At 39.7% G+C, this 144,179-nt stretch overlaps 2 protein-coding genes across 12 annotated transcripts in view; one reads left to right on the top strand and one right to left on the bottom strand.

Annotated features, from left to right (window-relative positions):
• Positions 1 to 27,281: 27,281 nt before the first annotated feature.
• On the bottom strand, positions 27,282 to 99,755 carry GREB1 (growth regulating estrogen receptor binding 1). Of its 7 annotated transcripts, XM_075145036.1 has the most exons (34): positions 99,245 to 99,755; positions 88,998 to 89,154; positions 82,350 to 82,472; positions 81,414 to 81,590; positions 74,602 to 74,784; positions 74,140 to 74,283; positions 72,631 to 72,756; positions 70,585 to 70,707; positions 69,568 to 69,705; positions 69,200 to 69,385; positions 68,281 to 68,631; positions 67,456 to 67,584; positions 65,797 to 65,922; positions 65,141 to 65,338; positions 64,870 to 65,050; positions 62,865 to 63,057; positions 62,140 to 62,276; positions 61,220 to 61,303; positions 60,438 to 60,777; positions 58,811 to 58,926; positions 57,938 to 58,137; positions 56,089 to 56,178; positions 53,390 to 54,024; positions 45,936 to 46,038; positions 44,077 to 44,235; positions 41,571 to 41,713; positions 40,658 to 40,819; positions 39,418 to 39,622; positions 37,845 to 38,019; positions 36,668 to 36,886; positions 34,233 to 34,368; positions 33,492 to 33,692; positions 31,697 to 31,835; positions 27,282 to 29,836 (listed from the first exon to the last, which is right to left on the bottom strand). In XM_075145036.1, the coding sequence occupies exons 2-34, from the start codon at positions 89,152 to 89,154 to the stop codon at positions 29,673 to 29,675; spliced, it is 5,943 nt and encodes a 1,980-aa protein (XP_075001137.1). In that variant the 5' UTR covers positions 99,245 to 99,755; the 3' UTR covers positions 27,282 to 29,672. The 7 variants fall into 7 exon arrangements, with proteins under 7 accessions (XP_075001137.1, XP_075001139.1, XP_075001138.1 ...); XM_075145038.1 differs by lacking the exon at positions 61,220 to 61,303 and having other exon boundaries at positions 27,283 to 29,836; positions 53,408 to 54,024; XM_075145037.1 differs by lacking the exon at positions 61,220 to 61,303 and having other exon boundaries at positions 27,283 to 29,836.
• A 42,473-nt stretch (positions 99,756 to 142,228) lies between these two features.
• E2F6 (E2F transcription factor 6) overlaps positions 142,229 to 144,179 on the top strand; it is an 11,345-nt gene continuing 9,394 nt past the window's right edge. Inside the window, exon 1 of one of the 5 annotated variants that reach the window (XR_012672877.1) lies at positions 142,229 to 142,542. Coding sequence is in view for 4 of the 5 variants with exons in the window: in XM_075145045.1 (XP_075001146.1) it covers positions 142,477 to 142,542 (66 nt within the window). In the remaining variant the exon portion in view is untranslated. The remainder of the gene's footprint in view (positions 142,543 to 144,179) is intronic. The other 4 variants (XM_075145045.1, XM_075145047.1, XM_075145044.1 and 1 more) reach the window with 4 other exon arrangements.

Here is a 144,179-nt window from a genome sequence, read left to right on the forward strand (position 1 = left end):
GCGGAGGCACTGGGACACTCTGGTCTGTGCCCTGACGCTGGAAGAACAGCGCTTGGCACGGCTGCAGCCCTGGCCAGCTAGCAGCTCCCAGCTTGGGAATGAGCACAGAGCATTTCCAACAGGCATCTGAATGAGGTCAATCGGTTTTAAGGGTTGAAGGAGCTTAATAGCATGGAGGTGCCTAGATCACCCCAGGTAGCATCAAAGGTGGAGGATGGACACTGTCATTGTTTAGTTCACTAGCACCAGTGTAGCCAAGAGATCCAGATCTCCTCTGGAGCTACCTGAGCTTTCTTCCTTCCAGGAGTGTGGACATATCACAAGCCCTGTTGCTCAGTTCTCCTGACGTCTAGCAGGAATAATGGCCTCCTAAGTTGTCAGGGTAAATTCATTAATGTTCATAAAAGAACTGTAACTTGTGGTGCAAAGCAAAATATGACTTTTAACCTCTAAAGAGAAGCTTTATGAGTCTGTCTTGGCCAGTCTGGCAGCATTAAGCCAAGCTGTACTTTTCCCAGCTAAATATGAAGTGTTTAAGAATTAAGAGATTTCTTATAGCTGATAGAAGATGGAGTAAAACAAGAAAAGATTCAGACATAACAGATATTATGGCATGATATCTGCAGGAGCACAGATTAGTCTATACTTCATACTCTCCCTAGAGTGAAAAATATATCTTATATAAAAATATTGCAAGGAAAAAATGAAAAAGTGGTAACTGTAATCCATGTCTCCTTGGGAGAGATATGGAGATGCAGTGAGCATGAAATGCAACAGGAAACCTTTAGGTATTAGGAGAACTTTATAATACCAGGAGTAGGCAAGCTTTGGTATGGCTTGCCAGAAGAGGCTGAGGTCTTTCAGAGCAGGCTGAACACGCATTTGTCAGTAATGTTTTAATTATAGTTGAATTTGTCTGTAGGCATAGAAATGGACCGGATGACCTCTGATTCTCTTCCAGCCTTGTGTTCTATTATTCTGTGATAAAGTGACACAGCAGGATGAGGCTGCATTTTCAGCAGCTCTTTCCTAGCAATGAAATCTCACAGTGGAAAAAATTCAGAAACTGGTGGCGAAAACCCTGTTACATTAAATGTTTGGAATCTGACTAAGAAAATAGTGCAGAAACGAGCATAGGGAAGCACGGCAGAGTAGCCAGGGGACAGGCTGGGTGACCTAAGAGGCTCTTCTGTCTCAAACTTCTGACTCAGTCTCACGACATCACCTGACTGGTGTTTAGCTCATCACACTGATGCAACAGATGTTATAAACAAAGTTACTCATTTGTGAATTACTCAGGTAATTTAAATCTGGTTCCTACAGTAATCATGCCTCTTAATGTAGTTAAGTACATACTGTATGTACTGTATGTGTGCTTTGTTGCTGCTAATGCCAGTTAGAAACATCCTATTTCTTCCCTTGAGGAGCATCTGATTTTAAAAAACAATTATAAGACCCACCTCTGATGCCCAGAGGTGACTTCTTACATTTTCTCTTCAGTGTGGGTGCCTAGTGCAGAGCAGCTGATCTGTTCTTTCACAGAGACCCAGAGCCAGTACCTTTGATGAGGGGATGCTACCTCCACTACAGACCATCTTTTAAGCAACAAAGAGGAAGGAGGGCCACCTTCTTTTAAGATAAGATGACAATCCTAAATTCAGTACATGACCAAATTACCTTTCTAAATGACCTAAAGAAAGAAAACCATTTCTTAGTATCTAGAATAGTCAGGTTTGACTGACAACATTAAGTTTTCCTGGAGATGTGTATCTAGAGTCAGGTGAAGCTTGGGACATCAGTAAATAATATCAAAGAAATGTAACTACAGAGAGCTCTGTCAGAAACTGCAGTAGTGAGTTCCTAGTCAAATGGCCTGACATCTTAACCCACCAAGACAAAGACTTGCTGTCTACATTTACTTTCTACAAGAAGGCTACCAAAATATAGCCACTGGTCTGTAGGAGGCCCCATGGAGGGCTACAGCACATGAAGATCAGCACAGCACGGTGTGAGTACTTTGCAACATGAAAACCGTAGTCAAGCTTTATCATATAAAGTGGAGGAGGCTTTGTCACCTCACTCAGACTTGGCCTGCGTCATTGCTTTCAAGTCAAAGGAGCCATTATTCTCAAGCATTTTGGTAGCTCTGGGGTCCGAAGGCATCACATGGAGAGGGAGGCACAGGTATAGGGTGGAAGATTCCAAGCAGCTTGGAACCTCCTTACTTGCCCAGCCCTCACAGCCTGCATTGCTCCAGGGAGGCAGGGCAGCTCCTGCAGCATCAGCACGATGTTCTCCCTGCCCCGTCACTGCTGAAAATACAGATAGCTGCATTTTGCACTAGCTCAAGTTCCTAAATTATTTTAAAAACTAGACCTATGCTGAATGTTTTTTAATAATCCAGCATCCATGGCATTTCTGTCCTGGAGCTCCAATCTTCTTGCTAAGTGTCAGTGGGAGAAGAGGAACTGTTGGGCTGCTGCAATCTGCAGCACAGCCCAGGCACGGTGGTTTGCTAACCACATTTGAAAGCGAATTTGAGCAAAGGTAGGAGAAACGCTACATGACGGTTAAATTATTTAGCCAGGCGCCTCGTTGAGTACATCTCAGCACTGGGTTAGCGCATGAGACTCCAGCGCAGGTCTTTGAAATACGCCCATCCAGGTGCCTTAGGCCAGGTCTGAATTCTTTCTGCCGAGCACCTCTCATTTCTTAACCCCATGTTAGTCACAGTGAAAATTACCAGCTGTTTAACTAAAATCTGATGACACATCTCCTGACGGCTGATAAAGGCCGTTTCCTCATCTCCACCAAACCACTCAGCTCCAGGAGCGTGTCTGACCGCCGCCTCCATTGGCTGGCGTGGTGGCCCCACCGCCATGCCTGCTGCTTGCTTTTGGCGGGTATTTTAATGACTGCAGTTAACCCCACACCTGGGAATGTTCCTCTTAGGAACTACCCCAGGCTACCAAAAGGTGTTTCATGAGGTGATGTTTCCACATCACCCGATCATCACACCCTCCCTCGTGACTTCGGCCTTTCCAGACCCGGGGGCCTCCCAGCCCTCTCCTTTACAGGGCAGCCTCACCCTCATGCCTGGAAATGGGGGCTGCTAGCTGCAGCTCTCCACGGGGCCACCGGGGAAGGCCGTACACACCTCTCACCAGAGGAGGGTTAAAATGACTGCCTCCTCCTCAGTTAGGGGCAGAAAGCTGGCGGGTGGTGGAGCTGCACGACTGTGGTATCTGCACCATACGTGCCCTTGCATGTTGGGCTTAGCCTTGTGGCAAGCTTTGGGTCGTCCGGACCCTCGCTGTTAAGTATGAGGCAGAGGAGTTCGGAGCTAGATCTGGCAGAATATGGGATTTGCACCCATGAAGAATCTGGAAACTTTGGGTTTTGCACAACAAATAGAGAACAGACCAAGCTGATGCCTGCCCCATTGGTTTTCATACTGAGACACCAGATATGTGCTTAGTCATGTACACAGAGGACCCTCAGGAAGAAAAAAGGCAGGAGCTGTTAAGAAGCTCTTGGCTTAGTTCAGACATATTCTGGTCAAACAGGTATGGCAGCGGAGCTAAACCCGGAGCGGTCCTGTTTACAAGCTTGAGAAACTGGGTTTGTGACACACGCTGGATCCCCAGGCTGGGCAGCACCCAGAAGTACGCAGGAATAAAAACTGCTGTAACTGCTGTGCTGCTGCCTGCTTTTTAAATAACACTGGGCACAGTTTGTGTGTGTTTTCACTTGCTAGTAAATTTTGCCATAGGTCACATACAAATACCTTATAGAAGCTTGTGGGGAGCTTTCGGAAAGGAGCATTTCTGTGATCCCATTTGTTTTGTCTGTAAATCTGGGCATGAGTAGGAGTGGGGATGGGGTTAGGAAGATGACAGGCACAAAACTGGGTGCTGCACGCTGAAAAGCTGTACGAGCCTTTCATGTTGTGAATTGAACCCTTTGTCCATTCGTCTAAGGCAGCAGCCTCTGTAGCGTGGCATAAATGTCACGGCAGCAAGTGGGAGGTAATGGTCACATCTGGGGCTGACCTTTAAAAATCAGCTGGGCTTTTTATTCTCTCTGTTTACTCGCTTTGTTTGCTGGACTTTTACTCAGAGGTCTTCCCTGTGGGTATCATAGCTGTTTTAGACTGCAGGTGATGCTTCCCATCCCCCTGCCCATTGATTTGTGGTAAGACTCCCATCAGAATGCCATTTATTCAGAGCAGATTAAATTTTGCCACAGACTGAAGTTACTTTGAGTCAGTGCTGATATCTAAGTACTTATGTATAAGTTACCATCCTGTTGTGGTTTAAACGAGCAGGCAGCCAAACACCACACAGCCACTCGCTCACTCCCCTCCTCCACAGTGGGATGGGGAGAGAATCGGGGAAAAAAAAGTAAAATTCGTGGATTGAGATAAAGACAGTTTAATAAAACATAAAAGGAAGGGAAAATAATATATATACAAAATAAGTGATGCACAACGCAATTGGTCACCACCCGCTGACTGATGCCCAGCCAGTCCCTGAGCAGTGATTCCTCTCCCCAGCTTATATACTGAGCATGATGTCATATGGTATGGAATATTCCATTGGTCAGTTGGGTTAGCTGGGGTTAGCTGTCCTGGCTATGCTCCCTCCCAGCTTCTTGTGCACGTGGCAGAGCATGGGAATCTGAAAAGTCCTTGACTGTATAAACACTGCTTAACAACAACTAAAACATCAGTGTGTTATCAACACTATTCTCATACTAAATTCAAAACACAGCACTATACCAGCTACTAGGAAGAAAATTAACTCTATCCCAGCCAAAACCAGGACACTTCCAGAGTCAGCACGTGTACCAACAGAGTAATGTGCACATCTGTTTCAAGATATGGCTTCATGACAAGTTTGAAAGAGTGATAACAAGCCTGCAGTAAAGCACAAGTGAATTAAAATATACATGGTTTTTTTCTCACTTTTCTCTGTCCATCTGGGAAAAAAAATACGGAGAGGTTTGCTATGATTCTTTCAAACCTTTCATGCAGTCAAATCTTAAAGCCTCACATGCACATTATTAACTGCAGAAAAAATGTATCATTGTCTTATATGTAGTCTTCATAATTTTTTTAAAGGGATTTCCTAGCCACAGCCTTTTAGGGAGTAAGTTTAGGTCACTTTGTGGAACATGGGTATGTTTGTAATATGGAAAGAACAGAACCTCTGTCCCAAGATCAGATTTCTGAAGTGAAAACAACAGGAGAGGAAAAACAATCCTACATCTGAGGGGTGGGTGAGGGAGTTTGGAAACTTCCACTGTGGCTGGCACTATCACAGGCTTTCTGTGCTCTGCTGCACAACCCAGCTTCTGTTTTTTTAAATAGAAAATAGAGTATCAACCTCAGACTACTGTTACGAAACTGAATTTCTCAGAACACCTCAGTGTTCACAAAGGTTCTGAGTTCCTTGGGTCAGCACATAGGGTTCACATGTAGTAAAGACTACGTATATGTAAAAAAACCACAAGTTCATAAACAGACTTTGGAAGCAGTTCCCTGCTGGATTTTATCCAGGAGATCAGAAAATAAAGAGGAAGGGAAAGCTAAGTGTGCCTTTCGTTGCACGTGATTTGTTTTTCTCACTAATGCTACACGCTGTTCAGGACTATTTCTAGGAAGAAGGAGGCGGTCATAAAAACCAATCAAAATATGCTTCAACTTTGCTGACTGGTAGATAAACAGCACGAACAAGAGGAAGTTTTAAACTCAAATTCTTGAGGAGGAGCATCACAGAATGCAGTGGGGCAGGAGCGTATTACTCCTGTGGAGTAAGTTTAGTATTTGTTCATATAAAAAGCTTTAAAAGACTTTAGAAATATTTTAGAACATGTTAACAATCCCTTGGGCTTAATTGCGCTTTAATTAATACTAAAATAATTGGATTGGCTTTGAAATTATTCCACCATGTAACAATATCACACTTCTAGAGGTTCCCCGCCTCTCCTCCTTCCCTCAGTATTCTGCCTAAACCAGGCTCAGTGGCCTGGCACCCATCGCTCTCTTTTGTTAAATGTCATATAGTTTTTCTCCAGGCAGTGCAATGCTATAGGTGAAGCTTTACAGACCCCCGGCTGTAGAGAATGCAGTTTACGTCACCAGCGGATGCTCCACACTGGACTGGTTGACCCCAGAATTGAGCAATAGGCCCTAACATTAATTACAAGTGTCTGTTTTACGCTCCTGAAGATGCCATTGCTGCTAGGCTGGTGGTGAAGCAGTGCTGGATTGATACAGCAACAACCAGCTGCCCTCAGGAATGCCGTCGGGATCTCTGTTTTCTGGATTTGTAGCTTAAGAACGATATGGAGAGACAGGTCTCAAGACCTGCGACGGAAACCTTTCCCAGAGTCCAGCAACATGGCTGAGGATAGCAGAGATCCACCTCTGTCACTGGAGGATTCTGACTGGTATTTCTGTTACCTACACAGGGCTGTTTTTTCCCAGAAGTGAAATCAAGGAATTCAAAGCTCCATTTTGTGAATCATTTTTATTGAGTATGTTGGATTTTAAAGGTACTCCTGCATTCAGATGGATGAAGGAGTATTAACTGCTCTGTGAAAAATGAACACCTCCTGATAGTCCAGGCTAGCAGACTCCATTTTCAACTTAACTTCACAGGTTAGGAAGTCAGCAAAAAGTGACAACAAGAGATAATCTCTTCACTGTAGCAAACTCCAGCATATTTACTTGTTTTCTCTTCATTATGCAATGCCCATAATGTAATTATTCCTATGTGAAGGGATTCCTGCAGAGAGCAAGCACACAGGTCCAGCTGTTCTTGTTTTGCTTGAGGTGTCAACACAGGACTCTACCTTTTCAGAGCCTTTCTCACCCAGGTCACAGTTTGCATTATGTGGCATCAGTTGAGTAGAAAGATTTTGTGCCTCTGGGTTGGTTTGTTAGTATTAGTTTTAGTGAGATACCATTAGATTTGGAGTCCCCATGGTATACAATGCAAAGATGTTTAACATAAGAACCCTCCTATATTCAGCCCAGATGCACCTATCTGACTTTAAGGACAGAGAATAGTCTCCCTGACTTCAAAGCCACCTTTCTTAAGTGGGATCAGATCCTGGGGCTGCCCCTCTTACCTTAGATATCCATAATGAAGATGGTTATGTCTGGATTGCCTTCCTAATCAACAGGAAGTGTAACATTGCTAGAGCATGATCCATCTGACCTACCTTAAGATGGCACGACAGGGAGCACACAAATATAGCCTGTTTTCTGTAAATGGACCTGTGGCCTGTCTTGGGAAGATCATTTCTGTAACCGCTCACTATTCTTTTTCCTTTACATTTTTCACCCTTTTTCCCCACAGGATAGATCTGCTTTTGTACCTTGCCTAAAGCATACCGCTTCTATCAGGGGTTGCAGCTCCATGAAACAAAGTCAACTTTTCTTCAGCAAAGCTCTTGTGGGCAGTGGAAAAGTGAAAACAGATTCAAATACATCCTGAACGTCAGTACAGCAGTCAAAAGAGCTTCATTTTTATCGGTATTAAATTATCCCAGGGTTTACAAAGGAAAAGAACATGCACTAAGACTCACATTGTATACTGCTGTTTGCTGGCCTTTAGCAGTGCTCAGAAGCTTTAATTGTGGCCCACTTTGCCACACGCTGTACAGGGACAAAACAAAAAGGTTGTGCCAGGACCTCTCTTTTGTGCAATCCTCCCTAATTTAAGAAAGTGAAGGATTTCCAAATATTAACATTCAACAGTCTGGTCAGTCATTCACTGGCTGCTGCTTGTCACCAGTTTTATTAAGATAATAAGGAGCAAGACATCATTAATGTAGGCAGCATAGGATGAGCTGAGAAGTTTGCTTGATGTGTATGGCAGGGTGAGGCCAGCGAGCAGTCAGGAGGTACGTCTGCTTCAGCACTCCTGATGTCAGGGTGCTTGCCTGGGGATTTATAAAGGCGTTTTACAAAGCAGAAAATAAACCACTGGCATTACCAAGCAAATAAGACCACTGTTTTTCAATAGCTGTGAACTGGCTGAAGCCAGTTAAAGTGAGGAACTGCCTCTCCCGTGTGGAAATGTCGAGCAGATCCCCCGTGAGTAGCATCTTCCCTAACCTTAGCCAAAGCCTAAGCGAGCTTACAGTTCCCTCTGTAGGCAGTGGAGAGGTAGAGACGATTTCAAGGATTGATTTACTCCAACACGATTGTTGTCTTTAGTTGGGGAAATGAGCCCTTCTGCAAGGACGTCCCTCTCCTTCCACTGAACACAAATGTGGTAAAAAAACCTGCGGCATCCTGTTTCGCTCCCTCTGATGTAGTTGGAGATGAAATGCGTCCATGGGAAAGCAGGAGGGGAGAGCCCCAGGGAACGTGTGGGAATTCCAGGAGTGGCTGGGATTGAGGCTCCAGATGCCGTGCGGGGAAGAGTTAAAGGCTGATGCCTCTGGCCTTTGGCAGCCCTCCTCAGTGGAGTCTGAAGGCTCCCTCCAGCTCCTGCCAGAAGCTAAGGGAGAGCATTGCTGGGCTGTATGCAGCCCAGCTCTTGCATACATCTTATATGGGTGTTCTGTGGAAGGCAAACCTCTTCCCCACCAGCCAGTGCCCCCATCCCTTTGGATCTGTTATCCCTCACCCCCTGACTCCAATTGGCTCTCGCCTTTAACCCCCCATCTCTGCCCAGCCTTTCTTCCAAACCCAGCGCCGTCCCCGCAGGCTGTCCCACTGTCGTGGTTTAACCCCAGCCGGCAGCTCAGCCCCACCCAGCCGCTCGCTCACTCCCCCGGGTGGGATGGGGGAGAGAATCAGAAGGGTAAAAGTGAGAAAACTCATGGGTTGAGATAAAGACAGTTTAATAGATAAAGCAAAAGCCGCGCATGCAAGCAAAGCAAAACAAGGAATTCATTCCCTACTTCCCATCGGCAGGCAGGTGTTCAGCCAACTCCAGGAAAGCAGGGCTCCACCACGCCTAACGGTTACTTGGGAAGACAAACGCCATCACTCCAAACGTCCCCCCTTCCTTCTTCTTCCCCCCAGCTTTATATGCTGAGCATGACGTCATATGGTACGGAAAATCCCTTTGGTCAGTTGGGGTCAGCTGTCCCAGCTGTGTCCCCTCCCAACTCCTTGTGCACCCCCAGCCTACTCGCCGGTGGGATGGGGTGAGGAGCAGAAAAGGCCTTGACTCTGTGTAAGCACTGCTCAGCAATAACGAAAACATCCCTGTGTTATCAACACTGTTTTCAGCACAAATCCAAAACATAGCCCCATACTAGATACTAAGAAGAAAATTAACTCTATCCCACCCAAACCCAGCACACCCACTAATAGTCCTTTCCTACTTATAGGCTACAGTAAAAGTTCCCAGCCCACGCAAAAGCTAAATATCTGGATCCTGCAGTAAGCACTGGGTTAATACTTAATCCAGAACATTTTCACAGTGCCTCAACCACCGCAGAAACCTCTTTCTCCTACCCAGCTGCCCACAACTGCCGAGAAAACAGTCGGGAAACTTGACCATTGCCTCTCCTGCTGCACTAACCTGTCACCCATTAGGCACATACTGCCAGCAGGAAACTAGACACCTGCTTTGGTCTTCTAGCAGTCGTTAAACGTTGGTATAGTATGTCTGCCAAATCCCTATTAATAAACCACCTCTTTGTCTGTTGCAGAGTTATGCCAAGATAAAATGCCATTCCCCTTCTACCATCCATCTTCTTTGTGTTTCACAGATCCTAACACAGCTTTCTTTTCTGTACCATTCCCTAATCTACTGAGATTTGTGCAGCGCTTACAGGAGGAGGAAGAATATCAAAATCAGTGAATTAGTCATATAAATAAGAGCTACAGGAAACTACTTGTTCTCAGCTATATCATTAGAGCCTGACTATGCACAACCTGCCACCCTAGGGGGGGGGGAGAGAGAGAGAGAGAAAGAATATTAATTTTGAGCAAAACATAAGCTTTATGGCAGTTTATATCTAAATTTGTTGCTGCAGAAATGTTCTGCAGCCCATCTTCATGGGCTCCTACTTTACAAGTCTAATGCAGCTGCTGGAGCGGAGCAGAAGAGACAGAAGAGACGAAATGAAAAATAAAGCAAACTTCCTTCTTCCATCATTTTAATTTCCTTCACTTAATGTTACTTTTTACATAGGAGGGGGAAAAAAAGTAATATTGTGTTTATAATCTGTTTATTAAATGCATTAACCCTCTCATATACAGCACAGCCTCCATGAATCTCAAAGTATATTACAAAAGATGTTATTAGCATAATCCCCTTTTAACAGATGGAGCAACTGAGAAAGTTGCAGTGGGTTATTGAAACTCATCCAGCAGCACAAGGGAAAATAGCTTTGTCATCCTGTCTTGGGCCAGCGCTGCACTGATTAGGCCAAGAGCTACAGTTTATTTCTCAATCTTAGCGAAGAGCCAAGTCTTACTTGACTGACTTACATTCAAATTTTGGCCTCTCTTGCACACACAACATAAATTTCCAGGGGAAGGGATTTATGAGTGCCCAAACATTTTTACTAAAGGTCATGTCTGTATTGCTCTAAATTAGCTCAATTGCAATGACTGTTGCATTTCCACTGACCTTCCAAAAAATGCCAGGACTCAGCCAGTGAATCCAATTTAACTAAGGATATAAAGATGAAGGGCATTTAAATACCTATGGGAAAACTCTCCTTCAAGTTTAATCTGTTTTATTTTAAATTAGGCTAATACAAATCAAGGAAACTGTTGTTTTTCAAGAGAGTTTTCATACAAATATTGCTTGCAATTTATTTATTTATTAAAGAGTATATTTCCATTGAATTTCCTAAGTGTCCCTCTGCAGGAAAGCTCCCCTGCAGATGCCTTTGACTCATAAAAACCTCTAAGCAAACCTAGCAGACTGGAGGTGCTCAGACACGATGAAAGGAGATCCCTGAACTCTAGAGATTTCTCAGAGATATTTACTGGGATGGAGATCCCACAAAGCCCCAACTTATACCTCTGCCTCATGTTTCTCTGCCTTCAAGCATCCAAGAAATGATGAGTCCATGGGATCCTAAAATACTTAGGAAAAGATAGGGCAATCCATCATGGTTTCCAAAATTTAAAGGAAAATTAATGATTTTATTAGCAAAGCAATGCAGAACTCCTAACTGCTTGTGTAAGTAAAAATTAACTTTGAGATGCCTGATGATCTATTATTTGCTTTTTAAAAGGTCACCCCCATCCTGTAGCAGATTGCTATGTGAAGGATGTTAGCATCAAGGCTGTACTACGTGCAGAGGTGAGCAAAGAGAATGGTGCATAATGCAGAAAAACACCCCTGAGATGTAAAACACTGATGTAAAGGTAAATAAATGAAAAACTCTCTTACTGGTTAGCAGGTATACAAAATATCGGGATGTAAGGATACATCCAGATTAACTGACTTTTTTTTTTTTTGAAAGGGATACATCCAATTTAATTGACCATGCTTGCTGCAGGCTGTTAATTATCACATTGCCTCATTTCTAACAAGATAAATACTAAGCATCAACCATAAATAACGTGTGTGACCACTGGAGGTCACTTTTGGTTTAGAAATCCTCCACTTAGAGGCCTTTTGGCAGCAATACAACTTCTGCAAAAGCAGAAAGGAGCATAACTGGAGTTTGCAACTCTTTCATGAAAATTCTTTGGAAAATATTTATTTCATTTTAGGATATTTTGTGGCCCAGAAAGGCTTCAGGGAATTACAGCAAATTATCTTCATGAAACAGCTATTCTCACTAAATTTTTTCCATATTACAGAGTTTTGCAGTGTGGCTCTTTTGGCCTGAAAGACAATAACATTAATAAATCAATGAATGGAAACAACAACTATAGAACTGGGTTAGAATGAAAAAGAACCTATTTTTCATCTTTGTGGCTATGCAGACACGTTACTGGCTCTGTATTTAAAAGAAGAAACTATTCACCTGATCCGTGGATCAGATATCTACCACTTAGCTCAAAGGCTTCAAGTTTCAGGCTTTTGCCACTGAAGAAGTAAAGAAGGAGCAAAGAAAAGTAGCGATATTCTGTCTACTGGATTAATTTCTAGATTAATCCTGCAAAATCTTACTCCTCTGAGGGGGTCATCTTTAGATGATTCATGTATTTGACTTCAGAGGCAGAATGTGCCTGAATAGAAAAGGTTTTTTAGAGCAGCCTCCATGTTCAGCCTCTTTTTGCAGTTTTTCTTGTTTGCTCAGGCTCTCATGAAAAGTGGTGGCTTCCTGGCCTCTCTTGCTTGGGAGCAGCCGTGCAATCCCTTCATCCCTTGTATTCCCCGTCACTGTTGGGCAAAGGACAATTTGCTCATCCGTTATAGCAGTGCATTTCAGCAGCGATGCCACAAAACCAGCATTACTCTGAGACCAGACCAAAGCTTTTGCGAAATTCAGAAGACAGAAGGGAAAAAAGGAAGAGAGGGCAAGAGAATATAGAAACCACATAAATCCCTCCATCAAGTATTTTCTTCTTGCCTTTCAGAAGGAATGATGGAGAATTTATTGTGAATGGGCATGTCTCTATTGCCTGGTAACAGTGCCTGTAATATAGTGCCTGCTGTGTTTGAGTAAATGATTGCTCTTTTGTGCTGTGGTCTGTGGTTTTGATGATGAACTTCCTGGGAGATTGTAAAGATAAAAATCACAGCTTGCCACTTGTTGAAGATTTAAAGAGCTATAACTTCTAAGTGGTACTACTGAGGGATAAACAGGCTCTTGACTCCTGCCCCTGAGTGCCATGGCAGCGCTGCAGAATTTTCCAAGACACTGAAAACTCGTATGCCCGGAAGCCTTATTAAAAATACATATTTTTCACATTTTTTACTTACTTCATTTTTTACTTCAGTTGCTGAAACCTAAATAAAACTCATGTGCATGCACACAAAATTCCTGCCCTCAGGGGAGTGTCAAGTCCCTATAGGACACAATGCAAAGAGGCTCTGCAAAGCTGACTGGAGACTCTCCTTTGCTTCAGCTTTGCAGGGAAACCGTCCCAAAACAGCAATGACGGGCAGTGGCGCAGGTGTACAGAGAGCTCAGGGCTGGCGATGAAGGTGCAATGGAAGGTACCAGCTTCAGCTGGAACAATACAGACCATAGGTTAAACGAGAAATGGTTTCAGGAACTTCTTTTTCCTTCTGCACTCATATATATGACATTATACTGGTAATCTCTCAGAAAAATGGTGGCCAATTTTCCTGTGAGGGTGGCTACTGGTACCAAAAGAGAGAAAATTCATTCTGAGAATGGTCTCAGGGTCACTTTCCCTCCTCATTTCATGAACTGCAATCCCAGGTGGGATGTCCCTGCTTTCTAATACACGGTGCATTTAAACTGGGAGCGTGGGGCCTTGAGCTGTAAGGCAGCGTGCCCTGTCAGCATGGGCAAACGCAAGGCTTTGGGGTAAAACGTGCCCTTCCCTTCTCGCTGCTCCATTACTCCACAGGCAAGCACAGCTTTGCTTTCTGCTCCCACGCTTATTTCCATACCCGTCTCTAGCCCTCGACATATGCAGCTCTGTTTGCAATTTCTTAATTATTTCTAGCTCTGTAAAAGCAATGAGATCCAGAAGACCATTTGCTCCCATTTCCTTAACACCGCCCCCCCATATATATAACTTTGAGCAAAGTAGAAGACAGTTCTCAATTCCTGAACCATTTTGCCATGAATGCTCTTCTCTGATGATCTACCCATCTTGTGCCCATTAAAAGCAGAGGATGCACGTTCTGGGGTGCCAACACCATGGTCCCTTTTCATGTGCACCCCACCATGGCACCCGCAGCCTCCTGGGTCCCTGGATGATGGCAGTGGGAAACTCTCAGGTGATGACAGCCCAGCCCTTATCTGCTCGTTGATTTGGAGTAGAAGCTCTTTGGGAGCCTGCAGCATAAGTGCCAGACTTCTGCTGCTTTTCAGGAAGCTTTTTCTTATCTCCCAGAGACAGGAGACTTTAAATGGAAAAAAATTTTAACCTTTGCCATGACTGGTAAGAGCTTGATAAATTTTTAAATGCAAACGTCTGAAAGGGGGTAGCAGGAAACATAGGTATCCCTGCTTTCAAAAATCTCAGATTTTAAGGCAGTCCTGATTCCTGGAGATATGTTTGTGCTTTCTGCCTGTTTGGACTGGGTTTTTCTCATGTGCTCTACTTTTAGGAGTATTTTGCACTTGCAGCCCAGATCTCAGTGTAGGTTTTTCTTAGCCACTCGGTCAGGGCTGCAGAAGCTCACCCTTGGGTTGACCAGTTCTTAGGCTGTGGCATTGACATGGTGCAAACTCCTGCTCCAGGTGAGATTCAGCTGTCACAGACCACTACAAGGAGTAGGAGAGTCGGAAACAGAGAGGTTAACACTCCATTTGCATTTACGGCATAAGATAAATAAGTGTTATTAAAGCATTACTCATCATGCAAAGAAAGGTTATCATGCAAAGGCAGTGTAGGCAACAGGAACTGGGGGCGAAGCAGCTGACAGCCTTGATACTGTTTGCCTGCCACTCATTGCCCTTACAGCCTTTCGTCCCCATGGACCAAGCTGAACTTTCAAATCTATATTAAGACAGAGCAGGCTTTCTGCGACATGATCTCCAGATACAGAAGGATTGCTGACCTCCAGCAATCTGCTCTAAATAAAATGCAAAAGGACTCGGTCTCCAGTCAGCTCCCCAGAGACGTGCTCTGGGAGCTGCGGGGTGAACCACAGGGAAGGGTCCGGGTTCAATTTATTGTTTGTTTTTCAGTAGGTGGGAGGGCAGCACACGTGCTTGATGCTGAAGGAAAGCAGATCTGCAGTGAATACCTTTGAGATTTATTTACCCTTGCAAAAATACATCCTCCAGTCGCTGAAGTGTCAGCCCTCCGAAATGGGAGCAAGGGGCTGCAAGCAGGCGCACCCGCTCCCCGGGCTGCAGCTGCTGACCTGCCGGGCACGGCGGGGTAAGGCCACCATGGGGGAAGGAAGCTCCTGCCTCTGAAAAGCCTGAGGTCTGCTCAGCAGGTGGCTGCAAAAAGGCCCACCAAAATAAAACAGACCAAGAGCCCACACTGTGGACCCTGTGCCCAGGGCAGTAGTTGAATCCTTGTGCCTGAAGGGGTACAGGTCAGCCGCAGGTCAGAAGGCCAGGAGGGAATCAGGCCCCGTGTGAGAGATCCTTTGCTGGGGAAGGTCCACGGGATGGGGCAGTCCCAGAGCCCAGACCATTCCCATCTGCGGGGACAGCCGGGAACAGTCCTGCTGTCAGAGTAGCTGGGGGCATCCTTGCCGTAAAGTGCAGGAGACTGGAGGTGACCGCAGCCGCCGGGTGAATGGGCTCTGATGTCCCGCTGGTCTGAGCCGGCGCAGCATCAGTGGGGAGAGAGCAGCCTCTGGCCCTAGCCCGCTCTTTCCGATCTATGCAGGATAACAGTTTTCTTGCAGTAAAAGTCTCACAGTGAGAGACACACAGGTGTTTTTAGCTTTCCAAAGAAACTGATGCTAATTAAATTGTTACCCCCACTGGAGTTTGGTAAATCCAGGGCTGCCTGCAGCCCTGGAGAAATGACAGGGTTTTATCAATGACCCAGTGGTTTGGCCTGGGACTGGGCAGAGATTGACAGAAACTTACCCTTTAGAAGCCAACCAGTTCCTCTCCCATTGCAGCATCAACTGCAGCTGTAGCACTGGCAGCAGACGGCAACTTAATTGCAGCAAGGCTTTGCATTTCTGGAAGGCTTCTCTCAGAGGATCTCAAAATACAATATAAGCTTCAGGTTAAATTAACCTAAAAGAGTTGGGAGGAGGAGGGAAATGAAGCTTACAGTTTTCAAGTGTGCTCATTTACTTTGGGTACCCAGTACAAGCTGCTCAGGGGGGATTTTCACAGATGCTCAGCTCTTGCGGTTCAGGTGAAATTTGTAGAAACTCCTCTGAACATGAAGGTCTCAAGCCAGGATCTCAGAGCAGAGCTACCTACAATAAGTGGAAACACTGGAAAATAACACCTGAATTGTGCCTAGGGCCATATGGGAAGTTTGTATTTGATTCAGGAATTTGCACAGATCTCCTTGTGTCTGCTATGCTTTGGCAGGCCCAGTCCTGCTCTAAAATTTAGTGATAAAGAGGGTGAGTGAGTACTTTCAGTGTCCCTCCTAGATATTTCTGTAATTAAATGTGAACAGCATTGATAGCACCTGTTAGCTAAGCTACACAGCCCATAGTATTTTACTAGTTATCAGGTAAAAAAAAAAATCTTTATTGGGTCAAACTGAAAGAAAGACCATCATGTGGAGAGCTTGGAGATGTTTTAATAATCTCTTTTCTCCAATGTGTTAATTTTTGCTAAATATGTTACTGGTTGTCAATGCCCACCACAAAGTGTAACTCAGAAAATCCCCCCATGGCTGCTGGGGACACAGGAGGAGGGCAGCAATGCCCAGGGATGCCGGGGGGCAAGCCAGGCCAGGCAGCATGTCTCCACCCGAGACAGTCCCGTCGCCCTGCTGAATGCGATTGCGCTTTGCCCCAGGCTGGAGGACCAGAAACGTTCTCCACACACAGCCCAGCAGTGGCCATTTTGGGCAATATTTGGTTGGAAGAGAAGCTCCACAGCCACCCCAGGACTCCTCCACTCCAGCTGGTGGCTGTCCCTGCAGAGCAGCGGCCGATCAGCCTGACGTGGCTCCCCCAGAGCAGCCTCATGCCATCCTTCACTGGCAAGCCAGCCGCCTGACCTGGAGCACGGGGATTTCAAGCACATTCTTAAAAACAAAATAAATAACCCCCAACTGAACTGGTGAAACAATGAAGAAGCTGGAATCCAAACAAACTAATCCCTGGAATAAAAGGCCTTCCTCCATGTCCTTGCCACCAGCCTCATCCCCGCACATCACGCTCACTCCCGGCTGCCAGCAGCAGCACGTGAGAGAAGCCCGGCTGCCACCGCACGCCCCACATGTGCCTGTCCCAGTCACGAAATGGGAAATCAGGTTTCTGTGCCCCGCACAGAGCCGTCCCGACCACGGCACCCCTTCGCTGCTGTTGTTATTTATGGCCTGGCTTGGCTTTTTGGTGTTGTGTGGGCACAAGCCACAGTGGCTCCACCACCTTGCTGGGTTGCCCCAGCAGAGCAGAGCAAACGGGGCAGCACGGGGACACCCCACATCGCAGCAGTGTCCGACCACGGGGACCAGGGGCGAGCATGGTTCCAGGGAGGCACAGGTGAGTGCAGGAATGGTCCCTGCCCTCTCCAGCTCCCCTGGGTTGGTAGTCCCAGTGCCAGCCCTACGCTAACGGTGGGCTTGGGACGAGTTCCTCACCAGTAACACATGGCCCCGCTTGTCAGACACTTGCAGACACTGTCACTGTCTGCAGGTTGGTAGAGTCTGTCTCCGAGGGTTTTGTCACCAGTGGGAAGAGGGGAGTGGGGAAGAGCCAGCCTTGTCAAAACGCCGGTGGTAGAGCACTGCCACATTTGACCCTTCCATCACAGCCAGACCATTCCCCCAAGGTGGACATGTTGTCTTCTACCCTCTTTCTGTACATCCTGAACTTACCCCCCTGGCCATCACCTCCTCCCACCTTCGCAGGGTGCAGTCTGGGGATATTGCCAGTACAGTGCTTTCAGGGGGCAGGGATGGACTGGGGAGGCTTTAGTCTGCCCTTCCCAAAGCTGTCCAGAACTGTGAAGCGAGCTCTCCCCAACATGAGAGAGCATGTAGCAGCCTCTCCCCAATTTAGATATGGGCTAAACTGGTGCAAGCATGGGCTAGAGGTATCCACCTTTGCATTATCCATACAAAGTTGTGGCAATGCACTATAACACCTGCAGAGGATTTATAATTATTTTACTTTCACAGGAGTTCTAGAAAGGCGAATATTAACGTAGCATAACCTAAATATTTCAGCAGCAACCTGGGCTTCAGGTCACTCTGCTCTGGCAGAGTCCTCCCTTCCGAACATTCCCATTTCCAACAACACAGGTTAGTCACAATTTTCTATTGAAACTTCACATGCTGTCACATTGCCAATGACTGCTCAAAAGTGGAAAACTGGACTGATTATGCAGGTTTTTAAGGTAATTTTTTCTAGCTGCTTTATTTGTGTAGTTACCATAAAGCTGTTTTCCTAAGTATCTTTCTGTTTCAAGTCTAAGGGCACTTGTGTTTAAATTCTAGTGCCACCATCCCCACCGTGTTATATCAGCTTCTCTCAGTGGTGCATAATTTATTTGTTATTTTTTCTTTATTCCTCCTCTGAAAAGGACAGAAGTGTACAATCTTATTCATATCCTTAGGGGAAGAAAATGTCTGTATGCAATCATATTTGTGTGGTCCTCTTGCAACACCATGGTCAATCAGAGGAAGTGTTTTGAGGTCTAGATGCTTACAAAAACAATTTTTTGCTTCTGGAAGCATGTAGTTTTTTAATCGCATGCTACATTTCAAAGCCTAGGGCTCATATGTTTATCTTTGCATACCCGGAGAATCTTTTTATTTAAGAGCTCTCTATTAGGAGCTTTTAATATTCTGAAATATATGTATTCTGTCATCCTCTCCAAGGACCACAATTTTCTCTGTACTCTTATGATATACCAACATGCAGAAGCACTTCAGTAAATCTATGGAGGCAAATGGTCCTTCTTTTCTGAAGTCTTTAGCAGAAGCCCAGAGTCAGCAACTCCTAAAGGCCAATAGCAACAGTTTCAAATGATCTTTAGCATATCTATTTCTATCAGAAATCCAATATGCTTTATATGCTGAACACCGTTTATTTAACTTGTAATGAAACTTACACATTTGTTGCAGAACAGATTGTTCTACAGAGCAGTGGGATCCGTGATTTCCCTTGGCAATTTAAGAGACTTATATGTGAAGGAAATTCCCAGAAGGAAACTTAAGCTAAAGTACACATCATACAAATGCAATAGTCAAAATGTTGTGTAGGACATCTTAATTTTTAATAATACTGATAGCCAGAAATCCACTGATGTTTGAAGTTCAAAAGAAAATAAAAAATCCCTGCCGCCTTTGTTTATACTCAGAGTTTGGTTTATATTGAATCCAGTTTAGATGTTCTTTAGCGCTCCATCTGCTAACTATTCAGTCCCTATCTCTCCACACCCAGCCTCCATTCTGCTCAATCTGTAGGGGGTTTTCAGTGGAAATAGGAAGTTTCCACTTACATTTAATTAAAAAATCAACATCTATAAATTATCTTCCTACCCATCAAAAATAGACATTCACCAGCACACAAATACTGTTGCTCGCCAGGAAACCTGTGTCCTGATAGTGAGAACAACTGGTACTTCTTTTCATCCTCCCTGCATGTTCCTCCAAAGATAAGACTATTTTAAATCCACATTCCTATCATCAGCTAAACCAATTTATTCTATGCCTTTTACCTTCAAAAAGCAATCGTCTCTGATAACTCCTTGGGTACCTGCAGGAAATATCTGTTCCATGCTTACACACACATTCGTGCCTGACCACAAACATTTAGAAACCATTTCAAATGTTGACATTTCCAGAAAAATCATAGATGTGTATGTCTATAAAAAGGTATGGAAATTTAAGGTTATGAAACGAAATTTAAATACTAATTTTGAGACATATAATTGTTTTTTAATCACTTTAATGCTTTTTTAAAAGTAATTGAAAGCCTTGGTTGTACCCTGCCCCCCCTTTTCCTGAAACTTAGAGAATTCCCCGACCATTCAGTAGAGCTGTTCCTATTTCCACTCGAAGCCCTTTCGGAGTGAATGCCTCCTCTATCTTTCCATCAGAAAACCGTACTGACTCTCATTCTCTCTAGCAGCATTAGGCATCAAGCCCGGATCGTAAAACACAGGACCATGCAACCGCTGTTAGTTGACCATCAGTGCAGATTGTCTTTCATTAAGGCAGCTTCTATCTTACTAAAAAAATTATGGCAAGACATTTCTGTATTTGTAATAGGGGTCTCACTGGCTCTTTTCTTAATGCAGACCTTCAGAGCAAACATTTACACTATTGTTTACATCATTTTCTCCATTATACTTAAAAGGTATCTTTCAACAGTGCTGCTTTACACGGCCAGTGAGACAGCAAAGCAAACAGTACAGAATCAGCCAGGATTTCTGGTAGCATCTGACATACACAACAGAAGCAAAAGAAGGTTTTCCCCATTCAATTTTTTTTTAAATGCCCACAGGTGGAACTAGAACAGACAATCTAACCAGTAATGAAACACAAACTTCAACAGGAGAGTAAAAAAGCTGATGATACTCAGTTCTATCTAGGTTCACGCAGCACAGCTTGTGTGACAGTCACTTTTTTCTAGAGCTTTAAGTGTTATTTATGCAACCTTAGGGCATAAACTCTTACCCAAGACCAAGGGGAGCCGGTAGGAGTCTCTGGCTGGTCTTCCTCCTCAGATGACATCCTGAGCTGATCGTTTTCCCCCATTCTTTGCATACGCTACTAAAACCACTCTTGGTTTTGGCCATATACAAAAATGCTGCTTTTAAGTTTTAGCTGTTGACAACAAAGCTCCAGAGAATATAATTTCCCAGCGATCATGTTTGCTTGCTAATTTTACCTGCTGAAGTTCTTGGAAGCACAGTCAGAGCAAGAAACCTGAGCTCAGTAAGCCAGAGCACAATTTCCTTGCAACTGACTCCTCAAGTATCCTAATTAAGTCATAAGGTTCAGTGAAAAATTAGAGCCTGACAAACACAAATTCACTTCCAAACAGTCGGTATCCTCACTTTCATAAAAGATTTTTATGGTCAGACAATTTACTGAGTTATAAATTCTGTGAACAGAATATAAGGAATTTTCACTGCCAATTTTATTACCATCGTTAATCATATTTAGCATGGATTTTAATGGTTTAATTTTGTTTTCAAGGTTATTAATGTCAAAATCTTATTCTGCCATCCTGCACAGCCGCACAGCTCCACAACCATAACTGTATGGATGTGAAGGCAGCACAGCTTTTCTGTTCTTCTGTGCAATCAGGTTTGAAAGAGGGCCATTTTCTTTTCCATTTGTTCCTTTTGCCCTTCTGTTGGGTTCGGTACCAGAGTGTAGAATCCAATTATTATAGATCTCACCCGATGTAACTTCAGCCAAACTTGCCCTGATACTTGTGAGACTTCTGGTTCTGTAGGAGGGGACTGCCGAGTCCAGCATCTTGAAATCGCTTCTGGCAGCTGGCAGGAATGGCAGCTTTGTCTCCCAGATCAGGCCTAGGGAAGGTTTTGTGCCTGAACTGACCACTGATTCACAGCTATGATATGCTTTCAAATTCACAACCTTTAGCTTGAATTTTATTATTCATTATTCCTCTGCTTATAAGGCACCCAGTTGCAGTAGCTGGTGAAATAAAATTGCTATCAAAAAACCTGAACCTTTCTGATACATCTCTGACTTTGGGCAAAGGCTTCTCAACCTTTCCACTGAGTTATATAACGAAATGGGCTATTTATAGCGCACGGTTGCAGGAGGGTCCTAGCCTTAGCCATGAAGTCCTAGCGTTAGCTGTGAGCTGATAATGATTATCAAATGAACAAATATGCCCAAATATGTTTGATATTTAACCTTAAGCTATGTACAAATTCAGTAAGAAGGGAAATAATTAAGTGATGGAAAAAGAAAACTTCGGAAATATAACACTGAGTAGAGAAATAGCTTGTTGCCAGCACGTGGTCTCTCATCACTGTGAGTGTCGCTAAGCTGGGCAGCATGTGAAGACAGAGGGGACTAAAAAGTGACAGCCCTCTCTGAGAGCTGGCAGCCCACCAGGCACTGGCAGCTTGAGGAGTGGGGCATCACAGTCGCACAGGCTGTGGTTTGACAGCGTGTTGTTTTCGACAGCAACAGCAGCATCAGCTGTACTTGCCTCCTTATCCCAAGCTACAACATGCAGGGCTTTTTAAAGTCTGAAACAGTTTCCTAAAACAATTTATTCTGGGGTCTCAAGAAGAGCTGTGACATCCCAGCTGAGAAGGAAGCTTGCTGCTGCGTGGAGTTGCCTTTAAGCTGCGGGAGTATTGGCAACGAGCTGTTATTCCTGTGCATCAACCAAAACTAACACTGCTGCCAAACTGCTGCAAATGTCTGACATGGCAGAGGAGGTGTCAGTCTGCATCACAGGACAGGCATCAGGTGCAAGCAATGCACCCCAGGTACTACTGGGCCTATGGGAGTCTGCTGGGCTGCCCGCAGCATCCCTCCTGCGCTGGCAGGCAGCCTCGTGCTGCCCGCTCCGACCTGCTCCTGCCCCTGGAACTCTGCCACTCTGGCCCACTGGCGCCAGTTCCCGATGGACATCCCTCCTGATGGGTGACTTAGGATCACAGGACGTTGACTTGGAAGACATCTGGAAGAGACCTAATTTTGAGAAAAATTGATGCTTATTTAGACTCTTTCATGTTTCAAATTAGAAACTCAGAATCTGAAGTGGCCCAATAGCCAAGTCACTCTCAAGTTGTAGGCTAACACTCCCAAGAGAAAACAGCACAGCACTTAAGTTACCAAGATGCTCAAGTTACTCATTTCTGTTGTACACCAAATGTTAGGACTGTAAGCACAGAAACCCATTTATTAGCTATCTGACAGATCACATTTTGTTTCTGGAACAATTTTGGGGAAGGAAATTCAATACAATTCTTCTCATTTCAGCTAAATAGGGAAATGCCACACCTAATGAATTTCAATGGCATTCCTGCTTCTGCTGAAAGGTCTATTCACTAAACTTAAAAGATAGGAACCACTGTTTGTTGGAGTAATTTTCCACTGTCCCACCCATTTCTTCTGTTAAATTTGCTTTCAAGCTGTGATGGATAAGTACAACAATCTACCAGAAATACTATTTAAATCATTGTAATACGTTGCATAATGTTTATTTATAAAATTCTTCAAGAAGTGGCTGTGCATCTTTCCCAGCACACTGTATTTCTGGAGCTTTTGTCCTATTCTGCACTGTCCCACTTCAGGACCTTTCTGCTTTCACCAGGAAGCACTAACAAGTACAAGCAATTCTTCCGTGCAACATATATGAACTCAACGACTGCTGTTCCTAGATCAATGCATCTGGTAGTCTGGTATCCTATGTCCAAGGGTGACCATCACCAAACACTTCCGCTCCAGATATCCAGAAATTGAATAATAACCAGATGTAAAAAGATCTTTCTCCATGATTTTCATAAATTAGGACAGTTCTCAGGTTCTCAGCCTTTTCCCAAGGTTGCCATTCCCACCACCTGCTCCCCTTCCCACCTCCTCTGCTGCCATGCCCGCACAGCCAGGCCACCGTCTCTTTGCCTCCCTCCCAGTGCTCCCCCGCGACCCCAGCAGCTGCCTTTCCCTCGCTCCCTTCCCATTTCCCCACTCTCAGGACTTCACGACTTTGCTGCTCCTTCCCCAGTTGGTGTTTTCAACCGAAGACACACGTGGAACACGGGGGCTGACACAAAATTCACAGAAGATATTCTCAGACTCACCGTTCACATAAGCTTCACAATGGTTTTTGGACTCCTGCTCAGCTCGTAGCCTCTATGAGATCCTGTAGCAACGAGTTTCATTCATTGGATAATTATGCAGTGCAAACAGAAATCTTGATGTCAGTTTTAAACATTGCCTAATGATTTCACTGCATGATGACACAGGGTAAACAGGGGCCAACTTCTTTTTATAAGCAGCGTTTGTAAGTGCTGTATCATGAGAAGGAAAAAACCATTTGTAATCATCCCACTATATTTAAATATAGTAATATTAGCTCATGGTAACCTTCGTGTAAACTTTATTTTGCTGAACTGATAAGATTATGTCATCTTATTTTTAATAGAATCATTGTTCAACTTAAAGATTAATTTAAGGTATTTTTAAATACAATTACAACTCTACTGTACTGGGACAGTGTCACTCACCTAAAATAGTTTAACTTTCTCCAGCCCTTTCACATTACTGCAGTTGCCATGGACAAAGCGTATGGAACTGCGCTTCTCTATTTTCTTTCTGTAAAGGCTTTTGTCTCATAAACACCCACAGCAATCTATAGCACCTTGGTACCTGAAATAGGGCTACATTGAAAAAGCAAGAATAAAATCTACCTTACACAGCTGCTGAGTTGTAACTCCCGTTTTGCGTCTCCTGCAGAGGTAAGATTCAAGATGCTGCATGTTCAGCCCAAACATGAGTACACCGTGCTGCCAACCTGCCCCAACACAGCTGCCATCTTGTCTGGGACAGATCTATGAGATTTATGGCTGATAAATCAACAGTATCTACAAGAATAATTTAAGTTTGAATAGAAAGAAATCACACCATCACCAAAAAACAGGTTCTGTGTGCTTGCAAAAGCACGTTCTGCATAGGTATCATATGATGCAGAACTAATCCAGTGGTTACCGCAATACCCTGTGAGCCAATAACAGTTCTCCAAACTGTTACTGGTCCCTATGGGTAGTAACAAGTAAAAACTCACTTTCCTAACAATCCTGTTTTCTCTAAGTATAAAGAAAATTGTTAAGTTGCTGTTATCAGTGCCACTCAACATTTTCTATAGCACCTCAGCACACGCTGCCAGAATAATACTCTAGTATGTTCAGAGTTTAAGTGCGTAATCAACACATCGGTCATGTAACAAGTGTGAAGAAATTTCCTTCTGTTTATTTTACTATGTAAATCTAAATCAAACAGTTCAATTTTCTTGAGGATTTTAATCAAAACCACATTTACATATGCAGCAGCTTTATGAAGTCTTTCTTAAAATCATGGCGGTTGACTCCAAACGTCTTTTTCTCACTGAGCAGGAGTCTCGCTGTTATATCCGACAGCCCATCACTCCCTTACCAAAAAAAATGTCAGCAATGGGCAACGCCAGCAGTTGGACTATTGCCTCAAAACTCCCGGAGTTGTGTCCTCCACATTCATCAATGGTTATTTTGGGGGACTGGAAATGTTATAAAAGCATTTGCAAATGACCAGAACCACTGAGTATTTCTTCAGGTGAAGACTGGAGCAGGGATAAGGGGTAGAAGACAGTCAACTTGCAGAGGTTGTTTGGGACTAGTTTTACTTTTCATCAAAGAGCTGTGTCCTTAAGGAAGTAGGAAAAAGGAAAGAATACAGATTTTATTTCACACCAGCCGCCGTATTTCAGTGACAGCTGATGAAATATTAAGGCTGGTTGCCGAGGGGTGGGGGAGGATGTGTGAGCAGAGGGCTCTGGAGGGAGAAGGGAAAGGCAGGGGCGGACTGCGCGTGGTGGGGTGAAAGGCTGCGTAGTGGGTGTGCGGGTGCCTGCCGGCGTGCGGGACTGTGCTCGCTGGGGAAGCGGCGCCTGGCAGGTGGATGCAAGCAGAGGTAATTGCAATGCGTTACCACTCTGGGCAACAGCTCTGGCACGGTCATTTCTGCTACAGGCGCCCTGGCAGCGGCTGGGGAACAGACCCCAGGAAGGAGTGATGTCTTGTGATCCCCGCCAAGCCCCGCAGCCAGCCCAGCCCAGCAGCCCGCGGCAGATGGCCGGGACCTGTTGAGCTGGGCGCTCCCGCCGCCCACCTGAATTCCCCCTGCCGTGGAAATCCTGATTCTGTTGCCCTGCACACAGCCCCTGCCCAGGGTCCTCGTGCCCCAGCAAACACTTCCTACCACAGCCAGGGGCCCGGCTTGCCCCCCAGCTTCTTCCGTGCTGCTGCCTCTGTTCATAGCCCCCACTTCCCTTGCTCTCCATTTTCCACCCTGTAAACCCCTCCCCTGACCCTTCCTTTGGGTTGTTTATCACTTTCTTTTTGTGTGAGTGACACATTTCACCACAGAGTGTCACAGACACAGCTTTTGAGAAGCAGCCCCCTCTCAAGCAATATTTAGCAGCTGCTTTTAGATGCAGAGTGGGAGCCGAGATCTGTACATTCCCTATCACAACGGGAGGCACTTGCTAGGGAAGGATGAAATCCCTTACATCCTCTAGTGTTCAAATCATCTGTAATGCCCAGATGATTAGATACCAGACATCAGTGATTAAGTGCTTGTGAGGAGTGCTTTGACAGGGGAGAGAGGATGGTAAGAAGGAAAATAATGTCACCTTCCCAGTAACCTTCTCTATATTTGGATGCAGTCTTTTGCAGAAGCTGAATCATAAAATACTTCACACTCTGACACACAATACAGAACATGCTAACGATACTACTTCAGGTGATAACAGTGGATGACTGAACCAGCAAGCATGGAAGGCACTAGAGAAGAAGGTAGAGGCTGTAAAAAGTCTGTAAAAACATGCAGGCAATGCCTCTTATTTTGTTTGCCACTACATTATCAAGTCAATCCATGTGATGCAGAACTCTATCTTCTTGCCACGGCCAAAGTCAGAAAGGAAAGACTCACAAGATCTGTGTACATAATGAGCAGGGGCCAAGTTTTCTCGCAAAGGTCACTGGGACTGAAAGCCAGTAATTCTCTCCCACAAAAGGCAAGACAAGAGAAGGGTGGAGCTGGGACCTCCACCCAACACATGCCCAACACGTGCACCTATGGTAAACAACTACAGCACAAAGAAGTTGCAGCACAGGATGCCAGTCCCACTCAAACAGATTTGCTTTTATTTATCCTTATTATTTATTTGTATTACTGTATCACCTCAGAGTCCTACTTGGATGTGAACCCTACATTGTCCCTCTCCCCGAAAACTTACAGTCTAAAGGACCTTAGCTTGTAAACTAGGTCAGGGATGAAGAAACTTTTGGATGGAGCTCTGGAGAGCGGCTCTCCCTGACTTATCCATCATAAGTATTTGGCATCCTGGGAACAAAATGCTGTATTTTTCTACTGTGTTGGGTATATAGCTGGTCGTATGATGGGAAGTAACTGCATTTTGGTCACACAGTAAGTGCATATCTGGTCTTATAACAGGATGTTCTCCATCAGACAATGAGCTGTGCAAGGAAGTTTCACCATACAGATGATTGCTTATGTATGTACTCCATGATGGCGAATGATTGCACTTGGTCACACGATAGACGTATGTTCAGTGAGGCCAGGTCCTGAGACCCCTATCCTGTAGACAGGATACAGTAGGTAAGTAACTCACTGTCCTGGTTTCGGCTGGGATAGGGTTAAATTTCTTCCTAGTGCTGTGTTTTGGAGTTAGGATGAGGAGAATGTTGATAACACACTGATGTTTCCAGTTGTTGCTAAGTGCCCTCCTAGTCCAAGGACAGCTCCCGTGCCTACTGACTGAGCTAGGTACACGAGATGGGAGGGAACATAATCAGGACAGCCAGCCCAGCTGGCTAATGGGGTATTCCATACCATGTGACGTCATGCTCAGTATATGAAGGGTAGGCGTGATCCAGGAAGTACCGATCGCTACTTGGTTGTCGGTCAGCGCGGGTGGTGAGCAATTGCATTGTGCATCACTCATTTTGTATATTCTATCATTATTTATTATCATTATTTTCCCTTTTCTGTTCTATTAAACTGTCTTTATCTCAACCCACGAGTTTTTCTCACTCTTACCCTTCCGATTCTCTCCCCGTCCCGCTGGGGGGGCGGGGGGAGTGAGCGAGCGGCTGCGTGGTATTTTGGCTGCCTGCCAGGTTAAACCACGACACTCACAGAGCAAGAGGTTAACGGTGAAACAACGCTCAAGAGTATGATGGGTTCAGCCCACTAGTGGCTGCATTTTGTCAAAGTTTTGAAGACACTGTGGCAAAAGAGAATGTTAAGAAAGGATGTGATTTATTTTTATTTTTTTATTATTATATACTTTAGGCGTTTTTTTAGTTTCTTGGAGAAAATGGATGTCTAAAGACTTGCAAAGCAAATCTCAGAGAAAGTTGACAGACACTTGGTGTAAGTTGTTTAAGTATTTGATTACAGGAAAGGAGATTTCAACCCACCGTCTTTAGTTCTGAGTTCTTGTAAAAATTCTTATACCTTTGAGGCTGCATTACGCTTTAGGCCATTAAGCAGTACTGTATTTTCTCTTGATCACCTCAGAGCATTCCTTAATTATATTAGCTCCTTTCCAACCAATTTTTTTTCCCTGTAAAAGCATACTTGACGGTCCTGTACATCACCAAGACAGATGTCCATGCAGCATGAACTTTATTTATAGAGGATGGATTAGACATGAATGTCACACTTCTTTAAAAAAGTTTAAATTAACTAATCAACTGGTGAAAACTGAACAGGTAATACTATTTACATAGGACAATGCCCGCCTTCCTTCCCAAAGCTTAAACAAAGTGAATTCTCATTCTGAAACAAGGACAATGAAATATAGAAACACACTGATTTCTAGCAGTTATCTTGTAAATAGCAATCTAAGTCTCTCAAACTTATAGAACTTACCTTTTCCCTGTAAATGAACTTAAATTAGCTCTTTGGCATAGTCATATTGATGTCTGCATTTCAAGGCCAGTACTGTAATGGACTCAGACACTTAATGGTATTTCATCAGTACAAAATCAATGATCCCCAATTGGCGTATCCAGCAAGAAAGGACTGCCCAAATATTAGATGTCTTCTGACAATGTCTATACTCATTCTTCCTGCACCTGGACTAAGTGAAGTTAACACTGATTCTACAAAGACAAACATGAAGTTTGCAACTCAGAGAATATTTCTGAAAACGTAGACAAAGACCGTGATCACTGACTTCACATTTAGAGAGTACAAAATACCTTGACGCCTGGTGCCATTCTAGAACATGTTTTTAGATTTCCACCTGAATTCCTCAGAGATGTAGTCTCCATTTTCTCACTCTTTTGAAGCACCTTGGCAAGAAAATATCCCCAGAAAGTGTATTGGGAGTGTTTCAGAACTATCTCATCTGCTGTCTCGAGTGCACTGGGCCCAGCTTGAAGTCTGCAGCCAGTGCAACAGTTTAATCAGAAACCAGGAAACACCACTGTTCTAGATGTAATAAGTCACTTGCAGGTCAGTTTCTCCATTTGGTCTCTTCAGTTACTCAAGGTAATTGCAGTTTCAGGTTTAAATGTTCAGATCTCATTTTACAATCTACTTTCTTGACTTTTCCTTATGCTAATAAAACCAGACATATAATTATGCTTCTATCCCCAGAGTCCTGTATGGTAAAACTACCCAGCGTGGCACCTGTTTCAAAAATTAACTGAGTTCCAACTGCTCCAACTGAGTTCCCACTATTTAAGAAATATACTTTACAAATCTTCATATGAAAAGCCTACCTGGATCAATCAGTAGCAGTATACTACAAAACTGTAACAATTCCTGTTGCCTTGTGCCAACTGTTAGATAAATAAGACTTGTAAAACAAAATCTGCTCCTAAATTTACATTTTCTATTTCTGGAATGTACAAAAAGTTTTCTAAAACTCTTGTTTATGAACTTGCATGTGGTCTTTTTTGTCACAGAAGAAGTGCACTCATTGACCTCCCTTCTGATCCAAAATTATTTCCGCCATGTGGAGTAGTAAGTTTCTGCATCTCTCCCAGGAATTCCATCAGACAATTAAACTAGGAAAGTCACTTCAATGTTTGGAAATATGAGCATAAATTGTCTGATTAGATATCATTCTAATAAACAATGGAAAACAATCCTGTTTCTGTTCAGAAAGCAGAGCCTCTCAAAAGTAATTTCATGAAATGGTGGCAATTAGTCTCTTGTATCATTCAAGAAATGTGTCTCTCTTCAATTAAATATGTCGTCCAGTCAGGAAGAAAAGTGGTCTGTCCTCTTTTGCATTCGCAGTCTGGAATTCATCCCGCAGTCGGAACTGCCATTCGTCTTCCAGCTCTAGCCGGACAACAGTCTGGCGAAGAGAATTGCGATCTTGACAAATCACACACAGGGTGGCACCTAAGCAAACAGTTAAAAAGAAACCCACGTGAGTATCCCCTTTGTTCGCATATCACCCAGCTCCCACCACCCCTTAGCATGTAGAACTCCACCGCTTCCACAGCAGGAATTACAAATGGGCTTGGGAAAAAATTAAGACACTCATGTAGCTCTCCACTCGTGAGGAGAGCTATGTTCAGCTCCCTGTTTATCAAGATCTTCTTGTGTAACTTGAGGTATCTGGCATTCATCTAGTAAAGAGGACTAACAATACATTCGCTATTCTTTAGGGTAAGGAAGGGTAAAACTGTCAGGTCTAAGGAGGTGGTGATGGGTCCTGGCAGAAAACAAGACAAAGGCCTGTATCGATTACTGTTCTAACCCTACTGATCATTGCCTTGTTGAGTGAAACCTTCACTGAGCAGAACACTTATACCACAAGTCAATCACCACGATGGCTGACTAAGCTCTTTGTGCTCTGCTGACCAGAAATGCTCTAAACGTGTCCTTAAAACTAATCACAAACTTCAGTGCTTTTCGGATTGGTAAGCTAATGTGCTGGCAAAGACGAATCTGGTCTGAATGGCTATGGACACTGGCGAATCGAGAATGCCAAAGTAAGAAATATCATAGTTTAGTAAACAATATCAACTGTCTTGACTGGCATGCTGATACCATTTTAACTTGCATGCATGATTTCCTGGCTTCTGAGAAAAGCGCTCAATTAAGAGGAAATAATTACCTCGCCAGCATTCAATAATCTGAATGAGAGATCGTGAGGTAAGTGGCAATGCCCAAGACAAAACAAAGCTGAGAACTTAATAAAAAGAAACAAGACAGACAATCATGTGGTGTTTAATGCTCATGTGTCGGGTTAGAAAATCAAGTAGACTGCCAAGGGAGATGGAGAAAACCCAAATCAAATACACCTTGTGCTACATGCTATAAAAATTGTCTGGTTTACGCAAAATGAAACTGATTGATAGCCTCTGGTCACTCAAAAAATGCAGTACAAAAGCACAGTTTTCATTTGCAGTTACTCTGATAGCCTTGTTAGAGAAACTACAGGCTGATTAAAATGTGGACGCTGCTCCAGAATGAGCAGATACACCGGCACTCCTGTGGCTTCAGTGGCGTGTGTGGGTAAAAGCACTGTATACCCCAGTTTGCACTTTGCTACACATACCTACATGAAACTGCATTAACTGCAACAAAGAACACAGCAGTTCATAACAAGTCTGCCTGTTTCAAGAAGGCATTTGCCATGGCATTCTTCCCTCAGTTATAGCTGTGAGTGAAACAAATCCCCAGAATGCCTAAGATAGTAGCAGAACAATCCAAAATAAGTTTGCAATATGACTGCCTGCCATAAAAATGGAAGTTATTTGTCTCCACTGCTATCCGCCCTCATAAGGATTACATGGAGAAACTGGTTATTAGGAATAAATTTTGAATGAGCCAGCTTCTATTTCTAAGGATAGTAAATAGATTTTGACGGAGGCTTGTCCATCACCCCTTTTCTATCGAAAATTAGAAAACCTGCAAGAACACAATAGGTAAATGCTTAATACATAAATCTTAAATACTCAGTTCTCAAACATAAAGTAAGGAGCTATACATACGAACTAAGCATAATGATATAGATCCAACATTCCTCCCCACTTCGAAATCTGCAGAACTTACAGCATTGTTATATACCAGTTTACTACAGTACAGAGCCAGCATGATCAAGCATCAAAGATGGGTGCGACGTATAAAGACAAGTATGAATACATGCATATACATATATATGCATGTATATTTTCATATAAAACACATTTTTCTCCAGGTTCCCAGACACCAGGTCATATAATTCTCTGTAATAAAATCATTGCAGCTCACCTTTAAGAAAATGAAACTTCTTCAAAAAGCTAGCTACAACAAAGGAGTCACAGAGGTATAGCAGGAGACCACTGAATGTCAAACCAGAGGAACTGATATTCAGAGAGTGAGGCCGAGAACTCACGTAGCAAACTGCAATCTGATTGGGAGAGGGGAAAAAAAAATTAACATTTTTCAAGCTTCTATATAAAGCTAAGGCTTGATATCAAGCTTTCAGTATTCACACCTGATTCACATTCAGACTTGCTTTCCAACTCCAAGTATTGTGATTTTTATAGTTCCTTCCTAAACATTCCTCTACTTATTAAAAATCTACATAAAAGCACTATTCATAACTATGTATTAGTCGTTACTATTCATTACTATTATTATCATGAGGTTTAGATATGACAGGGTTTGAAAGCTGCAGTGACAATAGCTCCCCACAACCATAATGCTGTGACCTGCCCAGCACAGTTTATCTACACATAAGTAAATACAGTAACTGTGCAGTCAGACACGAAAAAAACCCTTTAGAAATGCCTCATTTCGTTTTCATTACGATAGGATTACTCAAGTCAGTGGAGTTGAGCATATACATAAATGCGCGAGGTTTCCTCTTGTCTAGTTTGGTTTTATGGCTACTCTCCAAATGCACTAGAAACTGGGAATATTTATAGCACTCCTTCAGGATTTGTAAGTTTAAATTAAGTAATCTTCCACACAAGGCTTTGTTTCCAAAGTGTCGTTGTACTACTTAGTTGGGGCAGACGCTCATCTAGCATAAATCAGCATGATTCGGTGCGGGAAGGTCGACCCACAGCAACTGAGACTCTGGCCCAGGATGCCTATATTTACCCACATTCCTTCAATCACATTCCTTCATATTCCATTACCCATATTCCTTCAATCATACTCCAGCTCAGGTAACAATTCCAGAACTGAATTGAACTCATTTCATGTGCTGATGAATGGGTTAGAGCTGAAAGGATGCAATGGATGAAGACAGTAACAGTACAATGCCCTTCCACAGAGTTTGTTTTTCCAAGCATGGTGGGAACATAGACCTGTAAGAGCTCAGCCAGAAAGGAAATTAAAAGATACAGTTCAAAATGTTTTGAGTGCAGCATATATGGGAAGGTCATTACACAGCTGTTTTGGTAAAGAAGTTTAGTAAATCCAGCAAGACTGAATTTCATTTAGTATTCAAGTCAGGTGAAAAGGTAAAAACAGTTTCTCTCTCCTGAACACCACCATCTTAGTATCATACTTCTATCCGACCAACATTTGAGTTTAAGTATGACCTTGGCTTTAGATCCAAAACCATCAGAGAGAGCCAACAGCTCCTGAGATCTAATGTCAGCTTCTCCCATTCTGACTGTGGTCTTGATATTTGCTTCTCTGCCTCAGTTCATCAGTCAAAAGTGAACTAAAACATTTGTATTTTGAAGTGATTTCTAAGGGCTAGCTAGTATTTGTAAAATACTCTCGTGGAAAAAATCTGCTGTAGGAAGGGCCAGATTATAGCAGACTGAGAAAACACTTCTTAAAGAAAAATGTGCTCTGTGTTAGTTCAGAATCTAATTCACAGACTACATTAGTATTTAGGACAACTCTGGTATTGTTCTCCATGTACTTTATTTGTAGCCTCTAATAATATCTCTATGGGACTAAGAATTTGATTTTAATGTTATAGGGATCTAATACCTGATTCTTCAAAGGCTGTGTAACTGTTATTAAGGAATGCATCAACAAACTCATCCGAAACAGAGCCTATACATTTCTAGAGCTGCTTAAAGATTATTTTGTTCAGTACCTGTGGTCCTAAGTTAAGGTAACAGTCCACAGATAGCACTGGATGGCTATAATTCTTCAGTGAGAGAGGGAAGAAGCGATGGCTGTGATACTGGAGGTATTTTTCAAGGAGCAACTGAGCAGGTGCTGCCAAGAAGGTATGCTTGCTGTCAGGAGCACAAATGTACTGAGCAGGTGAGATTGAAACTGGAGTGTCAGATACCTATGAGGAAAAATATTTCTGGTACAGATCAATCCTGATCAATCAAGTTGTACTTATCTGAATTTTGGTTTGTATAAAATAGGTCTCTATCCTACAAATCTAAGACTTATATATGAAGCAAAGTCATTCAGCCAAAAATATCTGCTACCGAAAAGGTTTCAGAGTTTCACGGAATTATATTTGTATTTATAGAGTCTTTGGGGCTTCTTGTTTGAAGCCAAAGTACTCCTACATATGAAGTCATATGAAGATGAGCAATTCCATAGCTATAGATAAAATACTCATAGTGAATGGTTACCTGGATCGTAAAGAGACACTTCAGGTGTTTTTAAAAGTTTTAAAGGAAAATTATTAAGGAAAGGCGCATTTACGCCAAGAATATTATGGAGTTCAGAAAGAAATAAAAAAAACAAAACATGGCAGACAGACCCCATTACTGGCAACAGGTGATGCACCAAAATACCTCAGCTCTCCTGGTTACAGGGTACAAAACGCAGAACAGAAGTTTAACAATAACGAAACAGAGGTCTCAGTTCCCACCTTAGACTTAATGTGGAAGGATCGCTGTCCTCCTACTGCAATTTGCTTTTTCATGACACTGAAGTGATTGAACCGACAGATGAGAAGGCCAGCACTGTGGACGCGCAAGTTGAAGTCAACATCATCACACGTAAATCTGGAAAGAATAAAATCATGGCAGTTCAGAGGAATGTTTCTCATCACACGCTAACAAATACAAGCACTCAGGGTCAGGACAGGTGTCAAACATACTGACCCTCCACCAGCGCCTATCAGTCAGGGAAAGAGGCTTCAGCATTGTAATAATAAACTAGGCTAGAATGAGTTCAAGAAGATCAGAATGAGGGAGGGAACCACTTAGGGAGCGAAAGGACCAGAAACAGAGAGGAAAGTGGAAGGAGAAAGATTGGAAATTGCCAGGGAAAAGACCTAGGAGTTAAAATATTTTCTTAGCCTTTTACACAGTCATAGAAAATGGCTACATACATTACTACCCCAAAAGGTCAAGGGAATTAATTCCTTTGACTTGCAAGGAAATGGATGAGGCCCTACATTTGATTTGTCAAATGCACAGAGGTCTCTGACTACTCATTTTTCTCTTAGAATACAAATATCCAGTAAATTTTTTCAATATTCCTCTACAGAAATAATGTCATTTTAATTAGAGACAAAAACTATTTGAAGACAAGGAGTCCTTTCTTAATACACCAGAACTGCTGAGACATAGGAATAAATTAAGCAGAATGAGGCCAAACATCCCTGAGCTAAATTTGATCCATTTAAAAAATAAGATGGAGCAGAATAAAAGGTAAACTCCTAAACTCCTAAACCCCAAATTCTCTGGCCTTTGGAAAATTCAGACTCAGTTCTCCATTTTGAATGTAGATATTACACAGCAAACAGGATGATGTGCAGAACTGTTGGATTAACATCCAGGGCTTGGATTTAAGAGAGTTGAGTAATTACTGCAACAGGGAACATCAGTGAGAAATGTGGCATTTATTTATATGTTTCTAAAATCTTGTCTTTGATCTTAGTAATATTTACATGGATATTTGGTATCCCTGAATGTCAGTGTCTCTGTGTTTTAAAATGTACCTTTTTCCTTGCCAGCCCAGGCTTGGAATGTCATACAATACTTCAGGGTCAACAGCACCCACACAGAGGATTATGGTGAGCCACGCATGGTTTAAAGACACAGGCAGGAAATGGGTGGTGTGATCTGGCATTCCTGACATTTTAACATTGCTGCCTGTACTCGTATCATTTTGCTTTATTGTCGTTCTCTTCATTAGCCCTTCATAATGCTTCATAAGGGAATACAGTTAGACAGCCTGGGAGCACAGTTCTGTACTAGGAGATGCACGGGAGCAAGTTTAAAATGCTCTTTTAAAGTGTCAGGCTGGTGACGATAGAAATTTAGGTCATCTGTTTAGCCACAGAATAATGAAAGCAGAAGTGCTTTCCTGCAGTTATAAGTAAACCTGGACTTCAGAAGACATATTCCTGAGGTAGGAGAGGAGTTCTGAGAAGTACAGAGACTGATGTTCAGTTATGTAAGTCTAGGTGTGTAGAGCCGTCTTAGATTACCTAGGGGTATCCCACCTAGCTTACAGAAAAACACATGTAGATTTCACGTCATACCTGTCAGCCCCATATGGACATCTTGCGTATCCTGAGGTGCCTAAAGACCAGCTTTAGACAAGTGAATCCCACCTCTAGTGATATCTACTTCATTCTGTTGTAATAAATGCTTGCCCCTCAGAACTGGGGCCAAAACCACAGTTTATTTCACATAGATCAGTGAAATTCTGTGAGATGATGTACCTAGGGAATACAGTTCTGGTAACTGTGGTGATACTGTGTATGGCAATATTATAAACTGATACATCCTATGTGGCACAATAAATGGGACTTCTGAGACAGCTGAATGTGAGAAACAACCACCAATGTTAATGAGGTTTATTTATTCCTTTCTTCTGATTGTCCTGATGAGCACACATGCAGTATGCTCCAGTGTTGTGCTACTCGGGGTAAAAAGCCCAGCTATATCTCAATTCCATGTTAGAACAAGAGTTGGTTATGCACCATTCACCCATTCACCCCTGTTTCCTTTGGAAAGGAGTGCAGGTAAGCGGGCAGGAGGGGAAGTACAGTGTTTCCCAAAAGGCCACTTGGACTAGACAACTGCGGGACCAATACTGCAGGGCACACTGCTGAGCGTGTCTACCCTGTTATTCAAATATGACTGTTTTATTTGGAACTATGGAAATTAATGTCTTTTTCAACTGCTGGCAATTTGCGAAGGATTTGAACCATCAGTAAGAAAACAAAATCTGTCTGCATCCCATTAACAACCTCCCCAAAAAACCAACAAGAGTTTTTGTAAAACTTCCTTTATTTGGTTCTCTATTGTCTCTATTATCTCTATTGAAAGATGCTGCTGATTCACTTACCTGTTCTGATTGTATTGTACATTCTGTGTCAGATCAACATTCAGCATAATGAAATCATGCACATGGCAGCAGGAGAATGGTTCCTTGATCTCAGCACTGTTTGTTTTACTGGACCATTTCCTCATCCCAATTAAGGCATAGTGAGTGACATTGGGAGTTGCTTCAATATGTTGCAGAATTTGCTTCAAGGAAACATTCCTTTCGGTCCACGTATAGTCACTACAATAATCACGAAAATGTGTTAATCTTAAAGTATATAGAGAATATTCAGAATCTCGTTCAGCTGAAGAGCAATTCTTAACAGTCGAAAGTAGTTATGAGTATCAAGTAGATAACTTCAGTGTTGTTTACTTTACTGCAACTTTTTGTCTCTCTAATCAAAACTTAAAGTTAACTAGTGCTTATGTGGTGGGGATTGGTATGACAGATCTGAAACTTAGTCTGGATCTTTCAAAGTATCCACTCAGATATGTAAACTTTTAAAGTTACCTGGATAATGTTCCAAATTACTCTAGGAGGGTTGCTGACTTTGTGCCATAACTTAAGTGCAAAGTATACAATCCTCCTACCCCACCCCTAGAGTCCATAAATCTCAGTTTTCACTGAGTTTAGTTCTCTTTGAAGGTTTGCTGTAAATCCTGCATAGCACCGTTCTGGGAATAGATAAAAATATCTAGTACAAACAATGTTCTAAAGTAATGAAAACAAAAATACTTGTTTGGGGATTTGGGGAGCTAATAAAGGAGCCATACAGACTGGGACTGACAAAAGAGCCAGAGGAAATCACTTGCACAATTTGCACAGAAATGTCTATTAGCTTCCTTAGAAAAATCCTGTTAAAAATGTACATGTGAATGCCCATGCTTGCCCAGTGAAACAGAGATTGTTTACAGAGTCTGAAATCTGCAGTCCAAGTAACTGTAGTTTGAACCAGAGTCAAGCTATACAGCAAAGGCTGCAGGCACTTAAATGCTCAGGGGACAGGAATGAAAAACAGGCACTAAGCTATGTGCTATGCAAAGGCAGATATCTAAGGAAAAGACTTCTCTCGTTAGGCAATTATTATTCTCTGCTTGTACAGGGTAAAAGTTGTAGTATATCAAATGTAATTTCAAAACTGATATGCAGTGAAAGGTTAAAAGAGATCAGCTAAAAAAGCATATATTACTCTATTTACCTTTTCCTGTCTCCTGAACAATCAACTTCTACTGCATTCCACATAACACAGGAGTCATCTGAAATGACAATGAAAGGCCAAATATCCTGAGGTTTTATCCCCAGCTCCTCCTGCCGATTTCGTTCAAGCTCCAAGTTATGATAAGACAACTCTTTTATCAGGAAGTGTGCAGCACCTGAAACCAAGGATATAAGCCATCAGATTAAAAGTAGGGGCAGAAATTGTTTGCTTTTAACTTGGAAGCTTTTTGAAGTGTCGTCGTTTAACCTGGCAGGCAGTCAAACACCACACAGCAGCTCGCTCACTCCCTCCCCCCCACCGCAGTGGGACGGGCAGAGAATCGGAAGGGTAAGAGTGAGAAAACTCGTGGGTTGAGATAAAAATAGTTTAATAGAACAGAAAAGGAAGGGATGATAATAATGATCATAATGATCATAATGATGATGATGATGATGATGATGATGATGATGATGATAGTAATAATAATAGAATATACAAAATGAGTGATGCACAATGCAATTGCTCACCACCCGCGCTGACCGATAACCAAGTAGTGATCGCTACTTCCTGGAACACGCCTACCATTCATATACTGAGCAACGTCACATGGTATGGAATACCCCGTTGCCCAGCTGGGCCAGCTGCCCCAGCTATGCTCCCTCCCAGCCTCTTGTGCACTTGGCAGAGCATGGAAGCTGAAAGTCCTTGACTAGCAGGGTACTTAGCAACAACTGAAAACATCAGTGTGTTATCAACATTCTTCTTATACTAAATCCAAAACACAGCACTAGGAAGATATTTAACTCTATCCCAGCCGAAACCAGGACATGACATTAATACTTCTGCAGACCAGGGCATAAATCACTCTGAAGATTTTAACACCCTAACACTCCCCAGAGCCAACTTACCTTGTCACTTGCCAAGCAAGTGACTTATAGGACCCCACTGGGAAGCACAGAAAATGAAGTTTGACTTCTGTGGTAGAGATTTGCTAGTGCCTTAAGGGTTTTGCAACTGATTCTTTCAACCTGAGAGATATTTGGCTCCACTAGCATCTGTTAGCGCAAACATCTCGAGATGTTGATTGACCAACTGAATAACATGGGAACAATTTCCCTTGATGATCTACTTTGAATGTTTGTCACTACTGCTGTCTATAAGTTGTTCCAGCAGTAAAAGCGAGGTGCTGATTATTTCACAGATATTATATTAGCAGAACCTACCTAAGAGATGTACCTAATCAGTGCATCACTGCCTATGCAAATAGCACATAATTTATTTCCACGAGGAAACAGAGTAGGTAACTCCATCTGAGTTAACACCCTCAGCTTCCTTTAAAATCAATAGAGAACAGTAAGTATTTCCAGGGTGCAATTCATCTAGCTTGTTTTAGGTGACCTGGATTAAGTGAACTGCATCTTCGACTGTGACACATTGTCTTTAAAGAGAATCCAGATCACCAGATCAGATATGCTAGCTACAACGTATGTGTCTACTTTTCACTGTTGAGTAACCACACCTCAAGGGCCCAAGTCCTGTGTCCACATTTGTTAGAACTTTTTGTTATACTTACCTACTCCAGCACTGTTGAAAATACTTGGAAGAACAAGCATGATGTGGTTGGGCCAATACTTCTTATATATGGCCATTTCATATTCCTTGACAACTAAAACATGCAAATGACTGGCTCCATCCATTGCATGATATAAATTGAAAAGTCCATGTTCATGGCGACCAGTGGTGGGAGTAAAAGTGGGGCTTTTTATGTAATCTTCATTCTGTAAATAAAAAGAAGTGTGAGTTTCTGTATTAAGCTGGAGAATGTTTAAACAAAGAGAACCAGATCCTTCAGGAGAATAAATCAGATTCACTGACACTGGACAAACTGCTACATTTTAAATCAGCTTAATAGGAAAATAAGTGACTTTTATAAGAGTTGGGAAAAAGAAAACTCTATCACTTTAGCTTATTCGACTGGTGAGAGTGTGGTGGACTGGATAGGACTGCTAACCTTGACCTGCCAAGTGCACAGGGACCTTGAGGCTAGATCTGGAAAAGGATTTAGGTCTGTATGACATAAGATGGTAAGAAACACCTTACTCCAAAACTGCAGTACACCCCTTCTGACTGGCTATTACTCAATCTTGAATGCATTGAAACTCACTAGGTGCTTCCAAGTTTGATAGTACAGCTTCTGAAAGCCATGTTTCTACAGACATCCAGGACTGTTCCAGTCTGGGCAACTGATTTTAGTCTGGTTCCTACTAAGGCCAACATCAGAGTTTGCATAGCCTGTCAGATGGATGACCCTACAAAGTGTTTTCTACAAGCGTGATGTGATTCCTTGGACAGTCTTGAAGCCATGACAAATATTCTTTGAAAGCCTTAATTTTATATGAAAGCAACTGACCATTTATGCAGGATAAGACAGGATAATCCACTGCCTTCCTCTACAGTAAAAAATTGCTTCCTGTTAGTAACTGTATGATAAACAAAACGACATCTCTGAGACTCATTGCTGAAACCATTCTCACTGTAACATTTTAAACCCATAACCAAAGACCTTTTGCCCCAAATAAGAGTGTTTATACCAAAGGATCAACCTTGATAATGAGCAAAAGAAACAGCTTATTGGTGCCTTGACAGTTTTGCTTCATGTCTCCCTTTCTGGGAGAAAATACAAGCTTAGTATCAGGACATCTTCAATATCTCTTGACAGCAGGACCTGAAGTATAAAGAATCCTAATTCAACAAATTTTAAAATTGGTGGTGTCTCCTCCCATATATGGCCATAAATGTAATTATCCATCTACCTTATCTGTGACTAGTGGTAGCCTCATGCTTTCCAATTGTCTTCCTGGTTGGCTAAAGACAAAATGATGCTCCTTTGACTTTGGAATGATAAAATGCAGCTGGATCTCTTCTCCCAGCATAGAATAGGAAAAGGCAAATGCATGCAGAGTGGACTCATAAAGCTGAATATGGGAAAAAATAGGATAATTCCAGTGGTTAGAGTCAAACTACAAGGTCTCAGTGTAGTTAATACACATTTATAACATTACCAAACAGACTACAATCACTTACTGTATTGCATTAGATTTTACTTCATGATCACTAGGAGTTAAGCAATGCCTCCTAGGCTAGAGCATACACTAAAAAAATATAAATTAAACTGTTCCCTCTTTTGAAACCATTGTTTCAGTTTTGTCTTGCAGATGGTACCAGTACTTACAGGCCACTCTCGGCTTTCAGAAATACTGACACATAAAAACCAGTATTTGCATTGCTAATACCTTCTTCCTCACATTCTAATCGGCAGGAAATTATCTGAGTAATAACAGTCTGTATGCCACATATAGACTACTCCATGCTGGACTACTCCTGTGTCAGGAGTGGCATCTTTTGCAGTTAGTCAGGTGAAAATGTAAGCAAGTCCCAGTGGGAAAAGTTTACTGGGAAAGTAGTTTTAACGGGTAGCATACATGTAGAATGCAGATTACAGAATTGAATAAACTAGTGTAAATGAGGCAAGGATCAGTCCTCTGACCCCCAACGTGCAGTCTGGTCAAGGCAGGCAAACCTCAAGAAACAACAAAATCTGTAAATCAGCTGGTTTTAACACATAACTTCTAAGCCAATTCAAATACAGTGAATGTACACAAAACTGTGTTTGGGTTCTGTCTGCTTCAGTGTCTGATCTGCAGAGTAATATCTGGAAATCTTTACCTGGTACCTGGGATTGAAACCCATATACTGATGACACTGTTCACAGTGATGGTAGGTGTTATATGCTGCATACTTAGACAATCTCATCCTAGTTGTTTGACGGCGTGTATACATATCATCCTGTCTCCTGCTCATTGATCTGTCTATTAAAAAAAGAAACAACTTAAATGTAACATATATTCAAGGCCAGAATGTATTCCCGTGTGACAAACTGTTTCTATCACTGTAATTAGCTTCTAGGAACAATGGCAGGATTAAACACATGCGAAACAAGCTATGAATTGATTCTGAGCGTAGTATTTTTATAAATTGTTATGTACAGCAAAGGGGACTATAAAGAAGGATCTGCAAATTCATTATTATGATAATTCTGTACAGATTTCACATAAGGTTGAGGTGTAAGCAAAGCCAGATTATTAAAATTATTGTTGCTGTTGTTACTATCAGTTGAATGCTTGCAAAAGTAATAAATAGTAAAAAAGAGTCTTATGACAGACGTTTGCAGTCCTGTGACGGACATCACAGATTATGTGAAATGAACTTGGCAAATTTAGTGATGTTGCTCTTCACTGAAAATCCACATTTCAAAAAAAGGTCTTCTTTGTGGGAGGCTGAAGGAAGATGAGATGTAATTTCTGCTGAAAAGGACTTCTGGCCAAACCTTTCACTCAGATTTTCAGCATCAGATCAGGTTGTTCAAGGTTGTTCCTTGTCCTGTCAAGTTTTGAACGTCACTACGAGTGGAGTTCCACAGTCTCTCTGGGCAACCTGCTCCATGATTTGACCACTTTTATTCTGGAAATATTTTTCATACTATCTAATTGTAATTTCCCAAGTTGCATCTTGTGTCTGTTGTCTCTTGTCCTTATGCTGTGTATCTATAACAGTTTGCGTCTATAAGTTCCCATTACAAAGTTGAAGACAGCAATCAGATGCCCCTGCTAGACTTCTCCAGACTGAAGAAATCCAATTCTCTTCAATCTTCTACGTACATCATGTGCTTCAAGCCTCTACCCATCTTGGTGGCTACCCACTAGACTCACTTCTATATGTCAATGTCTTTCTTGTACTCGGAAGCCAAAAACTTGACAGAATGTGGTCTTACAGGTGCCACGCACAGAAGAATAATCACTTCCTTTGACCTGCTCGCTAGATTTTTAGTAAGCCATTTAGTAAGCCATCATGTTCAAATTGTCTACCAGGATCATCAGGTCACCTTCCTCAAAGTTGCTGTCTATACAGCTGGCCCCAAGCTTGTACAGCTGCAAAAAATTTTTCCATCCCAAGTGCAAGATCTTGCATTTACCTTTGCTGAACCATACCTGAGGTTCCTTCCTGGACGGTCTTTCTGAATGGCAGCGCTACCTTCCTGCATATTGACTGCTCCCCCAATTTGGTAACATCCATGAACTTGCTGACGTTGCATTCTGTCCCTTTGACCAGGTTATTAATGGCAATCTTAAACAGCATTTGCCTCACTGTCAGTCTCTGAGTATTGCCGTGCATACCCAGCTGTCAGTTAGATTTGTGCCACTCATCACATTTTGAGTTCAGCAGTCCAGCCAATTTCCCACCCACTTTACAATCCACCTATCCAAACCATCTCTCTCCAGTTTTGGCTATATGGATATCATAGAAGGCAGTGACAAAAGCCTTGCTGAAGTCAAGATAAACCCACTGCTCTTCCTTTGTCCTTAGTGCCAGTCATTTCATCATAAAATGCAATCATGTTTACCAATCACGATTTGCCTATGATAGATCCATTCTAGCTGCTCCCAATCACTTTCCTGTCCTTCATGGATCTGGACATGGCTTATGGGAGAATTTGTTCCATAATTGTTTTGAGGACTGAGGGTAGGCTGACTAGGCCGTAATTGCTTCGATCCTCCTTCTGCCCTGCAGAGGAAGGGCATGGCATTTTCCTTTTTCCAACCATCAGGAACCTCCACCAGTTGTCGTTACCTTTTAAAAATGACAGACAGTAGCCTCACAATGGTGTTGGCCAGCTCCCTCAGCATGCTTGGATACATCCTACCCAGTCCCATGGGCTTGTGTATGTCCAGCTGGCTAACTCAGAGGACTAATTCACACCTCAATACTCCAGGAATCTAGATCTGGACATATGCATCTCACGCTTTCCAAACCTAAACCAAAACCTAAAAAATAAACCTATAAACACTTTTAAGTACAGAAATAACTTTACCCACATAAGTCACTTCATCACTACAGAGCAGGACAATGCTACTACATAAAAACATTCAAATACACAAACCTATTGTGGAATCAGAGCTTTTTTAATGAAAGACTACCTATATAATATTCCACAAAACATTTATAAGGCTCATACTCTGGTGCTTCATCTGGCAAACTTCAAATCTTTTTTCACGATTACTTAGTCAAGTGCAATTCTGGTAATTTCACTCTGTTTAAAAGTTTAACAGGATTCTCACGTTACAAACAAATAAATACATATATGTGTACCAATTTAGATTTTTCAAATTCTAACCTTCACTGTTTATAGTCTGAAGCTTTGAACAAATCAGACTTGCATCTTCATATTTCGGGTCATGGATAGTGTAGTCAAAAGGCATCTTCTTAAACGTCTCCAAATCTGGCCACATATCTCCAGGCTGATGATAGTATTGATCAGATTCTTCTTTTATGTCTATGATATATTGAAAAATAAGAATTCATGTAATTACAATTTTTAAAGCTCTTTATATTGTTATACATGGTTTTACTATGCCTATTATTCCTGCAGCATTTTTTTTCATCATTCTGAGGAAGCAATATTATTATGCACCAAGAGGTGCACTTTGAACAAATGTACCTCATACCTCAATGCAATTCTGGCTTTTAAATCTTTGTTATCAATTTAAGACCTCTGTAGTCTTACTGGAACAGTTAGTGGGATGATGATGAAAACAATGTCAAGGGTCTGGTAAGGCTGATCTACCTGCATCCAGGCACTTGGAGTCTTTCCAAGTTTGTGAACTCAGTTGAGGAAAGATATGTTATTCTCACTGAGGAAAATAAGCCCTTTTAAAGCTTCAGAAATTGCACTATTAAGTACAGTGCAGAGTTAAAGTCAAATGCCTCTTCTAGTGATAAGACCAGAGTAATCAAAGATAATTCACCCTAGGGTAAGAGAAAAATAGTAAATGCTATTGGTATAATGTGCAGTGAAATCACGCCTTTTTCTGAAACATGTTAACTGACATAAAAACCCAGATGAACACAAGTCCTTACAAAATATTCTTCTACCTTTGTCAAGAGCATGAAAGATCTGACGAGTAAAATGGACAGTAGTAAGGAGTTCAGTTTAGGGGTCAGCTGTAAGCTGCTGTAAAGAGCCATAACTCCGTGTCTATGACTATAGACTAAATGATTATTTACAACAGGTGAGACCCTGTCTTTTGGCACCCAAAGTAAATATGAAACTCAGGTGGAATTAGTCAGATGGTGAAATTATCTTCATGACCTGACTGTGAGTTACCCCTAAAATCCTGCCTAAAATACGAAGCATTGCTTGCACAAACCTCTCCCCTAGCAGACTGGTCACCTTTTCCACAGATTTCGCATAAACCTTGGGGGATAGCTGCCTCTTTCTCAAGCACAGCTCAGTGTGGAGGAAGACTCCTGGGTACTGCCCCAAAAAGCCCTCAGAGACAAGAGCTGAGGCACAGTCCCACAGTGAAATGCCTGAACAGATTCCAGCCAGGGTCTGACGGAGGCAGCTAGCACCCATCTAAGACCCTCCTCGGCTGACTGCGGGCATGCTTTTAGTGCAGAATTAGACATACATATCCCATAAAATATCACCCATATTTTTCTATGTAGTCCAGCCCTTAATTACAGAAATACATCTGGAAACACAAGGGAGTAATACACTGTAAATAAAGGAAGTTTGGACTAAAATTAGCTATTAGAGAGCAGGAACTGTTTTCCTCCCTCATCTAGTCTTATGCACTTAGAAAATATGACATTGCTCCTCATGGTATAAATCTGCCAGAATTTCACTGATTCTTTTTATATATTTTACCATGAAAGTTCATTCCAATTCTAAACTCAAAAACAATGGCTGGATATCATTTAATATACATAAATGCTGTTGATTACTTCCCAAGAAAAACAGAGATATGTGGTTTTCTTACTGAGAGGAAAACTAAACTCTAAATGATGAGCAAAATAAGAAAATATTCTTAAGTATCAGTTGAAGATGACACAGAAATTTTCTTAAAATATTTCAATAATGTAAATTAATTGCAAAGGTGAACGACAGAATATACAGACAACTACTTTTCAGTGTAACATAACAATTTTCTACAATCTCTAGAAGCAAATCTTTTTATATCAAGAACTTACTAATGTTGATTTCTTCCTCATCATAAACATCCACTTCTGTCAGTCTAATCAGCATTCGGGACAAAATACTGAGGAACTGCAGATAGGCACCTGTTTTCCCTATCTGTAAATATATAAATTAGAAAATATAAAAGTAAACTTCCATTTTTCAACATGTTACTTTTCCACATATCTGGAAATTGCAGCTGCAGTGAAACTGAATATTAATATTCAGCGCTTGCATATCCCTGTATTTGTATATTCCTTGGCATAAATGAAACGCTTAAATGCTCAACAGTTTTGTTCTCTCTATGCAGGAAGCTAGTTTGGAAAATGCATTTTATATCACAGGTCTAAATACAGGCCCACAGACAAAAATTTTCTCTCCTGATGTTATAGTTTCTACATAGGCAATGAACTTTTAAAAATCCATACAATGTTCCAAAAAACCTCCTCAGACTACAAGATAACTAAAGAATTACCTCAACCCTTTCATATTTGCATAATTTACCAGTACACCGACTGCTATTGAAGTGTAGTGACTATCCTGAAGAGCAAAGTGGCACGCATCCATAGAACTTGTGCAGGCCACTTCCACTCCTGGAGGACATGGTATATGTAGCAATGTGTTGTCCACTTCTTGTGAGGAAAATGTATTATTTCTTTTCCACTGTTTTAAAATTACCTTTTAAAAGTCCATTTTAAAATTATCTTCAGTTTATACCTTTCTCCTTTCTTTTTTACCCCACCAACACACTATATACATTTTCTCTTCATTATGCCAAATAGTATTGCTGCCCCCTTATAGTTTTTTCAGCTGAAAGATATAAGCCACAGCCAATGATTTACTCAATGGATTGTTCTGTGTCTTTCATATAAAGTTTGCTGATGATAACATCAAGTAAATAATGCCATATCTAAGCAGACAGCTTTACAAGCCGTTACACTTGAACAGGAAGCCATACACAATGGGTTTCAATGAGAAAAAAGAGACCAGCAAGCTCATGTCCCTCTCACAGGAGAACGAACACGCCGTGATTTCTTGTGTGTGTGTATAGTTCAGCCTCAGGATGGCACTGACGTCCAGTTGACAACTTTAGACTAATGTCACACCTGTACAGGGGAGGTTAACATGTAGGTCAGTTATGACACATTCTGCTGCAACTGTCTGATTTCACAAAATGGTATCAGATTTTGGACTAAGTCTATATTACTACTGAATTGAAACCCAGCTTCACTGCTGTTACTGCTAGGACATGTCAGAAGCATAGGGTGTTGATTTACTAAATATAGTATTGAATTTACTATTTTCCATATATGTCAAGTGAAATTTTAATTTTCTCTCAACATTTGAGAAAGGGAGGCTTTGAAGCTGAAGCAAGAGTAGGTAAACATTTGTTTTGGTCAAAGTTCACTATCTGTTGTTCTTAATAAATCAGACTATATTTTAAAAGGTTGCTTGCCAAGGGTGGAAAAGGGTACCGTTATCCCTGTTGAGGGTCAAATAAGCCTTTCAGGTACATATGGTAGACCAACTCTCTGTTGTGTAGCACACAACTCTCTGTTATCCAGCAGTAACACAGGAAAAAAGTGACTTAGAACAGAGGAAATGATAGCATGGACCATAGTCAGCCCATGGGCCAGATGTTTCTAACTCCCAGTCTGGGTTTTTATGTAAAATCCATTGAGACTAATGAGAATCTTTCTGCTGACTCTGGAACAAGGTTCTAAACTTGGCTGCAATGGCTATTGATTGGCGAGCTAAAGAAAAACATCTTATCTTCCCACATCTGAGGCACACCTGATGATAATTTGTTCTTGAAAAAAATACTTTCAATGTTTTCTCTCAAGTCTGAGATTACCTTAATATGCCCTTATGAACATATTCTTTTAAAGCGCCTCTGATCATCATTTCATTAAACACAGCGTGGCCTGACAGATTAACAGTTCCCTGATTTCAAACAAATGAGAGATCATTTGGCAAAAGTACACAGTCTGTTCCCTTGATATCAGGTATCTATGTGAAAAACTAATTCCTAATCTGTTTGAAATATATACTTAGAATTGTCAACAGAACAACAGGCTGAAAACCTTACTTTTTCTTTTCGGTAACCATTTAAAATGTATTCTATCAAAATCATGTATTTTTCTTTCCCTGGGGGACCAGTCTTCACCAATGGTTTTCAACAATGTATCTGGGAGTGACTACGCTACTACACATGGTACTTAGATGAAGGGTATTAGTTGTCAATTGACTCAAGTATAGACAAAGCTGTAGGGTCATGAGTCAAAAATGGTGAAAACCACCGGACTACAAGTGCTAGTCCCTAACCACCAAACTAAAATATATGTACTTATAATATTCTATGCATCAATCTTACCTAATCTCATTATCTGTCACATAAAAAGCATCCGATACAGTACTGTAAGCTTTATGAACTGTTATATATTAGCACGTAAAATGCTGGTGGGAACTTGCAGGAATCTCTCCACGTTTTCAGAATGTTTCTCTGCCAGGAGAGAGCAGGCTGAGCACACAGCAACATTCATATTTGGACTCCATTCACTTGAACATTCGCCTGCATTTGCTGCTGAAAAAATGAATTGATGAAATAGAGAGCACCTTTTCCAGGTCATTTTAAGAAGAAGATTTTCAAAAAGAAAATGAGAAAAGAATGACTTCTCATTTACCATCAATGTTTACTCCAGAAGGGAAAAACCTTGAACAACTGAATTTGTAGCATGCCCAGATAGGTAAATGCACCTTTAAAATTAATTGTATTGTTTTCTATATGTACCATCTCTAGGCAAAATGGAACTGCACAGAGTGTCTTTCTTTCTTTGAAAATACTTAATAGTTGTCCATAAACAGAGCTTCCAGATCTCTCCAAAGAGTCCTTGCCCCATCTGTCACCACCCCTCTTTTCGATAGTTTGGGCATCCTGGGTACCTGCAGAGAGATCCTGCAAGCAGGATATGTACAACTTTGAAGCATAAAGCCCCATATTTGCCCATCTTCCATCTCCCAACTGCAACAAAATAGAAGATCTGCAAAGAAATTTTAGACAACTGGATACATGATTGGGCTGTAGCTTTAGATGCCTTTAGAGAAGCCTAGTACAATGCCGTGTTGATCCTAATTAGTGACTCTGGGCTTAAGCATGGTATAATATATTAACAGTGATGACAACTGGTAAGGAAGTACTCTGAGCAAGGTGTTTTTCTCCATATCCTGTCTTTACTCTGCACGTAAAAGCTGCAAACAGATTAAAAGAATGAAGGAACCTGGAACTGGGCTGCATTTTTAGATTCCTGAGACAAAATGTACATGAGGGATGCTGCTGCTACAGACAGCTCTACTTCCCAGAAAGAGGTTCCTCAAACATGTGGCAGTGCCCAGTGCCTTAACAGATAAGGCACTTGGGGGCCAATATTCCCAAATAAGGGAAGTATTACTCTAATTTGTTTCCATCTACCTGAGTTTGGAAGACAGAAGTTTGATGAATCAGACTCAGAAGAAGAAAATCCCAGAAGATTAAGAAGTAAAAATCTCAAACCTTGTGAAAACTTATGATAACTAAGGAATTTGGGCCTGCGAAGATTTAGTCTTTTGGTTTCTATTTTCATCCTTACTTCAAGGGATGATTTGGCCCATAAAAAACTAAGAATATGTTTACCCTGCAGCTCTTCGTTCGTGAAGAGCATAGCTGTAGCTGAGCAGGAGGAAGGAATATGAATTCAAATTCTTCCTGCAGAAAATTCAAGAGGTATGAAGGACTAGTTTTTGTGTCAAAGACATACACTACCTAAGAGGAGTGAAAAGCTCTCCAAAGATTTTGACCACTGAACTGTGCTTGCCATAGACATCAAGGATAAGCTGAAAACAAACTGTATGTCTAAGAATCTGAGAGAGATATTCCAGTCAGAGAAATTATGTGTGTGCCTCCACGCTTATTCATGGAAGTCACATGCAAAAGTGCTGTTGCAGCAGGTCTAACGGTAATTAGTTCTCTTTTTTAACTTGTTCCAGACACTGGACACCAGGACCACTAGACGTATTTTATTATTCTTACATGTTGCTATGAAGTATCATGGGATTTCAGTCTTCACATTTGGAGAAATATGGCAAAAGGGGAAATAATTCCATAAGGCTTTTCTATTTTAATTTGCAGGTGAGTTAGTTTAACATACCACGGCAGTGGTTTTCAAACTGTGGTCTGCGAACCAATGGTGATTCATAGAAAACATGCTGATGGTCCACGGACAGCTGGTCAAATGGTACCCTTATAAGAAGGGGGTATTCTTTTTCCATATTTTATACTCTTCATTGATCACATGTTCTTCCACCACATCATCAAAGGCTGTTTCCAGTTGCTACATTCTTCTAAAACACAGCTAACAATAGATCTATTAAATATTTCCCTAATATTTTTCTTACATAAGCTGAATGGTACATAAGCTGAATGGTATATAAGCCCATTGTAATAAGATTTTAATAGGAGTAGAGGAAAACCAAATAATATGGGCAGCAGTTTTCTTCCTTAGAAAGTGTCTTAAGACGTGCTTGCTTCATTCCCTGGATGTGGTGCCACAGGACTGAGCCATGCTCACGAGCAGCTTCCACGCTTAAGGAAAATGCTAGTTCTAAGTTGTAATATCCAGTTAAAAAACAAAGGTACAAAACCTTGATCTGCCGTTTTGGGAACTTTAAGATGAATGTTTCTAAGAAAAATATTTTAGTGAATTTAGGCTTCCTTATAGGCATTTTCTTGGGTGCAGGAGGGACTAGATTTCTAGCCATAGATATGATACATGTTGTTCATGGTGGTGCATATTTATTCATACTCACTAACTAGTGGCTTAACTTCGGTGATGTGAGCTAACTTACAGATTAATATATAGATCTATTCTATACCTATCCAGCTTTGGTTGCATTTCCTAAAGCCTCTTGTAAAAATAATGCATGTATTGCCTTCTAATGTACATAAGTGTCCTTGGAAAAATGCATCAAGCCTTCTAGCAAAACATTTTGACCAGTACAGAAGGTGAAATGTCTCTGTGAGAGAAGGGTGAGTGTACTTTATTACTAACTACCCTGACAGTGAGAATTATAATTTTGGTTCACTAATGTGCCTAGTTTTCTTCCTGTGTGGATTTCATATTTTTCATTTTAACCAACAAATAGCTTCCTGATTTGAATTTTAGTACAGTAATTGCTGCCTGATAAAGAAAACAACTACTTCCTAATTTTTGAAAATAGAGTACTCTGGCAGTCTTATACTTTGGCTGAGATGTTATTAACACTCAGATAGGTGCTGTCTAATAATTGTTTTTATTTCTGCCTATATTTCTTCACGCATTAAGTCCAGTAAAATGTTAGTATTATCAAACACACATGTGAGTAAAACCTATTTCAGGAAGCAAAATTATTTCTTCCCAAAAAGAGAAAGGCAGTTCTAATTTCTGCATATTTTATTGTAACTATTCCCTAGAAGAAACACTGTATTGCTATACCTTAAAGCAATAAACAATCAACATACTTTTACAGCTCTTTGTTTCGTTTACAGGAGTTTTTAGTACTTTCGGAGGTTAAAACTGTAAAGGAAGCAAAGCTGCTGTCTTTTTCCACATACTGAAATGAATATATACTCCTAAATTTTGATACTTAGGAAGAAGACATGATACTCCTAATTTGATGTGTGTGAATTTGTTCTGTGGGAAACAGGTATGTTGTTCAGAAAGAACTAAGGAATATAAAATGAATAAACATGTGAAGAGTGTCCTTTAGGAACTGATCCAACTGTATGACCAATGCAAGACTAGGAAATAACCTGCATTGTGGAGACAGCTGGAGAAGAGATGGAGTTTCAAGTAAAAGAAGTTATGTCAAGGCTGAAATTCACTGCTGTACAGAGGGTCAACAGGAGTCCTATTCAATATTTGAAAAAAAAAGGTTTGATAGTGAAAAGTGGTGAATACCATACCCTGGAATGGACCCAATGAATAAATAAGCTGCCTGTTTAATTATAATTAGTTAAATGGCAAGTTCCAAGTGCGTGAAGCGTCAAAACCTTCTCACAGGTGTGTAGTATCTCTCAGAAGTCTCTGAATGACTCTTCTGAAAATCACAGATTTACATTTGCGACCTATAACCAAATGAATACCAAAGAAATATTTACTTATCGGCTAATCTGGATATTAGGGTGGCTTTGGGAATAGTATCTTTGTGAGGTTTGATCTGTATGCATATAAAATTCTAACAAAAATTGTCACAGCCTGTGTTTTTCTTTGAGATGGAAATGAACGACATCTCTCTTCCAGAATGTATTCATTTTTATGGTGCAGCTGAGTATGAAATTCAGTTTCTTGATCACGTAATACCTCAACCTTTGGCCAACATGGACAATTTAGATCAAACGAATGGACAGTGAAAAACTGCTCATCAGAGTACTTTCTGGAATCCTTTATGAATTACAGTAACCTTTGCAGGAAGTCCCAATATGAAAAGCCCATTTATGCTCTTTCTACTCCACTGCACCATAAATTTGGGTGTACAATGGAATACAATAATTTAACAAATAGCAATATGTAGTTTCCTTTTGCAGTGGATGGGCATAGAAGAGAGGATCACGTGGCAAGTTAAATCAGTAACTATCTTTAGATTAATTCTTTGGGTTGATGTTACAATAACTGGAAACATGGGTCTTTGTCCTGGTTTAGATTTATCCTTTTTGACTTCTGAGGTTCACAGAACATATATATGCTCTCAGTAGGCATGGTGTCTCTTTCTATCTTGTTGCTTCATACTTCAGCAGAACATGAGAGGCACAATATTACCTTTAGCCTGTAACATGTGCATTGAACTAGCAGATACCTTGCTCAGAGATAAGTGCTAAACATTCTTAGAGAATTTAAAAGAGAAAGAACTTCTCAGGACTCTACCTATTTCCATATATCTTTTCAAAGTAATTTAAAAACCCTTGGGTCAGCTACTCATCTTGTAAATGTGGCTCTGCTAATGTTGAACTGGCCTTCTTACATGTATTATTTACAACAGCTTCTATTTCTGTCTGCTGTGTGGAGGAAACAGAGAAAATAACTTAATTACAAACTCCCAACTGTCTTCAGATTGATCATAAGAAAGTGGTTTTGTGAGGATCTTTGATCTTTATTTAACAATATTCAACTTTAACAAACTGAAATTATACATGAAATCTATCTCTTGAGCAAACCACCTTTTAAAACATTTTAATGGAGAGAGAGTGACAGAAAATGAACATTGCTGCAGCTTCATTGTCTTTGAACTCAGGCTAACAGTAAAGAAAGGAAGATATTTTATTAGAAGGGATTAGGAAATAAAATATAAGCAACTTACTCTCTACCAAAAAAAACCCCTTCAAGTATGAATAACAATAACTAATATATTTTTTTCCCAGTTTATGATAAAATTAAACAAAATAAATTAATGATAATACCTTGTTCTTATTACACACCTGTGGTGGCCCACTCAGCAGCAGCCTCCTTGGGTGAAAGGTGTCCATTCTGCCCTCATTTCTATTGCTGTAGTCCATATGGATTGGCTTGGGAACCGTCCATTGGCGGTAGTATAGAGACTGCTCCGTGCAAGTCATCATCTTACTCATGAGAGGACGAAAAGAACTTGCCCACATAACAGAATGATAAGGCAAGAGGGAAGATGATTTGGGAAGTCCACTGCTGTCCGTAGAAGTAATAATGTCATAAACCAGTTTGGGCAGGAAAACAATGGGAGGCTGTTTTGATGCTTTGGTCATGGAGCATTGAGAGGTCTGTAGGATGAAGGAGTTATGAGTAGGTGCAGAGGAGGAAGAAGAGGAGGAGAAAGGTGAGGAGGATGATGAGGTGATGGAAATTTGGGCACTTTTTATGTTTTGTTTTGTATCCAGCTGTTCAGTTACCAGTGGCAAGTGTTTGCTGATTGTTGTTTGTGCCCCCTTGTCTACTTTCTGCTTCTGCCTTTCATAGTTATTTGTAGTTTCTTCAGCGCTGTTGCTTAGGACTTGGTGGGGGGATTTTGCTGTATCCCCTGCTGCTATTAAAGGAGGAGATGACTCACTGCAGAATGCTGTAACTAAAAGAAAATTTGTATTTCAACACAGTGCAACTGTCTCTGCTAGTCAATGCCATAGTTAAACAAAACAAAACAAAAAATAATCAAAAAATAATTTAGGTAGAGTATCCATCAAACATTGCAGTCCCACTCCTGTTCTTCCTTTCACTTTTCTCGTACAGGAAGTCATAATGGGACTAGTTTGGAGTATTCATCTCAACACAGAAAGTGGCTTTTAAAGTACTAAAGTGCACAGGAAAGATCTCAGTGATTGTCCTGTCCCCTACTTCCCTCATCCATTCCTTGCTTAAGATGTTCATCAGATACTTTCATCACTCAAGACAAATACAAAATTACTGAAACCATCGTTTAAAAGAGTGTAAGAAAATAAGTATTCCCAGGCTATTACCCCATCAGAGTACAGAAATGTCTATACAGACTGACATCTAGAAACAGTCCTCAGCTCTGAGTCAGACCTGAGCTGACACTCATGTGTCTGCGTCACTGCAGCACTTAGTCTGATCTAATAAAACCTGACTCTCAAGTCTCTGGTGCTACATAATGCATTAATACAACTTCTGGTCAGCTCAGAGCACATACTGAACTCACGAATGTTGGCCTTGAATATGTCATGCAGATATACCCCACCACTAATTGCTGATTTTCTGAAAATGGCATATTTTTACCTTAAGTATTCTAACTACTAAGATTTCTTTAAAGTTTAAGGCCTCATTTTAAGTGGTTCTGAGCATCTTTAATACTTAGTGAATTCCAAAGAGGAGATGCAAATAATTCACAGTCTTCAAAGTAGACTGAGAACTGGTTGAGGAATAAGTCTCCACCTGGTAATAGGAATGTCTGTCTGAAGCTGAACATAGATAAAACCAGCTTTCCTCTCATGGTGAAAACAACAGTCTCTCAAAAAAACCCCATATGTTGAACTAATAAAAGTCCGTAGTTTCTCTTGGTCTCAAGAAATAGTAAGATATACTCTAGCTGCATATTAATCTAAAGTAGCCAGTAAAGGACATTAGCAATAAATACAAAAATATCGCTAGCAGTGTGAATGGTTTCAAGTAAAACCACTGTGACATCCCTCAAAATACCAGTATCCAAGAGCACAGAAAAAAAGAAAGGAAGAAAGATTTCTTTAACCACAGGCAAATTGAGGCCACAAAGGCACAAGCAGGCCCCATGGACACTATGGAACTGATAAGCAGCCCAACTTTAAAAAAGAAAAAAACATTCTGAAAATTAAAGTGTTGATGAAGCTTATCCAAATGCTTTCAAACTTTTTTTCCTCTTGTAACCACCACTGTGCCTGTAGAAAAGAAATCATGGGCCAAATACGCATGTCACCATGTTGAAAACTACAATTAGATCAAAAAGAATTTATTGTTACTGACAAAAACCAGCATGTTTTAAAAAGCTGCATTGCGAATCCTAGGAAGTCATGGTACAATTTATATTCCCCACTTTTATTCAACTCTCCTTTTAATATTATCTGCATAAAAAGCATGCAAAGAAATTTATTAGAGAGCTGTAGTAGTTCTCGACATTTTCTCATGCTTTCGACATCAGTTTGCAGATTAAAAAGAAACCGAAGATTTAAAAAATTGTCCACCTCCAAAAGAGCTTTCAAACAGTGCAAAATTAATGAGTGAACATTCCAGAGCAAAAACAAAAAGGTAAAAATACCAGTGAGACCAAGCATGCTTTTTCTCCTACAGATTTTCAAAAGATTTTTTAAAAATGTGAAGCATGTTTTCTTTTCCATAAATTGTCATAGCTTCAGTGAAAACTCTCAGCCATCCCAGTATTAACTGAGGGTTCATACCTCAGTGGCACACATTAAAGAAGTGCCTGGTTTAGGCACCCCACCCTATGATCATTTTTCAAGCAAGAAAAGATCTTATTTCTTACATTTCAGAAGTCTGATGCTTATTTTTTTTAAAGTTATCATCTTTAAATGGCCTTACCAAAACCTTAGTGATTTATGCCTTTTATTAATTCTCCAATAAGCTGAATAAAAGGTCACTTTTATGTCCTAAATGTAACTTAATAGAGATGATCTTAAGGTCTTACTGGAAGCTTTTGAAGAGAGAGATGAAGATGCAGAGTCATGGGAACGAGATCTTTCTCTTTTCATAGGACTTCTCTTTTCTGAAGTAGAACCTGTTTCATGATTGGTAGTCGGGGAAAACAAAAACAAAATATAATTTAAGTGAGCCTGTAAGAAGGCACAGTTACATTGTCAAAGTAGGGAAAAGCACACAAGAGTGTGTGGATCAGCCTATGGTCTAATCTAACTATGCTGAGCTTCAATAGCTTCACAAAATCAATGCTGGAGCCAGGAGCTGGTAATTTCTAGGCACGTCTCAACCGTGTTTTCTCTTTCTACCCATGTCTGTCTTTCCTCACTAATCCAGTGTCAGGGAAACCAACAGGCAACAAGCTCTATTTTGTCAGAACATTATGAAATTACCTCCTACCCCATACATTACAGCTTTATAGCCAGATTAAATCTCAGCTTCTGGTGATGAAAATCCATATTTGGACGGCCACCAAGTACATTCACTTGAGATTCCTAGCTTAGGCTTCTAAGTTAAAATGCTTGTTTCTGTACAGTTTTACCATAGTAAAGAGAGACATAAGCACTGCTGGCAGAAAACTTAGACTGTAAGTCTATCTCAGGTGTTCTGAATTGGACTCTGGAGGAGCATACCATACTTCATGGACTAGGAAAACAGCCTTACAACTTAGATGCCTAACAACTTAGGTACCCATTTGACTCAGATCACATACATCTTGGCATACTTCAACTAAAAGGACAAAAGTACTCATCACATATAAAGTAGGCCTCCATTGTAGATTGAGTATGACCTCAGGTATTTCATTCCTCTATGAAAAGTATATATTTGATTAAAGTAAATATTTTTGTTCTGCTTGTTCTGCTATCCTTATTATCCATGAGTAAGAACTTAATAGGTGAATAGTAACCAGCTCTCTTCCTCTCATAGTGTAGAAAAGGAAATGAAGGCAAGCAGTTTGAGATTTAAGTAACCTATGGGGATAAAAATCCCTTGTTTTCCACAGTTGCAAGGCACAAGAGACAGTAAAGAAAAATGTAAAGAACTTAATGATAACTGGTAACGCCCATCAACTCTCACTCAAAAAAAAACCCCAACAGTTCCGGGGTAAATTATTTTTGTTTGTTTACACATTTATATGTTCTTAATTACTCTCTTAAGAAATTATAAACTCACCAACTCTATACTGTCAATTGGAATTTATGGACATTTTCAAGGAGTACTCAGAAGTTACTACGTTCAGATATATTTTCTAGCCATACGATTTAATACCTTACAAACTAGACACTACTAAGCTGTACTATATACTATATATATACTTCCTCAGGAGGAATCTTCATCATTGTCGGTATGCAAGCATAGGTTCGGTAGCATCAGTCAGGGACAGTTTAGGTGGAGTTGCCCCTGCTGTGAGGGAGGGGATCGGGTCAATGCTTCTCAGACGGCAAAGCACACGCTTCCCTGCTGCAGGGAGGGCAACACGGCACAGTGCTCTGAACAGTGAGCGTCACTGGATGTACCCACTCGAGCTCCACTTTGTGGCTGCCAGAAAATATGGGGCAAAGGAGGTAGGGAGAGAGAGGAGAGAAGGGAGCCAAAAAACAAAGAGAGAGAACAGATGCAGCAGCAGGACTGCAAGAGATTAAAATGCTGCAGCAGCAGCAGTCCTTGGGCAGGGAGGGTGAGAAAACACAGGTTCAATGAGATGAAGCAAAACCGAGGAGCAGAACTGACTCTAAGTCTAACTCCAGAAACCCTCACTGAGTAGGTATCCATACAATCCTGCTTTTTCTAATACAACTCAATCATTTTACAGCTTCTTTTATTATCACTACTAATAATACCTTCCGTCGCTATTTCTTCATCTTCATTATCAGTGCTGCTTAGTTTCTCCGGGTCACTTTCTAACACATCACTCACAACTGCTTTCTCTGTGTGAATTTCTGAGCTCACAAAGTATGCTGCCAAACCAAGTTCTTGCTCCAAGGTTGTCCTTACCAAAGAAGATGAATTTATTAAACGTAGGTCGCAGTATCTCAGTGATCTGGAGAGAAACAAGAGGGGGTAGTATGAAAACTCACTGTAACCTACTCCCTTATTTCTTTTACAAACACAGCCAAAGGGGAATTTTTTCATGATCTGCTTAAACTATGGATGAGGTAGAACACAGTATACCTTCTGTGCTTAATAAGTTTACCACTGTGGTGCATACACTTTTCTTTTTCTTAATCCAGTTATGCAGCTTAATCTAGTGCACTTAACATTAGCACCAGCATAAGAAAAAGAATAATCATTTGTGTTCTAAGCCTAACGCACAGAATGGGATTCAGCTGAACATACAAAAGCATTCAGTGCCATCTTAATGGCCCCAGGGCATCCTGTCTGGCTTCCAGCTGCCAATCCAGAAGCCGGCATCATGTAGATGTCTTGGCTACCCTAAGTATCTAATGTAGCTGTACTTTTTTTTTTAACACACCCTTATTGTCTCCCCTAAAAAGGGACAACTCTTATAATATTTTCTGAGCTATTTATATCTTACTATAAAGAGGAGATTATTATTAATAATATGAGGTTTGTATTTATGATATAAAAACTGCCCAAAAATGGAAAAGAAACATCTTGACGCTGAAATCTGTTTTCTTCTTTAAGTTAATCTTTAGCCATTTGGTAAGCAATGGATAAAAAACTGTCACTGAGAAAATACTGGATCTTCTTACCGTGGCAAAGACTCCCCTTGTGGATCCATACCACTAAATATCAATATACAAGGCAAACCTTCCAATTCCAAATAGGTCTGTGGCCTCCAATCTACATCTTCAATTTTCTGCCAGACCTGTATAAGGTAAGAAACACCGTTGGACATATCTATATGGCACAAATAAAAACACAGAAATGTATACTTTCATCTTCCATTATATGAATCAATTGTAGTGGATGGATGTTCCACGAAGGGAAGCCACAGAGCAGAGCCAATTTCAACATAGGTAGATTGCACAGTTCCGAGAGAATTACAGGTAGCAATCTGCTGCTGTAAGCCTGAAGAGATTGGGACAGTACGTTCGAGTTTCCCAGCTGCATAGCACTGAGGCCAGGCCATATGCGAGCAGAGTGGATATCGTACAATAGACAGTAAAGCTGAGTAAGAGCTTTGGGGGAGAGAAGAGGGTTGCTTCTTGTGGCAGATAATGTATGGATGTCTGAGTCCAAGGAAGAATATGAACTAGGAATGAGACTTTTTCACCTCAGAGGAATAGAGGAAAGCTGGAAGTGTTCCACACACATACCACTGTCCTCCCTCGCTACCCTCTGAAGTCTCCTGCTCTCCCCCAAAGCTATCAGTGTTCCTGATGACTTCATGAGAAGTTTGATAACTAGATCTATAGTTTGATCATTTAGCATCAGGCTATACTGCTTTACTCACACCAGTCAGTCCTTTTTGCTGTAAGACTGATCTATGGATAAGGAATACACAGTAGGACCAACAGTACGACAACTCAGCCTCTGACATTTGTACATGTACCACTATTATGCACGTCAGAGAAGATAACCAGGATGTGATTCAGAACTAATACTGATTTTTGAGAATAAGTTATGCCTAATTTATAGCAGAATGAGATCAGCATTAGGCCCTGGATCTCAAATGACTTCATCTAACATGTATTGAATCGGACAGTACAGAGTGTACTGTATATATATTACACCATCCTAGAATGTAAATACATTTTTGCTTTGGTGATCAAATGATGGTAATGTTATGAAAAACAAGGCAGTATCAGAGGCCTGTTAAACAAATGACCCACGACTCTGGACATAAAGGATATAAATTAATCCATAAACCAACATATAGTCCAGAAAGCATAAAGTTCTGAGCTGTGAATACCAGGGTGTCCTAGGACCCGTAACTAGCATCACTGATTTGATGCCTTCATGCCACCTGTTGGTGACAAGAATAATATAACTCTCAACTGGTCACTGATTAAAATCTTTTTGCACTATGATGATCTTGTGAGAAAATTCTGCTAAAACTGTGACAATCTGGGGGGCTTTTTTCCTTATTGCTCACGGTCCCTGTAGATAAAAGCAGTTCAACTGTTCAGGAGGGTTGCTGCTGGAAGTCAAGTTCTAGCCATATTAGTTAATACTCCACAGAGTATTAACCAGAGGTAGGACAGTAGAGGAGTAATAGACAGTATGTCTAAAAGATAGAAGTCATGCTCCTTATGGTAGTTTTTATTTTTATTAGTAAGACCCGCACTTCAGGTCACAACCATAACTCTCACCAGTAAAGTCTCCCCACCTACCCACCTAATAAAGCTTCCCAGTATATGTCATTCTGCAAGTTACCTTTAGTTGCTCCACAAAGTGCTTCCCTATTGTGATTCCAGAATTAGGATTTCCCAAGATTATTTCAAAGTTGTCTTCAAGGGCTAGTCTCTCCCTCACATTATACAGACGTTCATATGCCACTGCAGCCAGCGGAGTACATGGAATTCTCAACACTACCATGAGGCCATGACCACTAGGACATTGTCTTGAAGAGTTTATTAGGTTTTGGGTGATTTCCAGAGTTTCAACTGAGGTGTAATTCTTCATCTGAGAAAGACCACACACTGCCATCATAGCTGCAGAATAGTGTTGTATGAGGACAAAAGTCCTTATCACTGCACTGTGTAATCTGGGGAACCTGAAATAAATGGTGAATTAAATAGTGAAGTATTAAAGGCTAAAGTGAAAAAGCTAATTTTTACATAATATAGTAAACTCGGGATTTTCTCCTGTAAAGAATCCTTCATATCTACTATACAACAGAATCTCACCAAATTGCAGTTGGATAGCCTTTGCAAGGCATCATTTCACAATTAGAACTGATGCTGTCTCTCCTTTTCTTAGTAAAGAACTACTAAGCAAGTAGTCCAGTAAGGTTACATCACTTTAAGTTACCAAGACTTTACTGCTGTAACAAAATTTATCACAGAATATTTGCTAAAGCACTCAATAATATCATCAATCTATATTATATTCTCTTATCAATGAGAATAGTATTCTTCATTATGTGTTATTCTCAAGGGGCAGGGGGTGGTGTGGTGTTTCTCTTGTTTTCTTATTGAAGCCCTGAACCAACTTACTCTTGTTTCCAAGAGGACTGAATACAGAATCCGATGAGCACTCCAAGTTCCTGAGCCCAGGTACACCCTGTCTCAATCCCCAATCTATGGAAGGGAGAGACGTGGATATACAATAGCTTCCTGTGCTCTGGTTTTCACAGAAATGAAATCCAGGTGCACAGTACAAAGAGGAACTACAGCTTGCTCAGAGAAGTGCCTGGTATGTGTGATCAGAGCTCCACAGCACCTTGTAGCAAGACCCAGCAGTTAAGTGTGGATATGCTCAGTCTCCCAGTTAGCAATACAAATTCAGAAGATTTTACTTGCCCTGTCTCATTCTTCTTACAGATCCCAAAGAGTCATTCACAGCTGCACATATGCACATAATGTGTCACTACACTTTTGCAGTGATTCTAGACTGGCTCCACAAGGACCAAGGAAAACTGATGATGTATTTTCAAGCTCTGATGATGCTCTGAAGTTTTTATCCCTGATTTAAGTGTACAAACCATAGTGATATGTCTACTTCTCTTTGTGGTCCAAGTGCAGTATACGCAAATTCTATACATCAAAATCAGCCAGGGTCAGCAAGTGATAACGTTGGACAAAAGTAATAACACATTTGAAATTACATGATGATGCAATGTTAGATTATTATAATATAGAAGTAGCTACTGGTCACAACAAGAACACACACTAAATTGGGCTAAACAGTGTGCATGTTCATAGTAAGAAGCCGTCTAGACTGATTAGATTACAGGCCAAATACATACAAAAAAGATGGAAGGAGAAAATAAGAATGAATGAAATGCCCTTGCATACACAGCTGATTTGTGGGACAGCGAGAAAAAAAAAAAAAGAACCAGGCTTCTACCAAGTAACTCAAGTCACTAGAATGCACCTCCTACATTTCCTGTGTTAGACAAAGGAGGGTATCGTACCTCTTTCCCAAAGCCATGACCATTGCTTCAAAAGAGCTGTCGTACCGAAGCAGTGGAATACTATGTCCAGAGAGCGTGGACTCAATGAATTCTGACAGTCCAAAGTATTTCTTGTTTTCATGGTATAAATCTACACCCTAAAGCAAATGAAGCAATAAAAATATAAAGGTAAAGTTAATTTACAATTGATTGAGCATTGGTATCTGATACATTTGCAATCACATTCTCTAATAAGCATACATCTACTCAGACGTATTAAAACAAGGAGAGAAAGAAACAGAATTCATTTTTTGAGAGAACAGAAGTTTGACCCAATTTTTCCTTGTTTATTTCTCTCTCTCTCTCCCCACATATACATATACACAGACAGAACAGCTATGTATGGAATAAATATGCACACATACGAAGAAAATCCATGTATGTACATATATTTATGCAGTAATGCACTAGAGACAGATTTTCAGATGGTTTCCATTTACGTAGCTCAAAGATTTTTAGCAGAGCTACTACAGTTTATTGAAGATATAAAAGGAATAAAGAAAAGCAAGAAATGACAGGATAAGCAAAAGGAAAAACAACTCGCAACAGACTGAACAAGAAAAAGATGCCATGCAAACTTCATTCTTGTTTACAAAAATCATGGAGCTTCCACAGTTTTGCCAAGTATGTAAATGTAAAATAACTTATGAAAAGCTCACAAAAGCACCTCAAAGCATCCATCTTACATTGCTGTATGAAGAAGGCCAGTGGATCTCATTGTAAGGGCTGATATGAGTATGCTGTGTCTGCAGCGCATAGGGGAAGGAAGTCACATGGAGAGTCACAATATTTGGCGCCTCTTTCACCTCCCTGCAGTTCAACAGTCTATCAACAAGTCCTGTAGACAGTTCTGTTTGAGGATAAAGGCTATGCATAGCACTGCAAAAAAGAAACCCAAAACTCTCCAAAGTGATCAGCACAAGGGAACATTTGTGTCAGTGGAATAGCTTTAACCTGGATGTGAAATCAAAGTTAAACACGTACAAGGAACTTAGGACTGTATTCTTTGCCCTGCTTTTGTTGCATAGAAGGATGGGAAAAGAAATGCAAATTATTTCACTGCAGCTGAACATTTCTATAAGTCTAATAAGCTCCCTAGCTAGCAAATTACCAGTCCTTACAGCTACCAGAATATGAGAGATAAAGGATGAAAGGAAGCTGATGTTTTGGCGGTTGCCAATAGACACATAGTCCTGTAGTAACTTTGGCCAGATTGTTAGTGCTGCTCTTAAGAAAATATAATTCTTACCTACAAAAATCAAGATAGAAAATGACAGACAGTAAGTCAGTGTGACAGAAAAACAGAGGGAAACTACCTGTGATAGAGCTATTATGAAAGGGAAGAATAGTTATTGTTAGGGCAAATGCCAGTAACATGGAACACCTACAGTCAATTCCTTGCTCCAGTGTAAAACTTCAGTCCAAATTCATGCTATTTAATTTTTGGCATTTACCTACGGTGACTAAGTTACAAGCCTAGTCACTGCAAGCTCTTTCTGTTACCAGCAGAGAGAAATAAGTAACTCCAGAAATTGGTGGTGTCCACCCATGACCTAAGTCAGCCCTCAGAGATGCCCGTGTCTCTGTTGTGACTATGTGGGCAATCCCAGGTAACGACACTCCTGTTTTAGGCACCTCATTTAACTGACTTCAGTTAGGTGGCATGAATCCTGCTGTGCAGAATAGTCACTTAAATATTTGTCACTTACTTACATAACTTTATTAGATAAGAGGAAAAAATATCAGAGTTAAGCAGCAGTACAGGTACTTCCCTACCACTCAAGGATGTTATATGAATAAATGCCTTAAAGGCTGTAACAGCTGTAATAGGTCATGTAAGTTCCTAAGATACATGCAAAAATGAACTTTTGGTGAAAATCATCATTCTTAACCACTGTGAAAGACAAGGCCTTGTCATTTCATTCACAAGCAAGATTCCATAGGTTTTGGTTTCAGAAACACTACCGTGCTCTCAAAGTTGGAATCTGTTGGTGTTTCTGGAATTCAGTATGTTCTCCAAGCTCCCCAGTACCGCAGGAGCCAGAAAGCAAAAGCAGCCCAACTTCTCAGCAGGCCGATTGTTGAGAAGCTAAGGGCTCTCTGAGGGAAGCAATGAGTTATGCAAGTGAACTGATGGGGAACTTGGTAAACATCAGATAGAAACCTCCCTGCTTCCCTGAGAAGTCTACCCGACATTAGTATGTACCCACAGAAGCTTTCTATTCCCACTAATCAGTGATTCTGGATAGAAAAAACATTGTACTGGAAAATGTCCAATCAGTTAAAAAAATAAGCAGCAGTGTTGGCTCACTGGTTGTCTACTCACTGTGGAGGGGTTTTGCATGTTTTACTGCAAGAGGACACTGACAGAGGATAATGAGCTCTGTGTACTTTCACAGGAAGCTTTCCTTTGAACAAATGACAACCAGCCAAAAAAACAATAGCTGGGGCTGAAAGGAGATAAGAATGGTGAGCAAGGAAAGCTGAAATGTTCCACTGAGGCATAATATAATAAGCAGGATAAGAATAAGTCATGAAGGACCTTAAAAGAAAACACGTTTATTCAACGCTTGGGGAGAGTTAGCAGAAAGATGCAAACAAAGGTGAAGGAAGGCATAAATCAGAAAGCTGATCTTGAGACTTAATGCAAACAATAATAATTTTTTTAAAAGCAAGTTACAGTTTTCTCACCTCATTAGGTCCCAGTGTGCGTGATCATGGATTAGGACAAACAGTGTATGTGGATTCTGCATAGAGTTTTGTAAAAAGACTTTGAATTTAATCTGGGCTTCTGCATCTAGTTTCATAACATACTGTTCCACTCTCTGCTTTGTAAGATGTTCCTTTTCTAATCCAAGTTCTAATAAAATACCTAAAGAAATGGAACAAATGTCAGTACTTCTAGATACAAATGCATTTAACAATTTCCTGTAAATTGAAAAGAAAGCTAACTAATGAGCACCTGAGTGCCAGAGATGAAACAAAGTCTGCTGATAAGTCACTTCGGAGGGTGGAACACAAATCAAGAAATCAATTTTCTCGAAGGAACCCAAATCAAGATTTTGAGTGCTGGAGTCAGCAATTGAGCAAATATGAGACAGCAATTTCTGAGCCACTGCTAGCTGGAATGGACGAATCTGATGTCGTTCAATCTCATAACCTGGAAAAAGGCAAAATTCTGTTTAGATATATCCCCAAAATCTAATCTAACACAAAATGTTAGAGTCTGGCAAAGAATGATTGATGTACTCTTTAAGGTACTTTGATTATCAACAGGAGTTCCAGTTTATGAAAATCTATGTGGAATATGCAAAGAAATCTTTCTGCATTTGGGCATTTTGGTCCTATAAGTCTCTTAAATGTCCGAGAGCTGAAACTGAATTTGTGCAATAGTGTTCTGCTACCACAGAGGTAAGACTTAGAGCTTCAGAGACTACAATACCCAGTGGAACGAAGCAGAGCATCCATCTGAATATCCCAAGACATGAGTTGCTGTTTGCCTCAGGATCTTTGCCTTCAAGAGCCTAGGACTCTGCCCGGTTGGATCTAACCGCACACCCAGAGACTGGTCTCAAGTACCCTACTCTGTTACCTCTTCAGAAAATCCTCCTTACTTACTTGTACACGCAGCTGCTCCAGTTCCATTCAGTGCTGTTGGTTTATTCACTGAAGCAGAAAGTGATGAAGAGATGTGCCCTTGGTTTTCCTGATAAAATTTCTCCAGCAAAACATCAATGTCACCCTCTATCAAATTGAAGGGATAGTGGAATAAACATCCATGTTAATAAGAGTTGCATTTCATACTGATCTTGTTTCGTAGATCTTAAAGAGCTTTATATATGCTAGCTAGTTATCCTGTCCTTGGCTTATTAGCTGTTTTATACAGGAACCCTCTCGTTATTTTCTATTGCATCTTTTTTACAGCATATCACTAATAAAATGCAAATCAGGCCAGGGAATGACAGACCAACTCTGCAGACCACTGGCTAGGACATTTATGGAGGATGGTAGAAAACTATCCTCAAGGCCCTGATGCAAATCAGCAACAACAAAGACATGAAATTGGCTTAGTTTATGTTCAGACCATGGAGCTATACTGTTCACTAATAAGGATTACAAGAAGCTTTGGAAAATCTGATAAATAATTTTAAATCTTTAACATTTTTGAGAGACAGAAAGAAAATAATTCCCTATAAAGCTGAAAGAGAAATATGAGTTTTGTAGCTACACGCAATGCTGAAGCAAGCAAGGTATGTTTTATTGAACTATGCATATCTGCAAATACATAGTACTCTATTCAGCAAGGGCCCTGCTTACAGATGAAAGCTATGCAGAGAATACAGTATGCCTGTCCTGAGTATTTAATATTTTCTCAGCAGTTGAAAAGATGTTCTAACATGTCTGCACTGAGCTCAGAAAGGCAGGGTCTGCCCCGTGAAATGCAATCCAGTGGATATAGATGGCAACTATTTTTAGGATGCTTGTTTACTTGTTCTGCTCAAACAATAGCAATAGCAAAAGTGATTTTGAGAACCATACTTTGAAGATACTAAGAGCAGAAACACTAACATAACTACATGATGGTTCAAGGAAAACGAGTTTCTCTTAAGTGACCACTCAAAATATCATGACACATGCAGAAGGCTTCTTGTGATCTAAGTACAGATTTACCAACGTGACATGAATGGCAAAGAGGACTGTGACATCCCATTAACGCTGACAAATATGCTGCATTTGCTCTAGTTGTATGATGTGGTTTAACTTTCCATGTGGCTGGATCTATCCCCAGATAATCCTGCCTGTAGTAATCCTCAGTATACTCAGTTAAAAAATGATCCAGTAACCTTGGCTCTCTGCAATTTTCCTCTCTTTCCCATGCATCATGGTCAAGTTCACAGCATGGTAAGTTGAAAGGACAAATCCTTCCTTTGATAAAATAACTCTGTTCTATTATGGTCTAAACAAATTCTGTACTTAGGGCAAAAGAATTTATACATTCATATGGATATGGACTTGCATTGTATATGGATGGATTTGCGTAGCTAAGAACAATATGCTCAGCTATTTGCTGGCCTATTTTTATGAAATGGAGGGATTTTAGAAACTGACACTTTTAGGAGGAATTTCAATTCAAATGTACTTTCACAACTTTGTCCTGCATTTTTTATATATTTCTAATAAGGTCTTGCTTCTGGAAAGGTAATGAGCACAGCTATTTTCTCTGACTTAAAAGTTTCAGGGTCTTGGAAACATGCCTCTTTATAACCTGTTAGGTACCTGGGCAGAGTGTGCTAAAGAAGGACCCCAGAGTTTCCACTTTCCCTGTGACCAGCTGATAGTTAACTTCTTTTTGGTAGTCTGAAGGAGTGAGCATGCTCTCAGACAGAACTCTTGCCTGATACTTTCCTAAAAGACAAAAAAGTAATTTTGAAAGCACTTCACACTGAAGTAAAAATGTTCTAAGTCGTAATAAAAATACTACCCAGCTAAATGAATACACACAAAAATGGCAGAGATGAGTCTTTTCTCTCTCCTATACATGTACGCACCAGACACCTGTAAGATAGATTCATGTTTTATAATTCTTTGTCTTTCTTTCCCTTTTTAGGAAATATTTGTTGATGCAGTATATAAAAAGAACATATAAATAGTCAAAGGAATTGTCAATTATCTTACACTCATAATGAATCTTTGAATGGCTATTTAAATAATTTATTTAATTATCAGCATAGCCCTCAACAGATTGTTGAAGGGAATGACATTGACAGACCATCTTTTAGAAGCTAAGAAAATGTTCGCTCCTCTGCTCGCAGTAATATCCCAGTCACACAGAGCAGGAGAGCTTTATGCACTATGTGTGCTGTAACGTGCCATTATTTGTTGGCAGTAGTGTTGGCTGGGATGCCTTGGTGAGAAAACGGGTAACGCAGGCAGAAAGTGATTTGCTGGGGACAGACCCAACTGTGCAGCATCATCTTGGGTTCATCAAAACCCATTACTTGTTGGTCAAAGCTCTGCTTTTTGAGGCAGCTTACTTGAACCAAACTCCTCATAGCATTGAATTACTCCGTTTTGCCTGGAGATGCACCCTTGGGATCTCACCTGTTATCACAATGCAGGAATCAATGGCTCGATTTCTACTGGCACATATGATCACCACGTAGTTTGTCTTTATTAATTTTCCTTCAATGAGCAGCTTAAACATTTCTGAAAGCCCTTCAGCCAGAGAATAGTTGCACTCAATGATATGGACACTATCATTACAGGAGCTAGCTGCGAGGCCCGCCAGCCAGGGGAGCTGGGCTGAAGTCACGGGTGCGATCTGGCTGGGCACCTGAGGAAAGGTCTGTGGAATAGCCTGTTGGTATTGACGGATTTCAGACAGGTGTGATTCCCGCCATGAACGCATGAATATTTGTTCCAAATCCTCAATCAAAGGAACCTGGTCCGAGGCTAAAAAAAATTAAGAGGAAAGTATTATGAAACAATTAAACAAAACTGTTGAGCTAAAAACAATTTTTTTTTCAAAATATGTACTTTTTTAGAGATGATTATGTTTCAGATTTATGCATGCATGACTCTGTTGCCTTTAGCAGATGTGAACCAAATTTTTCATTTTGAAGTGCCCTTGTGATACTCAGGTAGAGCTGCCCTAATTGGAACCTGAGTATCAGTAATTAGAAATATTTAAGAGGTTGAGTGCAGCCTGTCTCAGCATAATACTACTTCTAAACCACAGACTCCATGCAAAAGCAGTGAATTACAGCTCTTTTCCTGTTTTCATTTTTAGTTATGGAGGTCCCAGATTATAGGAGAAGATGAACTTTGTATGATTATATTTCAACCTGTCTGGTCTTCAAGAACTAATTACTTAGTTTTGTTTCATTACCACGAATGAAATTGTTTAATATCACATGTCCTAAGACGAATGTTTAATACTGTCCTGCCCTAATATTCCCTTTCTCATTTGCGGGCATGGAATATATTCATTGCAGTCTATCTGGATGTAAAATAATCTTACCTAGTTGAACAAGGTAGTAGACAGTCAGTAAGAGCTGCATTTCCTCTGAAATAGGCTGTATTGTGGAGGCACCAATTTGTTCATATGCTCTAGATAAAGACTGTGAATTTCTGTAACAGGTGTACAACAAAGAACTCACTATCACATCATTAATGTTCCCACAAAGATATGGGAAGTTTCCATGACCTACAAAATAAACAATGTTTGTACACATCACATTAATTTCATAATTTCCCATGTATGCATTAAACAGTTTTAATAGTAAACCTTTTAAAATTGACAGCTTTAGCAGTGTTTAGCAGTAGGACGTATCTTTACAGCTCTTACAAAAAAGATTTAAGGTCTTGTTGGGGTGTTGGGTTTTTTACCTTTAAAAATAACTGGCTTTGCTTTACAGATTTTCAGCAAGTTGTCAGGAACTGAGACTGGTTCTCCTGAGCCCACCATCAGAGATGAGGCTGGCCCCACCAAAGCAGAATGTGATAAAGATGACAGGCTTCCTCCATCTAAGATTTTAGACATATTATTACTGGAGTCAGGTCTAATAATGATTTCCTCAAAGAAAAGTTATTCAGCATCATCTCATACCCACATTTGGTATCGGTATTAAATGCTTTTTATGGTTACATCACACATTTCATGAGCTGTTACTACAACCCATACTATTATGCTAACTTTCTTGGAGGACTAATTATATTGTTGCAACCTTGAACATCACACGTGCATCTAAAGATTTTGAAATGTTTATAAACAAACAGTTGCAGGTATGAATTCAAGAATACAGAGACATGTCAAATCAATGCACAAATAGTTATGATTTGTGTGTTCTATACGATATATTTCATTTTACTGCTTCTAAATAGGTTTTCTTGCTATAGCAAGAAAGAAAAAATTAAGATGCAACGTTTGCTCGATCATAACTTCTTTACAGTAATTTTAATTTAAACAATAGCATATTAAAAGAAAACATTTTGGGGAAAGCGGGTTTATTTCACTGCATGTCACTCTAGTCTGTATCTAGACTATAAAATCCAAGTGCCAAGAACACTGTGACAAATAATTGAAACAATGGACGGTACCTTGACCTAACTTATGAAACTAATTTTAGTATCCCAAAGGTGTTTTGGTGTCTAAAGATGGACACAGGCACCTGTTGGGATTTATTAATAATGACTTGCTGACTGGATCCTAATGAGAATTAAGCTCAGAGCCTGAAAAAGAAATCAATGGAAATGAAGCACCTAAATGTAGGTGAGCATGTAGGTATCAGACACCTTTCAAAACTCTAATGCAAATCTGCATGCGTCTTTAAAATATTGCCTCTTTTCCCCCATTATTTTCTGAATAATGAAACAAGCATTATCATTACCTTGGGTATAGCTTACCATTTTTAATTCTGTTTGGAGCCTGTGGGTTGAGCTGCAAGTTCCAAGTTTCAATAGATGATGGAGATTCTGGTGACCAACCTTTATGGCGCTTTTTTGGAGGCCCTGAATTTGTTAAAGTGCCTGAATAACAGTAATATTTCAGAAAAGTATTAGAATAAAATCTATTCAGTTTTGTGCATGGTAATTCAATATCTTTTGATAGATTGAATGCGTGCGTTAAGTACTGTGGTAGACAGGGTCAACTCCATGAATATAATCATTTTTTATGGTTTTTATTTTACTTTGCTATGTCCTGCTTAAACTTCTGGGAACTTTCTGGTGCAGAGAAGTCTTAATTATCTACACAGACTTCACTTATTTTACACCAATGTTATAGTGTAACATAGTAAGAATGAGACATGTACTAAGAATGCTTCTAAGTGATAATATTTTGAGGTCAACACTCTGGGCATTTTGCTCCTTTTGTTTCTGAACACAAGATACAGTGTTTCATGTAACTTACTGCAAAACAAAATTCTCAAGGGTTTCAGGGTAATATTAATAAAGATCTGAGTTCTTTTCAACAATTTTCCCATTTACAGAATTTTTGCCACTTCTTGCTGGTTACCATCTTTGGTTTTATGTTATTCCATATTAACTCCTAGCAAATTACTTCTGCACTTTCCTCCTATCCACATGTAGCTCCAACACCTTGTCTGTAAAAACATAACTTTCTCACAGTTTTTCTAAGAGGTCCTGATGATTAATTTCTTGAATTTTCTTTCATTAATTTCTTGAATCTTCTTGTGCACTCCTGCAAACTCCTAGAATGACGAGCTTCCACTAACATCATGTATTTCTAATTATTGAGAGTCAACGGTCCTCCAAGGATTGCTCAGCATCTTGCAGGATTGAGCTACTTCTATTTCTGGATATGACTATGTCCAGAGGTTGTAACACTACTTCACACTGGCAGAATAGTTAGTCCCACATAAAATTCAAGACAGAGTAAGAATCTTATATTAAAAAGATTAAAAATGTATTAAAAATATTAAAAAGGGGGGGTTAATTTTGCAAAAGATATTAAAATTAAAAATAAACCTTACGTCTTCAGATCTAGAATAAGATCGTTCACTTGCAGAAGAACCTTACGTACAGGTGTTCAAAGCTGACTTTGCCCTTTAAACTTTTACCACGGGAGGGCAGTATTTAGCCATTTGTTCTACCCATGCTTTCATTCAGTTTCCTGGCATAATGTTGTGACAAAAGTCACAAGATAGTTAGAGCAATACGAAGAATTTTTTATTTGAAAATGCCGTACTCTTTCCTGCAGATATGTTGGTATGTGAAAGTAATCCACCTGAAATGAATTGGCAAGAATATGCTGCTGCATGGAAGAAAGAGATCAAAAACCTGAATGGGCAGAGAAAAAGAATTTGGCTGTGATGCCAGCAGGGAAACTTGGGAAGACTTATTCTAAAATAGAGCTACAGCATGTTTCTAGTCATAGTGAAGACTAACTTTCTTGCTTAAACAAGCCAGTGACACAGAATACAGTTTGTGGCAGAAAACAATTAATACAAATCATGATAATAACGGTGCAGTGAGAACAGTTTCTTTAATTTGCAGCCAGTTGTCAAAGTCTAGTGCTCCGCCCCAAGGTGAACTGCAACATAGGAATTATGCTATGAGTGATTACTTATAAATCTTTCTTAACTCCCTTCAAAAAAACTGTTGGTGAGATTGATGCAAACTGACACATTCTTTAAGAACCTGGATTCAGAATCTACTCTGTACTTCTATTAAACGAATGAACTGTAAATATAATGAAAAACGTCCAATTAATAATCTGAACTGTAACAAAGCCATGGCTGAAAACACAGAAACAATTTTTTTCTGAAAATTAACACAGAAAAAAGTGTTATGGTCAGAAAGGACTTGGAAGGGAATAGTAATTTCTATTCATACAGGAAATTATGATCATGATATCATTTGTTCAATGCTTCTATTATACCCATGGAATATCGAGTTTAGGGTTATTAAACAACAAATCCATACAAATACCTAATACTGAAGGTCTTGTTAGAACAGACAGGTTATTTTTCACCAACTGTTGTTTAGGCGATTCCTTGCCATTATAAACTGCTGAGCTGAAGGCTGCTGTTGAAGGGATGTGATCTATGGTTGCAGCTGGCAAGAAAAAAACCAAAATATTTACATGAAACATTTCTAGGTCAAGATCCCCAGTTGATATAATAAACTGATCACTTGATCATTTATTTTAATAGCACCATCGGGATCTGTTCAGAGTGAATGCAATGCTGAATAAACCAAATTCACTTCTGATCTCATACCAGATTATTGCTGTCTGACTCCCAGTTAAGTGCCTGAGTAAAACCCAATTCTGAAATTAAATACATATGTCAGATCCTTTGGCTTCTTTGCAGGTGGACCCTAGTTCTTACATGAAGTTTACTCAAGAACCAGCTAAAAGAGTGAGAGAGGTTGTTTAAAATTTACTAAAAATCTCCTAAGCCTCCATTGCAATTTGACATCCTCTTTCCAAGCTTCTTTTTAACTATACTGCATTAAAAAGAGAGGTTTTCTCAAGCCCTATATGCTTGTAATTAATGTAGCTTTTTTATATATATAACCTCTGACAAAAAAAAAGTCAATTGCTATTATAAAGAGATTAATGATTTGTTCTGGAGGGGTACCAGTATTCCAGATCACAACTATTTAACAGGCTTCTATTTCACAGAGAGAATATAACCACTATCAGATGTGTCTCAGTTCTCCTATGTGAATCTCTGTAACAGTCACAAGACACTAAAGAGCTGTTTTCATTATGAAGAAGCTCAGAGAGATCACTCTAGCCTCTATCATCCATCACCTTTCACTTATGTCAAGCTAATGGAAAAGTAAATGTTTCAGAACAAATTTTTAATACAAAAAAAGTGACAGATACTGATCATTAGTTTGTTTTTAATATTAAATTAATATTAAATATTAATTAATATTAAATTAATATTTAATATTAATTTAATATTAAATGTTAATATTTAATTTCTCAGCAGAAGGAAAAACTCAGAAGCTTTTAAGCTGACGCCCATATAATGCCTGCAGTAAAGAGGATTCTGGTCATAACATAAAATAGACCGGATCAGAAGAAAAAGCTGAAATGACACTGGTTCCTGTAACATTTGTCATCTGTGACCAGACAAGCAACAGCTTATTACATTACAGGAAGGTAATACCTATTCTTAGCAACTTTAAAAATAATGGCTTTTAAAAAATTTTGGTTTGCCTTAGCTATGAGCAAGCTGCAGAACACCTATTTTATTATTAGCTAACCTTTTATACACAAACCTGAGGGGAAAAAATGGACAGCAAGAAGCCGTCAAAGTATGATTCCTTTTTTTATTTGTAATATATCTCTAAATCTATTCAACTTATTTTACATGGTAGTGTGCTTATTTGTTTGTCTTTCCATTCACACAAGTACACACAAATACGCATGCAAGAAGAGTAAGAGTAGGCAGTAACCCAGCATGTTTTCCTTCCAAGCGGTACCTGTTTGCTGAGTCCCAGCTGGAGCACTTGGGTTTGCTGCTGGGAGCGGCTCACTTGAGGTGCTTCCTGAGAGGCCCGAACTTTCTGGCAGTTGGAACAATGTGCTTGAGCAGGTGCTGGATGAAGATTGCCGGCTTCTGAACTCTTAACAAAAAAAAGAAACTTCTTATCCCCTGACAACAGCAGCATTTGCTTTTGCTCTGCATATTTGATTTGATAATTTCACACATGAATTACTTAGACGCTACGGCACTTGGAAGGGAGGAACCAATGTCTTCAGACATGCCATCCTCATATTAGGGTCAGTCAATTGCTTTTTACAGCTGCTTTAGTAATCACCCAGCTTTAAAGAGTCTTTCTTTCAACCGATCTGTCTTAGGTTTACACACACGCCGGTCCCTGTGATAGCTAAGCTTGGATGATGAAAACCAGAGCTTGAGGAAGACAGCTTCGTTATCTTACCTGCCCCTTTCCAGCAGATTACAGATCCTTTGGTCAGAGCTCCCTGTGCATTCCTGACCAGATAATACTTCAAGTGTTTCTGTTTCTTGGGCTGAGTGGTCAGTTTAAGATTAATGTGATTTGAGAATTCTGTAAAGTAGCAGAAACCCTTCTTGCCACAGCCAACACAATTGCCAGAGAAGCCTGATAAAATAAACAATACATATAATCCAATGAGATAAGTGGGTCACTATTAATAACACCCAAATACAACTCTTTCCTGGAGAAAAGCTGTATTTATATTTTTTTTCACAGACCGAACTTTTTATTAACATCTTCCTCCAAAAAAAAATTACATCAAGTCCACTGTATTGCACTTTGGCTACCAGATTGCAAAAACAGAGTCCCACATTTACAGAACAACTGAAATAGGACATATTTTTCATTTTCTCATACCAGAAAAAGATCACAATTCCTATTTATTACCTACCTGTGAAACATTAAACCAAGAAGTTTCTGATTGAAGAGTGCTGAATCACATGCTTAACCCCAGCCCTATTCAACACCACAAAGTACATGCTTCACTTGTTTCAGCTTTCATTGAAATTAAACATGCAATTAAGTCTCAAGAAATTAAGTATATTTAATCTATTATATTTAACCAGATCTAAGTATATTTAAGTACCAAGTTCCTACTACAGATGCTTTTTTTATAGAGGAAAAAATACTAAAGACTTCCTGGGCTATTAATTTAAAGTAGCTTTCTCAAATTATGGCTGGACTGTGTTAGCACTTCACAGCAGTTTAAACTATTTATGATTACGGAAACAAAGCGTCTGCAACTTTATAGACATAGTCCTTGCGCGTAAAGAAGCTTATTGTACTAAGGCTTGATGGGGCATTTCCAGGGATGCTGCCATTTCCTCTCATTCTGAGATACACAGTTTGAGCCTCAAAGAGGGGCTCGTGATGGTGATGTCATTATCACCGCAAATAAAGGGCGTTCCTTGCACAGCTGACTATCTGCCTTTCATTCTTAAACAACTTTTTTTGTCCATTTTCCAAAGTATTTCCTACGAAATTTTCATCTTGCATGAGACCAATGCAACTGTCTGAAAATACTTACTATCTACAAAGAAATCGTACAGTGTGCAATTAGAAGATGATCTTCCCCCGTGGAAATTTTCTCTGTTCCCTACACATGACCTGAAGCATGAAGTTTTCTTTTATTTTAATCACATCTAATGTACATTTTTATGTGTTATCACAGGAATTGAAATGGAAAGGGTGCTTTCAGTGAATTGAAAGATGGCAAAAATAAAATAAAGGAAATGCATTTCACATAACAGATGGAAAATAACATTGGAAATAAGTAGTATAACTGGAGTAAAGGGTCAATGATATGATGAAGTGAAGAGCCATTAATGAGAATGATTATTTCAATCACATATTTCAGGCAAATAAAGTTTTCAAATTATTGGTCAACACTTTTTTGCCTTCTGTAAAATACAAGCACTGAAATATAATGCTTTGTAAACACCTGTTGCTTGGTTTACAACCCGAGCACTTTCATTAGTTTTCAAATGGCTCAGAAGAATTTATTAAAAACCTAAGTTCACGTGGAAATTGGTCTGGTATCCGTGGGAACAAGTGGCTAACAATTATTGAAAGCTGCCTATTATCTCTCTGATCCCGGTCGGTCATTATGATAAAGGTCATTATGACTCATAAAATCAGGACAAGTCATGAATCTGCAGAATCCTCTGTGTTATATCAGTCAGCACAAAAGCATCTGTCTAACATCACAGAGCCTTCAGTAGCTGCAATAAAAGCAACAACAAAAGGAAACAAAATTAGAACAGATGTGGCAAAAGCTGTAGAGTTTGCATGCATTTTATGCAGATTAAGAAATCATAAAAAATGCTTCTGCTAGCAAATTAAAACTTCCCATACATTTGGCAGCACACTGAGCATAACCAGCAGCACTGCAGTTTTTGCCTGGTTGCCACTTACAAGCCCTTATGTGTTTTCAAATATAGGCATGAGGGGACCATTTCCAAAAGTAAAATAGAAGTACCTGCACACTTTTTAGGTTTTATCATTTTGCTGAGAGTGACCAGCAACTTGCCAAAGCCACAGGTAGAAATATTTGTTCAACAGAAGTTGGACAGTGGACATAAAATCTTTTCATGTGGACTTTAGATCAGGCATTGTTGGTAACTTTTGTAAATCATCCTCTGCCTAAACCAGATTTAGCAATAACTTCTACCTGAAATAACCTTTTGCCCTAATCACCTATTTTTAACCCTGTAAGGTCTACCGGAAAATTAGTTTACACCACATATAACATACAGGTGAGGCCTAATAAAGATTAAACAGATCTAAATTGTGCACTTGTTTTGAAAAGTCCTTGGAGAACATTTTAGAAGTTTATTTTTTAATTTTCCTTTTAAGTCAAACTATCACCTTTCACCTCAAGCTTCCCCAGCTCCTCTGAGTCAGACTAAGAGTCCTTTCTTGCAAGCGCCTGCCAACAGCGTTTTTCATCCTATTCATTCTGACAGACACTCTCGTCGATGACAGCCATTGCTTCGTTAATACAGCTCAGCCCTGACATCACAGATAGAACATAGCATGATCTTATAATTCCAACGCAATAGAATGCTGTTCCATCATTACTTACTGCAGGGCTCTGCCAGCCTTGCTCATGGCACTTTATGTAGCAGATTGAGGAACACGGAGAACCCAAACATTTCATCATCCTCCCTTCTCTGCATGCCCTGTTCATGTGCCATGGCCCGAGGCAGCAGCTGATAGAGGGGACAGCTTGTTTCATAAACAAGCTGCATTAAATATTCTCCCATACATTATAGAGAGGACAAAGGTCAGGGGACTTGGGGCAGCCATAAGGTGACTCAATATATCTATGTCATGGGATTGATTTCACAAGAGAATTAGAAATCAATGCCTGGAGTTTAGGGGCTAAAAGCCTTTCACCTTTAGGTCACCAGTTCTTATCTAACACAGTTCAGTAGTGACTTAAGGCTGTTACGCTCTGAAGACTGTTTAATCAGAATGTATTTGATTATATCTGGAATTTTATCATATGCATTTGCTTGAATTTGATCACATCACAATGATCAATTGCTCATAATTTAAAAAGCTCTTCCACAGTAGGGACCCTGTGGTCAGAAGAAGGACCTTGGACTAAAAGGGTATGAAACCTGACCTACCTTCTCACTGGGGAAATGGTTCCTTTGGATCAACAGTGAGCTTGTGCTAGGGATAAAGAGAGGACTTCAGGATGCAAGGATATCCATCTAATATTTCATGATCTTATATTTCATAATCTAATCTTTCATAAATTGGCAGAAAATTTTCTTCCTGTTTCTCTTTTAAATGAATAACAGGCTTTTAATTAATGTTAATATTTTTGTGATAAATTGGCAGCTTGCTTAAGACAAAGAATGATTATATTTTCAACTTTTCAGCAAAAGTATTTCTTCTTTTCAGTCCTACTCACAAGAAAAAGCACACAGCCACTGCCAATGCTCCACATTTTCCCCTCCTACTTTGTACCACTCCATCTGAAGATTGAAGTCCTAAATTTAAAAAATAAATGAAATCAATAACGTCAAGCTGGAGAGCTCCACTGTATGGAAACTCACTACTATTACAAAAGCCCAACACAACATTGTACATTTTAACAGAAGCAGCTACAGTATTTTATACTACCATGTTTTCATCTTACACACAGCTTACAATCCAAGCAAACTAATCTTTTCCTCTATCATTCTGACCTCAGGGACCTACTGAAAAAAAAGGGATTTCTTATTCCCTGCTAGGAAAGTAGGCAGCTGTTTGGTCTTTTGGGAAGGAAAATGATGGGTGAATAGCTGCTTTGTTTATCATGAGAGACTCTTCTTAAGAATGAAAAGTGGGGAAAAAACCCAAAAGAGAAAAAACTTTTGGAAGTGGTACGTTAGCTGCTTTTATTAGGAAACAATAAATATCGCACTATCACAGAAGTGCTTCCTCCACCTAAGCATTCCTTTAGGTCACAAAAAAAACAAGAAACAGCTTCCTAAAGGCAAAAAGCTGAATCTGTTTTGCAGAGTAGTTAAACCTGTGATCTAACTTGATTAACAGAAGCATACGAGGTACATGCTTAGACACAGAGAACTTTTTGCTTGCCAAAAATACAATGTTTTCCAGAAAATGGGATTTTTTTCTGTGGAATGATACATCAGTTGTAAAAACAAAGAAACAAAACAACCTCCAACAGAAATGACTTTCAAATCACAAGCACATATGCCTTGATGGTGAGACAACTTATTAGCATAATCAATAAATTGGCACATGCCCCAGAGGCATAGCAACAGCCCCTAATGGGAACAAGACCATAAGTCAAAAGCTGGCCTGGAAAATACTGAGACATTTCCTGTTTTCTTCTGGAATTTTTGTAAGCTCCACAGGCATCTTCACAAACATATGCAGGCAAACCATGAGATATCAGAAAACTATTGGGTAATTCATTAGTGTCTTTTCCGTTCAAATAAATTATTTTGGAAAAAATCTACAGTACTGAGTAACAGCTGCCTTACAAAACCACAGCATATTAAGAGAAAAAGCATGAAATTAAGAAAAAACAATGGGGCTGAAGGGTTACAAGTGATGTGCCTGTATCACCAATAAGCCTTACCAAAAGTGTGGGATACACTCTGACTCATGATGACAGCTCATTTCAATTCAAAATGAATCCAATGCAATTTCCCTCTAAACTTAGAAAGACTTGAAGGGACCACTTTCCATGTTGTTTCAAAAGGCCAACATGTTTGAAGGAGAACAGCCTAAACTCAGAATACCAAAAATAAGCCTTCTATCCTGCCTTTAAAAGCAAGACAATAAAAAGAGCTTCTCTTCTTCATATGAAATGTTTTCAACTTAAATCTTTCACAAGACAGACTGTTATGTTAATAGAGAATTTAAAGCAAGAATGGTTCTCTCTTTTATCTCTCTACGTGTCTGAAACTCTGAGACTATTCATGTATGCTTCTAATTTTACTTACCCTGATTTGACTTGCATCAGTTATGAAAACCAGAATCAAACAATCATTTCTATCAATAGTATGATCTATTGTACAAATAGTATGCTATCCTCATGTCAGTAAGATATATCGTGTTTTTTCATTCGATTAGGGACCAGGAACATTATCTTATTCCCAGCTTTCAGATTAAGACTTTGGATTTTAAAGTATGTAAGTTCTTTCATATTTAAGCTTGTTATAGAATACATAAAAGTAATCCTACAGAATTACTAAAATTATTTGCAAAAGAATGTGATTCGCTGGTGTTTAAGTGTATACAGCCAAAAATAAGCATTTAAATGGGTTCAGGAAACTAAAACGTATTAAATAAGCAAGCTGAGGATGCAAGTAGCATAAAAACCTCCCAGTTATGTTCCTGTTGGCTTTTTCTGTTCTTGTTTAGCATGCAGTTAACAAATACACTACTTCCTCCCTGCTAACAGCCTAAGGAGCTTAAGCTGTTAATAGTGCTAGCACTGAATCACTTGAGTGGTACAACATTCCTGTCTTTATCTTTAAAATGACAACACGTGGGTGATTTACAACCCTCTTAATTCTTTTACAATCACTGGTCAAATGTACTGTGACCAATCCAACTCTGCAAGATCACATAAGGAAAGAAATTACTGTACATAGAATTACATTATGCACCTTCACACTACACTGTCATCCCAAATGCCTTGAAAAGTTGCTCAAATTGAGATAACAACTGAGTTCACGTCATATTCCTCAGTGTTTGTTAAAGAAAATGCTTAAAAGACACAACAAATGTTTCTTTTTTGCTATTTAAAGCTCGGACTGGTACACAGATATATGATGCAGCATTTTTTGGTTAACTAACTAAGAAAATAATATATAAGAACCTGAGGCTACCTGATTGAAAAAAGAGTTCTCCATCCCATTATATACCACTTGTCCCAATATAAAAACTATTCCATTTTAATAACATTAAAACTCAGTTCATTCATTCACATGATTGCAGATCATCTCTATTTGGGTAGATTTGGATGAGGCTAATGGCCATCAGAAAGGCTAAAATAAAAATACATAGAAGGACCTAGTTTTATGTCAGAAGTTAGACTTTTAAATAGAGGAAAAGCAAGAAATTAGAGTATCCTACAAACAGTATTATTCAAACACACAGTATTACCTGATTACACATATAGGAAAAATTTCAACTTATGATCATTCATATTTATTTGTATTGTGATAATAGTAAAAATTCATACGTTAAAATCCAGAACCCATGCTATTTTTCAAACACAGTGGAGAATATTATTACTATCTCACAGAGATAAATCAAAAAGGTCATAAATTTTTGTAGTCCAAACTATCATCAAACTGTTTACATGTATATAGTAGCCTGAAAGTTCCACTTGACAGACCTACAGTCTGTCCATGTTAGTATTTGGAAAGCTAAAATAGAGACAGGCAGCAGTTCAACTAGTCCAGTTACCACATGTGCAGTTCCAGCAACTAGTACATAAACAGACCGGACAATGACTTTAGCCTTGGACTAATGGATAGAAGGTGATGAAGCATTTCTAATGAACTGGCTCAGTCTGTATCTTTCCAAAGCAAATATAGCCAGCTCTGAGTTGTTCTCTTGTTGTGCGTCACCAGTGAGCTTTAGTGTAGACGTGGAACAGAAATAAGATCTGCTGAACTCACTCTGCTAGTAAGCAGAGATTAGCTATTAATTGTAGTCCACAGAAACATCCACTTACTGCATTCACAGACACTTACCCAACAGGGCATTGTGCCCATTGTCATCTGGCAGGAATCTTTTATCCACAGCACACACTAAAAGGTGATCAGGTAAATTTGGTGACTTTGCACCAACAAGTAAAAACCCTGATGGTACCTCAATATGTTCATTGGAAATTGAAACCAGTCTCAAATCTTTACCAGCCTGGCAGAAACCTAGAAAAAAATCAATTCAACATATTTTTAAGTTGACAAGATTTTTTTGTTTAATACTCACAATTGTCTTTATTAAAGGACTTCCTATATTTTTAATAAAAAACAAAGGTGTACCCTCTGAGGTCAAAGGCAAGCTAAGAGATAATTTTCTTCCCTGCCTTTCAGTCAGCCATGAACAGATGCTACCATACAATAAACAAACAAAAATCTGAAAATGTACAGTGAAGTTTCTCTTGATGATGTTTTGCAACTTACATATTTATGGGACTATTTACTAACATCATCATAACTTAGGTCAGACATTCAAAAATGGAGATAACAGTTCTCAATGTCTGCTGAATTTCACTGGCTTTTCCTGGGTTTTCAAATCTTTTTTATAGCAACATTGAATGAGGTACACTTTAAATAGAAAAGAGCGATGATAAAGCCGTAAGAATTACCACATTCATTTTAGCAAACGCCATGCCTGCAAACTCAACCTTTTAAAGGTCACGTTGCCTAAGAGAACAGAAGTTCTGTCCTCATGCCAGGCGTTCCAACACAAATGCTTATCTGACACACTGGGCAAAGACCCTGACAAATATAAGAGCAATCAAGAGCAATCCAGCTTTATCTGGCAGGTAATGAACACTGACATTTTTAGGATTTCTATACTGTATAGATTATTTCATTCTGATGAATTATAGGGGAAATAGCCCCAATCCTACCCTTTTCGGTAGGGCAAATGCCTTCTGACAGCATGTTTAGTGCATTTCTTACCATCAGTAGTGCAACATCCTTCTGGGGGAGGCTTCATCTGGTAAGAAACAGGAGGACTACTTGATTCTGAGCCTTCTTCCTCCTCCTCTTCTTCTTCTTCCTCATTATCTGCTCTGCTGCCTGCTACAAATTATCACAGCATAAATGACTTAGACAACAGAAAATGCTGGCAACAAACCAATGAAATAACAGGGTGACCCAGTTACAGAAAGTATTACAGCAAAGTGGATTCTCTCCTCTTGACAATGACTTTACTGTTGCCAACTCTTAAGATATTTGTTGTTTCCTTAAAGCTCGAACTTCCAGTCATGCTTACAACAGAATGTCTTTCATGAAAAAAAAAAAACTTTTAGCTCCTGTGCAAAAAAAAGTTCAAAAGCATGACCCAACTGCTCCTAAGAAAGTAAAAAAAACCTGAAGGACAAATAAAAAGAAGGTTGAATTTATTATTTTTTTAAATCTCATTGTTTTTAAGCTAACCTCACAATTTTTAGAGGCCTAACTCCTGGTGTTTGAACTCTTGCTGATTACAACACTGTAACTTTATCCTTTGTTTATAATATTAACAGCCAATATAAACCCAAAGTCATTACTTCTTAGCACTTTAGAACGTCCTGGCTACAGTCCAAGTACAGATTTTATTAATTAGGTATTGACCATGTCCTTGATATTGTACAGGAAACCGAAGAAACAGTTCCTGTTTGAAATTAGGTTCACCACAAATGATGCCACGATAAGAACACCTAATTCTCAGGCTGTTTGTCTCCAACCACAATCCAGAGCTCTTAGTAAAGCACTGCTGCTCCCTGCACAATGTCAAGGAAAGGCAGATGTCTAGGAAGACAATTCACAGCAGCCTGTGCATGGACTGTGCTAGTCTAGGAGGCAATACTGAATGCTGGGGAGAAGAATACATGATGTAGGCTTCATTTTTTAGAGGGCTTTAGGTGTTTCTGCTTCAGATTCTGCTGTAAACCACTTTTCTGGTGCTCAGGCTACCTAAATCAGCATCTTTACCTGATACCTTGCTTGTTAACAGAATTCACCTGCATATTGTTAATATATGTTTCAGCCTTTCAACTACAGACTGCTTCTTTCCTTCTCTCTACCCATAGGACAATAATTTTTTCATGCATAATGCAATAGCTCCAGCAAAACATACTGAGCAATGGCTCCATCCCTTCTTATGGCTCAGACACACTCATGGCAAATGGGACAAAGCTGGCAAGCAGAGGAGTGCAGCAAAATAGTAAATGGGGAGAACACTTCTATGGACAGGACTAAGGAAAATTTCAGACCAGATCCAGCCTTACATAGGACAGAGATAGGGTGCAAGTACTAAGTGAACCCAGTGGGGCTTATGTCTTAGGCTTCTAGCTTCTTGGCTTCTGTAGGGACATGCCTGCAGCAAACACAAAGAGCTTTCACTGGCAAAATTGGATGGTGAAGGGCTGCAGATACTTGAGGACCAGCAAGAAGCCAAATAGCTGTTTGGACATGGGCAAGTAAAATAGCAGTTAGGCTCCTACATTATTCTGTTGATCCAGCTTTTAGTCTTGAAACAGAAAGACAATGAAGAACACTGCAGTCATCCTCCAAAGCTCAGTGTCAACTGGACATACTCTCTTTGCTTCAACTAACTTTGGATCAGGCACTCAGAACCCCATGGGATATTCATCAAGGATATATTTTTTTTTCCTATGACCCTCCTCAGAATGTCTTTTTATTTTATTGACAAATTATTGTAGAATCAGCTAAACAAATACTACAGGATAAATGAGAATTAGGGAGGAAACTGAAGAAAGTAAATCTGGAGTTTGAAGATTTGTCTCTAAAGGTTATTAAGAAGAGGGTTTGAAGGGTATGTTTACTTTTAAGTATCTAAACATCAAGCTTCAGTCCTGGTGCACACAGATAAGGACAGAACGTTAAACACCACTGTTTTAAGGGCATAGTATAAAGACAAAAATGCTGAAAGTGAACAAAGGGAAAAGTGAAGCTCTCTGTCTTTGCTATTTAAGTCAGGGGTAAGTTATGTGTTATGACTTGACCTTGACTAACATCCAAATGCAATGCAAAAGGGGTGAGTCTGGCTCTCCTCTCTTTCCCCACACTCCCAGCCATGAAGTTCCTTCCTTCCTCTTTGTGCCATCTCTGACACTTACTGGAGCCTGTGCTAACCCAGCAGAAAACTAACTAAGCAAACAAAAGTGACCAGTTTTTTTTACTGGGTTTATATATTAAATTAGCTCAGTGGAAGATCCAAAAAATGCCAAAAAAATGAAAAGGGAGAAAATGGGAACGTATGGCTAGGAGGAGTGGGGGGAGCAGGATGTGGGATTTTCCCCTTTGGGCAGTGGTAAACTGTTAGGTTTGTTCAGCTATAACAGGTAATTTCACATAAAAAAAAATAGACACAAGAAATGGAAGTGGAGACTAAGAAATAGGAGAGCTACAGTACTTTCAGGTCAAAAATGAAAAGAGTACAAGAGCAAATATGTACCTACAGTACACAAGAATGAGCTGCTGTCACCTGTAAAGGGCTTCATTAGGGTTTCTGCTGCTTGTTTTAAAAAAGATCTACAGTTTCTGCTACCATTTTACTCTTAAAGCAGGGCTCCTTCAAAGAACTCTATGTTTGCATGGGTCTGTTCCACATCTTCTTTTCTTAAACAATCCCAAAAGAACACACAATCAAGCACTCAAAACCAGAGACAAGATGATGGCAAAAGTGGACTCACAACCATAGTTCTTCTGTTGTATGTTACAGAACTAGGCAGTCAGCTGACGTAACTTGATATAGCACCATTAAACTAATAGACATACTGTGAAGATTTTGTCCATATTTTATTGAATTTAAATGTATTCATAGATACCATAAACACCATTGTTTATTCCATTGAAGGAACTCTCTTCAGTTCTCATAAAGGATTTATTAGACCCTTATGCTTATACAGTTGTGATTAAGACATTACCTACTGATTCAATCTTCTAACTACTATTAATCATTCAACTACTAAAATTCCTTAATCCCTTGTCTCAATTTCACATGGAAAATTCTTCTCTCCTTAATGTATAATTTAAATATAAGTTAAGTTCTGCAAATATTTTAATATACATATGATTTTTTCTCAGTGGGATTATTCATAGGGCTGATATTAGCCACAGGGCTTAAATCAACAGCCATAAAACATATTGTATCCATGAACGGACAGCCTCCCTTAAATGCAGATCAAGGAAGGAACCAGTTAACCATGACACAAGTTCACTGCAAAGTTGACGTCAGAACGTGGTGCTGCTATCAGACCTGAATACAACAACACTCAATGACAACCTCACTGCAGTGGAGCCAACAGCCACATTGCTGCTCTGCATTGTTTTACCACGCCACTTCCCATCCTTTTCCCACTGAAGTCCCAGTCATATTGGTGGTATAGGACTTGGATGCGAACGAAAAAATAATGCTTGTCATTAACTTTTGAAGTCAGCTTCACACCTCTTTGGCACAAACATAACACACAAGCCTAAAAGATAGCACCCAAATGCATCTAAGAGCACAAGAGAAAAATGGAAGAAATATATTTTGTATTTGAGAAATAAGATGTGATTAGAGAATCAAAACTGTGAATGTGATTGTGATTCAAATGGGATTTTGATTTCAGAAGTGAAGAATTAGATTAAAGAGCCTCACTGATTTGCACATATTGACTTCTAATAACTGGCAATCCAGTCCACAGGTCTAATTTGCAGCTTATATGGCAATAACTAGGCAAACAGAGATATGCAAGAAATCTAAACCTGTTAAAGCCAAATAATCTTGCCTTCTATTGTAAAGAGTTTTAATGCACATTCCTAGAAAGGCCTGAACATCCAGACCATTTATCGGCATTTGCAGGTACGTTCTGCAATTACAAAGGCTAGGAAAATTAAGGAGACTTTAGAAGACCCTCATTAAAAATGTACGACCAGTGAGACCACAGCAAACCGCAGGCTTTTTGATAAAATGAAAAATCTAGCAAGAAGTTTGTTTAAATAATGATAATGTTTTTGGACTATTTTAAGCACTACATTAATTTGCCAGGTCTGGAGAAGAGAGGAAACACATCAATAATAAAAAAGCAGAAAAAAAAAACAGAATGAAAAAACATACTATTATTGGAGCCAAGGAGATCTGACATTCGGTAAAGGTGGTACTTTTAATTTACATAGCTACAAATAATTTTATAGGCAAATGCAATTGTGTAAATGACTATAAAGGCATACATTTATAATATGTATGTTTTTTTCAAATCTAGAATGTGTAGACTGGAAAACCATACTCACTGGAAAATACGTGTTTGCAAGTTCATTGCAAAAACTAGGCCAGAAGGGATCAACATGTTCATTTAACTTGTCTCCAGGCACACTACAGTCTCTTTTGCACAAATAAATTATTTTTAGGCATAAATTATCATGACAGATATGTAATAATATTAGGCTAGTCTCAGTGGCTAGGTACTTTTTTCTGGTTTAGATGGTCATTTATCAAAAGGAGACAGAAAAATGTTTTGTAAACAAGAAACCATAAACCTAAAAATAATGACAAGTTACAACAAGGTGATTGATAAAGCTTAAAAAAAAACATTTCCAATTGTTTTTTTCTTAAACTGACTATATACTCAATTCTCAGGCTTTCTAGCAATTTTGATATTGTAACATCATCAGAGACAAAAATTCATAATATCAGCCTTATTTACCAGTGCCTGGTTTTGTTGCCAAATGCTACTTTGAACATCTATAACGTGTTACCAGGCCACAAAATGGAAAGCCAAAACACTTGGGTTGCATTAACCCACTGCACTACCTTGTCTAAATTATTTATATCATGTCTGCTTCACCATAGGAAAACACTTGCTTATTGAGGACCAACAGGCAGCTATGACCAAGGATGGTCCGAGTATATCACCATGTCAGAATGCCAGGGCCAAGGAAAGATAACAATGAGAGGGGAGGACAGGGGCTTAAACAAGACCCCAAGCATGCTTCAGATGCCTCCTGGCCCTCAGAGCACAGGGATTCATATAGCTAGAAGTGGAAATTTCAATTTATGATGAGGCTGGAGTACATGATGCCAGCTTGCAGACCTCTCCCACCTGAGGAACAACCTAGGAAAAACTCTGTTACAGGTCCCTTCAGAGTTTCCCTTGTCTGAAACTTTCATGAAAGGAATGTTCTCTGCCAGGCTGTTGTGAGACTTTTAATTAATTACAGTTCAATTCTGTTTCCATTAACGGCAAAGAAAACAGAATCAGTCCCTCAAGGTTTGGAAAGTTCTTTGAAAGCCTTGAAAGAGTTACAGAAGTGTGAAATCGCATTTTTGTTCCTGAACAATGCATCTGCTCCTGTAGCATCTTTCCCAACTGATGTCATAACCCATTTTGTGACATCACAGTTGGTTGCCATGGAAAAGTGTATGAAATCCTCATAGAAGGGTTTGATAGAAGGATCACTTTGTGTAGGGAATAAGCAGCATATATATTTGAACAATGAATGTATATTCATTATTAGGTCCTATATTAGCAAAAAAGAAAAAAGAAGAAATGACTAATGATGTGTGAGCTGGGAGCAGATTTACATTTTCAAGAAACATTTTCTCAGCTGTTACCATGAAGTAACAGTAAAGAGTTTAATCTGTGCAAAATACTTTTATCTATTACTACTTCTTGGGCTGATTTTTTTTCCTGTTACTGTGGATTGTTAACCATCATGCATTTTTCATTACATATATATCTAAGCCATCTTTAGCAAAGTATGACAGGGGAAGTAGGCCTGGTCAAAAAAAATGAAACACCACCCTAGTAACAGAAATGGATAAATAACGAAATTATTAAACATAACCTTGCACCAACATGCCAGTGTTCTGCACACACCAGTAAACTCACTGAAAACCATGAGACTACTACACATAACAGCACACCAAAACACCAAATTGTATCATGAGTTTGCTTATCAGATCTATACAGTTCATTTAAACTATACTACTTCCAAGAAAAAAAAAAAAACACTGAGCAAATGAAACTCAGAAAGCAGGCTTCTCTAAACACACACAAAAATTCAGTGAGAAATCCCATGTGTTAAATACCAACTTGTGCAGGGTTTACAAGAGAAAACATCCTAAATTTTTACTTTTGCAACCACAGAATAGCTAAAAATATTATGCACAAAGTAATTATAAACTTTACTAAAAGCTAAAAATATTTCTGCTGAATTTATGCACAATGAAAATCAGTCTTAGCATATATCTTTTATAAATCTATAATGTGTTTACCATCATTTACTATATAACTTTCAGCAGTGTATGACAAATTATAGGATAACAGATTTATGTTCCAAATCTCCAAAGATTCCTCAACACATTTAATGGAACAATTTCTAGTACTTCAATTTATGTTAATCGATAAATCTGAGCAAGCAAGTGGCTTATTTTGTCTTTGTATTTTTAAACCAATTCTAATACAGACATATATTTGTAGATCATAAAAAATCCAAAGAAAAACTTTAAATACTTTTGTTTTTCTGTATTCCGATTTGAAATGTGTCTGCTGAGCCTTGGGAGAGCAAACAGCAGAATTGCCTTTGAGCAGAAATATAAATTCCACTGTTTCCTACCTTCCAGTGATGACAGTTGCTGTTCAGCTTCCAAATACAACTGAGAAAAGATTGGTCTGGGAACTAAGTTGTTTGAGCGGAGAGAGGCCTCAATAGAATTATGCAACACTTCTTCAAACCGTGTTGTCTTGAGCTGACCAGCGTAAGAATTTCCCATCTTCTCAAAAAAAAGAGACAAGAAGAAAAGAAAAAAAAAAGATATTTCAATTTTAGCACTCAGAACTCAATCACTGCATGTTGATGTCAGGCTGCAACATTTCTCATGAAAGAGAGAAGCTTCATTGTCCGCAAAGAAAAAGAACATTGACTGCAGCAGTTGCTGAGCAGATCCTGCTGGTAAATTACAGGAAGTTATCTAAAAGTAACAGCTTTCTCTAATTCAGCAGAAAGGCAGCAAGCTTTGACACCTTCTGGAAGATGTGGCTAGAAATCTGATTCGAGTTATTCCTTGGTTTATATAGCAATTGAACAGATGCATTTTCAAGTCAGCAATCCCACCTGTTAAAGAGCCTTTCTGTTTTACACGATTTGAACAGAATAAATGTTAAAGTATCTGGGGAATAGCACAGTTTTGTGTATTTGTCTTTGCATGGCCCATCATGGCTGAAAACTCATGGCTAAAGTAGTTCAACAAATCTTTTAGAGGTGCCATCTCATAAATAATGTAGCATTGCTGTAACTCAGATATTCTGAAATATAATGGCTTTTCCTTCTCACCTTAAGCAGTATTTTTCCCTGTAAACATGCATTTTGTTTTTTTTTAGAATGAGACATTATCGATTGTCTATTTGATTTTGCATTTAATTATTAAGACTTTATTGTTAGTAAAACCGCAATAATGTACTCATTCTGTCATTGAGTCAGTCTATTCCAGCTGAATATCCCATGTACTTACCTGCTGCCTGCTTTCCACAGTAAACACAATGAACTGGTATAACCAAAAGCCATGTCAGCTTTCTTTTCCTATTACAAAGTAGCTCTTGCCCTGGGCCCCATGTCCTTTCCCTCCTCAAGTAACTGTGAATAGAAAGCATGAAACGCTTCCTGTTTGTGGCAGTAATTCCTAAACACTGAACAGCCCCTCCTCAGCACCGGGTACCGCTTGGGAAATGAGCCTATTGGGAAGCATCCTGTAGGAATCAGTCAAGCAAAAGAAAAACTACTGTGAAACCACAAACTGCTCTGGATGGAAAAAGCGGTTTGAAAGGAACAACATACAAAGTTGACAATTTGGATATCTTTTTATGACTTCGTAAAGCATATTTTACATATATAATCATATTTCGGTATACTTGTTTGTATCATGTTAATACTATACATATAGTATAGTTAATACTATATAATATAGCATATTCATATTATAGATATAGTATTAATAGAAGCACAGTAAGAATTAAAAATGATGCAGGCAACATCTAAGAACATCATCTAGATTAAAAGCAGGCACTACTGACAAAATATTTGTGTATATACACAAAATCAAACAGAAAAGTTGCAGTGAGTAGTACTGATGTATCCATTTGGGGAAGAGTAAACGGGAAGCTGCAAAGCCTGTTGGTGATGTTCTGTGCTAATATGGAAGTGAGGATGCATATTCTCTTCCAACACAAAAAGCAGATTACATTTCCCTTTCTGCACTAGTAAGAACCCTGTGGCTCCTCTTGTTTTAAGTACTGCTTCACCTACACCAAACACAGCTGAAGACAATGAGGAAAGCCTGACATCACTATTGTCCTTAAAAAGCTTTATCAGAGGTGTATGCAGGAAACCCAAGGTCAAGCTCTGAAATGAATTATACTAAATGCTGTTTCTACACAAAAGCACGAGAAGATGTTTAGTTCTAATTCTAATCCATCTTTCAACGATTATATGACTGTCAGGTATCTTGATAATTATTTGTCTTTGTTACATTGATATTTTATGTTTAATGTAACAAGGCCAAACAATTATCAAGATACCTGACAGATACCAATTTAATTCTTTGTTATTTTAAATTCTTTCCCATATTATGAATTCATATTTTCTCTTCTTAGGTTGAAGGCTTCTGCGGGCTCAGGGACTCATCTCTACATTTTCGGGGCCAGGTACAATATGGTTCTACATGACCGTTCATCACCATCTTCAAAGTCCAGACTAAAGAGAAATAAAAATGCATGAACGTGCTCTCAACATGTTAACATTCAAAGTTACACCTTCAGGAATGGAAACAGCATTCAGGTATCATCCATTCCACACACTTTCTTACATAGACTGCTTTATTTAAATACAGAGCCAAAACATGAAAAATTCATATAGCATCCAAAAGACTTTTTGCACTTAAAAAAATCACTGATACAGCACAAAGAGAATGTCCAAAGGTTTGTCTGCAGTGGCAGAGGCTTGTCTTACAATGGGCTGGATTCCACCTGTTCTCAACATGACCATGCAAAGCAGACTGGTCTACCTGATCTTCAAACTTACTTACTTCTTGAAAAGCTTCATTAAAGCACATGAAAAATAGGAATTTTTTAAATTTATCCAGAGTGAGACAAAACATTCTGAGACAACACAAAAGCATTATCAGACGAATAGGCACACAGACTGCTTTATGCAGTGAAGGCTTACTTGTTCTACTGATCACTATCTGGATCTAATTGTGATGAAGGAGAAAACACTATAACATTTCTGTTTATAAACTCTATTCCATAAACACAGCCAGCTATTATTCTGTACAGTTTATTAGGAACATAAATAGATATACCATTTACAGGGATTTAACATACTGGCTCAGGATTTATAGAGCCCGCTAGTGGACAAAACAGAAACCCTATATTTAACCCTGAGAATGGCAGAAACCAGCATCTTATTGATGTAATGTTACAGATAAGGAATCAGTTAAGATTAAGTTATTTGTGCAAGGGGCAGGTCCTGGAACCCTTTACAACATAAGCATGTTTGTTTATCCATTGGGGTGCTAATTTAATTATGTGAATGGGCTTGTAAAATGAAACAAAAATATGCTTTCTGGATTTGCACACGTGGTAAGCTCTCATGTACCTATGGGATCTTACAATCATAGTGCCAAACACAATGATAAATCCAGGAACATACTTTGGAAGATGTGATAAGCATTTTATAGCTATTTTTCATCATCAAATACACACTACTGGAACCAGAAAATGGGCATTGTAGGAGCTTTTTTGCCAGCATCAGCCTTTGTCATTCAGAGTCCCAGTGACTCTGAGTTGCAGGAGAAATTACTTCTATGAAGCAAGCAAGGGAGAAGCTGTTTCTCACTAACTCTATGATGGTTGTCATCTCCTCTTTTCTTTAAAGCTGCTCAGACTGTGGTACCTGAATTGTAAAGTGCTGACTCTGTGGCACCAGGAAGCAAAGGCTTTAGTCCTACTTTCCCGCTTCAATGAACTCAGCGTTCCCAGCCCAGATTTATGTCTCTCTTGGATACAAGTGGGTGGCACAGGCTAAACTTTCAAATGCTTGTGAAATTCCAAGCCTTGAACATAGACAGTGACCAGATCTATTAAAAAAAACCAACACAGTGACACAGAAGGATAGCCCTCGACCCCAACTACTGATAAATCAACGGGCACCTATCACTCTGTCAGTTTCCATGGAAAGCATGCAGAGAAAAATACTTGCCAATACAACGGGGAGAAAAAAGGGAAAGACCTGGACCTGGAAGAGCTGCTTAAAACTATGACAAAAAAAAGAAAACCACTCTGAGGAACTTGGGAGCCTAAGAAACAATTGCAGATACAAATGAAGCAGGTCAGGCCAATGCCTTAGAAACCCATCGATAATGCTGCCAAAGAGAAATGCCAAGTCCAGGCATCTGACAATTAGAGTAGAAGTGTGTTAGTCATTAAAGAGAACAGCCCTCAAATGCCAAACAACGAACTGTCAGGATTCCTGTGGTAGGAAAAACAGGGATCTTAAGGGCTAATGTCTGTCACATACAGAGTCAACTTCAAGTTCAACTGCAGTTGCACTAGCCAGGTTTTGAAGAAAACCTGCACTATTCTGCTATGACCCTGTACTCCAGCTGCTGTGATTTAGAAAAGGAGTTCCCTCTTGGTCATGAGGGCAGTACCTACCGCGAGAGCCATGGCAGTGACTGGTCACAATAACACAAAGTGATTGCCAGCAGCAGGAGGACATGCAGGCCCATCACCTAGATCTTGGAGGGAGATCCTCTGCACAGTGGACCAAAGAAGGTAACATGCTAGTGACTTTTTAGTTGTAGTTGTCTGTGATAAAGATCCGTGAAGAGCATTAAGATTCTGTGAAGACTGAAGATACAGCACAGCAATTCTGGACAAAATTTATCTTATACCTAGGATGGAGTGGGTACCCTAAGGAAAGCTATGGACTTTAGAGTATGGAAATTAATCCAGGGCTTTTGATAACTCCCATTGAAATAGACTGATAAAGAAAGTCTGCCATCAGCAGAAACTGAGTAAAGTAAAGAATGTATGTGGGCTGTGTTAAGAAGGCTTGAAAAAATAGTGAAGGGATCCAACTGGGAAATTAGGAAGACACGGTTAATCACTAACAAATTCAATCTTAGATACGACTTACAAATTATTACTGGAGGAAAAATTTTATATTAAGTTGCTAATTTTTTGCATTCTAAAATATAATTGACATTACTACTTTAATATATTAATCCTTTCAGCAAAACAGTATAGCAATGAATACATTTTCCCAGGTTAAGCAGCCAGCTTTCATATTTTTGAAATGGCCTAACAGAGTAATTTCTATTGTATCATTTCTAAGAGGAGAATGGTAAGATGTTTCCAAGCTCACTGTTATTCCAAAATAATTTGTTGTTGCTATGGCAAAAGGCAGTTCATCACTTGCATAAAATGAGGGGGTTTGTTTGGATGAACTATGGATTTAGGTATCCAAACGGCTATCTATTAAAATTTGTCTGGGAGGAGAAAGCACTCTTTACTGCAGGTTAACAATTTGTTCACAGATCAGTACCAGAAAAGTGGTTAGTGTGATCCTTTTGCTCTTTGAACATGAGTTAGATCCATCCAGTAATATCCAAGATCCATCAATATTTCTAAAGTTCGGTAAAGTCTCTAATAATTCTTGAAAACTTGCATTAAAAACAAGAATCTGATTAAGAAGAAAGAAATCCTAGGGCAGGGACTTGTATGTAAATGTAACTGTAAGAAGAAAAGTAAATTTGGAGACAGCACAAAACTGATTCTCTTCAATGGTAGCGATACATATTACAAGATCTTCCTCATATGGATTCAGTTCAACCACAAGACTGTGTAATCATGTTTTACTCTTTTATTTCCACGAGTCTATCTGTAATTATAGACAGTGCTTTCTTTAGCTTTATATTTGGAAGAATAAATTATTTTTAATCTTCGATATTAACGTTTGTCTTGTGTAAAAGTGATACTGTATGGTAAATCTATTCCCACAGGTTATATAAAATTCTTGACTCAAGAGAACTAAGAGACTCTTACTGATATTCAACCCCACCAGACTCAGCATAGTATTATAGCTTATGTCTTTACCACTAGCCTCAAAACAAGGTTACTCCATCCAAAATGCCTTTTGGGAATGGTCACCGACCCATCATAACTTCTGGAGTGTGCCTGGGAATTGCTGCAGAGAGTGAGTGCTAGCAGCAGAATCATGCCAAGACGTTACAACAGAAAATTGATTTCTGGCACACAGGAGTTTTTCCTGCAACTGTTTAATTTTCTAATACAGCTGTAGCTCATATGGGCAAAGACAAAGAAAAACTTACTCTTTCAGTAAGCAATCTGGTTGTTATGTACCACAAAATTATCACTTGTAGAAGTAATTTACCAAGTTTTTTATTTGTTGATACAAAGCCACCTACAGGCGTAGTAAATAGGTGGACTATTGCCAATTTCTGCAAAAAATATTCGTTTCTGGAAGTCAAATCTGTTTCCTCATAATATTCTGCCAGGATCATTTGGCAGTAAGAGAGAGGAAAAAAGAGCTCAGAAGGCTGATGGTTATGATATAATACTGGAGTGTGGGAAACATTTAAATACATTTCCTCGTTTGAGATCACTTCCAGACCAATGTTTTACTATTCCTGCTTTTCATCAAAATTTTCAAAAAGGGTTCTATTTTCTGCTCTTAGTCTTACCAGAAAGAGAAATTTTGAAGTTTCAAAAGTTGCTGAGAAATGAAATTATGATCCTCTGCTGAGCTCAACTCTATAGTACTAATAAGATTAAAATCAGTTGTCACTTATGGATCTGCTGATTGAAATCCACTTCTTCGGTGAAGTAATTTATTCCACAGCAATAAAGCTGTCAGGTCAGTTAAAAGTCTCTAGTTGTTCTGTGTTTCATATATGAATAAAGTTATGGCAATTCAGTAAACTCCATTTGGCCATTACATTTTAAAGGCAACATAAAAGCTTTAACTTAAACCACAGTTATTACCTTTGCCAGAAATTCCAGCTCCTTTTCTATTACCAGATCTTATAACTCATATGTCTCCTGTGGAATTGTATTAGAAATGTTATCTACAGACCAGACCAGATTAAACTTAATGGTTTCCTAATAATGCCACCTTGGAAAGTAGTTCATGATTAAATACAGAGACTCTGATTAAGGTTGATGACAGGTCATAGAGAACATAATCCTACCGTCTTTACATAGCCAAGACCAATTCTGCTACTGTTTCCATAAACAGAATATACTGCAAGAAGACTACTCAGATCTCTCTACCACTTCTTTTTCTTTTGTGTTTGCTTTTAATTTTCATCTGCTATCTTCTTTTGACTTTGAAAATCAAGCTGACTACAGACACGGGATTTCTCCTGCATCAACAGTGAGATGATTTCCTCTGCTGACTTATGTTTCCAAGCAACCCAACGTTGGAAAGAGCGCACAGATCGAAAGGTGCCAGGCTTTCAAGTGCACTGGGAAGAGTGGGAAGTGGGAAGACATCACCAAGCTTTTTGGCAACTTTAGATCCCACGCCAAATTGCTTCTATTAATTACTGAAATCAATTCTCTCACTCACTTCAGCAGTAAATAATAGTGAGATGTCTTTATTCTCAGGAGATCGCTGCAGCGATTAATACGGACACCTTTGCAATGAAAATATGCAATTTTCCCCACCTACTGAAAAATCAAGCCTGTTTGTTAACTGCCCTCTATGCCCTTGGAACAGAATCACACAGATCCATATCAAAAGGGGTGAAAACAGACTTGGACAAATCAATGTTAAACAACCTCAATAAAAACACTATTAAAAAGCTTGGGTTTTTTTTGCCTTCAGGCAGATAATAAATCAAACTATTTAATAGACCATTCTTAATATGAAATTATTTCAAATCCATTTTGGCCACTGGAAAGAGAACTTCAGCTAAAAACAAGTATTTTCTTATTTTTGCTGAAATTTTTCAACTGCAAACCAACAAGCATTACTTTTGAGGACAGAGTGTTCATTTTTCAATGAAAATGCTACAGTTCATGCAGGGTACAGTAGCAAAAATAGCAAATGAATATTTTCTAAAGAAAAAGGAAAAAAGAATTTCCAGATATGTCTACAAAAAAAAATCATATTTTTAAACTTCTCATACAAATTCAACTTTACTTTGAACCAAAAAAATAAAGCTTGACTAAATACAAAGCAATCTAACTTGTCATAAACCCATTAAAATATACAGCTATGCTTGGAGATCCGGACTAAGGCATGTTGGCAATTTAGTGACAAGGAATCTAAGCTGTGACAGCCTACATTGTAGTTTTCTGGGGAAACAGAAAACTCCAATTGCAACCAGATTCCTTTAATTATTTAAGGATGAAAGGCTGTTTTGGTTTTAAGACATAGTTTAGTCTTCCTTTACGACTACAGAAAACTTAAACTTCCTTCACCCTAGAAACTTTTATGCCTACTCTCAAACCAGAGTTGAATTTTTCTGGGACATTTAAAGCAATGGTTTGTTTAAAAACCATTTAAAAACCATAGGCACTCTATTTTAGCTTATCTTAACATAGAAGAAAAAATGCCAGACAAAGTTCATACTGGTCATAGTAGAAAGTCCTTTGTGAAAAGTCATACATTGGATTACTACTCAAATTTTTAAAAAATCATAATCACTATTGGCACCGATGCCTGATAAAAATCTGCATGTGCAAAAAGAATTTGGAAGAAATCTTAATTAGACTTTTTATAGATGACTGAACATATATTTTTAACTTGTTTCTTAATTATAATTTTCACTGGAAATCTATTTTCAGACATACACAATGATAACACTGATTTTCATTTACTTGCTTTTTTGATTTAGCGTGAACCTTCTTTTCATAGACAATCATACATGTCATTCCTTAATATCCTGACAACTGGGCTAAGGAGCCATTTCATAAAAGTAAATGCAGAGCTGGGTGATAGCCCAGTGTTGTTATAATAGTGCAGACTGAGCCTAATATATGATATGGCAATAAATACATTTAGGCAATGTCACTTCATCCTGTAAATGCTTTCACATTCCTCTCTGCAGGAAACAACGTATTCTGATGCAGATTTCTTTGATTTTCCTGTAGGATCTCATAAACTTTGCAGGTGTTACTGGAGAGAAAATCCCTTATCAGCAGCTTCCAGCATAGTTCAGCTGATATGCTTTACTATTTCTCCAGCACAGAACCCTGACCCTATGGCTGGTCAAGCAGCCCTGCCTTGGCTCCCATTCGGCTTTTGTGTGTTGCTTTGATCAACTCCTGGCTTTGGATGAAAGCAATTCTTTTAGAGACCACCTTCAAACTCTCTTAAAAAAAGAATTACATACATAAAACCAATTGAGCTTGTTAAGCAGCAGGAAGAAGCCAAGTAGAGGGAGGAGAAAGGGAGGGAAGGAGGTGCCACAAATCAATGCTAGGAAGCAATGATCAAAGTGGCGAGTGGAAAATTAGTAAAAAATGATCCCTAAGTTGTACGGGTCTAGGTCATTCCCTTTCCCAGCTCCGTAAGCGCAAAGGCTTTCTCACTATTACTCAGGAAAGAGATACAACTCTCCTTCCAAGAATTGACTCACATCTGCTCTGTACCTTTGAGCACAGCAGCACTTGAGATCTTAGAGTAAAGCAGTAGGAAGCAGACTGGCAAGCCAGAAGGAGAGAGATTATCTTGCAAAGCATGTTTTCCAAAGAAAATTCTAGGAAATCAGCACATGGGGTATATTACTCTTTCTTCCAGTTACTGGTGCTTGACACTGTTTCTGAGAATCTTTTCAGAATCCAAAATGAATATACAAAGAGTAATCCTACACTGATTGTACAGGTTAGCTTTTAAGTCATCCTCAAAACCAGACTTTTTTTCCATACCCCAAGCCTACCTCTCTAGGCTCATTCCTGGAAGCAGTGCAGCCGCGGTCTGTGGGGCAGCCACATGCACACACGGAGACCAGGATGTATAGCTTAGAGACGTTTTGGAGCCGTCTCTTTCAGAGCAGCAGAGGCACAGCCAGGCAGTCTCTGTGGCAGTTCTCCAAGGATATACACAAGGTTTAGAGGCTTTACCTCATTCACAGAGAAGGGCCTCACTGCTTGAAAGAGCTCTTCACTGATTTCTTCTGACAGAGCACACTATGCTATATCTGCATCATATTTTCCATCTAATGAACAAAGAATGGACAGAAATACAATGGGAGCAGTCTAAAATATGCTTCACCATCTGTGGATAGCAAATACATCTCCAGATGACTGTATTACATTGCAAAATAAAACTGAACATCAAGGTATACTCAATCAGAAGATCAGTTGCACATGTATTACATGTTGAAAATACATTAAATAAGAAACATTCACAAACATAAATATGCAATCCAAAAGCATTAAATAAGCATCTTTAGTTAAAGAACCACTACAAAAGTCAAATTCCATCGATTTAAGAAACTGAACTTAGCAGTTTGAGATCTGAGCTATTTTAAGGGTTTAAAAACTCAAGTTGTCTGCATTTTTTTTTTAATATTTCAAAGTTTTCCTGAGAGCAAATCACTAACCCCAAAGACAGCAAATGACTGACAAGGCAGGAGGTACACAAAATGCAGACCAATGCATATACTTAAAAGATTAATATTAGCTGTAAAATGTCTGTCAACTACAATATTTGAACAGTAACCAATATAAGGCAGTGTGAGTATGTTCTCTTATGATATGTTAATTTTTTCATTAAACAGTAACAGTATTTTTCAGCATGGAAATATTAGCTATGTAATAAAAAATATACTGTACCGTAATGAAAGCATGTGCTCCTCAGTGACCGATCCAGTAAATTACTTCCAAAGTTTCATATTCTGATTGCACTGCTGAACATCTTACACCTGTGGTAACTGCCAGTGATTATATCTTTATGGAGTTTTCCTTCTTTTGATTTAGAAGAGTCTGCTGCTTGGCGAATTGGTTAGGACACTTAAGGCTCCTGAGTCAGCACTGTACGCAACTGAACAACTCAGTCGGGTCGCCATGACATGAACACTCTCCTGTCACAGTAGAGCACAGGAAGGTTTCAAAGCTATCTATTCTGCAACTATGGCAAAAACAAAGTAATGAGACCACAATATACCCTGGCAAGCTGTTCTCTAATTTGTGTGCTGGCTATACTAAATGATAAATGGTCTGACTTTATGTCTTATTAATACAGAAGTGCTGTGCTGGGTCGTGGTGCTCCTGGCCAGGCACATATCAATCTATCAGTCTGAAGCATTATTAACGTCAACAATTTTGTTGCAGATTTTTGGAAGGACAGAAGGTGGGGGTTTTTAAAGAAATGGGGGTGTTCTTTTGCATTATATAGATAACGGAATCACTAAAGAAAGCATAAAGTGTATACTGCGGGTATTTCATTTTGCTAACAGAAGAAAAGATTAAGAGGGGAACAGAAATTAGATATGTAGCAATATTACCTTCGTGTTGGTACTATGTCTGTATCTTCTGAATAAAAGGATAGGAAATCAAAATAATATTTGAGAGATTATGTTCAATATAATGCTAGATATACAAAAAAACAGCTGTTGTATCAAGTTTAAACAAACACTGCATGTTTTCAAGATACATCTAGAGTACATGTACAGAGCACATTTATTTCTGGTAAAGGTATATTTATCAAATGTTTCCTTAGGTCCAAATTGCAGTACATCACTTCAGAAGATGAAAGCAATTATTCTGAAAATTGAATTTTCTTTTTCCTATGGCTCCAAGTCATGAAACATTCAGATATATGCTTGATTTTAAATTCAGTTATGTATCACTGAAATTAATAAAATTAATCACTTATCTAGGCTCTTGGTTGAATTAAGGTTCTGTATAACCTTTGTATGCAGGATATACTGAACAACGAAAAGAGATTATTTTTCGGTACAGCTTGTGAAACTTTGTTTTCATCCTCACTCTCAGGGTATGGTTTCATGACTGGCTCAAGCTGCTCTAAACTCAAGTTACAGCTGAAAAGGAGTGTCTCTCACTCTTGATCATATATTCCCCCTCTGTTGTTCAGTGGCATGGATCTGAGCTGATATGGTTGAAAAACTAGTAATTTTTGTAGGGTTACATTCGGCTAGATCAGATCCCTCATCTAGCTATGCATAAAGTACATGGCCATTAATATGTGCAAAAGAAAAGGACCAGAAACACGTGGCTAAGGATGGTGGTGAGAGCAGGAGCTTTTTCTCCAGACTATGAAAATGTTTTAAATAACATTTTTTAAATCTTAAACCTACACCTTCTGATTCTTCTTCTGTAACACAACAAGGCAAAAATTGAGTTTTAAAGCCTGCTGAGGAATCCCTTGGAGACTTAGGTGATTTAGTGTTTTCACTCAAAACAATTTTCATATTAATGGAAAGCTTTCATTGTTTCTTTGGTAATTTTTAAAAACATATACTCTATATATACTCTATATACACTCAGTGTTTAAGAGGCATTTGGACAATGCCCTTAACAACATGCTTTAACTTTTGGTCAGCCCTGAAGTGGTCAGGCAGTTGGACTAGATGATCGTTGTAGGTCCCTTCCAAATAAAATAGTCTATTCTATTCTATTCTATACTTAAATTTTAGATACAAGCATTGTATGAAAGAATGTGAAAAAGAAACTGTACAGAAAGTAGTAAGTAATGCTCTAGGAAAGTGACTGGTATGTTTTTCTGTTACTGTGGAAGTGAACTAGAAGTTTTACAAATGTTCTATCCTTAACACCAAATATGGGAGACCTCAGTCATGTCATTTTCAAGTAGCGTACAAAATCATTCAGCTAGGGAACACAGATATCAGCACTGTACAATTGTGTACCTTAAACATATTAACCTGACAAGACGACACTTAAAAGACTGTGTTGACAGCTGAAGTTTAGAGAAATCCAAAAGGAAATCAAGCACTGCAAGAAATACGTATGCATGTGTGTGAAAGCACGTGATTTTTGGAAGAGTCACTTTTAATAATTTACCAGGTCAACAATAACACAAGCCAGAAAATTCACATTTTAAAGAAATATAACTTGATTGATGCCAGCCAAACATACTTGCCCCATAACTGTAGTGCATTTCTCTAGGATGCTGCGTAGGGTGCTGTCTAGAATGAAGTCTAGAATGCTGCAGTGCCTATCTCTGACTTTGCTTTGGGGTTGGAAACACATCATCACTCTTAAAGACTATTAGTATAGGGTAGGTGTTAAAGAAGAAGATGTTAACCTGATATTCACTAATGGAATGCAGAAAGTAAAAGGGGGCCTGTCTACTTTGGATACAGGCATGGAGCAGAAGTTCCAGAGGGGAAGAAAGGGCAAGCAAGCACAGAAGGGCCTATTGTGTTTGGTTAGTACCCAGAGCAGGAACGCCAGGAATGGGTGATGAGCATGGTGGTTATATATGAGAGATCTTGTATACAGAACCAGTGGGAGTTGGTCAGTATGCACCTGCTGATGCAACATACATCAGAAAAGAGTGGGTCTGCCTGCTGAAATGAGTTGCTGAATCTGTGTGAAATGAGTCAGTAATGTAAGTGATGAATTGACAGAACAGTTGTTAGGGGAAAGCTAACCATGTAATTATCCCAACAAAAGGTATGTAAAATATATACCTTGTACCCTAGGCACTTACAGAAAAGAATCTTCCTTTTTACAGGAATCTACAGGACATGTTTCCAAAGTTTGAGAACACTGGAATAGAAGTGAATCAAGGGACATAACCTGAGGTTATAACCTCAGGGTAATAAGATTTTCAGGGTAACAAGAAGTTCAAAGCACAGACTAAGATACTAGGACAAAAATAATAAACAGCATCATGAAAATATTTTACCAGGACATTCATTTAAAGGAAGAACAAGGAAAGAGTTGGTCCACTGTGCAATCAGAAAGGAAAATTAAAAGATGATTGTTAAGTTCAATGCTTTTTTTCCCAGGAAGATGAGCAAAGGTTATTTGTGATCAAATGACTGATTTGTCCAGCAGCTTTGGCAGGGAAAAATGGAGACTGTCCCTCCAAAACACCCAACAACTTAGTATTTGAAGCATTCTGCATGCAGATTGTGTATGAAAGAACTAAAACTGGGTAAAACTGGGTTCTGCATTAGAATGACTGGTTTAATTGCAAGACAACTACTTTTTTTCTCAAAATGTTTTTAAAATGGTTGCAGGCATATCTGCCTTTTGTGTTTATGCAGAAATATTGAAATGTGTATAAAATCTTATATAAAATGCCATATATATAGGCTAAAAATACCTACCACGTTGAGCTTTTCAGGGTACTTATGTGGAGCCCAGATGGTCTCCTCTATGAGAAATATGCTCAGTCTTGTACTTCGGACATGTACAAAAGGAGACCTTTAAGATCATCTAGAAATACGGAGTGCAATTCAGCTGCATAACCACAGGCATCTTCTAACTTCTAGAATCCTGTCCGGATTCTAGCTGCTGCTCCAAAGAAGCAGAGGTCTGAGCCAAGTCCTCTGTCATATCTGCCAGTCCTTTATGGACATCTCAGGTAAACCAATGAACTTCAAATGAAACAAGGTACCTATATTTAGGCAACTGAATCAGACTGCAGGTATCTACTGGTTCACTAGGCAGAAATTTCCATTATAATCAATAAAATCAATGGAGCTGAGAGAGTGATTCAGCTGACCAGCTGTTAGTGCTTATTTACTTCAACATGAGCTGAATCACCCACCTGGCTCCATTGACCACATTGGCTATATCTTCATTGACTACCAGGAGTTGCAGCTATAGCAGTCTAAGACCTCTATATTTAGGAGTCTTGGGGCTCAATGTAGTTGCTTACACATAGATGTTTAGTGGTCTTTGATATGCTCCAGGGTATCTGAGACAGCTGCATAAGTCCCATAAACACAATGTAAGACCTGCAGGAGACCAAGCCAGGCAGAATACCTGAGGACATCTCAAATGTCAAAAGAAGCATGTAAACAAGAAACTGAATCAAATCCTTAATCTCAAACTAAATCCCACTCTCAAAGTCAAAAATTGGCATTTCTATGGATACCTCTACATTGTCAAATGACTTGGCTTTCAGTTTGCTTCTAGCTCCTGATCACCCAATTGTCTACACTGCATACATGTTAGCTTACATCTCAGCATTCTGCACTCAGCTTTAGTTCTGCTAGTAGTTAAATAAAGCACTCCTTTCTCTAGGCAGCATGGACAAGATTGTGTCAAGTTTGCTCCCATCACCCTACACAGTTCTCCAACAGTTTCCCAAAAGGTACCCTCACTCACCTGTTCTCACTCCATGCTCCCAGGCATGTCCAAAACCAGGACAACATGCCACACCATGAGACCATGAAAAGTCCCTTCTGGTGAGCTGTGAAACATACTCCACGGTATTTTGGTCATCTGAACACACATGCACAAAACCTGTGCCGTAGAGGCACAAAAGTCGTGTGAAGAGCACTGCAGACACGGCCCATCCATTCTGAAGAATGCTACCCTGAGCAGTGTGGGTCAGAGCCACTGCACAGCATGGCCCATGGGCGATATCTCCCTGGACAGCTGTGGGTCCAAAGAACTGGAGCTGGGTTCTTCCGGAGTAGCAATAGCTGATCAGGGTTCTGAGGATTTCAGTTTGGGATGTTCTGTGTAAATTCTTCTAAGCCCTTTGCCTGCATTTTTTCTTTTCCTTTTGTGTTTTTTTTTTTCTGTAACCTCAATGTCCCTGCACTGTTTGACTGTAAATTGGGGACAATATCACTTCTCTAAGGTGCAGAGAACAGTTATACTCAAGATTGCGAGCTATTCCAATCATGCTGCCTGAAAAAAATATGTCAGGAGACTACTCTTCAGGTTTTGTAGGTATTAAAGAAACAGGAGTTTTAAAAAAGACGTTGAGGAGAATTGCAAAATAATGTGCAGACATCTACTGTGAAATGTGAACAAATGTGAAGGAAACTGAGGAAGCGAGTGTAGTAAACTGCTATTTATAAAGTAACAGGATAGCTGGAATAGGATTGTCTTTCCTATGAAGTGTATTAAAGGCACATAAGAACCTTTTTAAATACTGCTTTGTATTTAAAATCATACTTTTGTTCTTCATATCACTGAATTGACAAGGATCTTAACCACGATAGTATATGTTTTTTAAATCTCTGAGATAAAAAATTTTATTAAAGAGTAAAATAAAAGGTAAATTAAGTTTTATAAAACAACCAAGTGCTTCAATAATGAATGAGAAGAAAAAAAAAAAGAAAGAAAATAATGAAAGGAAATACACATTTGCCAAAAAGTAGAGAAACCAATAAATTGCTATCTTTTGCTAATTCCTCCTTAAACACCAACTGCACAGACCCTCAAGACTGAAAAATTAAAATAAACAGGGTCATGCTGACCTTAAGGCAAGCAACAGACTTAATTACTGCAACAGACAATGATGAATCATACCTAAGCAAACCTCCCATTCCTTTTCAATAGAATGCATTATTAATCAGACACATTGTTTTACAACTGGTAGAACCTATGCCAGGAAAAGCCTTAATTTTCTCAGTGCATGACAGAAACATTTCAGTGTGTCACAACTGTTTCTTCATAGCTCTTAACGGTAACCGAAACTGTTGCTGCTTTCATATCTCACTCACATTTCATTTTTATTCACGCACTGCACAAAAGCACCCACTACTTGTTCAGTCATGCTGTACCTGTGTAAAAATCTTAAATGAATGTTCAAAGACCATTTTTTAAAAACTTAAAAGCTACAGCCTGACTGATACTTCTGTAGCTATTAACAGCTCTAACTGTTCAAAACACTTCCTTAAGAGTGTTCCTTCATCTCTAGTAATTGTCGTACTGGCAAAAAAACTCTGAACCTCCAGCCTGAGTAACATCCATTTGAGTGCTTAGAAAAACAGCTCTTAAGAACTCTCAACTTTCTTCGCTCTCATTGTGAAAGACCTCATATGCCAAGCCATGTGATGCAGGACGCTGTACAGCACATTGGGTCAGGAGACAAGATGTGGCACCATCTTATACCTGGGGAACAGGCACATTACATTCTGTTGCGAATGTGAACTGAGACTAATTGAAAAAATCTTGTGCTCAGTGTGTGTGATTTGATACGCTTGCGTTAACCCACTACCTTTTCCAACTTCAAAGACACTGCAAACTATTAAAGATACTTATACAATTTCTACTGTCATTCCCATGTTTTGTACCTATTTCCCAATCTGCCATTTATATATGTTCCCAACCGCTATATACATTTGGGAAGGAATCATGTCCATGTGTACCAATGGATGGCTTTTCTTCATACTCAATAAATCAGAGAGGAATACATACGTCTGCTTGTAAGCAAATCACATATACCACAACTACACACACAACTGTTGTACTACAGCACAAATTTCTATCAGACCCTCTTACTTTAATTACCAGGTATCATTAGAGTTTTAATCTCTTTAGTTTACCTTGGTTTTCGATACATTTTTCTTCAGAATTCTATCATCTGGTTGCTTGATTGATACTAAAGAGCTTAGTGTTGCATATTGGATGCGTTAATTGAGAATGCTCACAACAGCATCGTTTTCATTCTCACTCAAATAAAAACTATGCCCTCTTAGTTTTGAGAAGCACCAGAATCTCCAATTTCTCTTTCTTCAGGTTGTGGATGTGCTGGTTTTGGCTGGGATAGAGTTAATTTTCTTCATAGTAGTTAGTATGGGGCTATCTTTTGGATTTGTGCTGAAAACAGTGTTAATAACACAGAGATGTTTTCGTTACGAGCAGTGCTTACACAGAGTCAAGGCCTTTTCTGCTTCTCACACCACCCCACCCCAGCGAGTAGGCTGGGGGTGCACAAGGAATTGGGAGGGGACACAGCCGGGACAGCTGACCCCAACTGACCAAAGGGATATTCCATACCATACAATGTCATGCTCAGCATATAAAGCTGGGGGAAGAAGGAGGAAGGGGGGACGTTTGGAGTGATGGCGTTTGTCTTCCCAAGTCACCGTTACGCGTGATGGAGCCCTGCGTTCCTGGAGATGGCTGAACACCTGCCTGCCGATGGGAAGTAGGGAATGAATTCCTTGTTTTGCTTTGCTTGCATGCGTGGCTTTTGCTTTACCTATTAAACTGTCTTTACCTCGACCCACAAGTTTTCTCACTTTTACTCTTCTGATTCTCTCCCCCATCCCACCGGGGAGGTTGTGAGAGAGCGGCTGGGTGGGGCTTAGTTGCCGGCTGGGGTTAAACCACAACAGGGGAATATGTATCATAATTCCTAACACCTCAGTGGTTAATAAGATCACTCCCGGAGAACCCCAGGGAAGTTAGGATAAGTTCTTCCTCCATTTTACTGATGGGAAATTATGGTCTGAAGTGATATTACCATAGCTCCTGTGAGCATCTGAATCTCTAATTACTAACTGAAATCCATGGTAGGTAATGTTACCTAAATACTTTTAAGAGTCTGAGTTCAAATATTTCAATCAAAGTCATACAGGAACTGTGGAAAAGCTCAGATCTGAATGCAGCTCTCCTGGGATACCTCTCTGTACTGGATCATCATCTGTTCTAGCATCTTATTAAATATTTACCTATCTAGTTTAAATGCTGATAGATGTGTGGAGTTTGGAGGGTGTGGAGGAGTTAATCTTTCCATTTCTGTAATTCTACTTGGAAAGCCTAACGATACGGCCATGTAGAAACAACCTTTGAAATAAGTTTTCCAATAAAAAGTAGATTTTTCCCTTGTTTAGGTAAATGGTGCTAGAAATTCCCTGTAACTTCTACATTATTGTAAGCTATAGATAAGGAAAAATAAAGCATACAGTTTTCCCGTCTCCTGCCACCTTCCTCTACAGTTTCTTAATTGATCTGCAATAATAGTAGAGAACAAAACCTAGTGAGATCAACAGGCTTTGGGTCAAACCTGACATTTTTTTCAACTGTTTTATGAACAATCTCAGACATTAACCAGAATTTCTGATTATTTTCATTCATTAGAATATTGTATGTTCCAGTGAAAATTCAGCATTATATCAAACTTTCTGTAAGTGTTACAGAAATTTAATAAAAGGATCTCCTCTATAATGCATTTAGTTAGTTATACAGCTAGTATCCTTATTCCTTAGTTTGCCAAGCTCTCATAGTTATCAGTCACATGGCTCCACTAGCAAACAGAACAGAACCTGCAAATTTTTATGTCGAAAACTACTCATATGTACAAATGTTAACAGTACTGGAACAATGTAATGCTGAAACAATACCAAACACAATGTCAAAAGATTAGCAACTCTCAAACATCCATGCAAGTGTTACCTGCTGTGGGTGTTAGCTATGCCAGGGGTACAGAGACCCTCAGTGTGACTCCAAGCAAAGCCAACTTAGATCTCATACGATCTATCAGGTTAAGTATAGGCCATGTAACCACAGCTATACTATAGTCTTCCAGGTCTATTCCTCTACTGTGGGTTGTACAGATAGGTCCTGCTGAACTGAGAGTCAATACAGAACTATTCTAGTTGATGCTACACTGTGTTAGCCAGCATTGCAGTCATATTAATTTCTCATCACCCAGGTATCCCAGCCCCACCTTACCTTGTATAATGAGGAGTTACCTGTGGAATAAAAATTAATAGGCTGATAATCCAAAGATGCTGAAATGCTGCAATCATGAGCTCACAGTAGATTTTAGGTACCCAAGTAGACAGGCAAGATAGCAACAGACTCCTTTGAATACTCCTCCTTTGAAAATTACTCAAAGACTCTATTAAAAATGTCAATATCAAGCCACTAAGAAACAAATCCTTGTTTTCATTCAAGGAAAGGTGGGTAAGCAGCTAAATTTACTTTCATTTGCATCTGGAAGGCTATAGAACAAGTTCCAACATAAGAAACAGGATATAAATTGGACAATACAAATGCTGACTCCCTCTGCATCCATGATTTGTAGGGCTGCTTGTGAACAAAGCTAATGCTAGCTGCCTTTTGGTTACAGGCTAGGGCCTGAAAATGCACAGCAGAATAGCACCCACCAGAATCAAGCCCAAAAGCAAATATCTTTACATGTGAGTTAAGAAAGGTTGTGAAAATGGCTTACTCAAAACTCCTCTGCAGAGTAAATTCTAGCAGGTGGAGACCCAGCTGTTGGTGCTAATAATAGTAAAAATGAAGGTTAAGCAGAACTCAGCTCAGCATGCCTCCTCCAGCCCTGCTGAAATATCTTCTTCCCTTTCCCTAGAGATATGACAAGAGCAGATGACACAGATATAGTTAATTTTATGTAACTGTTTGCTAAAAATGGAAGAACCAGAAGACTAGTATAAAGGATTCCGTATTTATTTTAAATTTCACATTGCATGAACCAGTTGTACAGTACCTACCCTCATTACCTAGGAAAGTTCTGTAGCTGATAGTGCAGTTGCTTGTACATAGGGATTTTCTGAACATTTAAAAAAAATCAAAACACGTCTAGTCTTTGCAAATAGCATAAAATAGTATTAGCAGACTGGGAAACCAGCTGCTTCTGCTTTTTCATTATATAAAAATGAGAGCCCATTATTTGGAGGAGCTATGGACACTGTTTTGCAAACCTTGGATCCTTTTTCTCACATTCTGTTCTTGAGAATCAATTCATAATTACTGTAAGTTTTATTATACCTAATTCAAAACAGTACAGACATTTAAACAATTGGCCCCAAACAAAAAGTACACAGGAATGATTTTTGCATCGTTTTCTCATATATTAACATCATTGTGCTTTTCAACTGAGTACATAAAAATTATCAGCTGTGAACATAGTATGAACAATGTGAAAATACTTTCATTATGTTATCACCAAATAAATTTTAGTGTGGTTTCCAAGGCCTCAAAACTTAGCTTTTAACAGAATACTGTGTCAAAATGCAAAGGCAAAGGTCCTACAAAATCTATTTTAGCTTAACATTCTGCACATCCAAAATTTGGTGCTGAAATAGCACAGCAACAATATATGAGGCTGTTGACTTTTGGAAAAAAAAGAAAAAATTTTAAAAAGCAAGCATTTATTATAAAATGACATGATTAAGTATAACGTTTGCTCTTTTATCCTCAGAATTTATCAAAAAGCAATTCTGGACTCGAGTCTGCCAGAACGATAATAAATTCTTCAACAAAATTAGAACTTAATTTGGCAGATGTGTGATTTCTGACATTATGCTGAAAGCAATGTTAAAATCTTTGCCATTTTTCAACACCCCATACTAGAAGCTGGAGAGGAAGAACACTGTCATTATGACATTTTTGCCCTGTTTGACATTTTGTCTTGCTCTGGTTTGAAATCATTATTGCATGTTATATGACACATACACAAAAAGTATTATTAGGAGAGGCAATCCAGAGCAATAGTTCTATACAAAAAGGAATACAAATTACAAGTAGTAATTTTTTTTTACCATAAAAATCTTAAGACAGCACAATGGCAATTATATACTACATAATAACAATCACATTCTCTCTCTGTCGTACATACGTGTTGTATTATACTAATGATTATGGTGTTTATATTTGTAATTATAGTGATCAAAGAAAAATGGCTATTAAGAATTATTTCTTTGTACCTGAAATTATTTTATACTCCTATAGTAAAAAATGAACTTTAGTGTCTTGATTGAGAAAAGCAACCTCGGCAGTGTATTAAGTGACTTTCTTAGTAACTTCTAACATTTGAATTTTGTTGTTTTCAATAGCAAGCAAAAAAGCAGATCAGATTTTAAGAATTGAGTAGAAAGGAGCCAAGAGCAAAACACAAAACATGATTATGCCTGGATAAATGACTGGATAAATCCATAATCTGCTTATATGAAGTGTACTATGTGCACTTTGGGTCCACTGTGTCAAAAAAGACATAGTAGAACTTGAAAAGGTTCAAAGAAAGACAAGAAGGAAGACCAAAAGGATTAACAAGCTTCAGGACTATCTAGTTAGCTGGGATTCTTCAGAAAAGAGGTGACTTAGAGGCATGTGCTAGAAGGTTACAAAATCATGACTGGCACATCAAGGGTGCATAAGGACACATAGTTTACTGCATCTTCAAGTATAAAAATTAGGACACTCTCTCATTTATACTATTTTTAATGTCATTATTTCAGTTGGTTGATAGTACCTCGTATTTTTCAAAAAAGCTGGGCATTGCTCTCATATTTGAGTATTATCCATTGTACATTGTCCCTGCAGCAGAGAACTGTCTCTCATGATCAAGAAAGATTTAAAGGAACAGAATTCATGTGAGTAGATAAAAGAATGGAATAGCACTCTAAACAGATGGCATGAACAGTACAAAATGGTATGTCTGAAACACCGCAACTGGACATATTGTACAGACTGACATGTTAGGAACAAGCTTTGATGCAACAGCAAAATTCTTGCCTTAAGGGGCTGACTCTTCCACGTCTGCCAGCATCCATTTATCCTGTAATTTGTATAAGAGCAAAATTCCTTGCTTAAAGGGCTAACTCTTTCACATCTGCCAGCATCCATTTTCCCTGTAATTATGCATCCAGTATATTTTACACATATCACTTGTTCAATAGCAGTAAACATTTCTTATAAAGGACAAGTTTTTGCCTAGATATTTGATAAAGGCTCTTTCAGAAAAATATATCTTCGCTTTATGGTATAATTTGAAAGTAGGAGGAAGATGCATTCAGAAATATTAGCACAAAATCAGCAGGCAACAAGTTTAGACGTCTAATTCAAACTGAAAATTACAATTTTCTTTGATTCTGAGCAGGTCGCTTCACATGTCCACCACAGGGCACCTTGGTCCCACTACTTTATGACATATCTCTGATTTTGGGAGGCTTAAGATTATCCTTATTTGTTATAATACATCCTAATACATTAATGTTATGATCTCAACTTTTGTTTCCTAAACCTATATATAATTTCTCACTGAAAAATACAGATAATTCTACTTACTGAAAACGTAGTTTCTTGAAAATGCCTTGGACCCCAAAGTACTGCCTATTTTGTAAACACTATTACATGACTTTCAGGAAACAGCACTGCATTAGAACTTAACTTTTGAAGAATAAAGAAAAATATTATATTAACGGTACCCAAACAGTAGCTCTATGACAGAATATGGGATGAACCATATATGAAGAACTCTAAAGAATTTATCCTATGTAGGGAAACATCTCCACAAGTACTGAGGAATAATCATTATACTTGTTGCTATCTAAGCTGTCTAAGACTCAGGAACATGATCTCTGGCTAAAGAAGAGTATGAGCTCACAAGGGGCCCAGGTCACTTTCAGCTAGAAATACTACTTTTCTTCATTGTCTCCTATGCCAAATTATTGTAAAATTCAAGCTTAACTATTTCATCTAATTGCACCCATTTTTTATATGTGACATAGTTCAGAAGTGAGATTTAAACCATTCTCTCATGATGAAAATGAGCATATGCATAAGAAAAGTGCTATGGAGAAGCATGGGAAGTCAAACATAAAAAACAGAAGAGAAGAAATAGTAAAAGCAACCCATTTCTTCATTTTAGATTTGTTGCACGATAATTCCAGTAGCTCCTCTAATTCTTTTATTAGGAAAAATAGTGAATAAGCATGTCCACTACAGTTTCTTATCTTTCATTACCTTCTAGACCTCCTAGAACTTCTGTCTCCTCTTCCTGTGCTTCCCAAAGCTGAAGAACTCTTGCCCATCCAGTCTTTCATATGGAAAGTCCTCCATAGTTCCAGTCATCCTTGTCTCCATTCTGGGACTCCTCTGGCTCTACTCTACTCTAAGACCAGAACTGCACACATTATTCAAGATATGAGTAGACCGCAGATTAACACAGTGGCAAAATACTGTTTTCCTTTTTTTTTTCTTCCTTATTCTCCTCTTAATAATTATTAATTTTTTACTTGCCTAACTGCCACTGAGTTTTGACCTAATGACTTTAAAACCTGTCTCTTGAGGGAGAACAGTTAATTCAGATCACATCACTATGCATGGATGTTTAGTTGCCATATATTACTTTCCATTTTTTTATAACACTAGACACTACCATCTAATTACTCAGTCATTAATTCTACCCTACAATTAGGGATGGAAATACACAATGTATGACTTCCCTTTACAAAAGTTATAATGACTTTTCCAGCAGCTTTTGTAATTTTAATTAGGCTTCTCTGGACTGAATGACATAGAATGAAGGCCAGCACTCAAAAATGGATTTTTTAAAAATAATTTTGACAGACAAGTGTTCTACAGCAGATACACAGAAATATCAGAGAGACAGGCAAGCCCATATGAATTTGGAAAAGGCATTTTCTGTGCTTCTGAGAATGTCAAATTTGCACTTTTTCCTTCAGATGTGAACATTTGCGAACGTGTACAAGTAGGTGTCAGAAGGGGGAATCCATTCTCCCCTAGCACAGGTTCCGAATAATTTTTTCAGTAGTTTTTCCAGTTTGTGCAGTGAGTACCTCTCCTTTCTGGGCTGACCCAAGCTACGCATTCATGCCTCTTATTTTGTTTGGAGACGTGCTCACGAGCCATGTCCAGGACAACCAGGGGATCAGGCTCAGCCAGCACGGGTTCATGGAAGGCAGGTCCTGCTTGACCAACCTGATCTCCTTCTATGACCAGGTGACCCGCCTAGTGGATGAGGGAAAGAAAGGCTGTGGATGTGGTCTACCTGGACTTCAGTAAAGCCTTTGACACTGTCTCCCACAGCATTCTCCTAGAGAAGCTGGCGGCTCACGGCCTAGACAGGTACACTCTTCGCTGGGTAAAAAACTGGCTGGACGGCCGAGCCCAGAGTTGTGGTCAACGGAGTTAAATCCAGTTGGCGGCCGGTCACGAGCGGTGTTCCCCAGGGCTCAGTACTGGGGCCGGTCTTGTTAAATATCTTTATCAATGATCTGGACGAGGGGATGGAGTGCTCCCTCAGGAAGTTTGCAGACGACACCAAGCTGGGCGGGAGTGTTGATCTGCTGGAGGGTAGGAAGGCTCTGCAGAGGGACCTGGACAGGCTGGATTGATGGGCCGAGGCCAATTGTATGAGGTTCAACAAGGCCAAGTGCCTGGTCCTGCACTTGGGCCACAACAACCCCAGGCAACGCTACAGGCTTGGGGAAGAGTGGCTGGAAAGCTGCCCAGAGGAAAAGGACCTGGGGGTGCTGGTTGACAGCCGGCTGAACATGAGCCGGCAGTGTGCCCAGGTGGCCAAGAAGGCCAACGGCATCCTGGCCTGTATCAGAAATAGTGTGGCCACCAGGAGCAGGGAGGTGATCGTGCCCCTGTACTCGGCACTGGTGACGCCGCACCTCGAATCCTGTGTTCAGTTTTGGGCCCCTCACTACAAGAAGGACATGGAGGTGCTGGAGCGTGTCCAGAGAAGGGCAACGAAGCTGGTGAAGGACCTGGAGCACAAGTCTTATGAGGAGCGGCTGAGGGAACTGGGATTGTTTAGTCTGGAGAAGAGGAGGCTGAGGGGAGACCTCATCGCGCTCTACAACTACCTGAAAGGAGGTTGTAGCGAGGTGGGTGTTGGTCTCTTCTCCCAAGTAACAAGCGATAGGACGAGAGGAAATGGCCTCAAGTTGTGCCAGGGGAGGTTTAGATTGGACATTAGGAGAAATTTCTTTACTGAAAGAGTGGTCAGGCCTTGGAACAGGCTGCCCAGGGAAGTGGTTGAGTCACCATCCCTGGAAGTATTTAAAAGACGTGTAGATGAGGCGCTTAGGGACATGGGTTCAGTAGGCATGGTGGTGTTGAGTTGATGGTTGGACTTGATGATCTTAGAGGTCTTTTCCAACCTTAATGATTCTATGATTCATACATGGACATGTTAAGTGGGATTAGAGCATGATCTAGCTGAAAAAAATTATCTATTGCTTCTTTTTGAAGAGCAAGCAAGTTGATTTTCAGCCAGATCAGTCCTTTAAACTATTTCACCATATAGCCACATGAATGCATATGCCACCTGTGCAGCCGTGCAACTGTTGTGGGAATGAGTGGCTAGCAGCAGCAACTGCCTAAGTGATCATGGCCATAGCCATCAGGAGTATTATTTAGCAAATCTATTTTTTAAAATACATTTTTAATGGTGGTGAGGGAAGAAAGACTGTTCATAAATTCATATAACAGAAAGTTCTGCATGAGTGTCCAGTAGAGATAAATAAAGAGGCAATTCTATAAACCTCAAAGATGGTCTGGAAATCTTTATGAGAAAAATTACATTATTCTCTTCTTTCCTTGACTTCTGTCTTCTTATCCTTATTTATAAATTATGCATTTTTGACATAACAGAATATGCCTTCTGTGGCAAACAGCAGTGACCTATTCATTAGCTAAGTTTATTATCTAAGCCACTGCTGAAATATGATACTTGTAGACATGTATCACTTCTGTTAAAAATTTAAATAAATTCTGATCCCATGGCTAAGGAGATTAAACTGCAGGATCAGGATCTCACTTCTGTAAACACCCCCCCTTTGTGTGGAGTTTGTCCTTCTTCATTCATTGGAACTGTTCTCTTGTGTAAAGCTAGGGACAGAGATGTTTGCAAAATCCGGATACAACTATGACAAGAAAAACAACGCAGGGGTAGTAAGAAAAAGGATAAATATTATAGGAGGTGCAATATTTTGTTCTCCATGTTTTTCTAAAAGTAATATGATATTATATATTATAAAATATATTAACTATAGAATACACAAGCTGCAATATCAATGTTCACTATCCATATTCTGAAAGTGAGATGCATTTACTTTGGATTCTCTGTGTAGCAAGGAAAACAAATACAATCATCTAGCCTCTCTGGGGTCACTCAGGCATGCTAGCAAATCTGTAGCTCTTGATCTTCTTTACTAGATGAGGATATAGGAAGATAAGTAATGGTGAGTCATCTAGCAAAATATCAGTTTTCAAGTGCAATATCTGTCCAAATAAATAACAATTATCCCAGCACATCTGTTACTTGTTGTTAAGTTTAGTGTAGCAACAGTGTTAATATTATACATGTTATTCTAGTTAAAGTGAACTCATATGTTTACATCAAAGTTTTCCCTTCAGTCCTAAGCTACAATAAATTGAAATAAATGTGGTAGAGAAACACATTCTCCTTAAAAAGTTTAATTTCAGACTTTTGAAAGCACATTGCACTTATATTTTTAGCTATACTTAAAGATGTCACATAACTACATACTAACAAATCCCAGCTCCAATTTCCTCTTTTTAAGAAAGAATCATTGATTCAACCACAGGTTTGTTTTATTTTTAATACTTACATTACCATTTGGCTTAAGTATCTGATACTGAATTCATATAATTTTCTTATGACAATGACACAATTATGTATATTGATGTGGCCTAATTTATTAGTAAAGATTTCAATTATATTCTACTTAATAATATACTCCTAGCAAAATGTGCACAGCAATGAATTCTAAAAGCTGTTTTTATTAAATATTCCTAGAGACTGATCCACAGCCAGAAATTCTACTTAGTCCTCAATCCTGCAAAGAATGTTTTTTACATTATGTCTATGTAGTTCAAAAATGACAGCTGTATTGCATAATGACATAGGCATTATCATTGGTTCTGAATCAACAAAAAACCAGAGTCAGATTCACAGGAATCACAAGCAAAGGCCCATTTCTAGCCTGACTTCCTCTTTGTTGCTACCTATCTTAGGCTTAATGAGCTCTCACATGGCTGGGGCCCCAGACTATTACCCTGGTTGTTCACCACTAAAACTTGCAATATCTCTTTGCAAAATTGGAGATTTAAAGAATTCTGATCTCTCAAAAGAAATCCAAAATGACAAGAAGCAAACAATATGTTTTGCTTTTGCACATGAGCAACGATAGAAAATACTCATAATAGACTTCTTTTCTCATAACATTTTCAGAATAGATTTTTTTTTATTGCATTTAGCACAAAGAAACAGCTAGCAGTGGTTATTCCTTCACTGGTGTACAAAGAGGGTGAACAGGCAATACAGGAGCTGAAATATATTAGATACAGGCTTTGTTTTGATACTGTAACTTTTATTTGTTGATGAGGAAAGCAATCCATCTTGAAAATGATGGCATAACTCTTCCAGACATCAAAGTCAATATTTTAAGCATGAATTAATTCAAATATCAGTTCATTTTTTTACTTTAAAAGTACCTCAGTACATACAACTCATGAATTAAAAAAAACCAAACTTCTTCGCAAGTGTTAGAGAAAGGTGGGGGGTTTGTTTTGTTTTCTCAGAACAGTTCTGCATAATATGTCAAAACAGGCAGAAAAGAAATTTTTTAGAAAGTAAGGTCTCATAACATACACATTATGAAAAAACATTAAAATTGATCCTTGGATGTACAATGTATAATTTATAGGCTTGACTAATCTGCATTTTTAGAAACTAATAGATTGTTTTACTGGTTAGTGCAAATGTTATTGATCTGTTTTCTTGCTGAATTAATAGCACTAGCATAGGACAACTCGCTTTCTCAGCTTTCCCAATGTTTTCCTGAAAAGAGGCCCATAACATGGCAGGGGGCAAAGGACACGCCTAGATAACACTGTTTAGACATTTCTTTGATGTCCACAGGCATCATCCTCGACAAGTGACCACTAGAGACAAAAGATCACTCTTAGGCTGCTGGAAATCCCAGCCATTCTTCTCACCACCTTTTGATATCCCAAGGCTTCTATACCCTGACCTCTGCACTCTGACACAAAGATCTTATTTGAAGGATGGTCAGTCATGTCAAAAATTCTTTCCAAATTTAGCCAATAAACTAAGGATTTCTTTTGCTTTTCATAATTGATTTCTGTCCTAATGTACCAGTGGGAACGCTAAGAAGATTTTACAAAAAGAGCAGAAGGAAAAGTGTCAACAAGAAAAAACTTTCAATTTTCTGGTTTTGAAACCATTCTCAAACATCTACTTTCTTTCACAAATGACTCTGTCTAAAGCTTCTCAACGATGATGCGTTGTGCACACGTACCCACAGTATTTCTACCTAGACAGTGTCATACAGAATTCCAGTTTCAACATGCAGATGTATGAGCTTGCTAATGTAATTTCACTCAATAAATGTATTCATTTTAAATGGTGTGCATGCTGTCATTTAAGGACTGATATCAATTTCTATACATTTGTTCATCTTTTAAAAATGAATGTAATTTTAACGGTTTATAAAATCTTTTCCTCCCTACTCATGGTGTGATTGATAATTGGATCCTTTTCCCATTGTCTTCCAGAATATTTAAAGAAAACACTTTCCATGAAACTATCAGAGATGACCATGGGTACTTTTAATCAGGCAGTTTCATTTCCCCCCTTTCTGAGGGATTAAAACTGAACAAAATGGTCAAATAGAAATAATACACATCTAGCCAAGACCCTTGGGAGTCCCCTAACATCATTAACAACACAATACATTCCCTGCAGCATTTAAACAACATTTTCTGCACAAGGTCAGCCAGGAAAACACCTAGAGAAACACCATTCTCCCCTTCGTTATTATGGGAAGTCCTGCTGAAAACCCACTGTAGATAAGTAAATGAAATCACATATGTAAATAATAACTCTAGCAAGACAAACTTACTGACGATCAATAAGTATGTGCAAATTTGGAATCCAAAGTGGTGTCTACATTCTGTCTCTTGTGCTTTGGACAACCACTTTTGTAACACACCGCTAAAATATTCTTCTGCCATGAAGTTCTATTGCTGGGAATGAGGACAAAGTCTGGTCCAAAATTTGATGGATTTCACAGTATACACTCTTCTAAACTAACTTTAATTTAAAAATCTATGCCCAAGTGGTAAACTGTTTTGCATTGTTTTTTTTTTCAAACTGGCATTGATACAATTTTTTTCTACACTGACAATATTCCTCCTAATTCATAAGTCAATGACATATCAGTCACAGATAAAGCATACAAGCCAACGTTTGAAAAATAAAACTATTCATAATTTATAATGCAAACATTGGGATTTATAATGCTTGTTTTAAAGCCAGTTCTAAATCATCTAATATTATCTACTCAGCTTAGCCAATGTTTATTTACTTTAATGTAGATGTCTATCGGAACAGAGCGAAACTGAATTCACAAAAGGAATGGAATGTGATTAGAATGACCAAGAATCATGCCATTCTTTAGAAACTCTCTTCTCCTCTATATTATTTTATTACCATTAAGAATACGACATATACCAGCAAATAACAGAAAAGAGGGAAAAAAGAGAGGTTTTTTTAAGTTTTAGAATTCAAAAAGTTCTCAGACGAAATGATGATAGCCATACAAGGGCTGTTAGAATTGATCCTATTGGTTTCAGTGGGTTTTGAACTAAACCAGACCCTGAACATTTTTGCTCAGTGATTACTCTTGTTATTTTAAAAATAAATTGCATGTCTTTAGATAGAAAAGGGGACTTGACTCTGAATCAGTACAGAGCTCTCAGAACAGCTCCAGCATGAATGTAAAACAGATAAAGTTAAACTAGGGTAAAAAGAGCTCTACTGAACCACAAGTCTATAAATGTTTTCATTTAACTGAATCCTGACCGTGGATAACACAAACTACACCCAAACAGGCAACATACATACAAACCTAAGGTCAAATCTATTTAGCAACATGAAAAGACTAAAAAAATCAGTGGCATAAATTCAATGTACATAAGGCCATCAACAAATCTTCCAGTTCTGGCAGTGTCCACTGAAAAGATTACAATCACTTTTATAGAGGCTCATTACTGCTCCAATTTTGGAAATTATTGCCCTGCCAGTTTTACCCACATAGTTGCTCCTGTGAACAATCCCTGAACTTCTTCAGCAAAAAAAGCTAAAACTGTTAAAATAATAGATCTTCACCACCCCCATTCATTTCAAGCAAAACAGATTAGGAACCATGTACAGGAGCAGCTCAGCTGGCAGAGTTACCTGTGATAACCTCTGACAGAAGTGCAATAATGAGGTACTAGGGGCAGCAACCTTCTCAGCCAGCACAGTTGGAGTTGGAAAGAGGATGTGTGAATAAAGCCGTAATAAAACACACTAGATTTTCATGTGCATGCTTTTATAGATGGCCCCGAGCATAGGCAAATTCTATGGCTGCAGCTGCACTTAATTCTGGTGTAGGTAGAAGATAGAAGATTCAATAGATTATTCCTTTGCCATCCTGCTATTTGTCAGACTATTCTTTCTCCATGGTGTCAATTTCATTAGGAGTTGCCAGACTTTCATCACATATCTAAGCAAGTTCTAATTGGATATATCAAAAAATGCACCTTAAAAAGAAAAATGTATTTCATCCTGGATCCACAGAAGCACACCGTGAAAAAACCACACCTTACAGAAGCTTTCCCTGTTGATTAAGACCTCATTTGCAAAGTTTAAAGGGATCACTCCAACACTTAGTAAGATTTAGCTTGAATTCAAGATAGCCTTTTTTCTTTAGAAAGTGAAGACATTGCCAAAGAAACTAAATTACATGCAAAAGCAATGCCACCTAGCAGTGAAAAGACTGTGAAGCAGCATAGCTAATTTGAAATGGGGATAGTGCCAACCATAAAGTTTTGCTTTCTTGCTGCCATCCTACGTAACATTACTTCACATCCAAATTGGCCTGTCAAAGTGACCTTACACCTCTACTGCTAAAAGCATCTGGCCCAGGAAAAGATGCCTGGCCTTTACGTCAAGGAATGAAGAATTGCTTGTGTTCACACTGCAGGATCATGTTCACATCATTTGATGCTTGGCCAAAGTGTCTTTGGGCCTCTGTTGGGCCTCCGTGGCCCTGACATAACCATTTGTGTGTGCTCTTTCCCCCAGTCAGTTTAATTCAATTATTATGCAGGCTGTAGTGCAGCTTTTATCAGAGCGACTTTTTTTGGCATGGAACTAAAAGCATGCGATACACAAACCAGGATGTTGCATCACATTATGCACAGAGTACGAGACCTACTTAAATAGTATTAGAAAATTGTGTGGGATTAAGAAAGTCATAAGTAATTGTGTCAGCCATACTGCCTAGTGGGAGCAGCCTTTGAAGTAAATAAGCTCCAGAACCACGCTTAAGTTTTGTCTTGGAGGGAAAACTGTAAATTACTGTAAAAGAGAACCCAAGAGAGAACACCACACAGTGAATATCATCAGTGGGCTGGAACCTGGGAATGAACAGAGAAGTGAAGTCACCTGCCCCACTTGCTGCACGCTTTTTCATACCAACTGATACTTCCAGCTGCATCCCTCAGCTGCCTTTGGTTTTCCCCTCGTGCATATAAAATGCTGGCTGCATAACAGAAAGAAAAGAACTAAAATAAACATCAGAATGTGTCGGGAAACTTCACTGCATAAAACAAAACAAGACACACACACACAAAAAAACATATACTAACATCTTTAGAAGACTACACACAGTCACTGTCTGAGATTTTACAGATGTTAATATTTTAATTCATGTGAAATTGAAAAAGGTAAACTGATCTTTTGAGATTGTAGGGATCCTTTAAGGCACAGTAATAACGAAATGCTAAAAATGCATAGGTATAACCAAGCATTTGTATTTTCAGAGATTATAGTCATTATCTACCTTTTTAATAAGCACATCTTTTTCACAAAAGATTGCGGTGTTAAATTCAGTAGAAGACTTGCATTATAGCTGGAAAATACTATCACTTTCTATGCACTTTAACTAATCAGCCAAACTGTAGATAAAAACATGTATCTAATTTGATATATACAGTACATGGAATCATTGCCTTTCCCACATGGGAAGGTAGCCCATTAGATAGATATGGCATCCATACAAAAAGCATCCATATGGATAGTGATGTTATGGCTTGATTACTCAGATGGATGGGAGCACAAAATTTATCAGATGAAGCAATATTCTAGATCATACAAAACATACATGAATTAAGCTATAAAAATACATGGCAGGAGCATAATAGAAAAAAGTGGTGGAGCCAAAGATAGGTCATAGAATCATAGAATCATACAGGTTGGAAAAGACCTCTAAGATCATCGTGTCCAACCGTCAACCCAACACACCATGCCCACTACACCATGTCCCTAAGGGCCTCATCTACACGTCTTTTAAATACCTCCAGGGATGGTGACTCCACCACTTCCCTGGGCAGCCTGTTCCAAGGCCTGACCACTCTTTCAGTAACGAAATTTCTCCTAATGTCCAATCTAAACTAAAGGTCAACTAAAGACTAGCAGGTCCACTGACCAAAGAGCCTCATTAACATAGCTATCTGAACTGGTATGAATAAGACCATTTTTGGCATCAGCAAACCCACTGCCTGTTTAATAATCCCAAGGAAAAGAGAGCTGACTGTACTTCCCTTCTATTCTGCTGCCAGTGCTAAGTACATCTTCCCAGAAAGCAGCAACACTGCCTGTTTTCCTAGTTGTTCCTCCTATTATTTTTCTGAACAGCAGCCCTTTTTCTTTTTGTATTCAACCTCCATATGTGACCCTTAAATTGGAAGATCTAGGATTGTCAGTATAAAGATTGCTTGTAGACGAGTACATAAAATTAATAGCTGGCCTTTCAAAAATCCCCAGTTTCACACTCCCAGCCCACCAAGAATTGTACCAAAATATACTTATACATTATAATATATGGAGCTTTTAAAAAAAAAAGAAAAGAAGATTATGATTAGGTTTGATGGAAGAGGAAGGAAATGGCAGAAGAATCAAAGAAATGTAGAGCACGAGGTTGGAAACACAGTTTGTAAGATAAGAGACTGTGGTGAAGTCTTGGTGTAAAGTAACCTAAGGTCTCTTACTTCTTTATTAAAGTCTCACAGACAAAAGCTTTTAGTCATGGGTAACTATGACAGAGCAGCTGATCAAGCATGCAGCTAAGCCATGGTAATTTACACATTATCCATAACATATCTTTAGGCTGTAAACTCTTGTTTCTGCATGTACAGTTTGTAAAAGAAAGTCTATGGTTCAAGTTGGGGCCATGTGAACTTTAGCGGCAGTATTGGTATTAATGTTCATCAGCGGGCTAGCGTAGGCAAATGGAAGATACTCTAAAAATGGAAGTTGTTATAATTTCACTCATTTCATGTTTTTGTTAATTTTACTGATGTTTTAGGCATGGAGAAAAAAGGCTGGTTGCTTTTTCTAAGTTACAATACTATGAAATTTACAGCTGACTGTTCAAAGGTGGTCAAGATACAGTAACATTATAGGACAACTTCTATTTCATATAAAAAAAAATCTCACTGTCATTTTGAGGACAAACTTCTCAAAAGCAAGATGACAGGATGAGATGCTTTAGTATATAGCTTCTTTCCTGAGTCCAGGTTTCCTCTGAAGAGCTCCATAAGCAAGAAAGTATACGGTATGATGGCTCTCCCACAAGTATTACATAAAAAGAAATGGACTTTCAAAGAGTCTGTTATCAATTTCTCCTGACATCACAGATAAATGTCTGGGAATCTACCACAGTAATCTGAACCTGCCACATATGGCTGCAGAGCAACACTCAATATTTATCCATGAATTCTGAGGCCTGGTACCAAAACTCAGTAAAAGTCAGAAGGATCTAACCAGTGGTTCAGAACTCAGCCGTTCAAAGCTGTCAGTAACTGTGCATTGCCATGCTCTCTGACCTGGAGCAACAGTACACAGCATCCTCCTCAGTGGTAAGAATTAAAACAAGATTTAGCGATATCAAACTCCACAATATAATCTTCCTTGATGATTTTATGACTCAAGCCTAGGATGAAAGGAGATTGACCTTACTATCCTGAAAGCTGGATACTTACAACTTCTTCTTTCAATCTGAGCAAGACCTAGACAAGCATTGCTAGGCAAAAATAAATTTTCAACTAATTCATAAAATTAACTTTCTAAACAATCCTTTAAATAGCAAGAGGAAACACATTCCAATACAGTCACATTATATAAGAGACAGTAAATTCCACAATAATCCATCAACAATATTAAAACTATAGCAAGTTCTCCTTGTGGCGCTGCACCCTCATTTCACATTGTGGAAGCCTACTTGCCCCTAGAGAATGAGACTGCAGTATCAGTGGAATACCAGAGTTTTCCAAACACCGTCTCCCTGATTCTGCACCCAGATTTGCTCCACAGAATTTAAGGGGACCTTCCAGGTCTTTGTAAGCTCTTCTAAATATAGAATGTGCACTGTACGCTGCTTTTTGCTCAGCCACCCTCTCACATGAGTAGGGCTGGTCGATATCTCATGGCCCCCACCATGCTGGGCCATGTATCACACACATGGGATTGGACTAATGCTACTGGCTAGGAAATATTCCTTCTAAATGGTCTTTCAAATGGGGACCCCACTGTGAGGCAGAGTACTAAGTATATCACCGAGACTCGTCTCCTGCTTTTCCAGCATCACATGAACTTCAAAGCAGGAGATGTACTATAATGCTGCGCTGTAAGCGTATACGATGCTTGTACCGTAGCTGGGGGGCTGGATATCGGGTCAAACGTTTGTCTCATGCTGAGAAGACAAGACCTGGCTTATCTGCTTTCTTTTAAGGCTCTCTTGCTTCAAGGCCCTTCTGAGCAGCAGAGACATAATTACCACTGATGTGAACGCTATGCTCTTCTTTACACAAAAGATGACAAATGACAAAAAATGTGCGAATATAGGAGAACAAGGGGGAAAACGAAGTGTGTAGCAACATACACACTTGTTGACAGAAGATTTTTAATTGAATAAAATGATAAAACTGAAAACTACTCATCAAAGTCAGATATATTCTAGCAAGTTCGAACTGGCTGGCATCTAGATGCATTTTCTCCTCAAATGGGATGACAAGTGACTTTTTCACAGATGGCAGGAATGATTGAGCCCAATTTATATATATATGTCTATGCATATCTCCACAGTATATTCATGCATGGGTTTTGAACAATTAGGGCCCAAACCATTTATAGTTCCACCTATACAAAAATGCCACTGAGATCTGGATCCCTCACTTAACTAGAGCATCTTTTCCATTGCAGTCAAGTCAGTCACAAATGTTTTCTTTGAAAACAAATGTATTTACATAATAAATCAACCATTTCATTACCTCTGGGGTAAAAATGATAAAAATAGCTGTCAGATTAGGATGAAACAATCTTTACAACTTTTCAGCAACTTCCAAATCACTCGTGTTCAAAAATATTTTCACTACTGTTATTACACGTAACATCCTGAATTACTATACCAGTGATATCACTACGGTTTTATCCACCACTCTATGCGTATGGTTTGACCACTTTGTGACGGGCTATTACTTTGCTACTTTAATCTCTAGTTCATACAGAAAATGGGAGTGTACAGAGATTTTGAAAACGTGAAAATGTAGTTACAAATCTGAAAAGTCTATACTTCCCTTTTTTAATGCACTAAACTTCTAGTTGATAAAAGCAAAACCGGTGCTTTAAACCTGTCTATATACCCATTCAAGTCCTCTTGCAGTTGATACATATACCCTGTAGATGAAATCATAATAGAAGTGCAGTCATAATCATTAGAAACTAGCTTATCATTTCAAAGCACTGTATGACACTAGAACTTCATAGGACAGGATCAGACCTTATTTTTATTTCAAATAAACGTTTATCGTTGGAAAAGGATAAGAAACATTGTGGAAATAAAAACTTCCCATCCCCGGAAGACAAAATCTACATATTTTCTCCATCTCATAAAAACAGAAGATCTAGCCCCACTCTTTCCTACTAAGGACCTCTAAAAACTAAGACAGCTAGGTTAAAAAAAAGGATACATCTTATAGGGAACCATTTAAAACAACACAAGAAGTGTTAAAAGAGTCAATAAGCTAAGTATCAGGATGAATTCTCAAACCTGTAAATACATCCTTGATGGCAATTCTTTGTCAGTACTGCCTATTTTTATGACTGTGATGTTAATATACTTTCTACAATAATTTTTCATTTCTATCTACTGCACAATTACATAAAATATGCCTCCAACATCACTACAGGTTGTTTTTAGTACATAAAGTACTGCTATGCTGTTTAGCTAGAAAAAAGGATATTTTCTTCATATACCACTTAATCAGTATTTATATTTTACAGTAATTTTATATATACAACGTCTAAATGGCAATTTTCTTTTACTGTTTCTTCAGAAATACACCGCTGGTTATGTTACTTCTTAGACTTCCTTTATTCCTCACACAAACATTCAAGTATGAAAGGCAACACATAGATAATGGTAAATGAAGGCAAACTGAAAATCAAACCAATGTTCTTTGGAATCCTTAGGTGTAATTATAAAGGAGCAGCTACAAATGTCTACAAAATGAGCATAAGTGACACATTTAAATTTCCTTAGTAAATAACAGTATCTCCGGCCACAGTCTCTGTAACAGAAGTTTTTAAGAGTTAGTCAGATTTGCAGACTGACTGAATCATTAACCACAGTCTAAGTGGAAAAAAGCAAAGAATTTTCAGCTGTAGTTAAAGATGCAATGCTTTCCCTGTGCATGTGTGTAATACACAAATGCAGTCATGTTTTTGTGTAAGTAGGGATGTTTCTATGTAGATTTTGGTTGTTGTTAGTTACACTAGTCTTTTATGCCCCTTCACGTATCTTTTATTCACATGAAATAAACCCATGGTTGTGCCTGATCTTAGCTGAGAGTAAGTAAATGCTTTATTTTGTATGGGGGTGAAAAAAGGAGTGACAGATCACTTATCATTCGCTGTGCAGACTTCGTATTCATTAGAAGAGCCACAATCAATAAGAACCAAAGGCAATTTTTCCCTAAAGATAATTATGCCCAGCATCACTAGAGTGTTTAGGAGTCTGACAGGCTTTCATTTATTAACAAGAATCACCTTTGAAACTTCACAACTTCCTAATCCAAATTTGGCCTTACATATCGAGTGCTGTAAAATGCTCCTGTTTTATTTTGTTATACAAAACTATACTGTTTTTCTCATGGTTACTTTTACATTGTGCAAGTTGCTAAAGTTTCAAATGCAGAAAAACTGCAAATGTCAAACTGACTGCCACTTTTCACAACTTACAGAGCAATCTCTTCTGGGTTTTGGGGGACAGGTGTTGGTTTTTTAAAAGAAAAACTATGGAAGCCATTAGTTTCTTATACAGAATATGTTCTTTTAGTTTAACAAGAAAAATAGAATTCAAACCATTGTTTTTAACTTGCTATTTCACATCAGAAAACTCTTTCCTTAACTTTGTGCATATTATGCATAGTATTATTGAGGTTATAAAATCTCATCTAAGAGATTCTGAACTGTCGTATCCAAAGACAGACTCCCTTAACAAAGCCTTTAAATATAGATACAAATAGACAATGGATCTGAGACCTAAGCTAGAAGAAAATTTCTGCAAAACTATATATTCACAATACCAAGGAATACAGACATTTTCAACACAAAATAAATTAAGCCTTGCTTCAAAAACACTGTGTGTAACAGATATTCACAAAGCAAAAACGATCATGGCATAAATGAAATTCCATCCCTAAATCACTCTGTTCTGCGCCTGTGCTTATAAGATCTTCTGTCAGGAGCTAATCTCACGTGACAGGCCTGATCCAAAGCCATTTGAAGTCAATGGAATGTCTCTTCCTGACTTCAGGGAGCTTTGCATCCAGCCCATATAAACTTCAAGAACAATACAGTTCGTAGAAGGTTGTTTTAAGAGAACAAGAGCTAACTATTGTATAAGTAGAAAAGACTGTTAGCTTCAAATGAAATTTACCTGCAGTAGTAGATTTGTGTTAGGTTTGTTTGGTTATTGTTTTTTTATGCACATGACACAGTTAAACCTTTCCAAAGTGAGAACATTCCATTTCTCTAGCAGAAGCCACAGAAAATCAAAACTGTAGTCAAAAAAAAAAAAAAAAAATTTGTATGGTAAGTTTAGTTTTTCTAAAGAAACAAAAGATTGCTTTTAAGGCCTCAATTCATTTGAGGTTTTCTTAAACAGCTGTACATTAAAGACAAGACAGAATAAGAGGTTTCAAAAATATATCAGGCATTCCTGCAGTTAGCAAACGAAAAGATAGATTAAAAAAATAAAACAAGATGTGTAAGCAAGGGGGTAGGCTGACAGGAAAGGAAGTTATTTTGTTTTTTTCTTTTTTAATAAAAACCCTGATTCTCTACTGACGGAAGCAATTTCAAAGCTAGAGCTAAAAACTACCACACCAGGTAAGGTGACAAAAGCCAGACTGTTATTTATTGTTTTAAAATGATAACAGAACTGCAAACCCTGAAATAGCAATTAACACCATTGTAAAAAACAGTGAAAGAAAAGCCCATTGCTGTGATTTGGCTCTTCTCTCTTTTATAAGAAAAATGGGGCAACGATGAAGCACAGCAGTACAGAACCTGATGCTGATCCCATGTACACTTGTACCAGTAAATTTACGCTGATGAAAACGCAAATCAAAATCAGGTCCACCATCTCCAGGTTCCTCAAGGCAGCAGAGTGGTGGTTCTAACTTCCTCACTCACACACCAAATCAACTCATTACAGCTATTTTAGTTACCTAGTGTGGAGATGAAAACAGAGAAACTTCCAATTAAGCACAAATATTCCAGAATGTCCACCTTTGGAGATTGATTCTATGTTTCATAGTGAAAAAAAAGACATTAAATCCTAAAGAATCTTATTCATAAGACATACAAGCCACTGTTAATTTTCTTTGTAGTTGGTTCAACATGTTTAACAACAAACATTGGTATTACTGCCATTATTACTTAATAATTTTCAGAAGAGTCTATGAGGTGTTAGATCAAAACCAAGGTAGCTCACACCTCAAAAAGTAAAGTAAATGAGACAAAGCACAAGGAAAAAGCAAGCGTCAATTTCTCCAACGTATAGATGCTACACATCTAAGCTTCCAGTATCCGCAACTAAAAATAAACAATTCACTTTATAAATACACCTAACCAAATTGCTGATTTTTTTAGGCTGAGTGGATGAATCAAACATAATTATAAATTTCATTTCAGGCCAGTACAAAATTATGTTGTTTTTTTCTAAATTAAACAGTATTTCTCACGTCAAACAGCATACTTTGTTTTGGTATCACAAATATTTTCTTACAATAATTGTCAAACAAAATTGCCCATTTTGTTTGACTCAAAAAACCCCCAACCATTTCATTTGGGTGTTCTGCCTTTTTTTCTTCTTGCTATTAAATGCATTTCTGAATTGAAACATTGTCATAAAATGAAAAATTAAACTTTCATGTAAAAAAGTCAAAACAATATGCAGACTTTAGCTTTGCTTTTCATTTATATTTTTTTCTTCTGACGTGCACAAATTAATGAATTGTTTTGTTCACTCCAGAACTACTCTTTGGGTAAATAAACCATTCATATATTTTGTTAAGCCTTATTTAGCCATGTATTTCAGGTATCAGAGCATTTGCTTTCATAGTTCTACCCTATTCTCTCCTCTTTCTACACAGGCAGTTGGGACACAAACTGCCCGCTGCTGAATATTGCTAACTGGTATCCCGATCCCCTCGGACCTGATCTGCTCCCCTCTTACTCCGTTCTTGTTGCTTGCTGCTGCTGCTGCTAACACTTTCTTAGCCTTCAGGGGACCTGGGCTTCCAGTCACCCCCCTGCCGCCTCTGAGCATTCCCAGGTGCTGGTAATCTTTTCTCTGTATTGTTGCTGCTGCTTATCCTTATTTTGGCAGATGCTAGAGCTTTGCAAGTTGCAAGGATCTTACCTCTGAGACCCTCTTTGTTGCTCTGTCTGTGACCACGTTGGAAGCAGGGAGTGAGGGCTATTAGGGAAGCATGAGCCTCCCCTCGCTGTTTAGCAGCGTGGTCTGCAAAGAAAGATAGAGATGCTGCTCTCTCCTCCTCCCCCCTCGCTGTCCCAGCTTCCTCCTCCCTCCTCCTTGCTCCCTCCTTCCCATCCACAAACTCTAGTTCTGTCTGTGCTTCAACACAATACGCTACCTCTCAGCACCAGCTACCTAAGGTCAAGAATACAAGCCCCTCACCCTCCCCCCCGCCTTTTCCTCGCCAGTCTCACGGATCCTCACCCCTGCTTCCCACTGAATATGGTACCTTCCCAACTAGACATGCCTTATTTGGCTCTAGGGTCTACAGCGCAGACAATTTCAGCAGCCCTAGGAGAAAGTGAGTTATAAAACGGAGGATGCACAGGGAAGACCAGGGGTATGAAGGGAAAGTGGAAGCCTTCTGGAGAAACTGGAAACTTTGGGGGTTTGTCTGTGTGTGAACGAAATCTAGTCACAGTAGCCAAAGCCCGCCACTTGGAAGATTAGTTTAAAAGACCTATACAGATTAAAGAAAAGTGCCCTGGATAGCTAGTTATCTCCCAAATCCAGCTTACCTATTGTTTATGCTCTTTGTTTCTCGATCCTTATTCTAAATAGCTTTTTTTAAAAAAGCTTCCAAACTTTTCCCCTGCAAAGCCAGACTTAAATACCAGTATAATCTCATGATGCAATAGTGAATGAAAGTGAAAAAGTAACCAGTGGTATTTTTTAAGATTATGAGCTATGAAACAATCACCTTTAAGATCATGGAAAACACAGGCACAAGTCCTCTGACTTTTCAGCCTGAACGATAAATGTGTTCAAGTGGTCTTTTTCCACTTTCAGCAGTTATGATGACTAGAAGCACCTTCACGTGACCTGTACGTGTCTTCCAAAAATCTCATGTAATTACAGCTAGCCAGCATGTTCTTCTTAAGGACCTAATTTTAGACATGCGATAAACTGGTCCTTCTAGTGTTTATGTTTGCTACAGAGACTATGGAGAGAGGTAGGTGATGCTGAAGACTTCTAAAAGATCTTGTCTGCTTAAGGTTAAACACTTTAGTTATGTGGACAGGATCTCCCTCTGGAGGCCTTGAGAGGCACCTGACTCTCTCTGTGATATATGAAGACGTCTTAGGCCCTTGCTTCATGAGGTCTGTTTTACTGACTGCCTAAAATTAAGCAGCAAGTTAGCTACTGCACAGCCAAGGCCAGACACAATGAAGGTGTAGTAATTACAAGTTATCTTAAAACTTTAGATATCCTCACCCATGTTTCTTCATTGTTGGTGGCTTCATATGGCAACTAGGAGGCATGACACATCTAAGGTCAGCAGAAGGTGGTCCACAGGGCAGAGACACAACTGCTCACATTCCCTGGATCATCTTGCAAATAAAAGAAAGATACCACTAAGAAGGCTCGTTGAGCACAACAGCAACATCCACCATATGAAAACAATCTGTTGATCAATCTTCGTAAAACTCTTGATCAATTTGAAAAGAATCAGAACATAGTCTTTATCTTCATTCAGTGCTAGGACAAGCTCAGTAACTAGTGCAAACAATACAGATTTGCAAACAATCCAGCTTGAGAATGACAATCTAAATGACTGAAATGAAATTAAGGAACTAGCCTATTTACTCTATTATAATAATCTCAATCATTTTGCCCAGAAATGAAGATTTAAGAAAAAATTATAATCCAGACTTGCCAAATGTCATATGCTCAGCATGTGATTCAATCAAGCAGCTTCTTCCACCTTCCCCTCTGCAGCAAGACCTATATTACAACACAGTGTTATATCCCCTCTCCCTCTTGAAGGCACAGCAAATGCCTTGTTTTGACAAATTGTTTAAACTTAGCCAAATGCATCTGATACTTACATTCAATACTCAGAAATTCAATACTCAGTGTTGCGCTGTAGCAAAAGGCGTGCTGCCTGTTTTCATGTCAAGAGACTTGCACCTCAGTGCGACTCACCTAATTTAAAGAACCAGATTAATCTCACATCTCAAAACCAGTGCAAAGCTTTTTCAAAAATCAAGGCAAAGTAAAGACCTGAACGTCTGAATAACTTTTGACAATTAGCCAGACTGCCAGCATCAAGACTTTCCTTCCTGAGTTGTGGGCTGCAATACGCTATATATATAGGGTAAGACATGTAACCTATAGCTTAAACCAACTTCAGTACCAGAAGAGTGGTAACTATGAGTGGGACATCAGTGACTGACTGATGGACTGTGTCTCTCAGCATATTCTCCAGTCATCTGGAGAAGGAGGTGAACACTGCTGTGACAAAGCTTGATACATTGTACAGCACAGAACAGTGAAATGACAGAAGATTATTCAGGGTACCCAAATACAGACTATGAAATATTGTAGATATATCTCACAGTAGTGGATGATTGAAAAGGCAGGTCAAATTAAGTACCAATAAATGAAAAACAATGGATGTGCGATAAAAGATCTGCCTTGTAGCTCTAGCAAGACATAGTGGCACACAGGGCAGAAAGAATCAGAGAATCATAGAATAGTTTGGATTGGAAGGGACCTTTAAAGGTCATCTAGTCCAACGCCCCTGCACAGAGCAAGGACATCTTCCACTAGATCAGGTTGCTCAGAGCCCCATCCAACCTGACCTTGAATGTCTCCAGGGATGGGGCATCTACCACCTCTCTGGGCAACCTGTGCCAGTGTTTCACCGCTCTCATTGTAAAAAGTTTCTTCCTTATATCTAGTCTGAATCTACCCTCTTTTAGTTTAAAACCATTCCCCCTTGTCCTGTCGCAACAGGTCCTACTAAAAAGCTTGTCCCCATCTTTCTTATAAGGCCCCTTTAAGTACTGAAAGGCTGCAATAAGGTGTCCCCAAAGCCTCCTCTTCTCCAGCCTGAACAACCCCAACTCTCTCAGCTTTTCCTCGTAGGAGAGATGTTCCATCCCCCTGATCATTTTTGTGGCCCTCCTCTGGACCTGCTCCAACAGGTCCATGTCTGTCTGGTGCTGAGGGCTCCAGAGCTGGACGCAGGACTCCAGGTGGGGTCTCACCAGAGCAGAGCAGAGGGGCAGAATCACCTCCGGCGACCTGCTGGCCACGCTTCTTTTGATGCAGCCCAGGATACGGTTGGCCTTCTGGGTTGTGAGCGCACATTGCTGGCTCATGTCCGGCTTTTCATCCACCAGTACCCCCAAGTCCTTCTCGGCAGGGCTGCTCTCAATCCCTTCATCCCCCAGCCTGTATCGATATTGGGGGTTGCCTCGACCCAGGTGCAGGACCTTGCACTTGGCCCTGCTGAACCTCATGAGGTTCACACGGGCCCACTTCTCGAGCTTGTCCAGGTCCCTCTGGATGGCATCCCGTCCCTCAGGCGTGTTGACTGCACCACTCAGCTTGGTGTCATCTGCAAACTTGCTGAGGGTGCACTTGATCCCACTGTCTGTGTCACTGATGAAGATATTAAACAGTACCGGTCCCAATATGGACCCCTGAGGGATACCACTTGTCACTGATCTCCATGTGGACATTGAGCCATTGGCCACTACCCTCCGGATGTGACCATCCAACCAATTCCTTATCCACCGAATATTCCATCCATCAAATCCATACCTCTTCAATTTAGAGAGAAGGATGTTGTGGGGGACTGTGTCAAAGGCCTTACAGAAGTCCAGATACATGACATCCATAGCTCTTCCCTTGTCAACTGATGTAGTCGCTCCATCACAGAAGGCCACCAGGCTGATCAGGCAAGATTTGCCCTTGGTGAAGCCATGCACCTCCCTGTCCTCCATATGCCTTAGCATAGCTTCTGGGAGGATCTGTTCCATGATCTTCCCAGGCACAGAGGTGAGGCTGACAGGTCAGTAGTTCCCAGGGTCCTCCTTTCTACCCTTCTTAAAAATGGGTGCAATGTTTCCCTTTTTCCAGTCACCGGGGACTTCACCTGACTGTCGTGACTTTTCAAATATCATGGAGAGTGGCTTGGCAACTACATCAGCCAAGAAGTCAGAGGCAAGATGCTGACAGTATGGATACTCTATAGAGATTTGGAGATCAGTGGAAAAGCAAAAGCAGCTGGCCAGAAGAGTTACCTACCCAGACAGCGGCCAAAGAAAGAATGGTGTGAGGCTGCTCAGGCAGAAGGCAGCAGCCACCAGCACCGGTCAGGGAACTAAAGCTGAGTCAGCTCTGCTCGGTCTCTCCAGTGCAGGTGCATACCAGGGGCAATGGACATGCTAGTGGCACGAAGTGCAATCCTTTGCCCTCACAGCAGACAACTCTTTCTCTTTCAACCAATGTTTTTGCCAGTGCTTCAGCCAACAGCAGTAGCCACAGAACCAGGCAATCCCAAAGAAACTTCCTCCTTGCTACCTGCTTTTGTCCAAGTTCAAGGAAGTAACTTAGCACAGAGAGAATGGAGGGATGTTGCTTCCAAAGCCACACTTCACAAAACCACCTTTTGATGCTCTCTCTTCTCTGCTTTTGCTACAGCTGCTAACTGTATGTGCATAATGATGGACTCTTACCCACTTAGTAAAGAGGTCTTTGAGCACTGTAGACCATTTTCTGAAAACATCAGCTCAATGCCCACTAGTTGTCAAAAAGGCACATACAGTGTTAGGAAAAGAATAGAGAATAAAGAAGAAAATACCAGTTTGACACTGTATTAAGTCCACACCTGTAGACTTTTTGCATACTGCCTGCATATCTGGTCATGGGACCATAGGATAATTCAGGTTCCAAGGGACCACAGGAGGTGTCTAGCCCAATCTCCCAGTCAAAGAAGGGTCAGCTATGAGATGAGGCCACGTTGCTCAGGGCTTTATCCAGTTGTGTCTTGGAAACCTCCAAGGATGGAGACTACACAACCTCTCTGGGCAGCCTGTTCCACTGCTTTACTGTCCTCGTGTTGGGGGAGAAAAATTTCCTTTTTTCCCTTTCTTTTTTTTTCCTTTGAAATTACCATTTTCTTCCTTTCAGATGTCACAACATTTGAAAAAGCTATAGCACAACAGAAAAGAAACATAGAACAGTGACTATAGATTTGAAATAACTTCCACAGAAAACAGATTACAGAGGCAAGGAGTCTTCAGATTGGAAAATAGTAACTGAGCTGATAAAGATCTATGAACTTGAGAGTAACATGGAAAAAGTGAACTGAAAAGAAGTTCTTCCAATTTCTCATAATACAAGAATTACAGAGCACCCAATGACATGATTAGGGAGCATATTTGAAATAAAATTAATTTGTTTTTTCAAACAACTTATAATTAAATTGTAGAACTCACTGCTGCAGAATGTAACAGCAGTCAAAACTATCAAAGAGTTCAAAAATTAATTCAGTGAACACACGGAGTTTGGTCCATCAGTGGGCAGCTCAGATGCAGGATATCTGCAGAACAGGAATTCTCCAAACTGCTTATTACAAATGGATACTCCAGAGAGGGCATTACACTTCTGTTTCTTAAGCTCTTCCTGAAACTGCATGTTCCTACTGTCCATTGTCATGACCAAAATATAAACAACATACTTTGGTACCACATATTCTTAAGAAACAAAGTTTTCTGTGTACTCTCCTGTTTCCTTTTAATAAAATACATTTCTAGCAATTTTCTTAGTAAAGTGAGATGAAAAATCCTCGCATACATAAAACATCAATGTTATAATTCAGTAGAGGCAACCAAGTTTCATGAAGATGCTAAATATTTTAAAACAATACATCACATAACATTTAAAGATACAAACATGTAGTGAATTTTTGTTTATTATACCTTGAGGTAGCCACAACATAAAGTCTTCAAATATCTGTGTATTTTCATCAGCCATGTTTAGCACAAGTCTTCTATCCCAGCCGAAACCAGGACACACAGACACTTCTAACAATCTCCGCTGCTTCTTCATAGGCCATTTGTAAATCATATACCACGGCAAAGATGTAATAAATGGCATTGGTATGATGCTAGATCAAAAGTATCCAAGTTCTCTGTGGAGTTAAATTAGCAAATAAATGGTATTTTCCCTCAAGGCTAACTGTTCCATTCCTATCACTTCCAATGATAGACCACCAGCGCAAGTTCTTGGCTTCATCAGAACAGCTATGCTATGAACTCCAGAAGCAAAAGACAGTAATTGTCCCTCCAACTTAAAGAGTAGAATCATATTTTTGGCAGAAGCCCACGTTTCTGAGCAGAGCCTACAGATCTATGGAACAACCCCAGGGTTGTCATTGCAGCTATGAAATTCTGAACTCATTCAAAAGACTCATTCTCTGTATGAACAGAACAGGTGCCTGCTTTACACATCTAACACCAACCAGGAGCCGGACCATTCCAACTCAGGCATGAAAGGCTGTGGATGTGGTCTACCTGGACTTCAGTAAAGCCTTTGACACTGTCTCCCACAGCATTCTCGTAGAGAAGCTGGCGGCTCACGGCCTAGACAGGTGCACTCTTCGCTGGGTAAAAAAATGGCTGGACGGCCGAGCCCAGAGAGTTGTGGTGAACGGAGTTAAATCCAGTTGGCAGCCAGTCACGAGCGGTGTTCCCCAGGGCTCAGTACTGGGGCCGGTCCTGTTCAATATCTTCATCAATGATCTGGACGAGGGGATCGAGTGCTCCCTCAGTAAGTTTGCAGACGACACCAAGTTGGGCGGGAGTGTTGATCTGCTGGAGGGTAGGAAGGCTCTGCAGAGGGACCTGGACAGGCTGGATCGATGGGCCGAGGCCAACTGTATGAGATTCAACAAGGCCAAGTGCCGGGTCCTGCACTTCGGCCACAACAACCCCAGGCAACGCTACAGGCTTGGGGAAGAGTGGCTGGAAAGCTGCCCGGAGGAAAAGGACCTGGGGGTACTGGTTGACAGCCGGCTGAACATGAGCCGGCAGTGTGCCCAGGTGGCCAAGAAGGCCAACGGCATCCTGGCCTGTATCAGAAATAGTGTGGCCAGCAGGAGCAGGGAGGTGATCGTGCCCCTGTACTCGGCACTGGTGAGGCCGCACCTCGAATCCTGTGTTCAGTTTTGGGCCCCTCACTACAAGAAGGACATGGAGGTGCTGGAGCGCGTCCAGAGGAGGGCAACGAAGCTGGTGAAGGGCCTGGAGCACAAGTCTTATGAGGAGCGGCTGAGGGAACTGGGGTTGTTTAGCCTGGAGAAGAGGAGGCTGAGGGGAGACCTCATCGCGCTCTACAACTACCTGAAAGGAGGTTGTAGCGAGGTGGGTGTTGGTCTCTTCTCCCAAGTAACTAGCGATAGGACAAGAGGAAATGGCCTCAAGTTGCGCCAAGGGAGGTTTAGATTGAACATTAGGAGAAATTTCTTTACTGAAAGAGTGGTCAGGCCTTGGAACAGGCTGCCCAGGGAAGTGGTTGAGTCACCATCCCTGGAAGTATTTAAAAGATGTGTAGATGAGGCGCTTAGGGACATGGGTTTAGTAGGCATGGTGGTGTTGAGTTGATGGTTGGACTTGATGATCTTAGAGGTCTTTTCCAACCTGTATGATTCTATGATTCTATGATTCTATTACATGGCCAAAATACAGGCATGCCCATGCATGTGACTAAAGGTAACCAAAACTTAAAGCACATGCCCGCATTTTAGTTAGGTAACATGCCAGTCCGATTATTCCTGGAAAAAGGTCATTAAATATGGCTATAAATGAATGCGTCTACAAAACGTGAGTGTGTCACCGCAGCTAGAATGATGGCTACAAGTAGTAAAAATTACTCCAGCTGTTCCAGAGTCAAGTTCAAAGACATGGTGTCTACAAAGTAAAGGCAAATGTGTAAAAAGATATGATCTTTGTTAGATCAAGAAATATAGCTAGAAAAACAGAAATTTTTTTTGTGAAATGAGAGGAATAGGATTATGGTAATTCCATTTGGTGCAATAAAGAAAATACTTCTCTTCTTTTTTTTTGCTTTGCTAGGGTTTATCCTTAGATAAATGTGATATTTACAATCAAATAATTTATTATTATTTATTAGAATTTGCCTTCTGATCAGAACCACCTCAAGGTTCCTCAGTATTATAGGCAAAACTGGATTTTGGCATTCCACGGTCAGCAATTATTTTGTTCTATCAGTGGTAACAGCTACTTTCTATTTTGCTTGTGGCGGCAAAGTGAGAGGAAGGGATGGATAAGAAGAGGGGTAGAAAAGTCTGCTTAGCTTTAAGGCTCTGGGGATGGAGGTGATCTAACCTTGCTGGAGGGCTGGGACCTGTTCACAAGGGGTGTTACTCCCTAATGGCAAAACACAAAAGCACTGGGACTGGACAAGCACAGCGTGGATGTTTGGAACGCAGATGCCTCCAAAATGGAAATTACTACCAACACGGAAAGTGAAAACACTTTCCCAGTATTTTCTGATTTTCCAGGATCCTCCTACAGTATGCCTCCCTGTGGCAGGTAACCCACCTTCCCAGAATCTCTTTCTCCTCTACCCTTCCCTCAGCGCAGAACAGGCCATTTCATGTTCTCACTGCTGTAAGGCAGAGTGAGAAACTGCAAAAAAGGATGGCAGCAGCCAACCCAAACATTTCCCTATTAGGCTAGAATTACTTTTATGCACCTGGAGACAAACCTGACATCAGTGAATGTGCCAGATCATAAACCTCAGTGCACACATATGAGCAAGTTACTCTAATTTCAAGTAGGTGCTATAGAACACTTTTTCATATTATGAAATAAAATTAACTAATAAAATAAATTTTAAATAATAAAAAAAAAGCAATGGGGAAATCTTCACCTAAAGTAAAAAAAGTAACTTCAAAGATAATTTGAAACTCAAAATATAAAGATAACCATCTTATGAGGACATACTTCAACTTTTCCAAACATTTAAAGCTGACATAACGAAATACATCAGGCAATCCTGCACCTCCTCTGCAACTCAAAAGATACAAACAACAAATATAATAGTGCCCTTTTGCAACAGGAATCTTCCTCTGTTTATAAACTCCTTAGCATGGATGAAAATTTCCAGCAAGCTCTGTTAAGACCTTTGCCTAGAAACCCTCAGACTCTTTCAGATGGGAGATGGCTTGCTGCCAAGTTTCAAAACCTTACCAAGAACACAATACTCACCGAATCTTCTCAATACACCAGTGTTCATATGCAGCAAGCTTTTGCTATTTACATAACCCTAATGTCACTTTAAGGGTACTTCTTCCATCTATATAATTTCTTTTCTGGATTACAGGTACAAAAAGTAGGGGCTTTGTATCACGTCCTAAAACCTACATCTCCAACATGATACCACATCCATGACTTTTAATTTTATTTCAGGTCTGCAATTCAGGACATCACAAAAGAGAACGCTGTTTAGCACTGTGCTGTTCAGATCTGATTAACTGACTCGATCTTCCTCACACAACAAAGTGAAGAAATAAGAGATTTGCCTTCTTAAATTCATGGATGACTATTCGGCATGTATACAGGAACAAATTTTTTAAGTCAGGTTAAGCTGAGCACATCAAGAAAGACTGTACTATTACCAGAAACAGATTTAAATTATTACCTTTTACAGCATAAAAAATTACATAGTAGTCTTCCACACCTTTATGCCTAATCATTATGCAGTGGTAAGGACCTTAGTAGGACCTTCGGGAGGCTAGGAAGTTTTTACAGACAGACATATTAGTATACAAAAATATGGATGATTCTATGATTCTATGTAGTTTAAACAGATACTTACAGCTATTTCTGTCTTTCATGATTTTGTACTTTCGCACCTTCACAGGAAGATATTTCCTCTGGCTCATTTTTGCAATAATACATAGGCACCTAATGGAAGATCCAGTTACCAGATTATTATCATTAAAGGGAAGATTGCATTTGATACAGAATTGTACAGATCTTTACAGAAGGTGGCCTTGGCTTTAACTGCAGTATGTTGGAACTACTATGCACATAAATAAAATAAATACATATCATATAAGGATATAAAGATACCTGTCAAGTGATATAATTCCAAAATTCAGGATTATATATATAGGCTAGTAAATATTAATAGGACATTAGTGTAACAAAAAAATAAAAGAAGAATAAGAAAGTAATGGCATTCAAAACAAATTTTAAAATATTACAATGGCAATACAAAACCCACAAAAAATCCTATTTTGCATGAAATCCAAACCGTGCACCATTACAGGGCTGCATGAGGTTCACCAGTAAAAACTTTTACAAAGCAGTCTAATTTCAGCTGCTCAAAATAAAAGTAAAACCTACATGCCTAAGTAGTGCTGAGTAAAATATTAAAATATTAACCTAATTGGCATTAAATTACGTGAGTGAAGCATTTCTAAGAAAATTATATTTTGACTTTCACATATAGTCCCTCAAAAATTTTAATGAAACCACTGTTCTAGTATGTATTAATGTTAAAAAATCAGGTTTAGGAAACGGAATTATTGCCCCCTGGTGGCAGATTAAGAATCAATGCAATCGAACAAAACAATTTCAGATAAATAAGCAAATCTTTCATTTTCAGAATCATGTCCTGTACGATTAATGTCTGGGGATATTAAAAAGAATGCACAGCCATTTTCATATGCAATAAGATAACAGTAAATGGGGTATAATTTACATTTTCATCTACAAGAGTAATAAAGAATGTGGGAGAAATTTAATTACCAGCTTTATAAAATGTAAATAATAACACACTAGAATCGAACTCTTTGATCAACAGAATGCCACAGCTGAAACTCCTGATAGTCCAGTCAGCTACTTCAAAATCTAATTTTCATTTAAAAAAAGAAGTAGGCTTTATAATTTTCATGTAAACATAGAAAAACCTTCCTGAATCTGAATCCATGTGGGGCTTTTCTTTGCTCAGTTAGATACATCAGCAGCCAAGGAGATAAGCACAGGAACAACAGAATTTGATCTTATGACCAGCTAGAACAACAGCATAGTTAAATGTTGACGCAATGTTTTCCACATGGGTTAATACAGAAATTTATGTATCCCAGTCCTCAAATTATGAGTCATTAGCCACCCTCCTAATATCTGACTACCCAACAATCATCAAAATCCTATTCAATGATTTTTATACTGCATGGCACATTCCTTACATCAGCCCAAACTAAAACGGCCCAAAACATCTAATTCCAAACCAGCTGGAAAAAAACCTGCTTTATCACAGTGGATTTATACAATCTGTGATTACAATGGTAGGATACAACTTCCAGTTAAGAGTATAACAAAGAGGGAGAAATATTCATTCCTTATGGAACTACATTTATCACCACAGAGTAGTTTAGCAAGGATCATGTTGCCCATACAAAAATGAGCATTTTTACATTTCAGTGATGTGTTGCTTCCATGACAGGAAAACCTTTTGCATCTGCAACAGCCTAAGCTCTCCTTCAAATACTGACAAGCAACATTTGCACTACGTTTTTAACTGCACAGCTCAAGGCTTCATGTCTCTTGAAACAGACATCATGCCTTTGAGGAGCTGTAACATATTTTTCCCCCTTTTTTCCTTATAAATTGATTAGAGCATGAAAGCAACCCATCTTAGTTCTACACACCTCTACAAAGACAATTATTACCATACAAGTAATTCATTGAAAATTGGTTACCATGAAGAAAACTCCATCCTCTATCAAGGCATCTGATATAACAGTGGTGACATAAACTACTCCAAAGGAATGTCTAACCTAAATAGAAATAGTAAATTAAAATGAATTAAGTATTTTTTCAAGATAATAGATTGTTACTTTACCTGTCCAGTCTGGCATATTAGAAGATGAATTAAGTTCTTCATGGCTTTGAATTCCCCATACCAGACAGGCAGTTTTACACAATGTCCAATGAAATTCACATTTCTCCAGAGCACCTGCCCTGAGGGCGGGGGAGTGACTGGAAATTTCACCTAAGGTGTAGGTGGGGGAAGCAAAATAGTTGACAAATTCTTCAAGCAAAAGAATTAAGTCTCCATGACAGACTTAACTGTTGTACAATACAGCAGAGGACAGCTGACTGCTATAAAGAGCAATCAATCAACAGATCGGCTATCTAACAAGGAGTTGCATTTTAAAGAAATGTTTTTGTCTGATAAACAGAAGTTACCTACTAAATTGGAAATTTTGATATTACTGCCGATGCTGACAAATGAGCAAGGCAACAGTCAGTGCTTGTAAAAGGTTACCAGAAGTATGGAAGAAAGGGCAGGAGCAATGGAGTTGGGATTTGGACTCTGGGACCTCTGGCTAGGGGGGACAGGCTTAGCTCAGACAAGCCACATTTGTTGGCTCCTCTCTGGCCCTAGAGGAACATACCTAGCCCTTCACCCACAAACCTCTCATAATGAACTTACTCTTGACACGGGCACGGGATCCTGGTCCGCCCAGTGAGTGACATACACAGCTCTGGCCATCTCATACTAGCAAGTCGTGACAGAAGCAGATTATCTGGCAAGAAAGCAGTACTAATCATTCTCACACCTATTTACACGCTGGTGCTTGGGCAGGGTGCTCTCTCCTTGCTCATGCTTACGCCGAGGGAAGAGAAACCTCCCTCCTTGCAGTAACCGGAGCGGTGAGAACTTCCTCGTTGGAAGCCACTTTAGCCCACTGCGGTGCTTGCGGGACCTCCCCTCGCCGGCTGCACCCCACCGGCAAGGCAAGGAGGAAGGGGGCGAGCACATCCTTTTCTCCGCCGCTCTGGGAGGGTGATGAGAGCGGAGGAAACGCCAATCCGGGCGACACCGGGAGAAGCCTCCTTCCTCCCGGCGTTCAGAGGAGAGGACTCCCCTGAAGAGACGCCGCGCCGAGGGATGGACACGACGGCTATGCCGCTGCCCCAGCGGCCGGGGCGGGCGGCGCGAGCGCGCCGCAGGGGCCGGTGGGTAAGGGAAACGGCCGCCTCGCCGCCCCTGGGGGGGAAGCTTGGCCGTCGTCACCTTCGCTCGCGCCGCGGCTCTGGCGGGAGGGCGCGGGGCGGGCGCGCGCGTGCGCACGGGGCGGGGGGGCGGGGTTTCCGCTCTCCCGCCCAACCGTCCGCTCGGGGCGGGGAGGGGAGAGGCGGCCATAACGGAGTGCGGTGAGGGCGGAGGGCCCCTGCCGCCCCCTCCTCCCGGAGGTGGGCTGGGGATGGCGGCGCCTTCTTCCGACATGGACTCGCAGGCTCGCCGTGAAGGCCTCTGAGCACCCTCCCTCCCTGCGCCGCCTCGCCTCAGGGCGGGAGAGGCGTCCCACCGCGCTAGGCCGGAGGAAGGAGGAGGGGCCGGGCGAACATGGCCAACCCTGCCAAGTGGGAGCGTCTGAGGCCGCTGCGGCCGGACACGCTGCGTGTGAGTGAGGTACACGGCGGGCGGGGAAGGGAGGTGCTGCTTGTGGATGGGGAAAGGGCGGGACGGCACTGCAACGCTTTGCTTCCAACGCGGGAGGTTTTAAGGAGGTTCCTGAAAGTCCTTCCTTCACCTGTCCGGCGGGAGATCCCTGAGTTGGAAAGATGAGGCAGGCCTAGCCAGAGTGGTGCGCGAAAGGGGCGTTGTGATGCATCCCTCCTTCATCGTATTTTAGCAGGCTAGCCGGGAAAGGAAAATATAGCGATGTTAGTCATAGTGCAAAGGGATGATTTTCTTAGCTGTGTTACCTATAGTTTCTTAATCGAGTTAAATAGGTTGTAGCTATGTTTGAGAAAAACAGACTACAACTGTGTATTCTGTTCTCTGGACATCTGTGGTGTTCAGGTAATCTTATATTGCAGCTTCCACTGCTACTTTTAGTAATATTATGAGGTAGCTAACAAAAACCAGGCCTGCTTCTAATTCTGTGATACTTTTTAAAAGTGCCTGTTTGTATTAATCTTGACTGCTGGGCTAAATGTTACTTGGTAGTATTGTCATAAAGCCATTAAAAAGTTTACATAAGATTTTACACTGGTAATTAGAAATTTCTTATTATTGGAGATGATGATTGTAAGAAACAAAGGGTGTTGAGCACAGCTTCTTATGTAGGTGTTTAGATGAGTCAACCAGGGGTGATGCTTTCCTGAATCTCCTTCTCATAAACAGAGGAGTCAAGGATGTGGTAATCATTAGCAGCCTTGGCTGTAACGGCAATGGAATAGTGGAGTTCAAGACCCTGAGTGTAGTGAGGAAGGCAAGTAGCAGAACACAGAACCTGGACTCCAGTTTATTCAGGCAACAGGTAGCTGAGATTTTGAGAGAGGCAACTTTGGAAGTTGGAGGAGCTGAAGAGGTGGAGGCCATCGTACAAGCACAGGGACATTCTGTCGTGATACTCATGAAAACAAGTAAATGTGTTGAGCGATGGGCATAGCTATGCCTGCCCTCTGAGGGTGGGATGCAAAAAGAACATATGCAGGAAGCAAGGACAGGCTATAAAGGAGAAAGATAAAAAGCATTGTCTGGACATGTAGGTATGGTGTAAACTACTAGGTAAGTAAGAAAACTGGCTGGATTGTCAGGCTCAAAGAGGAACGGTTAGTGGTTCATACTTTACCTGGAAGTGGATTACAAGTGGAGTTCCTCAGGGGTCCATCCCGGGACCTGTCCTGTTGATAGGAGGATGTGGGATGCACCCTCATGATGTTTGTAGGTGGGGAAGGTGCTATAGACCGCTGGGAATAGGCTGGAAGAATGGCTCATCAGACCCCTCAAATTTCAACCAAGGAGGCTGAAAATTCGAGTGTGAAGGCCTGCACCTGGGCCTGTACGCTGCAGTGGTACAGGCTGGGGGACCACACTGCTGAAAGGACCTGGAGGTCCTGATGGACAGTGGGCTAAACGTGTGCCAACACTGTGCCCTGGCATTGAGGCATATGAGGCTGTATTAGCAGGAGCATAGCCAGCAAATCAAGGGAAATGATTCTTCTTCTCTACTTGGCACGTATTAGGCTGCTGCTGGAACACTGTGTCCACTTTAGGCCCACCAGTACAGGAAGGCTGTTGATAAACTGCTGAGGGAGCTT

The sequence above is a fragment of the Calonectris borealis genome, chromosome 3 (assembly GCF_964195595.1).
Source record: "Calonectris borealis chromosome 3, bCalBor7.hap1.2, whole genome shotgun sequence".
NCBI classification, from domain to species: Eukaryota; Metazoa; Chordata; class Aves; order Procellariiformes; family Procellariidae; genus Calonectris; species Calonectris borealis.

What these genes read in the sequence shown, in the direction of transcription:
- GREB1 (XM_075145036.1), bottom strand. Translation starts at nt 89,154, where the DNA reads ATGGGAAATTCTTACGCTGGTCAGCTCAAGACAACACGGTTTGAAGAA. An exon ending in AGGATGTTGCACTACTGATG is followed by an intron (nt 81,591 to 82,349) that starts GTAAGAAATGCA and finishes ATTTTTTTCTAG; the next exon opens with GTTTCTGCCAGGCTGGTAAA. An exon ending in TGAAGAAATAGCGACGGAAG is followed by an intron (nt 56,179 to 57,937) that starts GTATTATTAGTA and finishes ATCATGAAACAG; the next exon opens with GTTCTACTTCAGAAAAGAGA.